The sequence below is a fragment of the Erythrolamprus reginae genome, chromosome 1 (genome assembly GCF_031021105.1).
Source record: "Erythrolamprus reginae isolate rEryReg1 chromosome 1, rEryReg1.hap1, whole genome shotgun sequence".
In the NCBI taxonomy this organism is placed as follows: Eukaryota; Metazoa; Chordata; class Lepidosauria; order Squamata; family Dipsadidae; genus Erythrolamprus; species Erythrolamprus reginae.
In genome coordinates this window covers 301,877,984-302,022,162 of record NC_091950.1, presented here as the reverse complement: position 1 = coordinate 302,022,162, position 144,179 = coordinate 301,877,984, and positions in this window count along the sequence as shown.

The window sequence follows — 144,179 nt, the reverse complement described above, 5'->3', positions numbered from 1 at the left end:
TGACTCAGCCTTCCATCCTTCCAAGGTCAGTAAAATGAGGACCCAGATTGTTGGGGGCAATATGCTTACTCTCTGTAAACCACTTAGAGAGGTCTGTACAGCACTGTGAAGCGGTATATAAATCTAAATGCTATTGCTATTGTTAAAAGGGCACTTGTCGCATAGGTCCAAAGGGACCAGGCTTCAATTATATGATCTTGATTGCTGTCTTGATTTTTTTTAGAGGGGGAGGAGGACACTCCCTCCTTGTAGACCCTGCTTAGGGCAGCACCATTCCTGGCTTTGTTACCAAGAGAGAATTGTGTTTGACAGCTCAGTAGGATGACTAGTTTTTTTTGTCATCTCAAGCCTGCAGGAAAGCATTTGACTGTGACTGCGACAAGCAGCCATTAGACTGTATGGAAACAAAATGAGTGAAGTTATATTAAAGAAGTAGACATATAGAGAAAAACACATTGATTAAAATAAATAAGAGAAATTGAGTAGGAGCAGAAAGGTGTAAATACTTTTTAAACCATATGATTTCCTAAAGACTGCTTAAATAATTAAGAAACAATAATACATAATTAAATATTAATTCACACATCATAATTAGATTTTTGGGAAATCAGTTTCATTCATTAACACATTTATTATCTCATTATGCTTCTCCATGAATTAGAAATTAGTTTTTGCTCTTTTTTTTATCAAAGATCTGATCATGTTAAAAATTAAAAAAAAAAGTGTTATAAAGTGGGATAAGGAGGTTTCCCTATCTGAAGAAGACTTAGAAATATATTCTTCAGTGGGGTTCCATTAAAAAAAAATATTTTAACTTATTGCCATTCTGATTGCACATTTCCAGTTTGGTTGATCATAGAGATGATCTCTTAGCTATGCCACTAAATCTCTTACTAGCCTGATTGTAGCCCTTCTAATTACTGATTTGGCTCTGACAGATTTCTGCATCCAATTGAGCAGGAGAAGAATATATGATTGGAATTACATAGGATCACAAATCTCCATCATGTTGAGAATTCTGGCAAGATTCAACAGATGACTTTACATGGGTTGCTGTTGTCACTGTATTGCATTTTGCTGTGACCATTGAATGTGAAAACTGTCTCTATTAGTACAGGCAGCTCTGCTCAGAAAATGATTGGTTCAAAGCCTTCCCTTCAATTTCTAAGGTAGGAAGTAGTCTCCAGTTTCTCAGGACTGATGTCCAACAGCCTGGAATCAGACTGACTTTTGATAGATTTGGGAAAATGAATTCAGAAACAATCTCTGTGTTTTCATATGGGTTTACAATTCTGTTGCCCAGTTTGTTAACTTGGTTTTTCAAATCAGCATTCAAACCAGAGATGGGTTCCTCCACACTGGTTCTATAGAACCAGTAGTAAACCACTGGTGACATCACAGAGTTGGTCAGCGTGCTGGTCCATGGACACTGCCATCTTTTTTAAAATATTTTTTTGGGGAAAATATTTGCTGGTGTTTGCTTCTGCACATGCACGTAGAATTTTAAGCACTGCGCATGCACAGCCATTTTGCTTTCAGCTTTTTTTTTTGCTTTTTGCTCACTATTCAGTATTATATATGCACTCGCATGCTGCACAATGCACACACAGCCACACGATGTGGGAGGAAGCAAACCAGTGGTGAGGTAAGTTAGAAACACCCCACCCCTGATTCAAACAGTTTGGACTGTTGGATTCAAACAGGACTGACACATAATACAAAATGTGCTTTTGCCTTTCTAATAAATATCATGATCTACATCTAACAGACAGTAATTTAATGGCTTTCCATTAAGATGTAGAAAATGAAGCCAAGAAGATTGTGGTAAGAGACAATAAGCTCTGTCTTAAATAACAAATAAAATTGGATACAATCTGCATGTCTCCACAGAAGTAAATCTTACAAGTGTATATATAGTACTTTGGAATACAGCCTAAAGTACATTATTTTAAGTCATCTGGGTAATCCAGTAAGCTTTGAGGCCACCACAAAGCATTTTAAATATAGCTATTACCATATCTGGGCTGCAAGAGAAAATGCCTTGCCAACTAGCGACCATCCAGATTTTTGTAGACCAAATGAGTTCACCTTAATTTTAAAGTAGTTGAATAGTCATGTTTTAAACATGAACCCAGAATTTCCAATAATGGCACAAGTGAGGCATAACATGAGCTGCAACAATATTCTTATTAGGAGTTTAAGTATAAATAAGAGAATTAGGTAGGACTTAAAAAATCTTGAATTGTCTCCATGAATGCCAGAGTTATTTCTCATGTTGATAAAGGGTACAGCAGTGGCTGGGGTTATTCTGGTTTTGTTTTTACTTCAGTTTATGGAACCATTATATATGTCATAAAAGTATGGTGAATAGGGGTAAAAGCAGCAATATAAGTATTAATAACAATAGGGAATATTAGTGTTAGTTGAAGAATGAAACTAAAACAATTGCTATAACTGTTAGAATCCAAGGGGGGTGGGGAGCAATGAAAAAGAACCCATAAATTTTATGAAATGTTGAAAAATAGTAAGGTTGTAGGATGGGAGAAGTATTAAAATATTGACATGATTTTCTTATGGGGTGATTTACAACTGTTTTAATATGTGTGCATGTAGACTACATTGTTTTCCCAAAAATTGGAAGACGACTGTAAATTCAAAAGTAGTAAGAGTCAGACCACGCTTTAAGCAATGTTACTCATAGATATCTGGGTATATGTAATGATTGCGATGTAAGTATGGCCAATTGTAGCCAAAGGAGAAATATATAAGGGAAGACATCAAGACAATTACAGCGAATTAAAAATATATTAATTAATGCAGATATATATTTCTTGGGAGAGATCCCCCTCAGTCAGCTGTGGTAAGCAGGAATAGTGGCAGGGAAGGTGCACCAGAATAACAGAGTTGAAAGGGGCATTGAAGGTCTTCTAGTTCAACCCCCTGCTCAAGCAGGAAACCTTATACCATTCCAGAGAAATAGTTATCTGATCTGTTTTTAAAAACTCCCAGTAATGAAGCACACCCAAAGTATTTCAGCATCCAGAAAAGGTGGATTTTTTTATGTTTAATGTTGGATGTTTGCATCATTTTTCTCTCTTTTATGTACACATTTTTTTTCCTTTTGTTGTTATTGGGTGTATTTTTTGTCTGTTTTATGTTTTATACCTATTGATAAAACATAATAAACATATGCACATGGAAAGAAATTTCTTTTTATTTGGTTAGCTCTCTTGTTTCTATATATTGCTTCTCAGGTGCTTTGGAAAATGGCTTGACTCCTTGTTTGTGACATCCACTGAGATACTGGAACACTGATATCATATCTCCCCTAGTCCTTCTTTTTATTAAACTACATATGCCCAGTTCCTGCAACCATTCTTCATATGTTTTATCCTCCAGGCCCTTAATCATCTTTGTTGTGCTTCTCTGCACTATTTCTAGAGTCTCAACATCTTTTTTATATCATGGCAACCCAAACTGGATGCAATATTTCAAGGCAAATATTGCACCCACCATGGCACAACATTCATAAAGAGGTTATTTTTGGGGTGCTAGTTGGGCTGTCCCTGCCCACTAGAGTTGTTTAGTTCAAGGGTCTCCTGAACTAAGAGGTCTGTCTGGAAGTTGAAGTTGGTTGAAGACCCTTGGTTTAGTTTAAGCATTGTCAGCAAGGGTTACATATTAGTGAGGATTAGCTACACTGTTGAGCTGGTAGATGATCCCTAAAATAAAGCCAGAACAACACAGTTGAAAACCAAATAGGAAAAGTTAGCCCATCTAAGCATTTCAATCCAGCAACAGCAGCCTTTTATAGGAGTGGTAATTGTCAACCTTGCAACTTGAAGACGTGCAGACTTAATTAGTGGTTTCCTACTTCTAGGACACTTTTGAATTTGTAAATTAACTTATCAGCTGTGTATTTCCCAGTGGTTTCTCATCTGAGTACTAACCAGAATTAACTCTGATTAGCTTCCAAGCTTAGAGAAGATTGTGCCACCACCTACTGAGCTAGGGACAAAATTGGGATAAAATAGCAACAATAAGAAAATAAGGTTTATGCAGATTACTTTTTCTTTCTTTCTTTTTCTATCAAAGGGCCTTAAGGAGTGAGGATAGAATCTTAATAGCAGAGCCATTATCTTCCCAAAGCTGCAAAAAAGTTTCCCCATGGAATGATTATTATTTATAGGAAGCCTATTTTGTTCTCATACATATATTCTCAGAGCTAGGATCCTTTATGACGATCATATATTTTCATTTGTGGCCCAAAGATACTGTAGGAAGGTAACTTCAACTTTGTGAAAATATTTTTTATTAAGCCATAAAACTACTAAGATGTTATACTACAAAAATGCTCATTCTATCATAATATTACTTACAGGCAGAGCTAAGCTTGCATTTTTTTAAATATTTCAATATGAAGAAAAATTTAAAAAACAAACACTGAATTGCATTATATTGTGCATAGACAAAGTCACTATTTCCAATTCTTAAACATATAGACAAACCTTTCAATATGAAATAATACTGATTGGTATTTCCATGACACCAATAGAAAGTTTGCTCATAATTCTTTGGTGTGGGAACTAGTAAGATTCATCTACTGCAGGGTGTCAAATTCACAGCCCATGTGATGCTTAATTCCAGACCATGGGGTCAGCCTGGAAATATAAAAGAACCAGCGTGCAGTGTCTCTGACAGTTAAAATGGGTTGCATGTAGCCACCTGAGCTTCATTTGCACCCTCCATGGCCTCCTGCAGCACTCTATTGGCCAAAAACAGGTTCCGCCAGGGCCTTGGGAAGCCTCCAAATGCCTCATTTTTGGCTGGCAGAGTGCAACTGGAGGACAGGAGGTTTTGGCCAGCATAATGCTGCATGAGGGCAAAAATGAGATGCAGGAGGCTGCACACAAACCCCTTACACCCCATTTTGGCTGGCAGGGTACTGCAGGATTCTTCATTTCCATGTCCCTCCTTGCCGCCTTGTGGAGTATAAAATGCTGATCCAACCCTTGAACAAATCCAGTTTGACATCCCTGATCTACTGTGTCCAATGCCAAAGATAACTAAGATTGTCAAGTAATTAATAAATGGGTTATGGAGTGAAACATAATTCCAATACAGTGGAACCCCGACATAAGAGCTGCTCTACTTAAGAGCAACTCGAGATAAGAGCTGGGAGGGGAGAGATATTTTTGTTCTACTTACAAGCCCAAATTCGAGATACAAGCGCCAAGGATCTGTCTCCTGAAGCCAAACGCTAACTTCCGCGTTCGGCTTCAGGAGACAGCTGCGAAGCGGCGCGCATGTTTTAAAAGGTTGCAGCCGGCCTGGGGGGCTCGGGGGGGTGCTTGCAGCTTTCTTTCTTGCTCTTTTTCTTTCTCTCTTTTACCTTCCCTTCCTCTATTTCTTCTTTTCTTTCTCCTTCCCACCTTCTTCCCTCCCTCCCTCCCTTCACTCATTCCTCTCTTACTCTCCCCTTTCATAAGTTTCCTTGCTTCCTTCCTCTGTTCCTGTCCCTTCCCCCTTTCTTTCTTTCTTTCTTTCTTTCTTTCTTTCTTTCTTTCTTTCTTGCTCTTTTTCTTTCTCTCTTTTACCTTCCCTTCCTCTATTTCTTCTTTTCTTTCTCCTTCCCACCATCTTCCCTCCCTCCCTCCCTTCACTCATTCCTCTCTTACTCTCCCCTTTCATAAGTTTCCTTGCTTCCTTCCTCTGTTCCTGTCCCTTCCCTCTTTCCTTCCTTCCTTCCCACCCTCCGTCCATTCATTCACCCATTCCTCTCTTGATCGCTTAAAGCCGGTCCCTGGTGCAAAAAGAGTTGGGGACCTCTGTCCTACAGGATTGGGTGGCAGAGAAGTTGAACATATGTAAATTTAAAAGTTTAAGAAAGTTTACAAGTTAAGTGAAAGAAACTTCATTATTCATTTATATGTACATGTACATTTCTTCATTAAAAACATGTCTTTCTGCATAATTTAGACTAACTTTGTGAGTTTTTTGAGGGCTGGAACCAATTAAAATTATTTACATTAATTCCTATGGGGAAAAGTCGTTCGAGATAAGAGCTGCTCGACTTAAGAGCCCAGGTCCGGAACGAATTAAACTCGTATCTCGAGGTACCACTCTACATCTTTAATTAGCCATTTTAAAAAGCTAATTAAATCAGCATACAAATTTGTAGCGAGAAAAAAAAATTATTTGGGGTAAAAACGTGCAGTGCTAGTTGTCATAAATAAAGACAATTATCCACAACGAAATTTATCACTAAGACCTATTACTAACCATTTTCTTCACAAGTAACAATTTTTGGAGGGAGGGGGAATTGGGGAAAGTCAAAATCTTTGCGAATTATTTTTGTATGGAGATGCAATCTTCTCTACCTTTTTTTATTATTATTATTAGAGTTGAAAGGGACTTTGCAGGACATCTAGTCCAACTCCCTGCTCAAGCAGGAGACCCTACACCACCCCAGTCAGATGGCAGTCCAAACTTTTTTTGAATATGTTTAGTGTTGAGGCATTCACGACCTCCAATAGCAAATCGTTCTACCGGTTGATCACTCACACCATCGGAAAGTTCTTTCTTATTTCCAGGTTGAATCTCTCCTTGGTCAGCTTCCATTCGTTGCTTCTGGTCTGGCCCTATGGTGCCCTGGAAAACAGTGTGACCCCCCTCCTATATGTGACAACCCCTCAAATATCTGTATACTGCTACCATGTCCCCTCTGGCCCTTCCGAAGATAAAACTATAAACGTCTATGTTGGTAGATGGTAAAGCAAGCCAGCTTGGTAGCTTTGGGTCTGTTGTTCTTGTTTTTCTGAGTACTTTTTTTTTCTTTTTTGGGGGGAAGACCTACAGGACAAGATAAGTGAAAGATGCACCAAGAAAAAAGCACCAAGCATTTTGAAGGCTCCCCAGCACTTTTTACTTGTAATCTCACTTAAGCTTAGTCATGTGAAATAGATAGGGTCTAATCAAAGACATTTTCAGAAACAATAATGGAGTTCCAGATTCACAGGAACTATGTTTGAACTGAAAGTTAAACAGGCGGCTTTGGACACTTTTCCATAACCTCTATATTCCTCTCAGGACCTCATTTAGAAATATTGTACAGATTCCCATTGTATTAACCATACTTTTCTATCTGTATTCACTTCTGGTTATAAAGCTGTTTCTCTTTCTTACTTCCTGTTAAGGGAATTCAAACAGCACTTGAATTTTAATATACAGCAGGAAGAGCAATGTTTCCAGCTTCTATAGCAAAACAAGGGAGCTACATAGAGGAGATCTAAAATTAAAATTATTTTCTGTGCCTTTGATATTGCACGAGTAACCTGCAGCCACTACACTCCCTCAACTATTTTCAGGATGACATAGGGAAATACTTCTATTCTGATACGACTTCCTCAGCCGAAATACACAACTTCCTTGCTGCCAGGGAGGGACAATGTTTGATTCACGTTTGTGAAAACATAGCAAAGATATCAAAGTAGACCTTTAAAAGGGAACCAAAAGAGCAAGCCTCTGCAGAATTCCTAATGGATAGATCTTTACGGTCGGAACTCCCCAAGCATTCATCCTAATATGTTTAATTCCTCAGAACAGTAAAGGATTTAGTTTGGAGCATCCCCCACCCCACATTGAAATATTAAGAGGGTGAATTGCAAAACCATGTCCCCACTTTGAGTTATTAAATCTATTGACCTTAGGCACCTCTGCTGGGGAATGTGCATCTGCAGAATTGTGTGTGTGTCTGTGTGTCTGTGTTTTGTCTAGAAGAAAAGAGATATTATATATGCCACGGCATGTCCTGAGTGTTTCTCTGGAGCCAATTTGTGGTATTTGCAGACCTCCCTGACATTATCAAATGGATTGGCATTTCAAATATTTGCGGTGCTCAGCGGACACTAATTCAGGGAAGGTGAACCCTGAGCTCCTCCTGTTGTGGCACAGCAAGTGGTGTGTGTCTTTTTAATCACCACAGCTGAAATAAGATCAAAAGGCAATGTGTTGCTAGCTCCCTAAAGTTGCTGTCACAGCACAGAGAGAGGGAACGGGAGGGAGCAGCAGAGGAGGCCAGTGTTACAGCCAGGAAAACACTTTACCCCTTTGTCCCTGTAACCACAATCCTGACACGTGTCAGTTATATAATGGATATTTTTTTGGGGGGGGGGGCAGAGAAAATTAAAAAGTGTCTTTCCCAATCATAGGTGTATGTTATACTGTTGTAAGGAATATCCTTCTGTGTTCAATTCCAAGTGAGGAAAAAGACGCTGGATTCAGACCCATCCTAGAATATAGCTCATCTGTTTGGAACCCATACCGCACTTCTGACATTAATACCCTCGAAAATGTCCAGAAATACTTCACCAGAAGAGCTCTTCACTCCTCTACCCATAACAGAACACCCTACGAAACTAGACTTACAATCCTGGATCTAGAAAGCTTAGAACTAAGACGCCTCAAACATGATCTAAGTATTGCCCACAAGATCATATGCTGCAACGTCCTGCCTATCAAAGACTACTTCAGCTTCAACCACAACAACACAAGAGCCCACAACAGATACAAGCTTCATATTAACCGCTCCAAACTTGACTATAAAATATACTTTAGTAATCAAGTTGTCGAAGCATGGAATTCACTACCTGACTCTGTAGTATCATCCCCTAACCCCCAACACTTTACCCTTTATCCACGGTTGACCTCAACAAGTTCCTAAGAGGTCAATAAGGGGCATACATAAGTGCACCAGAATGCCTACCGTCCCCTGTCCTATTGTCTCTCCTATATCTCACATATCTTCTCTTCTATCCCTATATCTTTTTCTGCTATTCTCTTATAGTTATATTTTACTCCTTTATTTTCTCCTCTATTCCCCCTTTAAGACATTCTACCTGATTATATCCTCTATAACCCTCATTGTGTACTATTGTGTATTGGACAAAACAAACAAACAAACAAATAAATAAAAATTTGCTTGGAAAGAAGATTTAATGGAGGACAGGAGCAGATGGCATGAGCTCCTGAACAGGGAAGGTGGATCACATGCTTCCAGATGTTGGGTGAAGAGAAAAGGGAGGAAAAGAGGCTAAGTCCCTTGGTTTTATAACTTCTATTGGGCCCACTTCTTAGTTTCCTGCTCCTGTGTATGTAATGCACTCCAATTGGTGGTCAGACACCCCCCTGCAGGGCTGGGGTCTTAGATAGTATTTTAGGCTGTCTCCCAATTGTGTTTGAGTGCTGTTAATTTTCCAGGTGCAATGTGGTAGAGGGCTAATCCTATTATGTCCTAAAGGTGAAGGTCTCAAGGTCTGTTTCCTGCCTAAAAGCATGTTTCTCCATTTTTCTAGGAATAATCTATAAAATATTCTTCCTTTTAAAGTATTTCCTAAAATATTTTATTTTTCTAGGAGAGAGGTGGGTGCTACCTTCCTACAATACAGTACATAGTTGTTCAACTGCTTTCCTATTCCAATCCATAAATCAACTAAATTCCTATGAAATGTAACCAGCACATGTCATGCAGCAATAATATTAATGGATTGCAGATGACCTGAATTAAAGCACAGGAAATGTGTTCTTTTTATCAAATCATTTTTGACTAGTTAGGAGTGTGTCAAAGGAGTTGAAATATTATTTATTTTATTATTATTTCTTATTTGGATTTGTATGCCGCCCCTCTCCGAAAACTGAAAATCTTGCTGGATGAACTATGAAACCCAGCCTTAGTCTTAACACAGGGCTGCTGTTTGGACTATTTGAATCATTCCTAGCATGATTTGAATCTGGGTTTGAATTATACTAGGTTTGAATTAACAGTTCAGCACAAGTGGGGAGCATCAAAATGGAAACATACATTTGGTCTTTCATTCAAAGCCGAACAGAACATTGGCTAACTCAATTTGATAAAATATTAACAGGCAAAATCAGTCTAATTTAATCCTTGGAGTATAATTACTGATTCTACGCCTAACGTTGCATACTCTGCCAATCCTGTTTACGATGTGCATGCTTCATTTGTTACAATCTCATTAAATAGACTACGTGAAAGCAGCTACCTACCAATGAGATATCCTGAACTAATGTCACACTAAACTTAAGTTCTCAGTGGTACAGTGATCATGAGATCTTTTGTTCTTTCCTTCTATAGCATGAATAAAAAGTAAAGGTAAAGGGTTCCCCTCGTACACATGTGCTACTCGTTCCCAACTCTAGGAGGCGGTGCTTATCTCCATTTCAAAACTGAAGAGCCAGCACTGTCCAATGACATCTCTGTGGTCATGTGGCAAGCATCACTAAACACTGAAAGTGCTGTTATCTTCCCACCAAACATGGTTCCTATTTTTCTACTTGCATTTTTACATCCTTTCGAACTGTTATGTTGGCAGAAGCTGGGACAAGTAACAACAACTTACCTGTTACATGGCACAAAGGCTTCAAACCAGAGGTGGGATGCTGCCCGGAATGCAGTGGAGTAGCAAAAATTGAGCTCCAACCCAGAGCACCCAATTTGCACTGAAAGATGTTGAAAGGAAATGCAGGGCGTTCTGCATAAGCCACACCCACAGTGTGGTATTAAAAATTTTGGTAGCCGTTCACTGCTTCAGACCACTGAACTGCCAACCTTTATGATTGACAAACTCAGTGTCTTAGCCACTGAGTCACCACGTCACATAAGATTGGGACTATTGTAAAAATATTACTGGTTCAGATACTAGAAGAATATAATACCAACTGTGCTGTATTAGGCCAAGGTACATCTTTGCTCAGAAGTTTGGTTTGCACACAGCCATCCAGATGCCCAGAGGGGAAATTCTTGGAAGCAGAATATGTAGAAATATCCATCTCCCACCAGTTTCCAGAGATCGGTACTTGGAGATTGGTACTTCCTTCACATATTTATTCAATTTAAAAACATCCAAGTTAGTATTTGGAGTCTTCGGAGAGGGGCTGCATACAAATCTAAATAAATAAATAAATAAATAAATAAATAAATAAATAAATAAATAAATAAATAAATAAATAAATAAATAAATAAATAAATAAATAAATAAATAAATAAATAAATAAATAAATAAATAAATAAATAAATGAATGAATGAATGAATGAATGAATGAATGAATGAATGAATGAATGAATAAATAAATAAATAAATAAATAAATAAATAAATAAACAAACAAACAAACAAACAAACAAACAAACAAACAAACAAACAAACAAATTCATTACCATAACTTATGATAATCAATTATAAAGCACAATTGTTATATGAAGAAATTTTGTTTTGTCTGGTTTAAATGTCCTTCCAACCAACTTCAGTGGATGACCCCTAACAATCCTAGAGAGAGGGAGGAGAGGGAGGGAGGGGAGAGAGAGAGAGAAAGAGAAAGAGAGAGAGAGAACTGTGTCAGAGATACAGAAGTCTCATTCTCATATTCAATTTACTTTCGCAGATCAATTACACTCTGGGAATTCCTCTGTGGCTTAAGCTATTTTATGAGGGCTGCCAATGCATACATGCTAGATCTCTTTTGGGTCAAATCATCATTGAAGTGTCCGGAGACAGGCTCTTAAAAGGGGAAGTGACAATCAGCGGAACACGTCTGCCCTACCTAGGGAGAAACCGCTTCTTTTATACATTTGCGGCTCCCGCCAAAAGAGAGCAGCCCGCACCTGAGCCAATCAGGCGCGACTTCCTGTTTCCCGCTCAGACAGCGTTTCACAAGGAACAAACTATTTACAAGGATACAACACCCCTCCCTCCTTAGTCAGAATACATCACTCAAGAAAGCCACGTGACGAAGTCCTCCAATCTGCTCGGTCTTCGCAGGGCTCGCTCCGACCTGCGCAGTTCATTTGAGTCCTCGCTTCCAACGGTGGAGGTCGGTTCGCCTGTACTTCCCCAGTGCGGCTGGGGCCTAGTTTGGGCTCCGGCCCGCTGAGTCAATTGGGCAGGCACAAAACCGACCTCTGAGGATGAAGATGGCTCGGCGTCACTGGAGGACCCTTCCTGACTGGATAAGTCCATTTGAATGTCCATTAATGCGGGTTGCGCGTCACAGTCTATTAGAGTGGGAGAGTCTGTTTTAGCGGTTTGTTCAGGGGAGGTTTCAATGCGCTTTCGTACATGGTCAATGTGCCGCTTCCACATTCGACCATCATCCAATTTTACAATGTATGTTTTAGGAGCAGTTTGTTGTACAATTATTCCCTTCATCCAATTCAAACCCCCATCAAAATTCTTTGCAAAAACACTTTGACCCAAATACAATTGTCTTTCAGGGTTCACATACATAGGATTATGAGTACAAAACCTTGGGTGTAACCTATCCAGTGGGGATCTAAGTTTCCTCCCCATTAGTATTTCAGCAGGGCTTATGTGTGTGTGGGAATTTGGTGTAATATGTTGTGTTAACAAGAATTGGTCCAGATGCTGTTGTACATCTCCAGGGCCTGACCTGCGTAATGCCTCTTTTGCCACCCGAACGTATCGTTCTGCCAAACCATTAGCCCAGGGCGAGTAAGGCGAGATGAGAGCATGTCTGACCCCCAAGTTATCTAAAAATAATTCAAATTGCCTGGCTGTCAATTGGGGTCCATTGTCTGACACTAAGATGTCAGGACAGCCATGGGTGGCAAACAAATGGCGCAGAACCTTAATTGTGGCACTCGTGGTTATATTATTCATTGCAATGATTTCCACCCACTTGGAAAATGCATCTACCACTATTAAGAAATATTGTGACCCCACTGGCCCTGCAAAATCAATATGGACCCTAGACCAAGGCCCTGCAGGTTGTTCCCACTTTGCTGGAGTTGTTTTGGGGGGGTTAGGCCGAGACTCTTGGCATGGATCACACTTGGCTACCCACTTTTCAATATCAGTATCCAGACCTGGCCACCATAAGTGCCCCCTAGCTAGGCCCTTCATCCTGACAATACCAGGATGGCCCACATGTAACATTGTGAGTACTTTGGTCTTTAGACTCCCCGGAATGATTACCCGATCACCCCACAACAGGCAACCTTTAACATATGACAATTCCAATCTTTTGGTTTTAAAATCACTTACATCAGATTCTACGGAGCCATTCTGCCACCCCTTAAGTACACAGTTTACCACCTTTTTCAAAATTGGATCTTGCTGCGTGTGTGCAGCCACCTCCCTCGCTGTTGTTAGTGGGTTATCTTCGAGCTCTATCATTAAAACATCAGCAGATGGGGCAGGGTCCTTTACTAACTCTGCCATTGGGCACCTACTGAGACCATCTGCATGGTTGATGGTTTTACCCCCTTTGTGAATGAGCTCGTACTGGTATCCTGAGAGGAACAAGGCCCACCTGATTAATCTTGGAGACATAAATGGGGGAGTTGGATTGTTGGGGGCTAAAAGGCCTAGTAAAGGCTTGTGGTCGGTAATCAATTCAAAACTCTTGCCAAAAAGATAATTATGAAACTTCTTCACCCCGGCCACTAATGCTAGAGCCTCCTTATCTAGTTGGCTGTAATTTCTCTCCATATTGGTCATTGTTCTTGAAAAGAAAGCAATTGGGGCCTCTGTATTATTTGGCAACACATGTGCCAAGACCCCTCCCACGCCATATGGGGACGCATCGCACGTAAGCCTGACGGGTAGTAAAGTGCTATACTGGACTACTACACTTGCGGAAGTTAACAACTGCTTTATTTGTAAGAAGGCTTCGTGCTCAGTTCTCCCCCATGTCCAAAGGGTTCCTTTCTGAAGTAGCCGGTGTAGAGGCTCTGCTGCTGTTGCCTTCTGTTTTAAAAAGACAGAGTAAAAGTTTAGAAGGCCTAAGAATGCCTGCAATTCTGTTCTATTCTGTGGCTCTGGGGCTTCCCTGATGGCTTTTAATTTTTCAGTAGTGGGGTGTATGCCTTCCCCATCGATTCTATATCCTAAGAATTCTACACTGTTGGTTCCCCACACACATTTGTCAGGTTTGATTCTTAACCCTTTATCTTGTAGTCTATGTAATACTTCTCTTATTCTTCTGTTGAGTTGAGATTGGTTTTCTCCTGAAATTAAAATGTCATCAAAATAGGGAATGGTCCCTTTAATTCCTGACAACAAACGTTCCATTATGCTTTGAAAAATCCCGGGAGCTATGCTTACTCCAAATTGTAATCTGGTACATTTAAATGCACCCCTGTGGGTGACAATTGTCTGTGCGAGTGCTGTTGGTTCATCGACAGGGAGCTGCTGGTAAGCTTGGGCTAAATCGATTTTTGCGAACACTTTCCCTTCCCCCAGGGAGTGAAGGAGCTGTTGTACCACTGGAATGGGGTAAGGGTGATGTTGGAGGGCTTTGTTGAGCGTAGACTTATAGTCAGCGCAAACCCTCAAAGAGCCATCCGGTTTAAGAGGCATAACTATGGGTGTTTCCCATGGCCCCTGCTCTACAGGAACTAAAATGCCCTGGCTTATGAGCTTATCTAGCTGTAGGTCAAGCTTGGGAAGGAGCGGGAGGGGTACCCTGCGAGGTTTGAGCCGGACAGGAGGGACCTTGGGGTCAATAGAAAAGGAGATAGGGGGCCCTTTATACGATCCCAAGGTGGGGCTAAACACTTCTGGGAATTCCTGTAAGAAGTTAGGCATGCTATCAGAGTTAACAGTACAGATACCAGAAATTTCAATTCCCAATGTTTCCATCCAAGCCAAACCCAGGAGAGAGTGTCTAGCCCCTGTAACAACAATCATAGGAAGGGTACATTTAACAGTCTTAAACATAATAGGTACATTCACTTGGCCTAGAACAGGTATTATTCCCCCTTGAAAATCTCTAATTACCAATGAGGTTTGTAAAAGGTCAGACTTTGAGAGGCTAGGCATGTACATTATAAGATTTTCCCACGGCATAATGGTGTATTTAGACCCCGTATCAAGTTCCATAGAGCATGGCTTGTTGTTTAGAAGCAGTGAAATTACAATCTTGCCCCCATTTTTTGTTGCCGTGCTATTCACGGAAAATTGATTGTTACCTCTTGAGTAGTCGCGGTTAGCGGTTGAGTAGTTCTTGCGGCCGGAAAACCGGGGAAACCGGTTTTCGCGCGGTTGAGGTGTTTGATTCTGGAAGCGAGGAGGACGAGGAGTGGAGAAAGATTCCTCAGGCAAAGGTGCTCTGCAGGCTTCGGCGATATGGCCGCGTCGGTTGCAGCGGCGGCAAATGGCGTCTCGGAAGGGGCAGTGTTGGCGCGGATGGTTTCCTTGGCAGCCGGCGCAGGGGGCGATGGGGCGAGGGTATCTCGGTTGTCTCGGTTGGTCCTGTTGCAGCAGGAAACAGCTGTCCTCGTTGAGGGCTGGTGGGCTGAGGTCATCTGAGGCCTCAGCGCAGGAAAACGTGGAGTCGATCTTGGCGATGACTTCTCGCTTGTCGTGCTCCTTCAGCTCTTTGGCAGCAGCGTCGGCGACCTCTGCGGTTTGTGCCAGCTTGATTACTGCTTGGAGAGATGGCTCGTCTTCGGTGAGGAGTTTGTTCCGGACCATGGCATTTCTCATGCCGAAAATTAAGGCATCAGTGAGGCGAGCTTCCGGGCTATCAAACTTGCATTTTGAAAGCACCGTTCGAAGACGCGTAGCGAACTGATTAATGGATTCGGATTTGAGCTGGGCCATTCTTGACGGCTAGTTTCGTAGGCTTGAAATGGCTCGCGAGCTTGGTTTGCAGGACGTCCCAAGCGACGGATTTGGCTGGGAGCGGATCGGTGAGAGTCTGGGCGAGATCGAATATCTCTTGGCCGCAGTAGTTCAGGAAGATTGCCCGCTTTCGTTCGGCGTCGGCGTCCCTTATTCCCGCGGCTTCGAGGAAGATCTCGAACTTGGCTATGTAGGCATCCCAGGAGGATTTCTCCGGATCGAAGAACTCAGGAGCCCGGCCGATTTGAAGGTTGTTCATTTTGCACGCGTGGTTCTTCCGTCCGTCGTCGCCAGTGAAGTGTCCGGAGACAGGCTAAGTAAAGACGGTTCCTTTATTCAGCTCTTAAAAGGGGAAGTGACAATCAGCGGAACACGTCTGCCCTACCTGGGGAGAAACCGCTTCTTTTATACATTTGCGGCTCCCGCCAAAAGAGAGCAGCCCGCGCCTGAGCCAATCAGGCACGACTTCCTGTTTCCCGCTCAGACAGCGTTTCACAAGGAACAAACTATTTACAAGGATACAACAATCATAGAGTCATTGAAGGAATGTACAGGAAATGCAGACAAGCTCTTCCTTTATAAAACTCTATGCTCTGGCAAGTAGAAGATGATTTTTCACTTTCCTTCTTTGTTTACAGGCCACACAAATTCTTGTATGAGATATTTCAGTTTACTGTTCATTTTATTGTGGTACAATAGCCCAATTCATTGATATCCATGTAGACCTTGGCATGTTGAGTGCCTCCTGGGCACACATTAGATACTTCTGCACAGTAGTGAAATCCAATTTTTTTTTACAGCCTGTTCCATGAGTGTGGCTTGGTGTGCATGGTGTGACTTGGTGGCCGTGGCAGGGGAAGGATACTGTGAAATCTCCTTTCCTACCCACTCTGGGACCAGTCAGTGGTGGTATTTGCTGGTTCTGCGAACTACTCAAAATTTCTGTTACTGGTTCTCCATTAGATTTCACCCCTCCCTCTGCAGTTAAGGAGGATTCTGATCAATAATTTAGTAAATCAAATTTAAGTCTTTTGTTTAAGTCTTTGGATGAATTTTCAACATATATGTTAAATATTCTATAATCTTACCCTCTATCTAAATAATCCTGGAAGAAAGGCAAAGGAAAGAGACTTGGGGTTCAGACTTAGTCAGCTCCCACAGTGCAAATAAAGGATTCTAGAATCACAGAGCTACAGAGAAACCTGTCATGTCAGGAAAGGTGATTAAATAAGTCTCCTTTAAAAATCTGCAGTTGATAGAAGCACCTTGATTTCAAACTATTTGCTAAGGGGACCTCACATTTTAAATAATCAACAACACCCTGCTATTTTTTATATTACAAAATTAAAAACAAAAATCCACTTTTGCAGGCAAACTAAAAGTGTCAATTTAAGAGAGAAGTGGCATCTGAAATATTCTGAAATGTTCTGAGAACAAAGCATGGTTTGCATTCTTATTTTTCAAAAGACAGGTACTGATTATAATGCATGCAGCAAGTAAGAGACACACTCATCAGAAAGCACTTAGCCTTAATCCATCCCTTGTCTCTTTGCTTGTTTGTTTGCTTTTGATAGCAAAGGGGGCACATAAAGAAGAAAAAACAATTAAGGAGTCAATAATTGTCATATTCCAATACTATATTTCACCTTTCCCATATGCTACTCTTCATCCCCAAAACTTGTGGCAGCATTAACAAAGTTAGAAACATAGAAACATAGAAGACTGATGGCAGAAAAAGACCTCATGGTCACCGTTCCCGGTAAGCTGCGCACGTGAGCGCGCGCGCGTGCACTCTAAAATACCCCCGCGCGCACCCTTTTCCTCGGTCGCGCACTTCCCATCTCCCTGCCTGCGCGCCCGCCGGCTGCCCCCCGCCCACTCTTCCGCCCGCCCGCTTCGCCTCTCTTTCTCCTCTGCTGCAAGAGAGGCGAAGCGGGCGTTCTCCGGAGGCTGGCGGGTGCGCACGCCGGCTGCCGCCCACCCACCCGCTCGCGTGCACACACGCTCTGCTGCAAGAGAGGTGGGGCAGATGTTCTCCGGAGGCTGGCAGGCACGCGGGCTGGCGCGCGCTCTCCCCATCTCCCTGCCTGCGCGCCCGCCCGGAACATTAAAAGTAAGAGCGAAGGGTTTTCTTATTTTGAATGTTGGCAGGGACATGGGGAGAGCACGTGCGGGCCCGCTCGCCCGACATTGTAAATCACTTTCGCCAGCCTCTGGAGAACGAGAGTGAGAGCGTCAGAGCAAGATAGAGAGAAAGTGAGAAAGAGAGTGAGAGAGAAAGGGGGAGGAGAGAGAGATAGCAAGAGAGAGAAGAGAAAGAAGAGAAAGAAAGCAAGAGAGATAGAAAGAAAGAGTGAGTGAGAAAGAAAGAAAGAAAGAAAGCAATAGAGAGAGAGAAAACAAAAGGCAACACGCAAGTCTCGGATTCCAAGGGAAGAGGGTGAGGCGATCGGCCGAGAGGCGCCTTAGTTAGGCTCGCTCGGTCGTGGGGGGGGGGTTGTGTGTGTGTGGATTACTGAACCCGAAAGGGACCGTCAGATGGCTGGACTAGACAGGATGCCATGGCGCGCCCTCCTCCCCCCCAGCCTCTTCCTTGGCGTAGAAGCGAGCGAAATGCTCCTTTTAAAGAAAGTGGAAGAAAGTAGAAAGAGGGAGAGAAGATACATAGAGGGAGGGAAAGAAGAGGAAGAGAGGAGGAGGAAGAAAGCAGGAAGGGGGGGAGAACGATAGAGGCGGGGAGTGCAAAAGGCAGCCTGAAGACATGGAATGGAAAAGGGGTGCCAGTTTACGATTGATTGATTGAAAATTTTTGGTTTTGAAGATAGTGTTTATAGATGCAGGAAGGACGGTTGGAAGGCAAGAAAGGAAAAACGCTATTTTTTTTGCTTCAGTTCCCATTCAACAGTTCCCATTCACACACACACACACACACACACACACACACACACACACACAATTTTGACCATCCCCAAGTCAGCCTGCAATGAAATCCCGCGTTAGCCCTCCCTACGTTTCAAGGAAACCTTGGCGGGGCAGTTTCTCCTGCCATCTTTGCCCGTTTTCGGCAGCGCCCTGGACTCGTTCGCCCATCGTGTTTAAACTTGTTTGGGAAAGTTGCATCGCCGTCTTTGTTGCATCCTTGTCTTTTCTCTTCTCTTCTCCTCCCCCCACAGCTGCCCAATTACCTTTATAAACTTTCTCTGTTCCCTTAAATTGGAAAGGGGTGTATGTGAGAGAAAGAGGGAGAGAGAGAAAGAGAGAGAGAGCAAGAGGGGGAGAAAGAAAGAGACAGAAATGACTCTTGATTTAAAGCATGTGGTAAAAAGCACCCAAATAATAACAGAGAAAAAAAAACCCAGCTGTGTATGTGTGTGTGTGTGTGTGAACTCTTGAACCATTTCCAATAGCTCACCTGTTATTGGAAATGGTTCAAGAGTTCACACACACACACACACACACACACACACACACACACACACAAGGGGGGAGGAGACAGGGATGGAAAAAGAGGAGAAGATAGTAATAAAATAGATTTTGGTTTTGTTTTATTATTAATTTCTTTTAATAAAAAAAGTAATTTTTTTCTTATTTATTTATTTATTTATTTATTTAGTTAGTTAGTTAGTTAGTTAGTTAGTTAGTTAGTTAGTTAGTTAGTTATTCTTCTATGCCGCCCAGTCCCAAAGGAACTGTCGCTCAGACACTATACTTTTCCGCCCACACCGGGAAAAAATTAGAGGGAACATTGCTCATGGTCCATCTAGTCTGCCCTTATACTATTTCCTGTATTTTATCTTACAATGTATATATGTTTATCCCAGGCATGTTTAAATTCAGTTACTGTGGATTTACCAACCACGTCTGCTGGAAGTTTGTTCCAAGAATCTACTACTCTTTCAGTGAAATAATATTTTCTCACGTTGCTTTTGATCTTTCCTCCAACTAACTTCAGATTGTGTCCCCTTGCTCTTGTGTTCACTTTCCTATTAAAAACACTTCCCTCCTGAAACTTATTTAACCCTTTAACATATTTAAATGTTTCGATCATGTCCCCCCTTTTCCTTCTGTCCTCCAGACTATACAGATTGAGTTCATTAAGTTTTTCCTGATATGTTTTATGCTTAAGACCTTCCACCATTCTTATAGCCCATCTTTGGACCCATTCAATTATGTAAATATTTTTTTTTAGGTGAGGTCTCCAGAACTGAACACAGTATTCCAAATGTGATCTCACCAGCGCTCTATATAAGGGGATCACAATTGTTTCTTTAAATGCCTGGGGTGGGATGGAGATGTCTATGTTGCTTTCTTACAAATGGCTAATCTTCCAGGATCTGCCCAAAAGTATGTTTTTTTCCTGCAACCTACCAACACATAAAATAGCAGAGAGGCTTACATAAGAAATTGCTGTTGGCAATATCCTCCGCCATGTGTGTTTGTATCGAAAATGGAGAACAAGCAAGCAGAAAAGCATCAGACTTGTGAGCAGGGAGCATGACTGGATGAATAGTCTGGCATCATAGAGGAGGCTATCAGCATGGAAACAGCCCTGCTTCTTGTGTGCCAGAGGGTTCCTTTGTGAAAACTAGAGGCAATAAAAGATATGTTGTAAGGCAAGCCAAACAAGAGGCACAGATATCTGAAACAAAAGGTGCACTAGGACTTCTGTGGCATTCAGCAGATTCACTCCACTGGTAAGAAATTAAAAATGTTGCTAAGAGAATGTGTTATAGCATCCATTCTGCACTGTGAAGATCTGAGGCTTAAGAAGGAATTTAATTTTTGTAGCTTGTAAAGATACAAGTAACAACATTTTTTAATTGACTTGATTAACCTCAAAAACCTAGGAAGCATAAACTGAATATGACAACTAATTTGAAAACTGAATGTAGAAAGATACTTTTGTCACAATCCAGGAGAGATGTTGTCATAACGACATGTTCAAAAGCATTGAATTACAAGTATTATATTTGTTAATTTGGAATAAACCTCAATGAAAATATAATGTGTGAATTGTTTTTAAGAAATGACGAAGAGGGAAAAAATAATTGTTTTTACCTGCATCAATTATGAAATATTTGAGCATGACCCTGATTATTTTCAAATACAGATATAGAATGCTGCACCTTTGTGACCCCAAAATATGCATGGTAGCTCATTGTATTTTCTTTCAATTCTTTCTGAAGGTTAGTTCCCTTTTAGACTCACTAGCTTTAGCTGTTCTTTTACATCTGATGTTCATACCAATAACAAGCTGCAAAAAAGAAATCCTTCAGTTTTTATTCATTTTGAAATAGGATAAGTTTGATTTTAAATATGTCAAAGTCAATATGTATTCAACAAGTTGCAAAAGGCCTTTTCTCTTGGGCAACTTTATGCTTAGTATGCTGGTATCTGGAATAGATATGGGTACAAATACAGGTATATATAAAAATACAAAGATATACTCTAGATACAGCCACAAGTCACCTATAAAGATCAGGCTCATGTAGACAATGATATTCCATGTGAGACTTTATGGGAGTGAAAGTTGGATTTGCAGAAGCAGGATAGGAAAAGATTTGATAGTTCTGAACATTAGTGTTGAAGAAGACTTCTGCAATGTTGTGGAAAGCCAAGGGAAGGGGCGGGGGAAAGGACCATTGAACAAATCAACTCAGAGTTGTCCCTCAAGGCACTAATACTACTTGGAAATATTTTTTGAAGATATAGCTCTGCAGAGAAGTTTCTAATGCTGGTGAAGGTGAAGATAAAATTAAAAAGAGGGGGATCGGTAGTATGGCGAATGGACTTGGTCACATTGGTGATGAATGGAAGACTTGAAAGACCAGGCTAGGGGAAGATTATCATTGAGAAAACCATTCTGTTAAGTCACTCAGAGTTCACAAGTTGATGGCACATAATAGCAATAAAAATAGCATTTAGACTTATGTAACACTTTATAGAACTTTACAGACCTCTCTAAGCAGTTTACAGAGCAACATATTGCCTCCCAACAATCTGGGTCTTCATTTTACCGACCTTGGAAGGCTGGAAGGCTGAGTCAACCTTGAGCCAGTGAGAATCAAATTGCTAGCAGTTGGCAGAATTAGCCAGCAATATTACATTCTATTGTGCCACCATGGTTCTCTAGTAATAATCAATCATTAATTAAATAAATAAATAAATAAATAAATAAATAAATAAATAAATAAATAAATAAATAAATAAATAAATAAATAAATAATGAATGAATGAATGAATGAATGAATGAATGAATGAATGAATGAATGAATAATCAGAGCACTGCACACCAAGACAACTAGACACAAGAACAGTTTCCCCCCGAACGCTATAACTCTGTTAAACAAATTCCCTCAACACTGTCAAACTATTTAGTAAGTCTGCACTACTATTACTACTAGTGTTTTCTCATCATTCCTGTCACCCATTTCTTCCCACTTATGACTGTATGACTGTAACTTGTTGCTTGTATGCTTAAGATTTCTATTAATATTGATTGTGTCCTGATGGCTTATTGTTCCCTACAACAATTATTAAGTTTATATTTATGTTTATTAGATTTATATGCCGCCCCTCTCCGTGGACTCGGGGCGGCTCACAATACAATAAAAACAGTTTATAACAAATCTAATAATTTACAATTTAAGATATTTTAAAAAACCCATTATTAAGCAGACATACATACAAGCATACCATACATAAATTGTATAGGCCCAGGGGAGATATTTCAGTTCCCCCATGCCTGACGACAAAGGTGGGTTTTAAGGAGTTTACGAAAGGCAAGGAGGGTAGGGGCAGTTCTAATCTCTGGGGGGAGCTGGTTCCAGAGAGTCGGGGCCGCCACAGAGAAGGCTCTTCCCCTGGGGCCCGCCAACCGACATTGTTTAGTTGACAGGACCCGGAGAAGGCCCACTCTGTGGGACCTAATCGGTCGCTGGGATTCGTGTGGCAGGAGGCGGTCTCAGAGATATTCTGGTCCAATGCCATGAAGGGCTTTAAAGGTCATAACCAACACTTTGAATTGTGACCGGAAATTGTTGTATCTCATGATTGTTGACACTGTAGACTGAGAGCATATGCACCAAAGACAAATTCCTTGTATGTCCAATCACACTTGGGCAATAAAGAATTCCATTCTATTCTGTTCTGTTCTGTACTGTTCTGTTCTGTTCCGCTCCATTCCATTCTAAATCACAGTCACAAATACATAATATGATCAGATATGATAGTGATAGGAATAGAGATGGTAAGTTGTTATAATATTGTACATTACACTATTAGCTTGGCTCTATTAGTTTCAGACACAACACATGACTTGTATTTCTCACCACCCAGTCACTTCGGTTTTTCCCCTTGCACCCTATCTGAGGCTAAGTATATATAAGAACCTAAGAAACTGCCTTATCCTGAGTCAGTGTAGCTCTGCAAAGAGCTAAATGTAGCCAACCCAAACTGGAAATGGCTCTTCAGGCTGGGAATTTTTCCAGCCTATCTAGTAAGGCTGGGAATGGAACTGGGTGCCTGCTGAGCTCTCCTGCATAGATACATATTTTAGATGTGTAAGCAACAGTGACAGGGAGGGAAAAGTCAGGCCTTCCCATCTGCTGCAATCCTCACACAAATTAAAGCACTTCCTCCCTGTTACACACAAGCTGCTAATGCAACCTGAAAAGCAGTCTTCATGGATTCTCATACTACGTTTGGAATAGTTACGTTACATTTTAAAACGATGTGGTTTAGAAAGGTCTACTTTGAGAGGGGGAGAGAGAAGGGAAGAGTGTGGAAGATTACATATATTTTTATGCCCTAGAAAGATACAATTCAAATGCATTTCACTTTCCTATTTCAGGCTGCAAATACACTTTATGTCATGGAATGAATTGCCACTGACCTATTTTTACCCTTTCTTAAATGTGCAAGCAAGAGCTCGCTGTATAGCTTGAGCAAGCATTGTTACGTTCAGCTTGGTGGCTCTCAGCCATCTGACTATGCTGTCTGTGTCTTAATAATGAGCACTGAGGTCATACGCAGAGGATAGATTAACTCTGGGAGAAAGTGACAGAAAGAGGAAAGTGATATAGTGAGGTCTGTGCTAGAACGCTAGAGGCAGAGCAGGCTGCCTTTTAGCACCACCACTCAGCTGTCATGATGATGAGCGTGATAGAAACAGATAGATGAAGTCAAGGTAGTGTTGGTGAGCTTAAAACGCCTCTGGCAGACCAGCCAAACCACCCACACTTTTTCCCCCTTGAATTGTATATTACAGTATATTCCTTATTGTGCCCTCTGTCGTAAAAGGGAAAATATATCTTCGCTAGACATGGGTAACATTTCACCTTACGTCTGTCCTGAGTTTGGATAACTCAGGGGGCAAGTCAGGGTTGAAATAAAATGTTCTACTCCCGTTTGTTTATTAGAGCATTTATATCCTGTCTTTTCACCAATTGATGGCACCCAAGGTGAATAAACCCACAACCAAAGTAATTAATTAAGGACAATTAAACAGTGGAACACCTTGTCTTCAGACGTTGTGGGTGCTTCATCACTGGAGGTTTTAAAGAAGACATTGAAGACAAAGAAGACATACAAAAAGGACATTGAAACTCTAGAGAAAGTACAGAAAAGAGCAAGCAGAATGATAAAGGGACTGGAAACCCAAGACATACGAAGAGAGGTTGCTGGAACTGGGCATAGATAGTCTAGCAAAAAGGAGGGCCAGAGGGGACATGATAGCAGTACAATATATAAATATTTGATGGGTGGCCACAGAGAGGAGGGGGGTCACACTATTTTCCAGGGCCCTAGAGGGCCAGACCAGGAGCAACACATGGAAACTGACCAAGAAGAGATTCAACCTGGAAATAAGGAGGAACTTTCTGACGGTGAGAGCAATCTACCAGTGGAACAGCCTGCAAGCAGAAGTTGTGAACGCCCCATCACTTGACACATTTAAAAGGAAATTGGACTGCCATCCGGCTGGGGTGGTGTAGGTTTTCCTGCTTCAGCAGTGGGTTGGACTTGATGACCTGCAAGGTCTTTTTCAACTCAAATAAACAAACAAACAAACAAACAAACAAACAAATAATTAAATAAGTGAATAAATAAGTGAATGAATGAATAAGTAAATAAATAAATAAATGAATGAATGAACGAATGAATGAATAAATAAATGAATAAATAAATAAATAAATGAATAAATGAATGAATGAATAAATGAATGAATGAATGAATGAATAAATAAATAAATAAATAAATAAATAAATAAAAGAGAGAGAGAGGGAGAGAAAGAGAGACTGGACAGTCACTTGTCTGGAATAGTATAGGGCAGTGATGACTAATCTTTTTGCCATTGTGTGCTCCCGCACCCACAATGCAATATGTGTACGACTCTCCCGCGCCCATCCCCGACCTCCCACACATGTGCCATTCCCCTCTCATCCATTTTTGGCTTCCAGTTTGGGCCGGGAAGGCCTCCTGCAACAACCTGGAAGCCAAAATTGGGTGTGGGCAGGGGTGCTGTGCAAGGCTCCAAAATGCAATGTGAGTGTCCCCATGCATATGCCCTGCCTCCTTGCACATGCTGACACATGTCCTTCATATGCGCCCAGCCCCCACGTATGCACAGCAGAAACCTGAAGACCAACTGGTTGGCGGGAGGCATGTGTGCATGTGTGGTGGAGCTGGGCTGGGGTGATGGCTGGTTTTGTGTGCCACCTGTACCATGCATGCCATAGGTTCAGCATCATGGGTATAGGGTCTCCTCCTGCTTGAGCAGGGGGTTAGACTAGAAGGCCTTCAAGATCCCTTCCAGATCTATTTTGATTGATTGATTGATACATTCACAGTCCTCTCACCAAATGCACAAAGCTAGAGCCACCCCAAGTGTTCGGAGAGGGGTGGCATACAAATCTAATAATAAAAAAAATTAAAATTAAAATTAAAATTAAAATTAAAATTAAAATTAAAATTAAAATTAAAATTAAAATTAAAATTAAAATTAAAATTAAAATTAAAATTAAAATTAAAATTAAAATTAAAATTAAAATTAAAATTAAAATTAAAATTAAAATTAAAATTAAAATTAAAATTAAAATTAAAATTAAAATTAAAATTAAAATTAAAATTAAAATTAAAATTAAAATTAAAATTAAAATTAAAATTAAAATTAAAATTAAAATTAAAATTAAAATTAAAATTAAAATTAAAATTAAAATTAACAAAGCAGCTCTGCTCATTACTATCTAATTTGAGGTGGCATCTTGACTCAGAAAGTTGAGTTGTTTTGCCTTGAAGATTTCTGAGTGAAAGGATCAAAGCAGGCAAACTCAATTGAGTGCTGCTTCTTTCCAGTGCAGAGAAGAGGCAGTCCATGTGCAGAAGAGCATTCTTAGCATCTGGACTAAAGTGAGGCAGGTGCAGTGAGTAGTAGATCCTTGGAACAAACTTCCAGCAGTGGAAGTTGGTAAATCCAACTGTGGTTGGTAAATCCACAGTAACCGAATTTAAACATGCCTGGGATAAACATATATCCATTGTAAGATAAAATACAGGAAATAGTAAAAGGGCAGACTAGATGGACCATGGGGTCTTTTTCTGCCGTCAGTCTTCTATGTTTCTATGTTTCTATGTTCAATTAGAAGGAAGAAGGGGTATGCTTTGATTCAGTACATTACTTCAAAGAGATGGAAGCCCAATAATGATTGAATCAAGTGATCTTTTACACTAATTAAAACACTATAAAGGAATGCAAACCACTAATGCATCACCCACTTCATCACTCAGTGCAGGGATAATTTATGACTACCAACATATATTTATAATGTATGTATAAGAATGGTATAAGTAGTACGTATATAAAAGCTCAACTCTGCATTTTATTCTGAACAGGAGCGATTGGGAGTTTTCCACTTGGCTTTAAATATTCATTAGAATTTGTGCGCAGAGTCTGCTTGGTCTGTATATGTCATCTCTATCTCAGAATATTCTTTTAAAAATTATATTCAAATCTACAGAGAGAGATCAAGAATGGGACCATTCATTCACAAGCCCTTGTCATGCAAGAAGGTTAAAGACTGCGCCTTGCCAAAAAAAGAAAAAATTAAACCCTTTGCTCCCACCAGATTTTGCAGGGATGCAAATGTGGCAAAAAAAATAAAAATAGATCAGGGTCTGAGTTAGCACTCATTCATTCTTTGTCCAGAGATTAAACCTGTTGCACTGCATACAGAATTCAAACTAAGGTTTGCCCGAAGTATCCATACTGTGTCCATATTCAAAGTGATGAAAGCTAAGTTGAACTCCACTGTGTTGGCAGGACTAGCACTGCATTTAAATCTCAGCACAGAAATCAGAAAGTTAAGTTAGAATTATACCAAAGTTAGATGCCCTGGCTTGCCATCTTCAAGAAGGTGAGAGATGAAAAAGTGAACAAAAGCTCAAAACAAAAAAAGAACCTTTTTTTTAAAAAAAGAAAAGAAAAACCACTGTGATAAGCGTTAGAGATAAAACTCATTGGGAAACTATTCATAGTGAAGTTAAAGACTCCATCATGCCACTCAACCTCCCACTTCCTACATTTTCTGTTTGTAACTCGAGCAAGATGCAATGGAAATGCCATTAACCCGGCCAAATTTTTCAAAGGTAGCACTTTGAAGCTGCCTGATTTATTTAGCCAATTCACAGCAGCTTCCTGCTTTGGTTCATGGAATCTGCTTCAATTGGATGATTTGACTGAAGCTTAATCAAAGCAAAGCACCCTTTGGAGTCCCAAGGATCAGATTTTTGCTGGCCTGCACAATCTAACTCATAAATGCCCAACTGAGATCAAAACTGTGACTGCTTAAGCTGATTCTGTATGCCTCTGATAACATTCACCTGTACATGTTTACCCTTTGACGCTTGCAACATCACACTGGATTTTCCTATCACTCCACAAGCAGCAAACTTGTAGAGTGAACAGGTTTAATCTTCATAGTGAAAGAGATTTGAACATATATTCTTTGCATTTTAAGGCATTTACTTGCAAGCAACTAATGTGTATTCTACTCACTTTCACCACATTTAAAGGATGAGGATTACGTCTGTTGAGAGATTAATATGCTGTTGTGTTGCTTTATTTTGCAAAATGGCATAAATAGCATAAAAGGGAGACAAAGGGAGGAGGTGATTCTGTACTTATGGCTGCACAGCTAGTACTGGAAAAAACCCAAACAAAAAATTTAAAAAATAAGGTAGAAATAAAAAGTAATAGGATAGGTTTCCTCCCACAAAGTCCACATATTTGTTTCTTTCAGCTGAGTAGGTTATTAATTTTACATCCTTCCTTTAAAAATCTTGCTTCCAAAGAACAGCATGTAGTGTCTCCTCTCCTTTTATGTTCACAGCAATCCAATGAAGAATTTGGGTTTACCTATGTTGGATCTGAAAAATATACATCTTCTATTTAGCCCAGTATCCTGCTTCCCAAATGAACTGTCTTTGTACCACCTCAGACAGTATTTCTCCTTTGAGCCAGTTTACATATTCCATCACAAATTATGAGGCAATAGATCAGTGAGGCATATACGGAATTCTAAATGTTGTTTATGGGGAAAAAAGATATGAGGGTGTATCAAGATTTCAGATAAATCAGCTGTTTTGGCTGTTGTTTTTCCTCTCTAGTTAACCCCATATTAACTCAATATTATCATTTTTAAATTTCCTGCACTATTTTTAATTTCATTTCTTCAATGTAGATGTATTTTTTATGTCTGTCAACCTCCCAGAGTTACCTTATGGTAAGACGGGTGGCCAATACATTTTAAAATAAATAAATATTTTTTTCCTTTCATTTCATTGTTTCATATTTGACCTTTAAGTAGAATACCAAATGCTGCTGAATCTTACTTTCCCCACAACAGGAGACCTGCGAGATGGGTTGGGTTCAGGTAGAGCGACTGCCCCAGGTTACCTGTTATCCTCCAGGACTCAAGAAGTACTAGAACTGAAAATCTCTGACTTTCTAGTCCAATATTTTCCCACTACGTAACTCAAGGTCCTCACGTAGCTCTTTTTGATGCTTATTCTATAGAAAAATGAGCAATGTCACTGAGGTCAAAGTAAGAGAATTAAACAACAGGAGCCATAAACAGGTTGATGATACTTCAGCCTCTCAGGCATTTATAGTCCGAGGCACACTGTAAAAAATTCAATTTCCATGGCTACATCATGGAAATTCTTTCCTTTGTACATCCTGCTAAAGGTAGATGGCTTAATTGGGAGGGGGCTCCTAAGATCGGGTTCTTGGGACTTCCTTGTATTGGTGGAAAAAGATTTGAAGGCTGAGAACAGGACAAGGCAGGGCACACACCACTACTCAACTCATACACACATGCTGCTTTCTCATGCAGAGAAAACATCACATTAGCCATAGACCATGTTAAAGTTAACAATAAATTATGTATGGATGCCAGAGGTTTAATGACAGATTTTTCCCCTCTCATAAGAATGTTAAAGATACCAAGAGCAAGAGGAAAGAAAGATAAAACAGGAAAAGTGAGAGGTATTTTGTGTATGGGGCGAGGGAATGGATTTGAGGCAAGCAACAATTCTAAATAATTTATGAAAAGACAGAAAAAATAATGATAGTGAAGTCAGTCTATTCCCCCCCCCCCCCAATCTTTGCTCCTGAATTTCCTTTATATTTTTAAAATGGTTGCCATCTAACAGGCCAACAAAAAGAAAGACTGGATATTAACTAGGAAACATATGGAATTTTTGCTGTTCGTTGCATTAGTTTTTCTAATCTGAAAATCCTGAAAGACTATTAGATTAAAACACACTTCTTCAGGAAGAAAATCAGAATGAAGCCCGAGAAGCAGCTAAGTAAGTGGCACACATAGCATTGTTTCATTTCCCTGAGGGTCTTTCTTTCTGCTATATATTTTAAGCATATTTCCTGCCCTTTTTACATCATACAATTTCAGAAGATGCAAAATTGCTTTTTTCTTAGTAATCTTCTTCTTTATTACGTGATTTTAAACAGAAATAAAGAAAAGAAAAAGAGGGGGGGGAAGAAAAACACATGGGGAAAAGTTAATCTCTTGTCTATATTAGACTTTTCAAGAATCATGTCCCCATTATTTTTTTTCTTTTTGTTTTTTTCAAGATCACTTAAGACAGGAGTGAAGAATAATACATTATGAAATAAGAGGTAAAACTGGGTCCAGGCAAGGATTTTGAGAACTATGTGCCAATAATGGGTTAAGTACATTCTAAAGTAACCTAGGCTATTTCCTTGCGGGTGTGCAATTGCAGGTGTGCAATCCAAGTGTGGTTAAGATGCTAGACTTGTTGACTGGAAGGTTGTCAGTTCAAGACCTAAGGGATGCATTGATGGAGTGAGTTCCTGTTATTTGTCCCAGCTTCTGCCAGCCTGGAAATTTTATAGCATGTAATGTAAGTGCAAATAGATAAATAGGTACTAGTTTGGTGGAAAAGTGTGCCTTCAGTGGATAGTCATGCTGGCCACCTGACCATGGAGAATCTTTGGACAATTCTGACTCTTTAGCTATGAATAAAAGTTGAGCACTGCCCCCCCAAGAGTCAGACATGACTGGCAGGGAAAACCTTTATCTGTAATCCAAGTGTATTCTGAGAAGCCACAGACATATTTTTCATTCCTATGCACATTGGGCATGCTATCTATCTACCAGTACATACAAAACAATTAAACTTAGAAACATCCAACATTATTTCAAAAGGAGTTCTTTCTGAATCAGCAAAGAATGATTCCAATGAATAAAACATTTTACAACTGTTAATTAATCTTATTGGAATCTCCTTAATTGGCTATTTTCAGTCAATTAGCTATTCTATTCTATTCTATTCCATTCCATTCCGCCTCGAGTCTACGGAGAGGGGCGGCATACAAATCTAATAAATTATTATTATTATTATTATTATTATTATTATTATTATTATTATTATTATTATTATTAATCACAGTCACAAATACATAATATGATTAATTAATTTTGTTTGTATGTATTAACAAATAATACTTTTAGTAACATTTTTAGTATTTAGTAATCAGTAATATTTTTACTGATAATGAAAAGAAAGGGAGAGTACTATAGATCTATATATATAACACATTTTTACTGCATTGAAAATGAAGGGAGACAAGTATAGATCTATTCAACATGAAAACACACACACACACACACACACACAATTATATTCATATATTTCTATCTCTACCTTTCTGACAGTTAGGTTGTATTGCATTAGAGGAAGGCTCCCCAGACCACATCCACCATAACAGAACAGCACTTCTATGAAGTGAATCGGATTGAAAGACAATGATTGTTCCAAAGTCAACTAGCAAGCAACATAATGTTTATTGAGTTTTCCAGGACCATGTCTATTGTGTTTAACTGCTATTGCAATTTTAAAGTGCAGAATGCCTTAGCTGACATGACTAATGACTATGTGTGAAGTGGGATTATGAAGTTGCAGTTTCAAAATATCTGGGAGATGGCACGTTGGTGATGGCTGATGCAGAAGAGCCATTATGGACCTCTAATTGAGTAAATATCTGAAAAGAATTAAAATATTCCCCTTTAAATAAGTTCTTAATTAAGAATATGTATACCATGTCTAAGCTAAGTAACAGGAGGCATGTAAAGTCATATTTGGGCAATTATAATGTTTGGATTCTTCTATCCATCTTCAGAAGAAAGATGCAAAAAGAACAATTTACAGATGAAATAAGTAGAAAATTAAAGTCATTAGCAAGATTAATTTTTTAAAATGATGTAGTCCCAGGTTTAGTCCTCAATATGCCTTCCAATTCTCCCAATTGTCAGATCTTTATACTGGATACCCAATTCTACAGAAAAATTAACCAGTGGGACAGCTTGCCTCCAGAAGGGATGGAAGGAGTGAGTGAGTGAGTGGAGGAAGGGAGGGAGGGAGCGATACCACTGCATTGAAGGAAATGGGAAAGTGAGAACCATGTGCTGCCAAAGAAAGAAAAGAAGGAAACTAGTAGCTGGCTTTTGTAAGTTCCACCTCTTTTCCTTTTGGGTGTAAATGTAGTAGACTGACCATGGCCTCCCACCTTGCTCTGAACAGATGCAGTCCCACCATCCCACATCTTCCCAAAATGGAGCACTAATATCTCTCAAACCAGAGAAAACCAGGATCTGAGCTTTCCTAGATAAAAATGTAACTGGACGAAGTTTGCCATAACCACCAACATTTTCAGAATGGGCATTTTCCTCTTTCTCTCTTGTGCTTTCAGTTTCATTTCACTAGAAAAATCTATCCACCTAGAGACACTGTTCCCTGTAATTTTTTTGGGGGGGAGGGGGGCGGAAAAGTATAGTGTCTGAGCGGGACTGGGCGGCACAGAAATATTAAATAAATAAATAAATAAATAAATAAATGAATGAATGAATGAATGAATGAATGAACGAACAAACAAACAAACAAACAAACAAATAAATAAAAAACCCACCCTGTTTTGCCTCAGAGAATTTCAAAATAAAATACTGTACTTTGTGTCTATAACAGTGAGCTCATAATAGGGCAACTCTATCAATATCAAAATGCCACTTAAATAGTTGAGCTAGTTTCAAACTAGATTTTGATTTTCTTTCTCTCTTCCTTACTCCCATTCTTTTTCTTTCCCTTTTCCTTCCTCTCTTTTTTCTATCTGTTTCTCTCTCTTCCTCTCTTCCTCTCTTCCTCTCTTCCTCCTTCCCTCTCACTCTTTCCCTCTCGGCTTCTGGGCAGGTTTGAAAAACTCTGAGTTGATGATGATTTTTAAGTGAGCGATTGCTCACTGCTCAGCTTAGAGGGAACTATGCCTAGAGAGCCATTTAAAATATTTTTCCTCATTTCCTGCAGACCAGTTCCGATTATATATATATATATATATATATCCCTCCCATCCATCCCTTGCTGGTGTCAAACCTCTGCCATGCAGCATGCAGTGTTTATTGTGGAGGTAAATGAAGCATGCAGAGCAGCATCTGAAAACAATTAAGACTAATTGAAATGAGCCATGGCCTCTAGTACTCCCATTAAGAGTTGAGGGATTTTTTTTATTCTTTATTTTTTGCTTTCTATAAGCACCCTTGGCTGATATTAAAGAGAGTGAACTTTCTCTCTGTGGATGAGCTTGCCCCTTTACCTGAGCAGATTCATCACCGCAACTGCCCTCCTGGTGGCCTTTTTTTCTATAAAGAGGACAGGAAAAGAGTCAGTTGGAAAAAAAAGCCATCAGGGTGGCACAATGGCAGGAGAAGGCGAGCGGGGGGGGGGGGGGGGCTGGGAAGGAACTGTGCCCACAAAAGTGGGGAGAGTAAGAAACATCTCCCTCCCTTGCAGCCACAGCGCCGCAGCTGCTTTATGAATTAATAAAGAGACATCAGCATGATTATGCACACAAGGTCCTTTCATTCATAATTCATAGGGCCATCCATCAGGCAGCTGCATGTTCAACGCAAGAAATCAAGGTTAAGCCTACTTTGCTGTGCTCTTTGAATCACAACTGAAAAGTGAGGCACTGGAGCGGTGGAAAAAGGAGGCCAAATGTTGACGGAGAAAAGAAAATGGGGGGAATAAATCTGGTGATCCAATGGAAAGGGATCCAATGGGGTGTTAGGACCATCTGATTGATTTTTGTACATTTTAAACTGGAGAGGAAAGGCAAATCAATGCAGCTTATTGTTGCTCTTCCACAATAACTTGTAGTTCTCTTGTATCAGGAATTTTTCAGAAACTTCTATTAGATCATGGAATACAGAAGGGTATTTTTTCCCTTTCCATCTCAAGAACAGAAGAAGTGTGATGAGAGATATGTGTTTCTGCTGACCACTGTAAATAATAGCTGGTGAGGAATAATTATTATTTTTTAGCTTGTGACATAAGGAAAACTTAATCTAGTCCCTGGACAAAGATTGGGCCAAAAATTTTGCCTCCAAGATTGAGTTTTCTCACATAATATAGTGATTTGTTTTCTGAAATGGTCCATGATGTGACAGATGTCATCCAGGCGATTTAGCAGAGGTCCAAGTTCAGTTTGTAGTAGATCTTCTTACATTTGGTAGGGCTCAGATGTCCAATGTCAATGGTAGCTCTCTGGAACAGCAGCGTTTGCTTATTATAATCCCTCTTGCCTGCAGGAATGGTACTGTGCCATCACAAAACGAGAGTCTCTTAGCTGCAGCTCGGTGTATATTATTTATTTTGACAGGATGCTTCTTTTCTTCTAACCGTCAGATTGACCCTGGCAGCAGTGAATCAGACAGCAATTGTAGGATCTGTTTTGCTGCATAAGCTTTATAATGTTCCGTTGATTTCAAGGGGATAGGATAATGAAGATTTTTCTCCTAAGGATTAAAATGCACAAACTTTAGATATTATTTTTTAAATATCCTGCAGCATCTTAGAGTGACAGGTTTACACATCTGAAGTTTGTATGGATATTTTCTGGCACTCAATGGGATTTTCTCCCATTTCTTAAACAGATAGTCCATTCTGAAGAATTAGCTAAGCTAAACTAACTTCTTTCTTATGTGCTTGTGTTTCTCTGTGAGGCTGAGCACCTACCAAACACTTCAACTTGAAGACGATGAGGATGATGATTCTCTAGAAATAGGTTTTAGGGTGAACAAATACTATGGTTTAATCTTTAACCAACAAACAATTCACAAAAGGTTTCTGCCCCAGAAACCCTGTGCCGTCATCTCCTATGTGGTGAGAAGCATGTTAAGCTCAGCTAGTATCCTGAAAGTTCCCTATTTCCCAACTAAAAGTAGAGGCATTTGCAGGAGGAGTTTAAAAAGAAAAAACAAGATGGCAGCAGCAATCATACAATTGAAGCCACATTCCTTTTTATGTGGGCTGAGATGCCATCTGGATTTGAATGGCCTGTGATAACATGCCATCAGTGATTAATTACATGCATATGTATCATTTAACTCAACTCAAGCTTGACTCAGCCTTCCATCCTTCCGAGATGGGTAAAATGAGAACCCAGATTGTTGGGCGCAATATGCTGACTCTGTAAACTGCTTAGAGAGAGCTGTAAAGCATTGTGAAGCGGTACCGGTATATAAGTACTATTGCTATTGCTATTAACATTTTCACATTGAATGTTGAATCTGTCCATATGTTTTGCGATGAAGGACTTGCCTTCTTGTTAGTTAGTGTTCATGGATGTGTTCTTTTACTCTTCTACTTAGAGAAGTGTGTACCCACAGTACACAATGTTTTTTTTTTAAATCTTAAGTCTAGAATGTGATATAAATTTCAGTCCTTTTAAATCACGTACATTCCCATTCATCCATTTGTATATTGTAACCAATATTGAGATCATTTTTATTATATATTCTTTCATTTTTTCTTCTGTCTCATATTTCAACAAAATGTATATATTTGGCCAATATCTTGTTGATTATATGTCCATAATTCTGTTTTAAACCCAATCTTCCATTGTTCAAAATTTTTCATAAACATTAAGTTTTGTTATTATTTGTATATAAGAAAGTCAATAACAAATATATATTTCTGCTCTTGATTGTGTTCTGAAGATCCTTTGATAAAATTTTATTATCTCCCAACTTAGTTATTTTTCATATTATTACTCATATATAAAATGCTTGTTGTGCTGAACCAACACAAAGTAGTTTGGGAAACAATCTAGATTTACACATATTCCTTATTTTAAAAATGACCCACTTGAATGGTGGTTTTAAAAATCTATTTTAACCTGAGCTTTGTCATACCATAACTATCCATGTCACCCAAATCTCAAATCATTTTCTTCTAATCCCAATAGCCTTTTATTTCTCAGTGGTTTCATCCAAATTAAACACCAGGCAGTAAAGTATAATTTCAGATCTGGTAAACCTAATCCTCGTCTTTCCCCTGCATTTTATAATAGCTTATATTTAACTTGGATTTTTTTCCCCTCATTGCCATACAAATGTAGATATAGCCTTCTACCATTGTTTAAGTAACAAATCAGTTATCAAAGCAGGAATTGTCAGAAACAAAAAAAATATTTTTTTCATATTTTATTAAAGATTAATACCTTATTAAAGGTAAAGTACAAATTTAAACAAAAAGTTAAAAATGAGGAAGAGAAATGTGAAGAGATAAAAATGAGAAAAATGTAGAGCCTTTTGACTTTTTTATTTGTGCATATATATACACATTCGTCTTAAATACAGAAATTCTCCCCATCAATGACAATTGTGCTTCATCTCATCTAACATATATTTTTTTAACTTCATTGTAACTTCATTGCATGTGTTAATGTGGTTGGTTCAAAATAACATACAATTCATATTTGTCACATTAATACCCAAATATTTTACTTTTTTCAATCTTAAAACCCATTTTATTCAGTGATTCTGTTTGATCTTGTATCTTCACATTTTTTGGTCAACATATTTGTATTGTTGGTTATTCTTTAACTTTACCAATGTACCAAATCCTCTCAATAATTTAATTCCCGTTAAAAGGTCTTCTAAGACCAACCCTGAATCATCCACAAAAGGACAGTTGGCAACCTTGCCTCATTCTTGTTTGTATATCACATGGTTTGGTTAAATCTCTATTAATGATTGCTTGTGAAGTATAAATTAGTCTGACCCATTTTAGCTGGCAGAGAGTTGCAGGACGCCATTGCAGGTAAAAAGGACCCTGTTGTCACTGGCAGAGTACTTGGGCCAGCACAGGTGCCCCAACATAGAAACATAGAAACATAGAAGTCTGACGGCAGAAAAAGACCCCATGGTCCATCTAGTCTGCCCTTATACTATTTTCTGTATTTTATCTTAGGATGGATATATGTTTATCCCAGGCATGTTTAAATTTAGTTACTGTGGATTTATCTACCACGTCTGCTGGAAGTTTGTTCCAAGGATCTACTACTCTTTCAGTAAAATAATATTTTCTCATGTTGCTTTTGATCTTTCCCCCAACTAACCTCAGATTGTGTCCCCTTGTTCTTGTGTTCACTTTCCTATTAAAAACACTTCCCTCCTGGACCTTATTTAACCCTTTAATATATTTAAATGTTTTGATCATGTCCCCCCTTTTCCTTCTGTCCTCCAGACTATACAGATTGAGTTCATTAAGTCTTTCCTGATACGTTTTATACTTAAGACCTTCCACCATTCTTGTAGCCCGTCTTTGGACCCGTTCAATTTTGTCAATATCTTTTTGTAGGTGAGGTCTCCAGAACTGAACACAGTATTCCAAATGTGGTCTCACCAGCATTCTATATAGCGGGATCATAATCTCCCTCTTCCTGCTTGTTATACCTCTAGCTATGCAGCCAAGCATCCTACTTGCTTTCCCTACTGCCTGACTGCACTCTTCACCCATTTTGAGACTGTCAGAAATCACTACGCCTAAATCCTTTTCTTTTGAAGTATTTGCTAACACAGAACTGCCAATACAATAGTCAGATTGAGGATTCCTTTTCCCCAACATCATAAGTGATGTTGAGCACTTGGACCACCACAGATGCCCCAATACAGTCACGCCCATCCTGGCCATACCCATCATGGCACTCTGAGGTCAAACACAACCTTGAAGCAGTCCTCAATGAAATCTAGTTTCACATCTCTGCTCTAACTATTTCAGTTTGTCTAAAATTGTTTTTAACTCTTTTTTCACCCTTATGAATAAATTCTTGCAAAACTCTTTATAGTCTTTCAATTAAAATCATTGCAAACAATGTATAATCATTATTCAGTAATAATACAAGTGTGTGGTTTCTTCCTAAAGTCAAATCTTGTCCCTTTTTAGGTATTAATGTTTTATTATCCTCTTTCCAAGTCTCTTGGCATTTTTCTTCCTGGTAAGATAGAGTTCATCATGCTTTATAAAGGTTGTAAAAGTTCATTCTAAAATACTTGTAATGTAGTCTTAATAAGCTTTCTGATTTTTAAATAGCTTCTATTTATGAAAATTATCTTATTGTTATATTCATAATTTCTCTTTGTTCGTTTGTAATTCTCAATAGATTTTGTTTTCTGAGATATTCATCTATTATCTTCAAGGGAGCATCGTGTCCTCTATACAAATTAGAATAATATTGACAAAATGCTTTTGTATAGACACATTGCCCATTAATACACAATTTCCCTCTTGTAATTTCAATATCATTTTCTTTTCTCTTTCTCTCCATAATTTATAAGGCAACCATTTCTCTGGTTTATCAGTTTCCTCCCATTTGGAGGGCTTTAGTTGCCATCAGCATTCTTGTTATTCCCTGCAGTGGAGAAATCACTGAATGAGTGCTATTATTTATGTAGCGAGCTGGTTGTTCAAATCAGGGTACTGTACAATAAAGAGTTAGCATAAAACATTAAAAGTGGAAATACAGTAATTTAAACTAAAAGTTAGGTTAGCTAACATAGTTTAATATACTAGTAGACTTAGCTTAGGGGGGGGGTTAAGAGTTTTTGCTCTAAGTGTAATCTTTACTAACATTGATATTACCTAGTTAGGGTGATAAAACATTTGCAAGAAAACAATCAAGCTGGTTAGTTGGTGGGGTAACACCTTGAGTAATTGATGTAATTGATATATGGTGTATGGTGTATGATGTATATATGTTTATATATGTTGTGGTTAGCTCTGGCCCAGCTCCTGCCCAAAGGAATGTGGAGGTGGATGTGGGGGAAACATCCACATGCTGCAGGCCTGTTTTGCTCCCGATGGAATCTGCCGACGAAGCCTCCTCTGACCAAGGAAGCATGAGTGACAGGGAAGAGGGGAGTTTGGCAGACAGCCCAGGAGGAGATCAGTCATCTGTATCATCCCTGGATTCTGAACAAGAATTAATGACACATCCACACATGCGTAGAGTGATGCATAGGAGACAACAACCGAAGGATTATTACAAGAGAAAATGAGGCCATTTCATTGTTCATTGTTCATTCATTGTTTAATCAAGATCGTGGTTTTTGTGCTGTTCAAGATTGTGTGTGGACTCTCTGGATTTTAGAATTGGACTCAATTTCCTAGTTATTGGGTGAGCAATTGGATTGCATTTCACCTGTCCCTTGTGTGTACCTTTGACATTTAAAAAGGGAGCTGTTTCTGTTTTTCTGTTTATAAAGACTTTTGGGTTTTCCTTTTATCGTGTGGTGTGTGTCTTCCTGGACTAATTACCCTGTAATTACGGGCGGTTGAAACACGCCGGCAGAACAATATATACTTCAATTACATCAATGACCCCAGGTGTTACCCCACTGATTCACCAGGAAGTTTCAACACAGCTTGCAACTGCTGAGCCAGCACTCCACACCCACCCACCAGTATTTATAGAGGGAAGGCAGCTCAGGTATCATTGTGTTCACTCTGGAACAAGGACAAAAGCACCAGCATGAAGATGACCTTGTCGAAACGTTGCCAGAAATCTCTGAAACTTACATGGGAAGAAACCCAAATATGCCAAGACCTTCATATATATATATATAATCGCCCTGGGTTGGACCTAGAGGCAAAAAGGAACTGTGACAATCCTGAAATATACCAAGGTGATCTGACAGAAAAAAAAACTGGTACAAAGCTGAAGGGATCAGATCCTGTGCCTAGAGGAAATGGAGCACCTCCCTTATGATACCAGGTTACAACGCCTTGGTCTCTTCAGCCTTGAAAGATGGCGTATAAGGGGTGACTTGATCAAAGTGTATAAAATCATGCAAGGGATAGAAAAGGTGAATAGAGAAAAAATATTTTCTCTATCACGCAATACTAGGACAAGGGGGCACTCCCTAAAGCTCATAGGTAAGAAAGCGAGGACAAATCAAGGGAAATATTTCTTCACCCAGAGGGTCGTTGGTTTATGGAATTCACTTCCAGAAGAGGTCGTGACAGCTGTCAGCCTTGATAGCTTCAAGGCAGGATTAGACAGATTCATGGATGCCAAGCATATGGTTATTGAAACGTATGTCCAAGTGCTGCCTCTATGTTGGTTGAGGCAGGCAGGATTCCCTTGAGTACCACTTGTTGGGGGTCAAGGGAAAGGGAGGGTCTTGCCTTCTCTTTCTGCTCAAGATCCCCATGAACAATTGGGGGGCCACTGTGTGATACAGAATGCTAGACTTGATGGGCTTTGGCCTGATTCAGCATGGCTCTTCTTATTAATTAATTTAATTAATTAAATTCGCAGATGACACCAAGCTAGTGGGAGTGGCCAACACCCCAGAGGATAGGCACAGGATACAGAAAGATCTAGACAGACTTGTACAGTGTGCCGAAACGAACAAAATGAAGTTCAATGTAGAGAAAAGTAAAATCCTGCACCTAGGCAAAAAAAACACACCCAAAACATGCATACAAACTGAGCAACACCACACTCACCATAAGTGACTGTGAAAGGGATCTTGGAGTCTTGGTGGATAACCAGCTAAACATGGGCCAGCAATGTGCAGTAGCGGCTAAAAAAGCCAACACAATCCTAAGCTGCATGAACAGGGGGATACACTCCAAGACCAGAGAGGTAATAATACCACTCTATAAGGCCCTGGTCAGAACGCACCTGGAGTATTGCATCCAGTTCTGGTCACCACACTGCAAAAGAGATATAGAGACTCTGGAAAGGGTGAAGAAAAGAGCAACTAAAATGATAAGGGGACTAGAGACCAGGCCATACGAGGAAAAGTTGATGGAACTGGGCATGAATAGTCTAGTAAAAAGAAGGTCTAGGGGGGACATGATAGCTGTATACAGGTACTTAAAGGGATGCCACAGAGGGGAGGGGGTCACACTATTTTCCAGGGCACCAGAGGGCTGGACGAGGAACAACGATTGGAAGCTGACCAAGGAGAGATTCAACCTGGAGATAAGGAAGAACTTCCTGACGATAAGAGTGATCAACCAGTGGAACGGCCTGCCAGCGGAGGTTGTCAACTCCCCAACTTTGGACATTTTCAAGAGGAAATTGGACTGCCATTTTGCTGGGGTGCTGTAGGGTTTCCTGCGTAAGCGGGTGGTTGGATTTGATGACCTGTAAGGTCCCTTTCAACACTAATAATAATAATAATAATAATAATAATAATAATAATAATAATGATGATGATGATGATGATGATGTTTCTTATGTTTTCTGCCTTACAAGGCAGAAGCTACAGGATCAAATCCCAGTAAGGGTATGGCTAGCTGATGAGGCCAGATATATATAAAATTAGAGACTATCCATATCATTCAGAGACCAACACTCTGACAATTAAAATAGTAAAAACAATGTTAAGATCATATTTTAAGGCAATTAAATTCATATGTGGTGGCTCAGTGGCTAAGACGCTGAGCTTGTCAGTTAGAAAGATTGGCAGTTCAGCGGTTTGAATCCCTAGCACTGCATAACGGAGTGAGCTCCCATTACTTGTCCCAGCTTCTGCCAACCTAGCAGTTCGAAAGCATGTAAAAATGCAAGTAGAAAAATAGGGACCACCTTGGTGGGAAGGTAACAGTATTTCATGAGCCTTCATGAAAAGGAATCCTCAATCTGAGTATTGCATTGGCAGTTCTTTGTTAGCAAAAACTTCAGAAGAGAAGGATTTAGGGGTAGTGATTTCTGACAGTCTCAAAATGGGTCAACAATGTGGTCAGGCAGTAGGGAAAGCAAGTAGAATGCTTGGCTGCATAGCTAGAGCTATAACAAGCAGGAAGATGGAGATTGTGATCCTGCTGTATAGAGCGCTGGTGAGACCACATTTGGAATACTGTGTTCAGTTCTGGAGACCTCACCTACAAAAAGATATTGATCTCTTGGGCTTTGAAACAGAGATGAGTACTGCCCCCTAGAGACAGGAATGATTTGCAAATATATGTGAGAGGAACCTTTACCTTTACTTTTAAGACAATTAAATCAGGACTAGAATAATTAATATAAAGGCAGAAGAGAGGTAGGGTTTTCAAGACACCAGTGAACCCTGGGGTTTCTTGCTCTTCTGCGTGCCCCAAGAAAGTCAGGTCTTCAAACTGAAAAAAATGAACATTTTACTAAACACAACATTTATTTTTTTATCTTTCCAAACTGAATTCATATTTTCTCATGCATAAAAAGGGAAGTAACTAATATAATTTATGTTTTAATTAACCCCCCTACTTCCAAACAAAGAACTATTTTTAAATATTGTTTGGTACAGTATATACGCATTCATCCCAAGGAGAATTTATTACTTGTTATCAAGTAAACATACACTCCCAAAAGTAATTTATTTTCACTAATAATAATGGCACTAAATTACAGAAAAATCTGGAAAATGTAGAAATGGAAGGAATCCCACTTAGTTCTTTTGTATTAGAATCTCTTGGGCAGCTGCAGAAGAGTTGAGTTCCTAAAATATAATTTTGAAGTTAACGGGGAATAAATCCCCTTTAATTCTATTGCATTATTATGCATTATACCAAGAAAACTAAGGCCACATGCAACAGGTATTCTGGGGAACACATTTTTTTAAAAGTCAGAAAAAATCTTAACAGTAAGCTGCCCCGAGTCTGTGGAGAGGGGCGGCATACAAATCTAATAAATAAATTATAGTGGAATATGCTTCCACAATCTGTCTGCCTGCCTGCCTGCCTGCCTGCATCATATCTAACTTTGCTGCAAATTTATGTTAAAGAACTTAAATGAGAAACTCACTTATTCATAGTAGCTTATATTATTATGGCCAGGCCATCAAAAAATCAAAATGCTTTATCTATTAAAGCTGGTTTAAAAACCATGATATAACAAGTTTGATTTTTGCTGCTCCAATTCAAAACTCAGTTCAAATTCTGCTAATATTGCAATCGTGTTTGTGCTATAATTTATCCCTTAGGCACTTGAAAAAAGTTGAATTTCAGGGAGCCCCACTGTTAATCAGGAGAGGAGGGGAGGAAAAAAGGAGAAAGAGGGAGGGGACCATATGGTTTTAACACTCTGGCAATTTTTTTTCTATTTACTGCAAAGCAGTGTAAATCACACCACCCTTAGATATTCATAATTTAAATATAGTATTGTTCCCCCATTCTGCTATATCACATTTATGCGCCTCTTTAAAAGCGTCTGTATCCCAGCCAAAATAAAATCCAGTAAATGTTATTTTCTTATGCTTTGTATTATTGATTCTAATGCTTCCAGACTGCGCCCATTGTCATCTGCTCACCAGCCAATTGGCACCTTGCTGCTCTTTTACTAGGCTATAAAAAGCGCAAAGTAACTTTCTGACCAGCCCCATGCTGTGGTGGCCCAGGGCCCATTTCAGTTATGTCACTCTCCCCTTTGACTCCATTAATCTTGCTTATATACAAACAAACAGCTGGGGTTTCCGTGTGGCCATTTAAGTAGCTTGCTGCTCACTGTGCTAAAACCTAGTTCAGATTCATGGGGGAACTGAAACATCTTCCCCTGGGCATGTTTAATTTATATATGGTATGCTTGTGTGTATGTCTGTTAGTATATGGGATCTTTTTTAAATCTTTAATATTTTAAATTGTCAGATTATTTATGATTTGTTTCCACGTGTTGTGAGCCGCCCCGAGTCTTCGGAGAGGGGCGGCATACAAATCTAAGTAATAAATAAAATAAATAATAAATAAATTGTTGCAGGACTTTCCTTTATGTTATCAAGTAGATGTACATATATCATTATATCTTTGGTTGTGATAAAAATATCCATTACCGAAGTGCCAATTAATAACACTAGGATAAGATAGGATAGGACAGGACAGGACAGGATAGGACAGGACAGGACAGGACAGAATAGAATAATAGAATTTTTATTGGCTAAGTGTGATTAGACACACAAGGAATTTGTCTTGGTGCATGTGCTCTCAGTGTACATAAAAGAAAAGATAAGTTCATCAAGAATCATAAGGTACAACACTTAATGATAGTCCAGGTACAAATAAACAATCAAATCATATTAGGAACCAGTCAATATAAATTGTAAGGATACCAGTCATACAGTCATTAGTGGAAGGAGATGGATGATTAGAATAATAATAAGATTAATAGTAGAGCAGACTTTATAAATAGTTTGACAGAGCTGAGGAAATTATTTATTTAGCAGAGTGATGGTGTTCGGGGAAAATACCAATAAGCATACATACAGTAGAAATCAAAGTTTAACAAGAACCACAATTATTTTTAAAGCCAACAGAGGGCTTTGAGCCAGATTTGGTGCTGTGTTCAATGTGCATTTTCTTTTTAAAGCCGAAATCCTGCCTTTAATGCCTGGCTCTTGCTAACTTTCTAATGTAATGACATTTTGCTTTTTCTAGAATGTATCCCTGCATCTCTGACTGCTGAAACACCACTTGTAAAAATGAGAAATGCAAAAGGAGATGTTATCAGGATAGAATACATTAAATGTTGCAGGCCAAGTCTGCAGAATGTATTTTAATGCCAAATTATCAGACTGTGTGATCATCGTTGCGGAATTAGTTGAGTCAGAACTGACTCAAAAAATATTATCTGAGGGATTTTGTCATACAAACATCTTCTCCAGTTTGCTTGGAGGTTCGAAGGTTAACTTTCATAAATACTGTAGAAAGTGGCTAGAGGTTTGTCCCTCATGGAATATACAACTACTTATGACCAATCCAAAACTGATTATTTTTCTGCTTTTATTCTGAAACAGGTTATATTTCTCTCCTCCTTGTTGCTTTTCTTCTGTAAAAGTAAGTGATCCCAAAGGGTCACATTCAAGCTTTGGGGTATAACTTTCATTGATCTTAGTTACGCCATTTGAGGAGAGGAACTCTGGCATAATAACTGTTCTTCACAACTGAAAAAGGCCCTAATTTTATATAGAAAAAGAGATCTGTGTGGCTTCTTAAAACCACGGTGCAAAAATTATGGAGTGGTTACACTGGAAAAATGCATCCGCAAATGTTTCCACAGTTTTGATCAGAGATGGTTATTCGAAATCCATGTTCCCCTTCCCTTTGGAAGCGGCTGTCTGTATCAAGGGTCTCTCTTTATGAGTGCTGCTCAGCTATTAGCAGAGGCATTAGAGTGAATATGAATTCCACCAGTCCTGTGAGAGTTTTGCACTTGCCCGATCTTACTGTACTTTGTTTAACTGCAACAGTTAGAAGCCAAATGAGTTGGCTGTCCCCTTGAGATGTCATGCAAAACAATCTCGCTTCCTTCTTATAATGTACAGTGATACCTCATCTTATGAACTTCATTGGTTCTGGGACAAGGTTTGTAAGGTGAAAAGTTTGTAAGACAAAACAATATTTCCCATAGGAATCAATGGAAAAACGATTAATGCGTGCAAGCCCAAAACTCACCCCTTTTGCCAGCTGAAGCACCCATTTTTCCACTGCTGGGATTCCCCTGAGGCTCCCCTCCATGGGAAACCCCACCTCTGGACTTCCGTGTTTTTGTGATGCTGCAGGGGAATCCCAGCAGTGCAAAAACAGGCGCTTCACTGGCAACAGAAATCTGAAGGCGGGACATCCCAGTGGCGGTGGCTTGCGTTTGAAAGGTGAAAATAGTTTGGAAGGAGAGGCAAAAAAATCTTAAACCCCGAGTTTGTATCTCGAAAAGTTTGTATGACGAGGGGTTTGTAAGACGAGGTATCACTGTACACTCGTGGATTCAGCCAACCTATTAAGGAAACCAATATCTCCAGCCAGCCAGCTTGCTTCTTGAACAAGAGGTGTTCCTCTCTAACTTCTAAGGGCAACAATGGCGCAGTGGTTAAGAGTGCAGTACTGCAGGCTACTTCTGCTGATCACCAGTTGCCAGCAATTTGGCAGATCAAATCTAATCAGACTCAAGATTGACTCTGCCTTCCATCCTGCAGTACTACTTCTGCTGACTGCTGACTAGTTCACCAGTTCAAATTTCACTAGGCTCAAGGTTGACTCAGCCTTCCATCTTTCTGAGTGGAATAAAATGGGGAGCCAGATGGTTGAGGGCAATAGACTGATTCTGTAAACCACTTAGAGAGGGCTGTAAAGCACTGTGACAGGGTATATAAGTCTAAGTGCTATTGCTATTGTTATTGCTAATTTCCCAGCCCAATGAGGCTTTGTTAAACTCTGCTGCAGAGGTCTTTGAAGTCCCATCCATTGTCATGTTGCCTCATCTCCTCCAGAATCTTTACAAATGGTTCTTTCCCTCCTCACTTCAGCAGATCAAAGAGAGAGAGGTGGGGAGAGAGAGGAAGAGGGAGGGAGGAAAAGCGAGTGCAAAAGTAAAAAGGAATTTGTTTTTGAATTGGTAGGAGCCCCTTGCTGAGAAGCCAGCAAGAACAAGTTATTGCTTTCGACAGGGAGAGGAAGTCAGAAGAGCATGTTGTAATATCTATGGCCTGAAAAGCAGCACAGAACCAATTCTCCCGATTTAAATGACCTTACATGGTTCAGTAACAAACTGCTGCAGGAATCACTGACATGCATGATCATTCTGTGACTTTTAACCTCCAAGGTAATAGAGATTAAGCACCACTTGGATGAAGACAACGCAGTCTAGTTATAGTGTTGCCACTTTAATAACTACACTATATTATATTGTGAGGGATGATGGGGCTTACAGTTCAGTGATACGCTAAGAGACCAGCTGTTGTATAGAGCTGAGCCTATAAGAACAATAATCTACTAACACTCCTTATGTTTTATTCACCCCTCCCCACAGATTCACTTTGCATACCTCAGGGATATTAAATAGAATTACAACTCTACAGTTTTACCTTGGAAGTGATGGTGCTCAGCATAATGTAGTCATTAGTGTGTAGTCAGTTCTCACTGAAGTGGCATATGAGGCAGAAGCTGAAGGTGAGGGTCACAATTGTGATCTATCTGACCATCCCAGTACTGTCCTGCATATCTGGTTAGAAATTATGGTTTCAGGATTCAATTCTATTTCTATATTTACATGGAAGGAAGCTCTATTTCAATTAAGTCTTCAAGTCTTCAGAGAGGGGCGGCATACAAATCTAATTAATAATAATAATAATAATAATAATAATAATAATAATAATAATAATAAGCTAGAGAAATTAGTGAAATACAAAGATTTAAAAATCGAGCTGCAACAACTCTGGCATAAGCCAGTGAAAGTGGTCCCAGTGGTACTTGGCATGCTGGGCACAGTGCCAAAGGATCTCAGCGGACATATGAAAACCATTGGAATTGACAAAATCTCCATCTGTCAATTGCAAAAGGCCGCTTTACTGGGATCAGCAAACATAATTCGCCGCTACATCACGCAGTGCTAGGTGCTTGGGAAGCGCCCGACTGGTGATGAAATACGAAATCCAGCATAGTGATCTCGTTTGCTGTGTTGTATTGACATAATAATAATAATAATAATAATAATTATTATTATTATTATTATTATTATTGTTGTTGTTGTTGTTGTTGTTATTATTATGAACTTTTTTGTTGTTGTTGTTATTATTTGTTGTTGTTGTTGTTATTATTATGAACTTTTTTTCTGAATAGACTTGCACAGGACTGTGCAACCTCCATTTGAATTGTGTCCTGTCATTAAAACAATAATTTGAGAACTTTTTTCCATTCCATGCTTTTTTATTCATTCATTTGTGGTTGCATGCATTTTCTTTTGACTTTTCCTATGAATATTAAATATTTTAATCTCTCTCTCTCTCTGTGTGTGTGTGTGTGTGTGTGTGTGTGTGTCAGAGACAGAGAGACAGAGAGAGAGCATGCACATAAGTTTTTTCTAATCCTTCCTATCACCCATTTCCTCCCACTTATGACTGTATGACTGTAACCCATTGCTTGTATCCTTAAGATTTTTTATTAATATTGATTGTTTCCTCATTGCTTATTTGACCTTTATGACAATCATTAAGTGTTGTAGCTCATGATTCTTGACAAATGTATCTTTTCTTTTATGTACACTGAGAGCATATGCACCAAGATGAATTCCTTGTGTATCAAATCACAATAAATAATTCTATTCTATTCTATTCTACATGTCTATTCTATTCTTATTTCAGATGGTGATAGAGTCAATCTGGAAATACCCTTTATCTTATCTGATACATGAACCATCTTGCTTCTTTTAAAAGGTACGTAAAAAGCAGTGTGTCTTGCTACATATTTCATATATAATTCATACTCACTTGGTTTTATTTAATGGTCAGTTAAATATAATTTCCCCCCTACTTTACTTGCTTAAGCACCAAGTCATCAGGCGACACAACAGAATCAATTTTAAAAACTTATTCCCAATCATTCTAACTCACTGTTGTTTTCTTTAGATTTTTTTTATTATTGTTACATATGGAACCTTGAATGTTCTGTGGAGTCTTGGAGAGCTAGGTAACTTGTAAAAGTGCCAACTAATTAAAAAAATTATCAGTTTATTATATCTACAGTTAATGACAGGAAGTGTTTTTCATATTATCTAAACTTAACAGATGCCCATTTTAATAGAATGAAATCAGATAACTCCATATTTCTCTCTCTCTCTTTCTCTCTCTCTCCCTCCCTCTTTCTTTCTCTCTCTTCCTTCCTTCCTTCCTTCCTTCCTTCCTTCCTCTCTTTTCTCTCTTTTCTCTCTTTTCTCTCTTTTCTCTCTCTCTCTTTCTCTCTTTTTCTTCCTTCCTTTCACTTTCTTTCTCTCTCCTTCCCACCCACACTCTCTCTTGCAAGGGGAAAAACAGCCTGTTTTTTTGCATTCCTTTGTAGGCCGATGAAAATTTGTAACACAGAAGAATCGATAATTCAACTTCATAGAAATAATCTGGCAATGTTTCTATTTGCTTAAGAGCCTTGATGGTGCAGTGGTTAGAATGCAGTGCTCCAAGATGCTACTGCTGATCACCAGCTGCCATCAGCTTGGCAGATGAAATCTCACCAGACTCAAGGTTGATTCAGCCTTCCATCCTTCTGAAGTGGCTAAAAGGAGGACCCAGATTATTGGGGGCAATATATACTGACTCTATAAACCACTTATCGAGGGCTGTAAAGCATTGTGAAGCCATATGTAAGTCTAACTGCTATTGCTATTGCTACTGAATGAAACATGCATTAAAAAATAAAGGGAAGAGAAGGGAAGCTTTGCAGTATGATAGGCAAGGAGTGAGAAAGATAAGGGCAGATGCTTCATCCAGTCTGGACAGAAACCAAAGAAGTGTCCACTGGGAGATCTAAGGATTGAATGGAGTGATGATCTTTTAGGATTAAGAGTAGTACATTTATTTATTTGCTTTATAACTCACTTTTCTTCTAGCTGGCATTCATGGCACTCTGTCCACTTATTTTCCTCCCCTCTTTTATGACCTAAACAATTCTAGGAGGTATATTGAGCTGAGATAAATGGATTAAGTCACAGGAGCCTTGTGAGTTTGACATCTTGAAATTTCATCTCCCCAGGACTTAGTCTTTTTCAAGCCAGTCATAGCTTAAGAAGACTTTGGTGGGCCCTCCTTGGAGCAAAGCTCTTTTAAGGAACACATCGATCAGAATCAAATGGAAAAGATGGATTGCATGGAAAGTTGTTAATTTTTCTAAGGCTTAGTTGTGCCACTTCCCATATTTCGTTATTTACAGTTCAGGGAAGTTACAGTAAATCATCTCTTATGCCACTGCTGAATTAATACACCACATCCACCCTGGATTTGGCAGAATATTATATCAACATGAAATATACTTACCTTTTTGCTGAGCCATCTCCCTCCTTTTTTGTGTCGGTTCCAAACCACCATTAATGATGCTTGGTTCAATGCATGATAAGGGAAGGCAGTTGGTCTAGTCATCTTTCGCATATTGCCAGTGAGTGGGAGAAATATCAGCCAGTCATGAAATAGATGGATGTGACTGCAAGATGGAGTTGTTGGTCCCATCAGTCCACTGATTCAACTTGAATCAATGGACTGATGGGCCACAGAGCACTGTTCCCTGTAAGCTGTGCATGTGCGCGCATGCACACCCCAAAATACCCCGCACACGCCCTTTTCCATGGGCGCACGCTCTCCATCCCCCTGCCAGCCCACGGGGGGCGGGGGGAGGTGCAGCAGTAGGAGGAAAGGGAGCCGCGGCCGCCCCTGCCTCCCCACGGTGCCTCCGGCCAAACGCGCACCTGGCTTCTCAGCCCTGCCCCCCGCCTGCCCGATCCACCCTCTCTCCTCCTTCTCCACCTCCTGCCTTGGGGTGCGACTTCTCTCACGGCGGTGGCAGCTGCGAGATGAAAGTGCTGCCAGCCAGGGGGCTGTGAGAGAGGGCTTTCTCTGTGGGCTTCGGGAATGCCCGCCCTGCCCCTCTCGCAGCCCCTTCGCTGGGAACGCTTTCATCCCAGACTTCCAGCAAGGGGGCTGCAGTAGAGGCAGGGCAGGTGTTCCCGAAGCACTCGGAGAAAGCGCTCTCGCAGCCCCCTCGCTGTCGGTGCCTCCGTTCTGGAGCTCCGCCTCACAGCTGATCACCCTGCCGCCGGATACTGTCCAATGCCACTGCTAAGAGAGAGAGAGAAAGGGGGGAGAGAGAGATAGCAAGAGAGAGAAGAGAAAGAAAGCAATAGAGAGAGAGAAAGAAAACAAGAGAGAAAGAAAGAGAGATGAAAGGGGGGAGAGAGAGCTAGTAAGAGAGAGAAGAGAAAAAAAGAAAGAGAAAGAAAGAGTGAGAGAGAAAGAAAGCAATAGAGAGAGAGAGAAAGAGAGAGAGAGAGAGAAAGAGGGGGAGAGAGAAAGAGAGAGAAATGACTCTTGATTTAAAGCATATGGTAAAAAGCACCCAAATAATAACAGAGGAAAAAAAACCCAGCCGTTTGTGTGTGTGTGTGTGTGTGTGTGTGTGTGTGTGTGAACTCTTGAACCATTTCCAATAGCTCATCTCTAATTGGAAATGGTTCAAGAGTTCACACATATACGCACACACACACACGGGGGGGGGGAGGAGACAGGGATGTAAAAAGAGAAGATAATAATAGTAATAGATTTTGGTTTTGTTTTATTATTAATTTCTTTTAATAAAAAAAGAAGGGAATTTTTTTCTTATTTATTTATTTATTTATTTTTCTATGCCGCCCAGTCCCAAAGGGAGTGTCGCTCAGACACTATACTTTTCTGCCCACACCGAAAAAAAATTAGAGGGAACATTGCCACAGAGTCAAGCATCAGGCATGGCAGGGAACCTTCAAAGTTTTATTGCTGTAGGGTATATTAATAGAATCTTGAAAGTCTATCCAGGCCTCTTTGTGCCCACCTTATGCCAAACAGAACCAAGATGGGGTAATTTTTAGCTTTTTTCATATACTTTCCTTGGGATTGTATAATCTTTCTGCAAATCCTTCCTTTACAGCTTGTTCATTACTTCTCTATCACCAAGGTCAACTCTACATTCCTTTGCACGCTAGCTTTACTCATTTCCAGTTGATCAGCCTATTATTATTGCCCAGTTCTCATATAATCAATGAGCTGATTGCTTGCCTATTGCTGTGGAAAATATAAAAAGGTAGCAATGCATTATGTCATAGTGGGCATATCTGTGCTTGCTCCACAGAATCCTTTGCACCCAGCCACAGCGAATTCTGATTTCCATTTGACCCAAAATGAAACAGAGAACAACTAACCCTCCTTCTTCCCCGGGACCAACTATGAGTTCATTTCAAACTCATGATGCACAAAATTCACTGTTCCACCTTGTTGATCTGAAGTCAAATCTGGCCAAAGGAAATTAATGTGATTTAGTGTTGCTGTAGGTAATCTCAAACAGCAGAGTAGCATTTTGCATTACCTCTTGCTTGCCATTTCCCACCCACCCACCTTTTACCCTTTCAGCATAAAAAGAGAGGTGGCAGAGCAAAATATTGAAAGAAAGAAAGAAAGAAAGAAAGAAAAGAAAGGAGGGAGGGAGGAGAGAGAGGGGGAGAGAAACATAGAAACATAGAAGACTGACAGCAGAAAAAGACCTCATGGTCCATCTAGTCTGCCCTTATACTATTTCCTGTGTTTTATCTTAGGATGGATATATGTTTATCCCAGGCATGTTTAAATTCAGTTACTGTGGATTTACCAACCACGTCTGCTGGAAGTTTGTTCCAAGGATCTACTACTCTTTCAGTGAAATAATATTTCCTCACGTTGCTTTTGATCTTTCCCCCAACTAACTTCAGATTGTGTCCCCTTGTTCTTGTGTTCACTATCCTATTAAAAACACTTCCCTCCTGAACCTTATTTAACCCTTTGACATATTTAAATGTTTCCATCATGTCCCCCCCTTTTCCTTCTGTTCTCCAGACTATACAGATTGAGTTCATTAAGTCTTTCCTTATACGTTTTATACTTAAGACCTTCCACCCTTCTTGTAGCCCGTCTTTGGACCAGTTCAATTTTGTCAATATCTTTTTGTAGGTGATGTCTCCAGAACAGTATTCCAAATGTGGTCTCACCAGCGCTCTGTATAAGGGGATCACAATCTCCCTCTTCCTGCTTGTTATACCTCTAGCCATGCAGCCAAGCATCCTACTTGCTTTTCCTACTGCCCGACCACACTGCTCACCCATTTTGAGACTGTCAGAAATCACTACCCCTAAATCCTTCTCTTCTGAAGTTTTTGCTAACACAGAAAAAAGAGAAAAAAGAAAAGAAATTGTTATGATCTGAAATGGTCTATTCCCTTCTCACTCATATATTGAAATTTCAACCCACCTTACTCTGGAAGAAAAATGAGAGTATGTAGGAAATAATGTATTGGCCAGTCAGCAAAGACACCCTTCACTATTGTGCCTGTTCATTTCCCAGGTTAACACTGAGTATTTTTTTGACCCATAAATCTGGGCTTTGAACAGGGGGATTGGGGAGAACAATGGAAATGCAAAACAGCTCTCCTGCGCAGATGAAGTACAACTCTGTGTGCTTCTTTATCAGGTGATCCTCAGGGTGGTGCTTAAGCTGTCAAGATGCTAGGTCAGGGAAGGTAATGAAGTGAGAAACAAAGAGATAATTTCTTCATGGTAAACAAAAAAAAATTGGACAGCATTATTTCTCTGGCAAAAAAAAAGGGCACACACAACTTCACTGAGAGGCAATGATGAAAGAAATAAATCAGCTGGGTAAAGCGAGACTAGAAAAGATGATCCCATAAGATAATAGATTCTTCCTGATTGCGGCCCAGAGAAATACTAAAGTCATGACTCAGAGAGGAAATAAAACTACTTTTTGCTTGCCTAAGTGAGAGGAGGAAACTCACTCCGTTTATCATCAGGCCTGGAAATACTCGAATATTTGCTGACAACTGAAAAGGAGGCTTGCCAGCTGCAGATGCAGATTCCACTTGTATCTTGGCTGCACATGAGTGATTTGCTAATTTGCCTTTTTCGTTTTGCCCATGTGGATAGATATTACAGCATTAATGTACAGTGCAAGCTCTAGTTATTTCAATAACATCCAGCCCCTCTAATGCCTATATTGATAGAATTTTTACTAACGTTCAGTCAAGATAATTCAGAAGAAATACAATATCTATACAATGAGAAGCAATAAAAGGAGCCATAAAGATGCAAACCCTACAAACCTTTGCTTCTTTCTTCTAAATTCTATTGAACATTTTAAAGATCAGCAATTAGAGGCAATTTGTCTTGAAGTCACATCCTGGGAAAAAAAAAGCATTTGGTACAGATCTGCAACTTCTCTCTCTGGATTTATTTATTTTATTTTATTAATTGGACTTTTATGCCACCCCTCTCCGAAGACTTGGGGCAGTTTACAACATATAATAAAACAATAGGAAACATCTTGAGCCAATTAATTAATTTAAATTAAAAACAACCCCAAACCATAAAAACTGTCATTTCATTCAATCAACTTTCTCTCAACACATTCATTGGCCAGGGGACAAGGCTCTAATGGCCCCAAACCTGCCGGCATAAATGAGTCTTAAGAATCTTATGGAAGGCAAGGAGGGTGGGGCAGTGCAAATTTCCAGGGGGAGCTGATTCCAGAAGGCCGGGGCCCCCCACAGAAAAAGCTCTTCCCCTAGGGCTCAACAAATGATATTGTCTAGTTGACGGGACCTAGAGAAGGCCGACGCTGTGGGACCTGACCGGTTGCTTGGATTTATGTGGCAGCATGCAGTCCCACAGGTATTCTGGCCCAATGCCATGTAGGGCTTTGTAGGTCATAACCAACATCTTGAATTGAGTCCAGAAAACAATTGACAGCCATCGCGGAGTGTTAGAAAGATATGTACATGTCTGGGCAAGCCCATGATGACTCGCACAACTGCATTCTGCACAATTTGTAGTTTCTGAATGCTCTGCAAAGGTAGCCCCATATCGAGAACTTTGCAGTAGTCAAACCTCAAGGTGATAAGGGCATGAGTGACCGTGAGTAGAGACACAACTGATGCACCAGGCAAACCTGGGGAAACGTCCCCCTCATCACAGCCGAAAGATGATGTTCTAAAGTCAGCTGTGGGTTGAGGAGCATGGCCAATTTGTGGACACTCTCTGAGTGGGTCAGAAGTCCCCCCCCCCAGGGTGATGGATGGACAGATGGAAGTGTCCTTGGGAGGCAGAACCCACAGCCATTCCATCTTGTTGGGTTTTAGTTTGAGCCTTTTAGCACCCATTCAGACCCTAACAGCCTCCAGACACTGCTTCACTAATTGGACACAGATTTAGTACATTTTGTTAAAACATCAGAACTTGGTTCACCTAATATGGTGGATAAAAGTCAAAGTATTAGAATATGTTTTATTAAATATGATAAAATAGTTGTTTATCTCAAAATCTCTTCCAAAGATTGGCTAGTCCATCAGTCCATCATCCTTAGTCATACCCTTGCTGGAGACCATAATCTTTCCCACTGAACAGTCAATTCTGATACATTTTGGCTCATAAACTCAGTTGAAGCCAGTTTTGCTACAGGCACATTCAAGTTATTTTATGCAAGCTAGGATGTCCAATCTGGAGATTACCTTGCTTACCCATAGATTATTTCTGAATGCCATCAAACTAAAGCACTGTACCTTCAATACCGTGAAACGCAATCAGTAATAAAGAGGAGATGAGTCCTTGATTGGAATAAAATGCAATCTTAATAAAATGCAATCATCACAAAGGATATGGATCTTTCCATGGCATAAAAAATCAGAATAGTTAAAGCAATTAACTTGTCATAATATGCAGCTACGAATGGTACAGATTAAGATAGAGAAATAAATTAGATACCTTGTTTAATGATGATCATGAAGAATATCATAGACTGCAAGAAGAACCACTCAACTCATTCTGGATGAAACATAAGCTGAGTATTCCTGTCAGATCATGATCAGGAAGGATCAACTCACATTCTGTGAGTATATGATATAAGCAGATGACAGACTAGAAGAAAAATTAATGTTCAAGGTTGATGAAATATATGAGATGGACAGAGAGAATCTAGCAAAGAATTCAATCTCCTTAAATTGCATCATCTTAAATTCTCACCAGGACCAAATCAAGGAGGACAAGGAATCAGGAAAAAATAATTATTTAATATATATATTAAAATCTTTTTCTCATGCATTGTTGTACTGACAGACTAAAGGGATATTTCACTCAGATTAGGATCTGTTTCTTTAATTGGGGGATATAGCTGGAGATTGCACTTTGGGTAATGTAGTCCATGACATGTGACCTCATCTGTGTGTTCTTATTGGCCATCAAGTTTTACCTAGGCTGCTGGGATAATTCTTCCATGCTCTCTCTAACAGCTATGCAACAGTGCAGATAGGAATAATGAATCACTTTTCACCTACGTGTAAGGGGACACATTGTGGACATAAGATCTGAGGAATTTCATCTCTTAGTAATCCTATGATATGGAGATACTGGACAATAAATGTAATCTGTATGATTTACCCAGGGGTGGGCTACTGCCCAGATGGGGGAGAATGCGGTGGGGTAGCGGAAATGGAGCTCCACTCCAAAGTACCCAATTTGCACTGAAAGATGTTGAAAAAAACTGCAGGATATCCTGCATAAGCCACGCCCACAGTGTGGTAGTAAACATTTTGGTAACCCTTCATTGGATTTACCCATTTGTGTGGAGTTTTATTTGACTGACAAAAGCATTAAGCTTGGACCAGAACAATTGTTTTACTTATTTATTTTGTTATGTTACTATTTACAATGTAGGCTTTCCACAGATGATACATTCAATAAATACTTTATAGTTCAGCTTTTGGGAGAAATTCTTCTATGTGCCAATCTGAAAAGGTTATGAACCTGGAGAACTTTAGATCGTTCCCAATGATGCCAGTGCCATATTTGTACATCATCTGTATTATGACGTTTCCCCTAAAGTCAAAGAGTTAAATGTTAATAAGATTTATTTGCTCTACACTTTCCTGAATTTCTCTGAGCTTTTGATACCAAGTGTGCGCCATTGTTTTAGCCTGTTTAAAGGGTTACTAATGTATGTGAAGGAAGTACTCTTGAAAGGTAATACATCACAGTAAAATAGATTGAGGTATACTGCACTCCCCAAGGAATGCCAAGCTGATCCTACATTTCACTGAGAACAGTAGAATCTGTATTTAACAGTAAAGAATGAATGAATGCCTTATTTTATCAAATAAAAGAGCTGGGGAAAGTTGAGGTTGTTTACAAGACATTAATGTTTCTCTAACAACCCAAAGTGGTATGTGAATGCTTTATAGAAATAAAGTGATGACAGCACACCACTCTCAACACACAGGCCAGTATTTATATCTTTTTCCTCTGTTTGGATTGTAAACATTTTTCACAAGTCATAAAATGATTTCTGGAATAAAGAAGAGCATCTATTGCATTCAATTTTGGTTCATGTCCAAATGGTTAAGCAAAGCCAGACCTAACTAATTCTTAGACGAGAGAATCTAAGAAATCTTACAAGAAATGGGAAGGGGGGAAAATATTTGGAAGAAATAAATGGCAATACATAATGTTGCCAAACCTGTCTGTGGTTTAACTATGGTTGAAAAGAAGAAAGTGTAGACAATGAATGTGGCAATAGCAGGGACAGTAAAATGGAAGACAAAGAATTGGAGAAGATAACTAAGTATTGTTGTGGTTAGCTCTGGCCCAGCTCCTGCCCCAAGGACTGTGGATGTGGGGGAGACATCCACATGCTGCAGGCCTGTTTTGCCCCTGGTGGAATCTGATGATGAAGGCTCCTCTGACCAAGAAGACATGAGTGACAGGGAGGAGGAGAGTGAGGCAGACAGCTCAGAAGGAGATCAATTATCTAGCTCCTCCTTGGATTCAGAACAAGAGTTAATGATACAGCCACGCATGCGGAGAGCAATGCATAGGCAACAACAACTGAGAGATTAGTATCAAAGAAAATTATTATTATTATTATTATTATTATTATTATTATTATTATTATTATTATTAATTTTTTATTGGATTTATATGCCGCCCCTCTCCGTAGAGGGGTGGCATACAAATGAGGCCACCTGTGGTTGGGTGGGGCTGTGGTAATTAGTGAGGCTGCTATAAATAGCAGCCTGTGGGTTTGGCCATTGTGGAGGATTATCTGATCGTTGTGTTTCGTGACTGCTTTACTGACTTTGACCTTTTGTGTGCTGATTTTTCCCCGCTTTGAAACTAAACCAGAGCAAAGTGTGTTTCACTTTGTGAAAGAAGAAGGACTGTGAATTACGTCACAGCTGCAAGCTAAGTATCACAGTACTGATAAGGGACTTGTACAAATTACCAGTTTGTTTGGAGACGAGTGTTCTTTGTTATACCAAAAGAGGGCTTGGTTTAGGTGAATTTTCATTATAAAGAACATTGTTTTGAATTTTCAAACGTGTGTGTGTCTGAAATTTGTACTTGTGAATTTTTGGGAGGAGTCTACCAGAGAGCCCGACAGAGCAAGTATCAAGATCTGAAAATCAAATTAGAACAATTGGCATAACCCACACATTGTGGTACCAGTTGTTATTGGCACATGGGTGCCACATCAAAAATATTGGGCTGCATTTAGAAAATCTACACATCGATAAAATCACCATTTGCCCATTTGAAAAGTATACATTGGTTGGATCCGCTCTATAACTTCTTAGATTCTTGGGAAGAGCGTATGAAGGCCAAGACCAGCTAAAGAGTTGGCAACTGTGATTTGACATTATTGTGTATATAATATTAAACCAGTAAATAAGTAAATAAGTTAAGTCACACTTAAGCTTGACTCAAAGAGATCTCTGCTCCAGATATAAAAGTCTGACATAACCTAGCCACCCAAATTCATCTAGAGTCAGCACATAATTTTTCAATCATTATTTAGGATCCTAAATATTCTAGTAAGCTCCAGTGAAGCGCCCAGCAGTAGAGTGTGTTGATTATCCATCTGTTTCTTCCTGTGATCCCAGACTCATTTGGAAGCAGCTAATAAGCTTGGGAAATCGTCTCTTTTTTACAATTTTACATAGAATGGCAGAATAATGCTATATTGGAGGTTATCCTACATTGATTGATTTAATATGATACCATAATCTACATGGTGGTCTGATAGGGTACAACAATAAAATCAGCATTAAAAAAAAAATCAATGTCATTACACAAACCACAGGTGGTGTCCATTCACCCTTCCCCAAGGTCCTCTACAAAGATCTGCTTTTGCTCACTTTTGAAAGGTGTCTTAAGAATAGAGGCTCTTCCAAAGCATGAAGCTAACAAGAGTTCTTGGCTTGTGTACCTCTCAGTAAATGGGGAAGTATTACTATGTTTCCCCAAAATACAACCTAACCCATAAATAAGCCCTAGTCTGATTTTTCAGGTACTTAATATAAGCCCTATCCCCCAAATAAGCCCTAGTTGAGCCCTGCCCACTGTGTGGTTGTACAAGGGGTGAGATACAGGCATAAAAATCAAGCTACGGTAGGAGTGGGTGGGTGGAGCTGCCCCACATTCCCCATACCTGTTTACCTTAGAATCACTTCAGCCAGGCCTCCAATGCTCCAACATCTGTCGTGCCACTGCCTGACTTCTGTAGCCACTTGCGGCCCCTTGCAGACAGATGCTAGATAGTGTAGGACACTGTATGGCTCATTCTGTTGGTGACACCGCTCACACGTGCAATGGCACAATGCACTATGCAGCCTCCTGCCACAAGTGGCAGCACAGCACAGTGAGCTATGTGACATCCTGCCATGAATAGTGGCACAACAAACCACAGAGCAACTGGCTGCAATAGGCTGCAAGCAGCTTCAGAAGAAGTTGGACAGTGACACAACAGGTGTCAGGACGTGGGAGGTATGGCTACGGTAGTTGTAAGGTAAGCAGGTAAGACATCCCTCGAAAATAAGACCATGCAGCTGAAAAGAAAATAAGACTAGATCTTATTTTCAGGAAAACATGGTAATAGAGTGCAACCAGATGGTTTGATGATATGGCAAAAGTATCTGAAAATAATTATAAGCTAAGGTTGGTAGATTAAGACCAGCACTTTGAATTGCATCTAGAAATCCATTGGTAACCAGTGAACGGCCCATAGCCCATATTACATGGTTATGGAGACTCTCATTCTCCAATAAGCAGGCTACGACATTCTGAACATGTGCTACTTTTGAGTATTTTTGAGGGGAACTCCATGCAGTCCATAATGTAATAGTACAATAGTTGGATAGTGATTATGACAGGTATCTCTTTTGTCAGAACTCTTGCTCAAGATATGATGACAAAAGTGCATTAGCTACTGAGACTTTCATAGAGGGCAAAGTTCAGACATGTAGCCAACCATGTTATTATGCCATTTTGCCTCAAAAGTTTCAGGTATGAAATGAGGATAATAGAATTCATAGCATAGTTTTAGAAGTTTATGTTAATCATACAGCAATTTTCCAGAATGGAAAGCATAGAAAAATGATATTCACTAATCATTAGGAAGCTTTTCCATTAAATAACTCAGATGGAGTTATGGAAAATGGTGGGTTAAGGTGGTCATAGGTTGATTATTAGACATCTGCCAAACCTCATATCCCACAAGGGAGACTTACAAGTAATTTTTCACTGATGCAGATACTTTCACATTTCATGAAATAAAAGAGAAGAAGTTGAAATGCACATTATACTGAAATGTAAAGACATACTATGAAAACTATGACCTACTATGAAGCCTAGAAACAAGTGCACAAAATATATATATTCGAAAGGAAATACTCATTAAAATATAGCAATAGTCATACACAAAATGTTGCACTTTGTAAAACCAAAATTAGAAAGCAAAAGAGAGAAAAGTGCCCACAAAGAGATACAAAGTTTTTTTCTCTATCAATATGCACCTATACAGGTAGTCCTTGACTTACAACGGTTATTTAGTAGACCATTCAATGTTACAACGGCATTGAAAAAAGTAACTTATGACCATTTTTCACATTGAACAACCATGTTACTTAACTTAATGAGCCATGGTGGCACACTGGTTAGAGTGCAGTATTGCAGGGTACTTCTGCTGACTGCTGGCTGCCTGTAATTTGGCAGTTTGAATCTCATCATGCTCAAGATTGACTCAGCACTCCATCTTTCCGAGGTGGGTAAAATGAGGAGCCAGATTGCTGGGGGCAATATGATGACTCTGTAAACTGCTTAGAGTGGGCTGTAAAAGCACTATGCAGTGGTATACAAGTCTAAGTGCTATTATTACTGTTTTTAACAAAAATGCAATGATTCGCTTAACAATGATGTCTAGAGAAGCGTTGGAGGAAAAGTAAAGTAACACATAGTAGCATAACTGGGGATTTTAGATTGTTTGTTTAGTTTTTAATCTATTGGATTTAATAATATTAATATTAATATTAATATTAATATTAATATTAATATTAATATTAATATTAATATTAATATTAATATTAATATTAATATTAATATTAATATTAATAATAATATTAATATTAATATTAATATTAATATTAATATTAATATTAATATTAATATTAATATTATTATTAATAATAATAATAATAATAATAATAATAATAATAATAATAATTATTATTATTATTATTATTATTATTATTATTATTATTATTATTATTATTATTATTATTATTATTATTATTATTATTATTATTATTATTATTATTATTATTATTATTTATTTATTTATTTGGCAGTGCCAAAGGATCTCAGCGGACATTTGAAAACCATTGGAATTGACAAAATCTCCATCTGTCAATTGCAAAAGGCCACTTTACTGGGATCGGCAAACATAATTCGCCGCTACATCACGCAGTCCTAGGTGCTTGGGAAGCGCCCGACTGGTGATGAAATACGAAATCCAGCATAGTGATCTCGTTTGCTGTGTTGTATTGACATAACAACGACAACGACAATGACAACAACAACAACAACAACAACAACAACAACAACAATAACAATAACAATAACAATAACAATAGCAATAATTTAGATATGTATTAGAATACTAATTTAATTAGATTTTTTATTAGAACACTATTATATTCTGTTGTTTTTAGGCCTCGGAGAGGGGCGGCATATAAACCCAAATAAATAAATAAATAAATAGGTAAGTAAATAAACAAAGAAACAAATGAACAAAAAATAAATGCAAGGAAAGTCGTAAAATGGGATAAACTCACTTATTATTATTATTATTTTATTATTATTTATTCGATTTGTATGCCGCCCCTCTCCGAAGACTTAACAAATGTTTTACTTAGCAACATAAATTTTGGGCTCAGTTATGGTCATAACTTGAAGACTACCTGTATTTTGTTGCAGAATTTGTACATTGCATACATCATGTACATTTTCTGCTAACCTGAAATAGAAAGTCAGTGAAAATGAAGAGGCAAGAGACACATATATTTGATCTCTAAAGCCTTTTGCTATTTTGCCACACTGTTGATGCATGTTCATATTGACTTCTTGAAGTAAAGGTCCAAACATACATGACCTTTAATGCATGGCATGCTACCACTGTCTCAGAGGCTTAATTAACATACAGGCAGACTATGGTTGCAATCTGCACTGAGAAATTGAAGTACAGGTTGAGAAATTTTAACCTTTTTCTCACAGGCATTTCATTTGGTAATGCTATCCCCCTGCTGGGACAAAAATGTACTTGATGTTTATTAAATTATCTACTAGTTGAACATCAAAGAACTGAAAGTACCAATGGCTGGATTTTCTGTATTGGTTGGGAGCAGTTGGTTCCTGGAAGTTTAATGCAATAGGATTCATATGTAATAAATGCTGGCATTAAATTGAATTTCAGCAATCTCTCTCTCCCTCTTTCCCTCCCTCTCTTTCTTTTTTCTCTCTTCTTGCTTCTATCAATGATCATTTAATTCTACCTGTACACTTGCCCTTCTTCCTTTTAAGTTCTGTCCAAAATGTTTATACAGATTTGGTGGCCTATAAGCATATTATAGTAGAAGCAGTTTATTATATTTGAGAAATGCATCAGAAATGATGTATGGTATATTAACAGAGAAGAATAGTTATAATGCATCTGCATTACTGCACTTGCCTTATTTTAAGTGTACATGTAGTGGTGAGATCTTATTCTAAGAACATAATTAAGTAAGTATAGAATCCTGAAATCTGTCTGGTCACTAGAAATAGTTTACCGAAGAATTATAACTAGAGTGGAACCATTGCAAATGTGTTTCCTGTCGTTCAAGCAGCAACACATTTGATTATAAAATGCTTACGAATCATAAACATGCCATTTCAAATGAAATGTGTGTCCTGATTGTAATAGTAAATACATTTTGTGCTGAATTCTGCCTTGCATTGCCAGCAGAGTATGGAAGAAGCTGATGACCTCATCATTTTTATAATTTCACATTGTTGACAGCCATCTGTTTCCAGAATCCTTGTGAGCAAAGGCTTTATTTCTCTGATCCTTCTTCCTTCACAATTGGCTTCCAGTCACTGATTATGGACATTTCAGCCCATGTTAGCTTTCGTGGTTAGTAGATCTGGACCCATGAATCCCTTAATACCGGTAGTTTAGTTTGGTTTTGTTTGGTTTGGAGTGCCAAATTTCTGTTGCTAAGGGAGATGTTTGTTAAGTGAGTTTTGCCCTACTTTTATGACCATTTTTGCCACAGGTGTTAAATAAATCACTGTAGTTATTAAGTTAATAACATGATTGTTAAGTGAATCCACTTTCCCCATTGACTTGTTCATCAGAAAGTGATCACAGGAGCCTGGGACACTGTTACCATCATAAATATGAGTCAGTAATAAGGGTGAAAAATGGTCAAAGTCACTTTTTTCAGTGCCGCAGTAACGTTGAATGGACACTAAATGAACGTTTGTAAGTCAAGGACTACCCTTGGTAGAAAGATTGGTGTAGGCTTTTATGGCTGAATAGACATCATTGGTTCATTAGAAAGCTGACTTAATCCATTGCCTACATTGTCTCTTCAATTCTTCGAGCTATTCTCCAACACTGCCTGTAAATGACTTGAATTAAGAACCATCTACTGTATATGAAAAGTTGGTGAGGTTTAGTCCTTTAAACTATGCCCACTCTTCATCAAGGTAACATAAGTCACCTTCCATTAAATGTACAAATAGCACTCATTTAGCAACTACATTGGATAGCAATTATTCACAAATACAAGAGTAATAACCTTTAGTAAAAATAATAATTTTCCAACCACAGTATTCGCTCAATGCCCAAACTTGTGCATCAGACAACAATGTAGAGAGAATGATTCCTGAGACAAGTTTATTTGAGTGAGACAATAGCAACCAGTATCTTTACATTCTCCCCTCCCTCCCTCTCTCTCTCTCCCCCTCTCCCTCTCTCTCTTCCAGCCCCCATCTCTCAGTCTCTCTATTACATAGCTTGCTTAGTGACTGTGTTGCTTAGCGGCTACAGTACTTTGCCAGAAACTGTGGTTCCTAAACAAGGCCTACCTGTTTTTACATATGCTATTTGTTGAATTGTAAATCTTCATACAAACTATCAAAAATGTATAACTCCAGCAGTCCCTTTCATACTTTTTTGCAGAAAATGTGGATATTCAGTTGATCTTTTCTTTCCCTTCCACCCATATAACATTTTCTAGCCTACTGGCAACAGCACAACCTCAAAGCCTACCCAAGCTACTCCATTGCTTAACAGCCGGCAAAGCATTTTCTTCAAATATTTTTTTCTTTTTTCTCTGTAGCTACAGGGACATTTTGGAAACTGCTATTTCTGCTAAAAGAGTACTGGCTGGGAGCATGTCCATGCTTCTGTCTTTATAACTTTGAATCTGTTAACCACTGCATATAATAAAAGGTGTTTGTTCAGATGTTTAGAAAGACATCATGCTTAACTTTATACCATATAGAGGTTAGGCTTCCTTAGGGATGCACTGAAAGATACAGTTTGGGCAGAGATGCCTACGCTTTCGAATCAAGCTGTAATGAGAAGTGACTAATGTAGTTTTGTAGAGCAAACTGTGTGCACACTAGAGGGCCTGCTTGTTGCACATAGGCACATAGGCACAGAATTTGTATGTAGGCACCTGCATGGTTTTCACAAGCTCTCTAGAAATGTTTACTGTTAGGATGCAACAATATTTACATTGTATGAATGTGCTAACGAAGATCTATAACTATAGAACAGATTATTGGGATTTCGGACCAAGTGGTTGGAATTCCAGTTTCTGGGTTTTTTTTTTACAAATCTACTGAATGACCCCATAAAGGCAATTAATATAGAAATAACTAGTAGGATTATTTTCTCCTTTCCTTGTCTAAAATATGTTCCTTCCATGCTTCTATGTGATGTCTCCTATGCATATGCCACTTCCTCCTCCCTCTCCTCCTCTTATTTATTTATTTATTCATTTATTCATTCATTCATTCATTCATTCATTCATTCATTCATTCATTCAATTTTTATGCCGCCCTTCTCCTTAGACTCAGGGCGGCTTACAACATGTTAGCAATAGCACTTTTTAACAGAGCCGGCATATTGCCCCCACAATCCGGGTCCTCATTTTACCCACCTCGGAAGGATGGAAGGCTCAGTCAACCTTGAGCCGGTGATGAGATTTGAACCGCTGACCTTCAGATCTACAGTCAGCTTCAGTGGCCTGCAGTACAGCACTCTACCTGCTGCGCCACCCTGGCTCTTCCTCCCTCCTCTTCCTCCTCCTTCCTGGGATTTGTATAGTTTGTATAGTTCAGGTTTTTATCCACCCACCCTACTGATTCCCATTCCCCTAATGGAATACAGTGTTCCCTTGATTTTCACGGGTTTGAACTTCGCGAAAAGTCTATACCACGGTTTTTCAAAAATATTAATTAAAAAATACTTTGCGGTTTTTCCCCTATAGCACAGTTTTTCCCGCCCGATGATGTCATATGTCATTGCCAAACTTTTGTCCACCTTTAATAAATATATATTTTTAATAAACTTTAATAAATAAACCTGGTGAGTAGTAAGTTAAATGATTGCTAAAGGAATGGGAAATTGTAATTTAGGGGTTTAAAGTGTTAAGGGAAGGCTTGTGATACTGTTCATAGCCAAAAATAATCTCTACTTCACAGAAATTCGACTTTCGCGGGCGGTCTCGGAACGCATCGACCGCAAAAATTAAGGGAACACTGTACTATAAGCTTTAGAGGTATGTAGACTTAAAGAATTCTGGATTTGCTGTCACATGACCTCTTTCCAGTGGTGGGTTCCTACTGGTACGTCTCAGAGCCCTGTTCTGGTAGTGCCCCGTGGATTGCACAATTTATGCATGATGGCTCCAGTGTTGCCATCACTGGTACATCACACAGCACCATCTCTTTTTGAGGAGAATTTTTGGCTTTATTTTTCTTCCTGCGCATGTGCGGAAGCAAAATCTCACACGCACGCAATTTTAGCAATTTTTTGCTTCTGTGCATGCATGGAAGTAAAAATAAAATTGCCAAAATTGTGCACGCGCAAGAGTCCCTTTGCAAGATTTCAGCAATTTTTTGCTTCCTCTGCATGCGCAGAAGTAAAATTGTGCAGGGGGTGCGCACGCATGCCCAAATCATTAGGATTCATGTGTAGTGCACTGGTAATCAGATAAGAGGAACCTGCCCCTGCCTCTTTCTAACTAATACCTACTTGTATTTATTTCCCTTCATACAACAACCAGTTTTGAGAATACTTTCTTATAAAAATTTATATTCCCAACATGGTTTTCTCCATACATACCAGTACATTCTTTCTGCTGTATAAAGCTATCTGTTGTGGGATGGACACTTCTTTTAAACCTGCTATTCTCAATGGTTGTTTCCAGACTTTAGCACCCCATGTCAAGAAAAGGGCTTCTTGCCCTCTTTTTCCTCCTGAGCTGTAAAAAAGATAGGTGCTTGACTCAAACTAATGAGATGGTGGTGTTTGTGTTCTTTTAAGATGATGGCATTTCTATTGCTTTTATGACGGGGTTTGGCATATTCTTACTTATATTTTTACCATCTTGTTATAGTTATTTTGCAGCATGGGCTATCAACTCAAGATCTATTTTGGGTTGGATTTCTGACCAAGGCAATCTTGAAACAAAGTCTTGGATATCAGTGTCCACAATGATCTAAAGTCTCTCACAGGTGGAGTCTCTCACATATTTATGATGGTAACAGATGCAGCACCTCCCTTATGAAACCAGGTTGCAATGCCTTGGTGTCTTTAGCCTTGAAAGATGGTGTTTAAGGGGTGACTTGATAGAAGTGTATAAAATCGTGCATGGGATAGAAAAGGTGGATAGAGAAAATTTCTCTTCTCTATCACACAATACTAGGATGAGGGGGCCCTCCCTAAAGTTCATAGGTAAGAAAGCGAAGACAAATAAAGGGAAATATTTCTTCACCCATTGGTTTATGGAATTCACTTCCAGAAGAGATCATGACAGCTGTCAAACTTGATAGCTTCAAGGCAGGATTAGATAGATTCATGGATACCAAGTGTATCGGTGGTTATTGAAATGGATGTCCATGTGCCGCCTCTATGTTGGTTGAGGCAGGCAGGATTCCCTTGAGTACCATTTGTTGGGGGTCAAGGGAAAGGGAGGATTTTGCCTTTTCTTTCTACTCAAGATCCCCATTGGTGGGCCACTGTGTGACACAGAATGCTGGACTCGATGGACTTTGGCCTGATTCAGCATGGCTCTTCTTATGTTCTTACAGGTTTGATATGTTTTAAATGGTTGGCCAAATAAGAACAAAATTTCTAATTAAAAAAATACCTCACAATTGGGTTGATACAATATTAAAGGACAGCCTTTTACCAGAGCAAAAAATTTAGTTGTTTGGTTTCATGGTAAAATATGGTTGAATTTTACCAGGTGCTATAGCAGAACAGGAAGTACATACTTGTAGGAGATATCATACATGCCTTATTTAATTATAAATTATATACTCCAATACAGCCTGGTATTTAAAACCATTATCTGATTGAATAGCCTATCAGTTCAATAACAGATTGTCTTACTTTCTTCAGAATGCTCATAAAGATGTAGCCAACAGAACTGCCAAGTTTATAGTCAAATCTGTTCAACTGAAAATTTATTTTGCAGAACAGATTGGGGCAACATGTAAAGATGCAACATTATCTGAATATATCTAGTATATTTGTCTAGCTATTTTATCTTTTGTCAGTTGGCACCATGTTTTGTCTTGATATGGTCAATCAGGTATCAATAAAGTAATAATACATGTTTTGCTTGCAATTTAAATGTGTTTTGGTTGTATTATTGTTTGGTATTATTGTTACTCTTGATTGAGATCAGTTGGAAAAGACTTGTCATAGATGGACAAACACACAGATGGATTGGGAAAGAACCTGCAGCAGAAAAAATTCACAAGAAGGTAAAAACCAAAATAGGATCCGTAAACATAATTTAAAATCTTTCTTATTTGGGCTAAGAATTTTATTCTGGATATGTGGCTACAATGTGCACACAAACACACATTTAATCTTTTTTCTGAGTTTTTAAAAACTCTTCCCTTCCAATAGAATATCTTTGCATTTAAACTAAACTAGAGAAATAGAAAAGCACATATAAATAACTTGAAGAGGGAGAAAACACTTCCTTACTGAATTGACAGAAAATGGTGTTAGCAATGACAGATTAGTCTGAAAGAAGAGTGTGTGATTCACTCTAGACATAACTGTATTTGTTTCAATCAGAAGTGACTAAAATTGACTTGGGCAACTTTGTAGCATCCCAAACAATTTATCTCTACATAAAGACTTCCAGCATTCTGGATCTATGCTTAAATGTGTTTTCTAAGATCTTCCTAATTAATCAGCTTTGCATGTAATTATCATATAGACATTTGTTGGAGAATGGTTTTCATTTTTAGCAACTCATTATTTCTTATTCTTGCTTCTATGGGGATTTTTTAGTTTTAAGGTTTGCCAAGATTTTTTTCCCCATATAACTGCCAAGTAATGAATCACTTATCATACAAATATTTTTTCTAAAAAAAATCCTACTTTTCACTTTATAAACAGAACTTAAGTATAGGAAAAATACAGCTACTAGATTCTGCTGTGAATGTCAACTGTTTCACTAGAATTGGGTTCTATAAAATCATGATATTGTGAAAAATTAAGGGCAAAAATAAACTTTACAACAGACCACCTGAACAGAGTTAATATTTTATTGCTAGAATTTTGTCTCTTGGTTGAAGTTCTGTAAAAAAAAGTTTCTACCAATGGGTTTTGTAAAAGTTTGAAAATCCCCAGTCTAGAACTATGATTTTAAGATGTGTGGACTTCAACTCCCACACAGTTGAAGCCCAACTGAGAAATACTGATGTAGGATGCCCAAAGTACTGTGAGAGCTATGGCATCTCTCAAATGTTAAATTAGAAACATGAATTAGGGGCAGGGAAATTTAAAAAATCAGATTATTGTTTACTAACAGAATTGGATTCTTAAAAAGCAGCACTAACATACATTGTGTGTGTTTAATCAATCAATTTATTTTCTGTCTCTGCTGAGGCAACTCTAGGTAGTGTATGCAGTAATAAATCATTAAAAGAAGAAAGATATCTACAACAACAATAAAAAAATTATAACAGCCTTCACCGCAGAATAAACATAATGCAGAAGACTAACCAAGCGGGATTCCATATCTCTGTTTTTAGGCCTGCTGGAAGCATTCCTATTTACCCAGTGCTAGTTAAATTGTGTGGCTTTCTGATTTGCTAGAGGGTGATTGAGATTAAAATTAAGATAAAAAATAATTTGTTGAGAATGAGAAGCCTGGAACACAGACTCTATTCTTCTTTCAGCTTTTCCGATTCATTAAAAATGTGTTTATATGTGCAGAAATAGTATGTAACTCTGCACAAAGATATAGCTCATAAAGTGCTACATAGCATGTGCTTAATTATTCAAAATGCACCATGTGTTTTGAGATAGAAACATTAATTATTTCCCTTATGGATAAAAACTGGGAAAGTCATATCAATAAACATTAAAAATTAAAATTTAAAAATTAGGTTAATCGTTGACAAGATTAATTTTTATATTAAATTTATACCTTGAACTTTGCAGCCCAATTTCAGAAGCAAATTGCATTAGTGAATTACAATAGAAAATCAGCATGGGGAGGGATGTCTTATGACCCAAAGACTGTGGAGTAATTTCTACCTTCCATTGAGGAATTAAAGTTTCTTGGTTAATCTGATTGGCTGGTAGAGCTAGTTTTAAACAGAGAAATGCCTGACCGGCGGCTTAAACCACCGGCCGAAATTGCCCCCAGAGCAGGGGGACGCTGCTGGCGGCTCCATGAAGCCCTGAACTTCTGGTTTCCAGGGAAACCAGAAGTTCGGCTTCTGGCAGCGTGCCAGGAAGGCGCACTGCCTTATGGGGGCAAGGGGAGGTCCTTGATCGCTCTATTTAAGGGCGATCCAGACAGGACCTCCTCCTTGCTTTTTACTGCCCTGAAGCGAACACCCGCCCACCCTCCGCTATTAACAGTGTGTCCTTAGGAGGTCGCTTCGGGGCCGAATAGGAATTTTTTGCGGCCTCCCCTTTAAAGGCGGCCGTTTTTTCGCCTATTCCACACTGACAGTACGGATGGATTGGTTAGGGGGTGAGGCGCACATAGATGTCAGAATAGGCCTCCCTTTGGTCACTGGGGTTTGGCAGGTTAGGGGCGGAAATGGGCAATTAGAAGCGACTGCACATGCTCCTTTGGGCATCCTTTTAAAGGGTGATGGACCGCCTCTCTCCAGGAACTAGAGGTTGGAACAACGTCGGGGATTGGAGAGAGGATGTCCATGGGAATCACCGGATCTAATTTCCCATGGGGATTGGAGGGTGAGCTCCTCCCACATGACTAAGGGGTGTGGCTTGGATCCAGGTGAAGGTGGCTACCTTCACCTGGTTCAGCAAGGAGTTTTTGCCCAATGTTGCCAAGGAAGTTTCTGGTAGGAATTTCCGCCCCGTTAGTTTTGGCCTCTGCAGGTCCTTAGTTATGTTGAATTTAAATATTTAAATTTACATATTTAAAGTTACGTTATTTAAATTTATGTTAATTTAATAAAATGACCCTTATTTAATCCACAATATGTCTCAGCGTCTTTAAAATGGGGCAAATCCCATTTTATTAGAAAACTAAGTTTATCTATTGTTCTTACCTGTTTCCCATTTTGGGGGCTTGCTCTCTGCTTTGTACCTTTCAAATTTTCTTTACTAGAAAGTGGTGATAAAATGTTTAAAGCAGAATTCCCATTCTCTGGCTAGCTAGTGAGCATTTTAATCACGAGCCTTTGATTGTTAAGCTAGGATCTGATTTGCATTTCCAACCCCAGACAAAAGGTGTACATTAATCAAAAGATTTGGGGCCTCATTTTCATCACTTCAAAAACATTTCTATTTTTAACTTGCATTGCTTCCCTTTGGTGCTCATCCCAAGGTAGGTTGCACACTTCCCCTCAATCAGCATATGATCCAGAACCACGAGAATCATGAAATTAAAAATATATAAAAATAAGTATATAATAATAAATCATTCATTCATTAAATCAGTCATCACATTTCTACATTACCCATTTAATCTGAATAGAAGTTTGGAAACTAGGCTTCTTTAAATTTGGATAATATGAATATAACTTAGGCTCATGTAATTTCAGGCAGCATTAGAGAGATGGGCTTTTAGATGTGCTCAGTTTTAGAATCCAAAGTAAAGAATCAGTCTTGGTGGCCTGATTCTGCTTGGACATTTTCAGTGAATGGGATTCCACTACATCACTGGGTAATTGATTCCACTACAAAATTGCTATTAATGTTGGGAAGATATTTTTTTCTTTTTAACCTTCAATATGAATTTGCCTTCCTATAACTTAAGTATCTTATTACATGTTCTTATTAAGTACCTTAAGTACCTCATTACATGTGACAGCTTTTCACATATTTGAGGAACGTTATCATATTCCCCCTCATTCATCTTTTCTCAAGGTGAAACACCTTAATTCCTTTAATATTTCTTCATATTGATCTTTCTTTTACCTTTGATCTTTTTTCATCCCTGTTTCATTCTTCTCTGCTGTGATGTGATTGAAGCCCCATTCTTTTGGGGCAAATTTGCAATGCTTGTAAAAGCGTCACTGCTTGTAAAAAAAAAGGGTGGAACTTCAATTGCAACAATGTGCTCATCGTATTGCAGATTTTGACACACATACATACCACGAACACCACTGCTAACAAGCATAACATGGTTATTTTTGCAAAAGTGTAATTGTAATCAAAATATACCATGTCAGCAGCTTTCCCACAAACTCTTAAGTACCATATTTTTTTGAACTATAAGATGCCCTCCCTTCTCAAAAGTGGATGAAAATGTCTGTGTGTCTTATAGAGCAAATATTGCGGTTCGAGGGGACGGAGATTAGTGTGACACCGATCAGCTGTTCTAGATGGTGGGAACCACCGCCTATCGCTGTCTATCACTGCCGCTGCCCATTCATGGTGATCAGCAGCAAATGGACAGTGGCAAAGGGGTGGCGGTGAACAGGCGGGGCAAATGGACGGCAGTGAACAGGCCATGGTGGCAGTAAATGGACAATGGCAGCGACAAACAGGTGATGATGAACAGGCAGTGGCAAATAGGCCATGGCAAATGGGCCATGATGAATGGGCAGCAAATGGGCAGAGGCAGAGGCAGATTGTGTTTCTTGTTTTCATTCTCTATAGCTAATATGCCTCTTATAGTCCAGAACATCTTATAGTCCAAAAAATACATCCAAGATATTGCATCCAAGATATTCAGTTACAACTGCAACCATGCTATACATGGTTTTATTTAACTTACTGTATTTTTTGGACATAGAAACTTCTATGTTTCTATGTCCAAAAAATACAGTAAGTTAAATAAAACCATGTACAGTGATCCCCCGAGTTTCACGATCCCGATCATTGCGAATCGCTATATCGCGATTTTTCCACCCGATGACGTCACTCCCTTCCTTTCTCATCTTTCTTTCTCTCTCTCTTTCTCTATCTTGCTTCTTCCTCTCTCACACTCTCTTCCTCCCTCTTTCATCTCTTTCTTTCCTTCTCTCTCTTTCTCTATCTCTCCCCCTCTTGCTCTCAAGCGGCAAGCGAGCAGCCGGGCGGGCGAACGGGCAAGTGGCAAGCGAGCAGCCGGGCGGGCGGGCAAACGGGCAAGCGGCAAGCGGCAAGCGATCTTGGGGTTTCCCCTTTGCCTGGGCGGCGGGAAGACCCAGGGAAGGTTCCTTCGGCCGCCCAACAGCTGATCTGCTCCGCAGCGCGGCAGCAGCGAGGAGCCGAAGATGGGGTTTCCCCGTTGCCTGGGCAACGGGGAAACCCCATCTTCGGCTCCTCGCTGCTGCCGCGCTGCGGAGCAGATCAGCTGTTGGGCGGCCAAAGGGTCTTCCCCACCGCCCACACGCAAACTCCACCATCTGCGCATGTGCGGCCATGGAAAAAGGGGCGCGCATGCGCAGATGGTGTTTTTACTTCCGTGCCGCTACATCGCGAGTTATAGATTATCGCGAGGGGTCTTGGAACGGAACCCTCACGATAATCGGGGGATCACTGTATAGCATGGTTGCAGTTGTAACTGAATATCTTGGATGCAAAAATCAACAAATAAAATAAAAACAGTGTGGCATCAAAATGGAAGATCAGGTTGGAAAATAAGATCAATGTGTTCAGAACAGATACAAGAAATACCATCTGGAAACAAGGAAGTACCCGAAATAATAAAACAGCAAATAAATCACAGCCATCACCAAGAAGATCAGGATACCTGAAGCTTGAATTACACACACTACAGGCAAAATTGCCACTTTCAGTCAAATCAGAAACATTTCTACCAATCCATCAATGAAGTTAACAAGAAGAAACAATGCAGTTCTGGGCACAGCTACAGGACAACCTGTAAAAATACAAGCAGAATACAGCTTGGATAAAGGAGGTGGATAATAATAAAAAAAGAAGCTAAAATGAAAAAGAACTTACAATAACAGCAAAAACTGAGGAGAAAAGGGGAGAAAAACATCAGGAATTGGTCAGCACTGGGTGAAGATTATCTGCATGGTTTTTGGATGAAACATTTTCTGGATCTACACCCACTTTTTCCCACTGCCAGGAGGTGAAATTAAAGATCATTTAACATGGAACAAAAGCTGCCTGATAATGAAAAGTCTAGCAAAAGAGGCAGCACCAAGCAACTATTGGCTAATTATTCACTTGCCAAAATTTTTCAAATTGCTAATTAGTACGGTAGTCAACTACATCTAGATGAAAACAAGCTCTTTCTCTTGCCTAAACAACAGACTAACAAAAGATAATTCCTAATTGACAAGATAATTTGAGGAAACTCCAAACGAAGGAAGACCTACTTGAACTTGATACAAGAATGCATTTGACTCTCTGCTAGATAACTGCCTATATATAACAGGAGACATTAGAAACATCAGAAGATTTATATGGAGTTCAGTTCAATAGCACAATGGAAAATACTGTTGCTGGTCAACAGGAATAGGCCGGGAAAAATTAACATTAAAAGAGAATTCTATCAAGGAGATTCACTATCACCACTGATGTTTGTCATTGCACTAATTCTTCTATCAACAAAACTGAGCAAAATAGGCCATGACATCAAAAACATCTGCTAGGCTATCCTATCTCTTTTACATGGACAACCTGAAGCTGTATGGGAAAAAACACACCATCTCAAATAGAATCACTGCTGAACATTTGTTCATATATACAACCAGGAAATTGCAGTGGAGATTGGTCTGGACAGATGTGCCATTCTCACCTTCAAAAAAAGAGCAAAAGTATGAGAACTAAAGGCATTCATAATTACCTATGGAAATAATATCAGGAGTCTGGATGAACACAACATATACCTGGGCATCCTTCAATTTCCACAAATTCCATCTTCTTCACAATCCACTCCTCCACTGTGGCTACTTTGGTATTTTTCTATCTTTCTGCATATCTTTCTGTTGTGAGCTGCCCCGAGTCTACAGAGAGGGGCGGCATCTAATAAATAAATTAAATAAATAAATAAATAAATAATAGTCTGTGGTTCAACTTTCTCATCGCGCTGTAAAATAAGAAAGTTTTGATCCTACTCAAAGACATTTTCAGGCTTGCTTTCCACCACGCCCTCCTTTGAGGCTGCATTAATAAAGAAAATAACACTGCTTTTGAACCTTCCCCATTCCTGTTTTTCATTAATGCAGTTAACTTTTGTAGCACTGCAGTTGGATAACAAAAGTCCCTCGGAGCTGGTTTAAGTGGGTTCATACAAGAAAACTCCACCAATTGAACAAGGACATTTTTATGTGCAGTGTGAGTGTTTCTGTAAAAGCGCACATTTATTGGGGACTCTAGAGGAAACCAGACATATCATGGAAATCCCTTACTAAAACAGTTGCAAAAGTAGAACACAATAAATTATTCATAGCTAACAGCAGTCCCCAGAGCGCTGGCAATTGCATCACATACGCCTGATTTGAAAGGATATTTTCTTTTGACTAGAATGGAAGTGAAGAGGGGAGCAAGGGGCGGTGGGAGGGGGGGAGAGAGATCATTCTTAACTCCTTATTCTTTTTCTCATTTTGGAGACTAAGTTGACATTCTAGTAAATATTATCCCAGATGTTTCAGAAGTTAAATTGGCTTGTTGCTGTTTTAGCTGAATCCATTGTGTCCAGAAAATTATCTTATTACTTCTATTTCTTTTCTATTAAAATAAAGATGATAGGTTCTTCTTAGGTGGAAGTCTGACAGTCATAAGATATTTTGTAGCTTGATCAAAAGGAGAAAAGTACAATATAACTTTTGGGGATTTTTTGGTCATTCCCACCTCTAAAAAATGAATGGTTTGATTGTTTCTCTGAATATTACTTCAGTTTTCTCTAGTGTTATAAAAACAAATTGTGCATAATTAGAGATATTCAGGTGAATGATTGATTGATTGATTGATTGAATGAATGAATGAATGAATGAATGAATGAATGAATGAATGAATATAGGATAAAGGGGTATTATTTGTTACCAAGTATGAGTGGGAGCAAACCAGCACCAAAGTTAGCAATATTTGCCCAAAAGTAATAGGCAAGCAAATACTCTGACTTGTGGGATTTTCTTAGAAGTTCCTAGAATATTAAATTTTCCTACTTGTTTCCACACAAATCTCTATTAATTTTCATTATTTCTAGCTTCCAGGTTTGAAATTGTTTGCATACACAAGCTGAGTAGAAGGGCAATAAAATATATAATATAGGTTAAGAAAAGAAAAGGAAGAAGCAGGAGAAGCTCTGTTCTCATTATATGAAATGACCGTTTAATCAATATTTAAAGAGTCTTTCTAAGGGGAACAACTTATCCAAGGAAATGCACATTAGTTTAATGGTGGAAAGTACTTTCATAAGAGCTCTTCTAGCTTATTTTCAAGTCTAACTCCAGCAAAGAGAAGTATTCACCTGCCCTACTTTCTATTGATCTCTTTGACTGCTCTGCTCGGAAATGAACTCTGAGGTGGAATGCTGAGAAGCTTAGCAGGGCTCCAAGTTGGAACTCCAAAGTTTAAAAAAGCCAAACATTTTTGTCAAATCAAGTGACACCTCAGGGACCCTTATCCAAATGGGCCCAGAGCTCTGGATTTGACTGGCGTCACAGAGACAGAATGGAGCCAAGGGTCTCGTTCACTTCTATTCCCCAGCATGCTCTGTTCTATTCTTCAACTTATTTGCAGTCCCCAGACAGTCAAGAGACATGCACTTCTAAAATGTCCACTTCTTTTTCTTTCATCATTGTTTCATGATTAGAAAGTACAGGAATACTTACAGGGTATTATAAAATAGCTTAGTAAAAGGCACTGGATATTTGGAAAATGATTAATCCCTTTGAATAACATGCCTGCAGGTGAGAGAGGGGGAGACAAAGAGCTGGCAGAATTTGGAGAAACACAGAATAAGATGCATATTGGAAAAGGGAAGATTATGAACAGCTCAGTGAGTAACAACCTACAAATAATTTGATAGGATGTATGTTACTTTAACAGGTTCTTCTTCTGTTATATTATCAGCATTACAGAATGTCAATGTGAGAATCATCAGATTTCTGCAAGAGATGTGTATTTGCTCTTATTCCATGCATTCTCTTCATTTGTAGTGCTAATCTGAGGGATCACTTTACTTCATATTCAACAAATGTAAATTAATATATATATCAGTACAGTGGTACCTCTACTTACAAACTTAATTAATTCCGTGTCCAGGTTCTTAAGAAGAAAAATTTGTAAGAAGGAGCAATTTTTCCCATAGGAATCAATGTAAAAGCAAATAATGCCTGTGATTGGGGAAACCACAGGGAGGGTAGAGGCTCTGTTTCCTCCTAGGAGTTTCCTAGAGAGGCCCCATGGAGGCTTCTCCCCACCTTTTTTGGCCCTGTTTCCTCCCAGGAGATTCCTAGAGAGGCCCCACAGGGGCTTCTCCCTGCCTTTTCTGGTTACAGTTTCAGAGGCTCGGGTTTATAAGTGGAAAATGGTTCTTGACAAGAGACAAAAAAAATCTTGAACACCCGGTTCTTATCTAGAAAAGTTTGTAAATAGAGGTGTTCATAGGTAGAGGTACCACTGTAGTGTCAAACTTGCATCATCACAGCAACATCACATAACATATCACAACTTTTTCCCCTTCACTAAACTGGGCATGGGCGTGACCTGTACGTAATGTATTTCCATCCCACAGGCCATTAATTTGACACCCCTAACATATAGACCTTAAGTGTTTGAATGCAAATCCTTAACAGTGGGACATTGATGGCTAAGTGAAGCACTGGCACAGGAGATCTTGGTTTCACAACTGCTCTCTTGTCCATTGGATCTTAGACCACTCGTTTTCTTCCAAAGGAATTGACTTCATGGTACTGTGATGAGAATCAAGTGAAAACCATTTGCACATACTCTGCTAGGAGCTGCCAAAGAAAGGGAAAATCTATCTTTAAAAAGCAAATAAATAACCAGATGCATGCAAAATCAGTTGCTGTACTAGATGGAAGAGGGGAGGGAGAGAGAGAAAGAGGGAGGGAAGGATAAATAAGGGAATAAGTGGGGGGGAATATAAGTTGTATATGAAGTGCTGAGTTCACACGGGGAATATAAGTGACCTGTATAGATAGGAAGACCTCAAAAGATTAAAAGTTTGTAGGTTGTAAAGAAGAATGGCAAGTCAAAGCAATCCTACCCTCAGAGGGGCACTGCTATGCACAGACGTTATTTTAATATGATGTATGGAAACAAGGTTGGTGCCCAATCAATAAAAATGAAACAGTAAATGTGATCAATAATCAAGTGCAAATGCAGGCTGCATAAAGAAACACAATGTATTTCAAGCTGCAGTCAGCTCTTCTTCAGGAGATATTAAAATTCAAAAAGAGTACCACTTACATTTCATTCATGCTATGTGAAGAGACTATCAACTATGTGTAACTGAAACTGCTTCGGATTTATTCTGAAATTGGAAAGATCTGAATTTTTTACACAATTACTAACCTTAACTTTTGTTCTGGTTTTAAGATTTGATTTTGTTTAGTGGAAAGAGTTTTTCATTTATCTGCTGAAAAGTTTGAGAGCTTTTAAAAAAAAATATGAAAAGGAGATTGGATGAAATTGGAAGTTTGCGTGCATGATTAAAGTCCAGGCCATGTTATGTTAATAAAGGATGATATGGAAATTTTGTCAATTTCATACAGCAAAAGCGTGGCAAATTAACTACAGCTTTCTAGGTAATAGTACCCTTTAAGATGACTGCCAGTATACACCCCAAGTTATGCTAGATGAAACCAAAGATTTGTGTAGACCAGCATTTATTTCTAAGTAATAAACACTGGTTATGGGGAAACTATATGGAAGACAAGAAAACCATAGTACTTCTCCCATCCATGTGCCTCTGCAACTGAGCAACATGTATTTATTTGTTGTTTGTTTATTCAATTTCTACAGTCACCCAACTCTGTGTGTGTGTGTGTGAGAGAGAGAGAGAGTCTGTCTGTCTGTCTCTATCTATTAATCTACACACACTCTATATGTGTATTCAATACAGTGTTCCCTCAATTTTTGCATAGGATGCGTTCCGAGACCACCCGCAAAAGTCGAATTTCCGCAAAGTAGAGATGCGGAAGTAAATACACCATTTTTAGCTATGAACAGTATCACAAGCCTTCCCTTAAATCTTTAAACCCCTAAATTACCCTTTCCCATTCCCTTAATAACCATTTACTCACCATTATTACTGGTACTCACCTTTGAGTAAGACACTTAGTGATTCTGATATTTATAAACATAATTATTTATTAACAATAATTATTTTTTTTGTTATTTATTTGCAAAAATTATTAGTTTGGCAATGACGTATGATGTCATTGGGCAGGAAAAAACGTGGTATAGAAAAAAACCCGCAAAGTATTTTTTAATTAATTTTTTTTAAAAAAACCGTGGTATAGGCTATTCGCGAAGTTCGAACCCGCGAAAATCAAGGGAATACTGTAGTAGGACACAGTGGGGAAGGAAAAGGGAAGAGAGAAGAGAGGGTAGAAAGAAAAAAAGGCATTGACTACTGACTCCTCTTATTGTGATAGAATAAAGCCTTAACATTTAACCTCAACTTCTTACTTTTCCATAATAGTATAAACTAGCCATTTTTAATAACAAATCAATATAATAAGTAAAACCTCAAATCAAAGTTTCATTTTTTCCACCTCAAGCACAAAGTCCAGAAGTGGTTTCCAAGTACAAACAAAAGCACTTATATTCTTTTCCTTGATCAATATAGTCAATTTAGCCATCTCTGTTAACTCCAGAGATAAGCTGTTCCTGCGGCTCAGACTGATTCAGGTGAACAGGTGCTTTTGACCAGTGGCTAGGCCCATCCACCCATCCTGGCATTATCCCTTCCTATATAGCATACTTTTCAGAGTATAAGATACACCTTTTCCCTAAGATGACTATACATCCCACTTTTTACCTATTTATCCCGCATTCTATGGCATTTTTAAAAAGTCCCAATTTTTTGGATTGACGTTGATCAACCCTTAGCGCATGCCCAAAAGTGCGAGCACACAAGAGAGAGAGAGAGAGCAATGGTTCATCCCTCCCTCGCTTTGCATCAGTACAAATGGCACAAAACTTTTTCAGAACTCCGGTGGGCTGAAACTGTATCAGTGTTACCATTGCCGATCGCATGCGTTGAAGCTGAATATCTGGTAGGCAAATTATTATTTTTTCTATTTTCTTCCCCAAAAACTAAAGAGCCTCATATACTCCGGTGTATCTCATACTCTGAAAAATACAGTAATTGTCGTGTGTTTGAATCTGCACATTTTTGGTTCTGGGTGAACTGGTTGTTACATTATGTGACGCCCACCCCTGGCTAACTCTATCAACTTTTCTAGCCATTCATCCATGGTAACTATTTCTGATTATAGCCCCAAAAGCGGAAAACAGAGACATAGGTAACATCATATTTTGTCTGATCCAGTGATGTCAAAACTTTTGAGCTTGGCATGTCAAAAATTTGGAAAGTGCCTAACTGCTGTATTTTATATTCACACATACTGTTTGTGTGTGTGTGTGTGTGTGTGTGTGTGTGTTGTGGCTGGAGTCTGCAATTCATATTATATACAGCCAAAGAATAAAATATTTTATTATGAATAGAATTTCCCTAGATGATTAATTGTACTGTTTGGACTCAGCAAGCCCAGGATAAGCTCTCATTTTATCCATTCAAAACTCCCCATGGTTCATAAGCTTTGCTTTCATTGGCTCTTTGTGGGCCAGAACTAATCCCTGAAGTGACTGTTACTGGGTCTTTGAATACAGAGAATCCATGTAGATCTGTTAAAGAGTGGCTTTACAGTCTCGAGTGTATGACTCAGCCTTCCATCCTTCCGAGATCCGTAAAAAAAACCGAGGACACAGATTGTTGGGGGCAATATGCTGAGATTGTAAATCTACTCACAGTAGAGTGGTATGTAAACCTAAGTGCTATTGCTATTGCAATTGCTAATCAGAATCCGCAGACACCCTTCCCGTCCCCCAATAATTATTGTTGAACGCCTTGTTGACATCATGCTGGAATGCTTTTAAGTACAAATATACATAGTTTCACGCTGACCATTTATATAGTTACATAGTCACAATCCTCTTGGGCTGACATGTATCTGAAGGAGGTGCTGTTCATTTTAATGAGATACTTTATGCTATGGAAGCAAGGCGCTTTCTTTCTGTAAATATGTATACGCACAAAGACCTATCATCTAGACACACATTATTAGGTGTGACTGCAACATTTCCAGGTTGATTTTCCCCCTTTTTTCTTACTGACTAAGGTAGAAGAGAAATGTGTTGCTGAGAAAAAGCATTAGTGTACATAATGGTTTCTCTAAATATTGAGCAAACAGTCAACACAGTCTGAACACAAATAATTCAGCAACTGGCAATGTTTATATATACTACATAAAAGAGATGTTAAGAATAGAAAGAATGAAGGAACACCAAGTGGGTAAAATAAAATACTATTCATCTTTTATCAAATAGTAATATTCCTCCATATAGAAAAGAAATAAATACTCTTCATTCTTATTCTTCTTTATAATTCTGTTCAAGTTTTCCTTTACATTTTTCTTCCAACCACTTTTTAGCTGAATAAATAAAGTTGGGGGGGGGGGAGTTTGTTAGTTTTACTAGCTGCTGGCCCAGAAATTCTGAAAAAGAAGTCTTGTTTATTTGAAAACCATCAGAAAAATCAGGAATACAGTGTTCCCTCGACTTTCACGGGGGATGTGTTCCGAGACCGCCCGCGAAAGTCAAATTTCCGCGAAGTAGAGATGCGGAAGTAAATACACTATTTTTGGCTATGAACAGTGTCACAAGCCCTCCCTTAACACTTTAAACCCCTAAATTGCAATTTCCCATTCCCTTAGCAACCATTTAGATTATTACTCACCGTGTTTATGTATTAAAGTTTATTTAAAAAATATTTATTAAAGGCAGACAAAAGTTTGGTGATGACATATGACGTCATTGGGTGGGAAAAACCGTGGTATAAGGAAAAAAAACCCGCAAAGTATTTTTTAATTAATATTTTTGAAAAACCATGGTATAGACATTTCGCGAAGTTTGAACCCGCGAAAATTGAGGGAACACTGTACTTCTTGAATATATCATAGTTGGCCTGACAGCTAACTGTAGTACACAACACAATTGTGTCATTTCAGAATATCTGGAGGCCACATTCTTTTAATTATGAACATTTTAACTAGGGCTGTGTCCCAAGTTGAATGAATGCCATATTCAAATAAATACTGGATCCCAAAGCAGTTCTAGAGTGTAGAAGAGATATTATTTTTTTTTGGGTGGTGGAGTTGATGAGGCCAAAGTTCATTCTGATTTTTGTGAAATGTTTATATGAAGATTTGGGAACCTCGTGTCTTTAGTTGGCAATGCACTATTGCTCTACTTGGATGTGCTTGCCAGCAAACCCCTTACACATGCACAGACATACACACACACTCACACTCACACCATTTGCAAAGCAGTTCAAGAATGAGAGAGAGAGAGAGATTTAAAACACATTTATGTTTTAACTTGTTCAATTTATTTTTTAACTTGTGCTATTTTGAAATCAGATTGTAAGCATCACAGATTTTTGAGAGATGGCAGAATGGTTAGAATATGCACTAACTCTGCTCACTGCTAGGAGTTCAATCTTGACCTGCTTAAAGTTGACTCAGCTTTCTATACTTTCAAGATTGGTAAAATGAATATTACTTGTTTATTGGGGGCAATATGCTGACTCTGTAAACCACTTAGAGAGGGCTGTGAAGTGCTATATAAGTCTAAGTGCTATTTCTATTAGAGAAAAGAGTGTTTCTTTCCTTGGTCCTAGGGACAGGGAACTTTTGGAAATAATGTCGCAACATCTTTCAATTAAACTATAACTGGGGTCCCTGAGGAAAAAGATTTTGGGAATGCTATTGTGGTTTTAGAAGGCAAAGCACTGGTATAAAAGGAATGTTGTGCCCATTGGCCCCATTATGGTTGCCTTGCGGAGTCACAGACCTTTAGCTCTGAAGTTCCTTAAAATCTCCTCATTCATTCATTCATTCATTCATTCATTCATTTATTTATTTATTTATTTATTTATTTATTTATTTATTGGATTTGTATGCCGCCCCCTCTCCGCAGACTCGGGGTGGCTAACAACAGCAATAAAACAGTATATAACAAAATCCAATACTAAAAACAGTTAAAAACCCATTATATAAAAACCAATCATACATACAGACATACCATGCATAAAATTGTAAAGGCCTAGGGGGAAGTGTATTTCAGTTCCCCCATGCCTGGCGGCAGAGGTGGGTTTTAAGCAGCTTTCGAAAGGCAAGGAGGGTGGGGGCAATTCTAATCTTTGGGGGGAGTTGGTTCCAGAGGGCCGGGGCTGCCACAGAGAAGGCTCTTCCTCTGGGTCCCACCAAGCAACATTGTTTGGTTGACGGGACCCGGAGAAGACCCACTCTGTGGGACCTAACTGGTTGCTGGGATTCGTGCTTAGATATCCTTTGTTGATACCAAACTTTCAATAAAGAAATCATCCTTTCAAATTATCAACCCATGTGACTCATGCCCTCCAAAATTGTTTATGCTTATGCATGGAAACTATATTCCAAAAGAGCAATATGAAATACTCTGAAATGGTTTTGTCTTCTAAGTTAAATCTGTTTAACATAGCATGATTCAGAGTCTCTTTAAGATTTTTTTTGTAATTGGATTGTAAATTCAAAGATATTTATGCTAGCACCAAACACTCTCTAAAACCGATTTTAAAAAATAAAATAATAATGACATGTATGAGCATATTTATTTCCCTACAGGGGATGTTTGGCCAACAAGCTCTTAGAAATAATGGAAATGGTTGTCATGAATCTTGGACCTGCAATAATGTCTCCTTCTAAGAAAACATGCTTCAGATTGCAATGCCCTTGAGTTTTGCTTAAACTTCTCTCCGAAGCAAGAATGCATTGACTGGGAGTTTTAAATTTTTAATTTTAAGAAATTATAATGGTTTAAGTCAACATCAATAGGCAGATCTATGTGAGCTGAGCAAGGCCTCTTATAAATAATGGAGACAATCAATAAATGATTAATGCAATTATAAATAATGAGTGAAACATATGCAAAATTAATCCATGTCTGTGGAGATTCAAGTGATGTACCCCTTCAAAGAGCCTCTACTAAGTGCCATAGTACCCCCACTACTAATCTCTCTGCCTTACCCCAATTCCTAGTAGGGTGAAATGTCCTCTTGGTGTAAGTATCTTCAAAGGACAGTAATATCACTTCATCAGGTTAAATTCTCACAGATGGAGAATGAAATCTACAAAGTAGATACAGTAATGCCTGCATTTAAACATTCTATGACTACTTTTCCTCAAAACATACATATTGAACCAGTTTTCAGTGACTAAATCACAACGTAAATCTTTAACCCAAAGGTGCTTCTTCAAGAGGCAACTGGACTCTCTGATTTTTCTTTTCAAGACATTTCACTTCTTGTCCAAAAAGCTTCTTCAGCTCTGGATGGATGGTGGGGAATGGAACGATTTATATCCTTGCAGACAGCTGGTCATTTGCATTCTTTTAGAGAGTCATTGAGGCCAACTGGAGATTTATCTGTTGCACCTGAGTGGTGCAAATGGGCGTGGAGCCTTTTTGAACTGTTGAAAGGACTGTGTTGTAGACTGGAGATAGATGATGTTGTATCCCTCCCCCTCTGATGAGACAGGAATGTTCAATTTTGACAGAGATGTCCTCTTTTGACCCTTTTTTAAACCAGAGGTTGTCTCTGTCCAAAAAAAACCAACTCTCTAAAATAATTAGTGACCAACTTTCTGCAAAAAGTATAAATCTTTCCATTCCTCACCCTCCAGTCAGAGCTGAATAAGCTTCTTGGATAAGAAGTAAAACATCTTCAAGAGAAAAATCAGTAAGTTCAGTTGTCTCTTGAAAAAACACCTTTGGGACAACCATGACCTGGATGACTGAGAATCGCCATAGACATAAATCTTTAACCAACTTTCAAAAGTTATGGCTTTATAGTTAGCCATTTAAGAAGCATTATTTTTTGCTGAATTTTATTAGAACCTCTCAGATAAATTATCTTTGTCAAAATCCAACTTTCATAAATTTTACAAACTCCCTATCACTAATATTCCAGTGAACCAAATAAATAGGCTAAATAAATATGCTATATCCACAAGGTAAAATGGATTCCATTATTTTGCTATTTAACACCAGGACAGAGGAATTAGCCCTTGTGATTTGGAGAATGATGTTGGGAAAATACCTACCGTGTTTGGAAGCTTCTTTTAACTAAGTTACAAAGTAAACTTAGGAACTATTATTAAAAGTTTTAAAAAGGAATTGGGGGAATTAGAACAAAATCAGCTGACTGAGGAATTCTGGGAGTTGAAGTACACATCTTAAGGTTATTAACTTTAAAAAGTACTGGTACAGGGGAACTCTGACATTAGATTACAGACCTAATATACTAGCTTTAATGATAAGGTAGAGATAAATAGTATGCTCTGGAAGAGGGAGTTACATTCAGTCTTCAAAACTTTGCAGATGGTACAAATTTGGGGAGTCAGGATAGAGAAATTGATTATTCCAAATGGCACAGATCCAGGCTTAGAACAATAATGCTTCTATATACTGTACTACTAAACTCTTATTGTCATGACATTTACCTGGGTGAAATGCTGCATGATAGAGCTACAATTTTTGAACCAAGATACTTCAATGGACTAACTTACAGAATGTGTCCAATATCTGGGACCCATGACTCTCAAAGGAATGAAATTTGGAGACATTGTCTCTGATTCAGTGCTACTTGTTGCATCTGTCACATGATCGTCATTTTCAAAGTTTCATGGCATTTCCCAGCCAGTCTTACAACCCCTCCCTCTTCACCTAGCACCAAGGAATTGACTCATCTTAAAGAAGGAACAACTTTAAAGTGCATGAAAAAAGGCCTGGACATTTTATTGCTTTGTGTTCTCCTTCTCTGGCACACAAATAAACACATGTACCTATATCCCATATATGTTCAGGGACTTAAGACAGAAACATAAAGTTCCGTCCTCTATATTTCTTCACAACCATGGTTGGAAAGTTACCATGGAGCCCTGCATTAGACATTTAATGCTAGACCACAACCAGAAAGCCAATTTTATTCAAATCCCGTTCATGGATCATCAACACAGTGTAGAACTATGAATAGATACTGTTCTGCCGGGCTCTCTGTTAGGAGCCTCCCGAAAATTCAAGGGTACAAATTTCAGACACACACATGTTTGAAAATTCAAAACAATGTTCTTTATCCCAAAAGTCAAAATAAACTAAGCACTCTTTTTGTATTGCAAAGAGCACTTGTCCCAAAACAACCGGGTAGTCTGTACAATTAACCTTAAGCAGTCATTAAGTACTTAGCTAGCAGCTGTGAAGAAACTTCACACCCCTTCTTCTTCCAACGAAGTGAGACACACACACACACACACACACACACACACACACACACACACACGTTGCTCTGCTTTGTTTTCAAAGGTGTGAAAAATCAACAAGCAAAGTCCAGAAACCAGCAACCCAGGATTCCTGATGAACTGCGATCAGATACTCATTCACAACAGCCAAACCCACACGCTGCTATTTATAGCAGCAGCCCTAATTACTGGAGCCCCACCCAACCACAGGTGGCCTCATTTTTTCTTGTAATAATCCTTTAGTTGTTGTCTCCTATGCATCACTCTACGCATGCGTGGATGTGTCATTAATTCTTGTTCAGAATCCAAAGATGATACAGATGATTGATCTCCTCCTGGGCTGTCTGCCAAACTCCCCTCTTCCCTGTCACTCATGCTGCCTTGGTCAGACGAGGCTTCATCGGCAGATTCCATCGGGAGCAAAACAGGCCTGTGGCATGTGGATGTCTCCCCCACATCCACTTGCACATTCCTTGGGGCAGGAGCTGGGCCAGAGCTAACCACAACAGATACACTCAATAAGAAAGATGGCGTCCAATTTTTGAATTATAAGTAAAACTATTATAGCAATTTGAAATCCACACACTGCATTGCTACAGAACAAATTTGAGACATGCCCGAAGCTTCCATTGTTACTGATTCTGGAGAACAGTATTTCATTAATGTCCAAATAGCCAAAAGTCCTGGTTTTCAATATTCATTCAGAAAACATTGAAACTGAATCAACATCATGGGACATTGTGATCAAAACCATCTTTTGTTAAATAAAGAGCACCTGTGTAATTGTCTTGCTACAGATCTTTCTTCTTTAATAAAATGATGTCTTTTTCTTTGATATTTAAAACCAAAACAATAGCCCTTCATCTGTTTCTGTTTTTCTGTTTAGGTAAAGAAACATCTATGAAAGGATGACCCAACAGGTTATGGGTTGTCTAGTAACCAGTACTCTCTCTAATCAACATAATTACAACATTGCTTTAAAAAATGATTATCCTCTTATTTTGGATAATTTCATTCCCTTCCTCACAAGTACCTTTATCGTTATTATTAGGACTATCCAAAACTTCATTGTCAACATGCACTTCAAAATAACTTTCATTGCATATCTGTAATGCTAGTATAGCTCTTTGTAATTCTAGCTCTGTGTGATTTAATGAAAGAAAGGGGGAAACAGAAATTATGCGTAAATGAGTTAATTGCTCTTCTCTAGTATAATTTTTAATTTTGAGGTCTTAATTGCCTGGGGCAATTTAGGATTATCAGAGCCCGGCTGCAAAAATCCTGACAATGGCTAGAGGGCAAGAAATAATGTTCTATAAGTCTTTGAGTTTTGCATACTTCTTTGCTGCCATCCCGTGGTTGTCCAGATGTTTGCAACCCAGCTCTGATACCCTTAAATTGCCTCCAAAAAATTAAGCTTGTGAAAGCTTCATTTAAACATTTAATGTCTGCCATAAGCCATTGTTTGTTTGCAGACAATACAGATGGAATGACTGTTTTAAAAGGCATCTCTAGCTTAATTATTTATGTTTGCTTCTCTGAAAAAGAAATCATTTATGGTTTCAGCAGAGCCAGAAGTCTCAAAAAACAAAAACAAAAAAAAACCCCTCTGCAACCCAACTCAACCTTTGTGTTATATGAAATAAAATTCTATTGCACTGATCTTCTTTAGGACATTTCTCTCCCAAAATTCTATCTCAAGTACCTTGTACACTCCAACTCTGGACTGCATATCTTGTAATGCCTCACAATCAGCAGCACCACTGTTTATATATTCTTTAGCTTTCACACAATTGAGAGGCTGGGCAATTTTCGGTGGGCTGACATTTGCAGTGGCAGGGAGGGGCGAGAACACCGCCTCCCAGCTGGGCATGCCTGCGCAGAGCTCGAGTACACCCAAATGCTGCTAAGGCAGCAATTGAGGTGTTTCATTGGGCTGGGTGAAAATGCCGCTGGCCCAACATTCCAGACAGCTGGGAGGGGCGAGAACACCGCCTCCCAGCTGATCAATGATTCGCCCAGCTCGGGAGCTCCTTCGAGCCATAATCGGCTCACAAGGGCTGCCGGGAGTGAGAGGAGGGGTTTACAGGCCTATTTTAGGGCCTGCACTTCTCGCCCTCTCCCCTTCGCTCCCAGCACACCTCCCGATCAGTCACCCACCAACCCTCTGCTCTATCCAGGGTGCCTTTCAGAGGTTGCCCGTTGGGGGCTGAGAAGGAATTTTTGCAATCTGGTAATCTTATTGCAGATTGTTTTTTGCCTTCTCCATCCTGGTCAGGTGTGAGATTTTAAAGGGTTAGGGGGGGTGTCAGTTTGTAAATAGGTTGATTTGGAATTTACTTTATTATTGGTCACTATTGGCAGAAATGGGGCGGAAAGGGTGTCAGTAGCAACTGTGTGTTCTCCCTTGGGCATCTTTTAAAAGGTGATGGGCTCCTTCGTCACACAACTCATGCTTCTTCCTCCCCAGATGGAGAGGTGGGAAGGAGGAGCGCTTGGGGCTCATCTATGTCACTTCCGGTTCCGGGTCATGGACATGAGCCCTCCCACATGCTGGGTGTGGCTGTCATGTTTGGGTGAAGGCATAGCACGCTTCACCCTTACCAAGCAAGGAGTTCACCCATTAGTTGCCCAGATATGTTGTGTTCAGGTATTCTGCCCCATTTAGCTTTGTTTCCATTGCTGGCCATTGTTTCTACTGCAAAGATGCTGTAATATTCTTCTTTCCAGATGTACAAAAATATGATTGCAATGAAAAGAGACCCTCCTCTGGGAATCATGCCAAAACATTGTTGCAACCATAACTTATAAATTAGTTTTTCCTGGTATTAAGTGATTAAAGGCAAGACTGAAGCTTAGATTGTAAAGTAGCCACCAAAGGAGGTCCTTTCTGTTGTTACCACCATCAAGATTTCAGATGCTGATGGGACAGAATATGTAACCAAGGGAGACTTATACAGACTTTGGACTAATATGATTCATAGCTATGTAATATCCAGCACAAAACCATACCGGACCTTTCCCAAAATTGATTGGAAGCCAGTAAAGCTAGACTTGGCCCTAATCAATAATTTCCTTGCAGTGGTCCTTAAGTGCTAAATATTTCCAGGCACCATTCAAGACAGCATCATGCAGATTGTTATTACAACATATCCCCAGCACTATATTGGATACTATCCAAGCACTGTCTGGAATTTATGCATATGGCTGATACTTCATGACTAACATTTCACCAATGATATCAGAAAGTTCAGAAAGCCACATGTACAGTAATTTTTTATTCATTATGTGCTATTGAGTTGTTTTTTATTCCTAGCAACAACATATTTACAGATCGTCATGGATCTGGTTGTTCACAATAGTGCACCCATAACACTGAAACAGTTACTGAACCCATTCACTTTAATTCTGATTGTCCACTTCTCTTTTTTTTACATCTTTCCCAATGTTGCATGTTTCCCAATGTGTTCTCTTAAGAAATTGATTATTGTGTAATGTCTCCAAAGTAGGATAATCAGAGCCTATCATTTGAGCCCTGAGGACAATTCTGGATTGATTGGTTTATTTTCTTGGCTGTCCATGGTATGCTCAGTGGTCTTCTGCATATTAAAAATTATTTAATCACATAGAGAAATCTATTCTGCTTTATTCTTTTATGATATACTCTTACAGTCTATAATTAAAACCATATTTCTAACCAATTAATGCCACCACAATCATGTTTCTTAAGGATGATATAACCAATCCCTCTCTAGTGCGAAATTTATATTTTACTGATAAAGAAATAAAGGGAGACGATGGTAGTATCACAGTAGGATTCAGCCGGTTCTCACTGGTTCGCCCGAACCATTAGTTAATTGCTTATGCAGTTTGGAGAACAGGTTAAAAACAAAGTTCGAGAGAGGTGTTTTTTTCTCTCTCTCCCTTCAGTTAATAGCTCCACTTAAGTTGCAATTGGAATGCAATCAATCAAGTCAGTAAACAATAGAAACTAACAGGATTAGAGAAAGGAAACCGACCAATCATCAATCTAGGGATGGGTTTCACTTCTTCCCTTCAAGAAGCAGGATAAGATTACAAGCTTTTTTATTATAAAGAATAATATGTAACAGTTCTATGATCAGATGATACTTCCTGGAGCTTCCCAAGGCCTTTTATAGTTGCTGCAGTGTTGGCTACTTCTTGTTTTTTGGTGGGTGGATAGAGGGGACAATGATGCAGCTTGATCATAAGGGCTGTGAAGTTAATGCATATGAGGTCCAGCCAGCTGTATCGCTTCTGCTGTGAAGCACCCAATTTAGAACACAGAGAACATAGAATAATAGAGTTGGAAGGGTTAATGGCTTTTGGCAGCACTCCCAGGTTTTCAATTAACCTGATCAGCTGCTCTTATTTTCCCTCTCAGCTGCTGTGTTTGCTTTGGGATTGACTTTTTTAAAAAAAGACGGGAATGGCTGTTTTAAGTTTTCTGCATTGTTTTACTGGTTCCTGGCACTATTCTTTTGGGGTGTATTTCCCTCGCTCTTTTTGAAAGCCTCTAGTGATGGAGCACCCACAACTTCTGAAGGCCAGCTATTTCATTGATTGATTGGTCTCACTCTTAGGAAATTTCTCCTTAGTCCTAGGTTGCATATCTCTTTGGTTAATTTCCATCCATTGTTGCTTGTTGTGCTTTTTGGTGCTTTGGAAAATAGATTGACTCCCTCATTTTTATAAGAGCCCATCAAATTTTCTGATAGAACAACTTGCCCCCAGATGTAAATGCTCCAACATTGGACACTTTAAAGAAGAGATTGGATAATCATTTGTCTGAAATGGTGTAGGATTTCCTGCCTAAGCAAGGGGTTGATCTAGAAGATCTCCAAGATCATTCTGTTCTGTTCTATTCTGTATTCTATTCTGCTATTTCATTGTTCTATTTTATTGTGAGTTGGACTAAGAGGAAATTTCCTAAGGGTGAGACCAATCAAGCTGACCACACCCACAAATCACATGATCACCAAGCCACACACATCCCAGAACCAGTAGAAATTAATCCCACCACTGTATCTATTTCAAGCTATTTAGCTCTCGTCAGCTAGTCATACCCTTTCTGGGATTCAAACCTGGACTACTTCCATATTAGGCAGATGTATTAACCTCTAAGCAATACCAGAGAGAGATTAAGTATTTTCCCAGTGTGATCAGTCTATCAGGGCAACTTGGTCTACACAAATATGGGATGGAGATATTGCTTCTGTGAAAGCAGAAGCAATATATTCCGTCCCGTAACATCTACCTAATGTGTAAGTAGCCCATATTTGAATCTCAGATATGGCTAGCTGACAAGAACGGAATAGCTTGAAATAGATCTATACTAGTCTCCCTTTATGTTTTTGTTGGTACAATACAAATTCAACACAAAAATAGTTTGTCACGAAAGTGATTACCAACAAAGGCTCCTGGATTGGGGATGAAAGGCAAAAGTGGAAGGAGTATCCTCCATCCCATGTTTGAGTAAACCATATTGCCCTACTAGACTGGTCTCACCAGAAAAACACTTAATCCCTCACTACACTCCAAATTCTGTTGAAAACATCACCAATTCAATTGTTAAAAAACAGGAAAGTGACACATTAGAATCAGTGGGATTTAAGAACTTAATTACCTGCCAAGATCCCATTGATTAAAATGGTATTTAGAGGTCTGATTTACTTAGATTGCACCTAATATACATTTTGAATCCTATTAGCATACTCAATGAGCAAAGTCTTGTTTCTATGAAAATGTTGCATAGATATTTTCCCTTAATGCTATGTATTATTATTTTTTTAAGAAAATGAAGCACTGTCAGCACAAATTTCTATGGAGTCAGTGTAAACTGATTATAATTCAATTAATAAACCTTGGAACAACACATCTTATCAGCAATAATTGGCTATAACAAATGTTCCAAGAAGGCACCATTCAGTAAATATCTAGTAATTACTGAGCTGGGACTTATCATTAATGTATTCCCTTTCAAAAACTTATTTTTTAAAAAAATGACAAGGAAAGAGTTTCAGGTGAACAGTAAACAGATGCTGTTTTTCCTGTGTGTATAGATGACTAAGTAACACAGCACATTTTTTTAGTATGCCAAAGGGGTTGGCTCTGTCTTCATTCATTTTTCCATCTCCAAAGAACTGAACAAAATGGGATTAAGTTTGAGGGAGGAGGAAAGGATTCAGCAAAAGAAAGTTTGAACTTGAAAATGGGTCAGAACAGCTGAGGGCTGGGGGGGGGGGTTAAATCCACCATGCAAACATGGGAGAAGTAGGTGGCAAACAACTTGCAATGTTGACAACAGTTCCATTCTAAACACCCTCACTTTATCTCTGCTGGTCATGTGATCCAAAGCACAACATATATATGTTTCCCTACACCACTCCCTATGCTCACCTATACCTATGGATTGGACAGGATGGAGAAGGATAAACTCTAACATAGCACAATATTTGACTTCAAGGAAGGGAGGGAAGAAAGGTGGGAAGGAGGGAGGGAGGAAGATTAAAGGCATGAGTTAAAATTGATATGCATTATCAGGGGCTATGTGAACAGATATAAAGAAGTAACCCATTGGAAATCTATCTCTATCTGAAATTTTTCAGTGAAGGAAACATTCCACTCATTTCATTAATTCATCACATTTAATAATAAGACAATTCTTATTAATGTCCACTGGTTCTGGTTCTGCTCTCCAGTGACCTGCCCCATCTATGGCAAAACTTTCTTTTGCAGGCTAAAACTCACTATTTTAAACAACTCCTCATACTTTCCAATTCCCTTAGAAACATGGCAATCCATCTCTGAACCAGGTCTCAAGGAGTCGGCCCCAATATTTAAGCTTTCTTTCAATTAACAAATGTACAATAGATTTCTCACATTCATACATTGGCCAGTAAACCACTGAAGAACAGATTCTGACCAGTACATTTCTGATCTGACATAAATCTCATGTTGCTCTTTCGATTAACTCTGATAAACACCTTTCTGTGTTAATCCCACTGTACTTTTTGATTTTTGTTCCTCTTTCCTAAGGAAGCAATAACAGCATCAAAAGAAGAAAAACAAAACAATCATAAAAAGCAAGTCAATGTAGAAAAAACAATATAACAAAAGTAGTACCAATAATAAAACCGGCAAGTTAAATCAAGTTAGACATACTGCTCACAGGTATGTTAGTCATCTCTGTCCATCGTGATTTTTAGTCAACCAAATTTTTCTTACTATTCTCTTTATAAGAAAGAAAATAAGTAAACTAGATTACTAGACTTATTACCAGCAGTGAAATCTACTTGCCCTCCCTACTGGTTCAGAAGCACACGCTTTGCACATGCATACTTTTTCACCCTCTGCGCATGCACAGAAGGCTTTGTGCATGTTCAGAGGGTTAAAAAAAAGAAAATGGTGATATCTAGGTGGGTATGCAGAGCCTCACACTGCCACTGCTATCGATTCTCCAAACCATTGGCAGCCGCTGCTACCGGTACGCCCGAATCAGGTCGAACTGGTAGCATTTCACCCCTGAATTTATCCCATTTGGTACTGAATGTTCCTTGCCAGCAGTAAGAATAAAACTGGTCAGTTCTGGCATATTTTGGCCAGAATATTACAAGCACAACCAGAACTCAGTTTTTACTTCAAGGATATAGGAGTTCAAGATATTCAGTTCAAGTTAGGATTTGTAATCTGGAGATTACATAATGTTATCCCCCAATTAAGAGATTTTTCTCTGTGTGTTTCTTTAAGTCAATGTTGACTTCTGAATGCTGCCTGGACTGGTCCCTGCAGTTTTCAGAAGTATTTTGCCCTTGTCTCCTTCCTAGGGCTGAGGCACAATGATTAACCTAAAGTCATCCATCTGGGTTTGTGCCTAAGGCAGGACTAGAACTTACATCTCCCAGTCTTGGCCTGATACCCTTAACTGCTGTCCCAATCTGGCTCTTAGGAAGTACATATAATGTACTGAAACTCAAAATTCACTTTTCTTTTCTAGCATGTGCACAGTAGGACTATTTCTGTAAAGTGATGCAACCTTTGGTTTTGACCAGTCATTTGATCATAACAGTTATAATCCTTCCTCCAGCTAGATCTCAAATGAATGGAATCTACAAATTCTACATCTCCAAGCTTCCTATTAACTTGCATTACACAGATATACCAAACATGAAATTTCCCACTAATTAAGATATACTAACTTTCCTTCCATAATTTAAAAAAAAACCCAGTGTTTTATTTAATATTTCTTGCCGCTTTCTTTCCATGTAATTGTTTGGGATAAAGGCAAAAAATAAAATAAAAGTAGGAGCAAAAGAGACCAGGAAGGAGAAATGTTCACAGTAAAATCAGGGAAATTGCACTTAGCAATAAGAAGTATATACCACTAAATAGACAGGAAGATATTTTTATAGAGTACAGAAAAATCATTAAAAAGGAAGTTAGAGCTGGACAGAACTATTTTGATCAAAAGCAACGAACTATTAATGTTCTGATGTGCCCAAACTAGGTAATGCATCACTTCCTGCTCTTCTGTGTAACAGTTATAGCTAATATCTGCTTCTCAAAAAATTCTAGAGAACTAAATCAAAATACATGTAAAGCTAATTGTTATAATTGTTCCCACATAAATGTTATGTAATGTGGGAAAAAGATGAGAAGTAACCATCTACTAGACAAAGGAGCTCAGCTGTAATATACAATCCAACCCAATTGGAGAAAGTGAGAAGAAGTTGGGTATGGAAATAATACCTGCATGTGTAAAGCTTTGAAACACTGCTTCATTCTGAAGATGCTTTAAGGAAAACATTCCTTTAAAGAAGCAGGCACCTTCTTCTAAAGAGCAAAGCAGTATTCCCATGTTGCTTCACTTTGCCCTGACTTCTTCCTCCAATATGTCTACTAGCCAGAAGACGAGTGGAAACATTAGAAGATTTATTTGTGGTTGCATAGCACATACACATAAGTCTCTTCTGGCTCCTGGATCTGCCACTAGTGGCAGTCAGAGCAATGCAGAGAACCTCAATAAAGCAAATAGAATCACCTCCACATCTCAATAAGGTGAAAAGCATTAATTTTGTGCTGCACACCACTTAATCAAGACAAATTGTTTGCTACTTTGCACAGGTCTAATGGATGTTAAACATAAACTTTGTTCCTGTACCGGTAATGTTTGCAATAGGACACAGCATCCTTGAAAGTCATTTGCCTTAGGAATACCAACTTTAAAAAGTCAGAGGGTAGACCTTTCTCATGGAAACGTCTTCTTAGAAATAAATAGTGAAAACTAGAATTTCTGTTTAGGATAATTTTAACATATAACAAACAATTAAGATGCAGACTCCAAATAAGTCTGAAGTTCAATTTGTTCAACTCAGCCTTTATGTTTATTTTATGTTCTGTCAGGCTCTCTGGTAGAATCCTCCCAAAAATTCACAGGTACAAATTTCAGACACACGCACGTTTGAAAATTCAAAACAATGTTCTTTATAATGAAAATTCACTTAAACTAAGCCCTCTTTTGGTATAGCAAAGAGCACTCGTCTCCAAACAAACTGGTAATTTGTACAAGTCCCTTATCAGTTCTGTGATACTTAGCTTGCAGCTGTGAGGCAATTCACAGTCCTTCATCTTTCACAAAGTGAAACACACTTTGCCCTGGTTTAGTTTCAAAGCGGGGAAAAATCAGCACACAAAAGGTCAAAGTCAGTAAAGCAGTCACGAAACACAACGATCAGATAATCCTCCACAATGGCCAAACCCACAGGCTGCTATTTATAGCAGCCTCACTAATTACCACAGCCCCACCCAACCACAGGTGGCCTCATTTTCTTTGACAATAATCTCTCAGTTGTTGTTGCCTATGAATGGCTCTCCGCATGCGTGGCTGTATCATTAACTCTTGTTCTGAATCCAAGGAGGAGCTAGATAATGGATCTCCTTCTGAGCTGTCTGCCCCACTCTCCTCCTCCCTGTCACTCATGTCTTCTTGGTCAGAGGAGCCTTCATCATCAGATTACACCGGGGGGGGGGGCAAAACAGGCCTGCAGCATGTGGATGTCTCCCCCACATCCACAGTCCTTGGGGCAGGAGCTGGGCCACAACATTTTAAACACTGGAATGCTATTTAAGGCAAATTTAAGTATCAAAGTAAATTTAAGGTGTACATGTCTAAGACGTATAGGCAATTGTACCACACCGCACAATTGGACACCTTTTTTTAGAAGCCATCCCCCCCCCACTTCTCTATCTAGGTGCAGAAGATGATGCGAAAATTAATTTTAGGTATAAAGATGTTTAAACTATTGAACATATCCCATCCTCACAGGAGATAGGACTTAATGAGTTAAGGTTCCTGTTAAATATGCATTGAAGCAATGTAAATAAGTTGAATGTGGATTGAGCATTCTGATTGGTTGAAACAATGACAGTTGAGTTTAGGCGGGAAAGTAAAAGTATATAAGGAGCGCTCTGACACTGTTTCAGTCAGTCGTGTTCTGAGCTGAAGTCACTTTCCAAAAAGAGCTTTATCCTGCTGAGCCAAATAAAGAATTTAAAAGAACCGACTGCCTCAGTCTTCTTCAGTTCCAGTGAGTTTAATAGTATGAAGAAAAAGCCTGAATTTATGACTTATCTTTTACTTGACACATTACATGTAGTCCTCAACTCATGGCCTATTATTTAATGACTGTTCAGAATGATGAAAAGGTATTTTATGGCCTGTAGATCATTTCTGGCTCTTGTAAATTGTTGTACTGGTTCCTTGCAATCAGATAATGCAATCAGATAATTTTGGGAGCTTAGCAATTCACTCACATTTATGACTGGTTGTGGTCTCCCATGGTCACATGACTACATTTTGCCAGATTTGGGTGGTTTTTTGCCTCTTTCTGGTTGTTGGGGTTTTTTTGGGAAGACATTTCACTTCTCATCCAAGAAGCTTCTTACACTCTAACTGGATGGTGGGGAATGGAAGGATGTATACTCCTTGTAGACAGCTAGTCATTTGCATTATTTCAGTAGTCCTTAAGGTCACCTAGAGCAGTGTTTCTCAACCTTGGCAACTTGAAGACATTTGGACTTCAACTCCCAGAATTCCCCAGCCAGCAAATGCTGGCTGTGGAATTCTGGGAGTTGAAGTCCAGATATCTTTAAGTTGCCAAGGTTGGGAAACACTGACCTAGAGGTTTATCTGTGTCATTGGGTTCACCTGAATGGTGCAAATTGGTGTGGAACTTTATTGAAACTGTTGAAAGGACTGTGTTTTGGATTGCAGAGGCCATAACCTGGATGATTGAGAATCTCCACAGACATACTCATACAAAGAGCTCCAATAATTCAAATAAAATTTATTTTTTGTTAAGCTGTTAAAGAGAAAGCTATCATCATTGCCCTGTAGACTGCATATATTCAGATGAGATTTGGTTCAGCTGATTTCTGGTTGGAAAGCAGCAGCACTGAGACTGGCAAGCTCCCATTTGGTTATCTATATCTTCTTGCTTATGAAAAACACAGCAGACTTTGAGAAACACTTGGAGAAAAGGGAATTGTTCTTAATAATCAAATTTTGTTTTGTTTTGTTTCATTTTTGTTGTATGGGTTACACCAATCACATCAATGATAATACTGTTTTAACAACATGTTGACCATCTATGAATACCAATCTCAAATATCTCTAGCCATACATAAACGTTATGTAGTATGCATGCAACTGTCTTTCTATAGTTTTCCAAAATATTATATGTCACCTTAGTGATGAATGAAGACAGATGATGGAACATTATACATTATAAATCTAAAGGTCCTTTTTAAAACAATACTAATCAGGATATTTTCCAACAGTATTAATAATATGTCTTGAAAGGTTATAAACAACGCCAAACAATATTAATAACAGACTTTGAAAAGGTTATAGGCAACAAAAAATCAATCTTACAAGCAAACTAAACTTTACATACATTTTGGTTTCATATCACATATGGAAGTCTAACCTTTTTCTGGAAAAATCAATAATTATCCTCCATGACATGTGAATATCCATTAATATTTCTTCATATAAATATGTGTGTGTATAGACTATACTGTTTATATTATTATTATTATTATTATTATTATTATTATTATTATTATTATTATTATTATTATTATTATTATTATTATTAATATTATTAATATTATTCATATTATTCATATTATTAATATTATTAATATTATTTTGTTTATTCATTAAACTTGTTTCATCCATACTTGCGTAGTTTTGATGACCAGGTGATGATGGTGATGATGGTGATGATGGTGATGATGATGATGATTATTATTATTATTATTATTATTATTATTATTATGACATAATAATTCCTAAAAGAGTTAAAGTAAATCTGTGTTCCATTCCTTACAATGCCATCTGAGTTATTTTAAGAATAGATTTAGAAAATCTTGTTACCCATTAGATTATCTTTGTGTAGTATCCCATATGTTGCACACCTTTGAAATCAATTATTTTTGACCTGACAGTAGCCAGAAGCTGTATGGCTAATTAACAAGTTGAACCTGAAGATCCCTCTGCTGCTGCTCATTAAAGAGTTCAGAAGAATTGTTGAACAATTTAGGATAAGCCAACAGAACTGTGTTTTATTTTGTAACAAAAAAGGCAGTTGTCCATATGGTCATGATTATTCAAAGTTTATTTCTATTACAGATAAGAAATGAGGATTTGAGTAATTGCTTGGAACAATTTGTCCATCTAAAGTCTGCACTTTGCTGATTATAACATGGGGGAAAAAATCAAACCACACTCCAAGTTGGGGGGGGGCGTTGTTTGTTTGTTTTGGGGGGGGGTTGGGGAGGTTGGTTGACTCTAAGATTCTGTTCAACTCCAGAGGCCACTGTAATTTCTAGTTTGATTCTAAATATACAACCATTATTAAAGTTTCTGCTTTTTGCTTGTTCCCTTGTTTTGAGCAGTAAAAATGTGGGTCTCTTCAGATGTTTTTGAGTGTTCACAACTATATTGGAAAATGGCAATAGATCATGATAAGTCGGGATATACAGAAAGTATAAGATTTCTTATTCAATACATGATATTAGAAATCAGTTCATATTGCATAGACAACAGTTGAGTAAGCAGACACATTAAATTTAACAAGGGCCAACCTATTAGAACTGTATGCTAAGAAATCAACATTTTCCACGAAATTTCCAATTTTGAAGGGGGAAGCTCATACTATAAATAGGAGTTAGCTATTTGGTTTTGGTGGGGGCACTATAGTTTCCAGCTACCATGGGTACATCTTAGGAAAACCTAAAGATCTAAAATCAGACTTTCTACTAAATCTGCACTTCTATTCTACTAGTTTTTCTCATCATTCCTATCACCCATTTCCTCCCATGTTGACTATATCTTTTTTTTAAAATATATTTTTTATTGATTTTTAACAATTTAACATCACACAACATAAAACAGTGCATAGTGAATTGTGCCCACCACCCCGACATACACACATTCCCCACCACCAAATTAGGGGTATTTCTTGTATAGTCCACTTAACCCAAGAGCAATATATCTGTTTACATGTTATAGAGTGATTCCAATTTATTTCTTGTAGCTTGGTCTCGGATTCTGCTCGTCATATAACGTCTTACCTTGTCCCACCGTCCCATCAGCTGTCCCAACTCAGTTTCATTATCCAAATTTATCCTTTTTTCCATAATTTCAAATTGAATATGGTCCACCATGTACCTATACCAATTTTGCATTGTCCATTTTGTCGCATCCTTCCAACCCAGAACTATTACTGCCTAAGCGCTTTCTATTGCTGCTTTTTTTATTTCTCTAAATTCTCCCATCGCATTGCTTTTTACTAGTACTGCCATTTCCTTAGTGATTGTCCATTGTATATTTAACATTCTATTGATATCCTCTTTCACTTTTTGCCAAAATTCCTGCACTATCGGGCATTCCCAAAACATATGCATAAACACTCCTTTGTCTTGACAACCATGTTGACTATATGACTGTAACTTGTTGCTTATATCCTAAGATTTTTATTTTGTTTATTTATTTATTTTATTTATTGGATTTGTATGCCGCCCCTCTCCGGAGACTCGGGACGGCTAACAGCAATAATAAGACAGCATACAATAATAATCCAATAATAAAAATGATTAAAAACCCATTAATATAAAAACCAAACATACATACAGACATACCATGCATAAAATTGTAAAGGCCTAGGGGGAAAGAGTATCTCAATTCCCCCATGCCTGGTGGCAGAGGTGGGTTTTAAGTAGCTTACGAAAGGCAAGGAGGGTGGGGGCAATTCTAATCTCTTGGGGGAGTTGGTTCCAGAGGGCCTGGAGCCACCACAGAGAAGGCTCTTCCCCTGGGTCCCGCCAAGTGGCATTGTTTAGTTGACAATGGGACCCGGAGAAGACCCACTCTGTGGGACCTAACTGGTCGCTGGGATTCGTGCAGCAGAAGGCGGTCCCTGAGATAATCTGGTCCGGTGCCATGAAGGGCTTTATAGGTCATAACCAACACTTTGAATTGTGACCGGAAACTGATCGGCAACCAATGCAGACTGCGGAGTGTTGGTGTAGCATGGGCATATTTGGGAAAGCCCATGATTGCTCTCACAGCTGCATTCTGCACGATCTGAAGTTTCTGAACACTTTTCAAAGGTAGCCCCATGTAGAGAGCGTTACAGCAGTCGAGCCTCAAGGTGATGAGGGCATGAGTGACTGTGAGCAGTGACTCCCGGTCCAAATAGGGTCGCAACTGGTGCACCAGGCGAACCTGGGCGAAGGCCCCCCTCGCCACAGCTGAAAGATGTTTCTCTAATGTGAGCTGTGGATCGAGGAGGGACGCCCAAGTTGCAAACCCTCTCTGAGGGGGTCAATGATTCTCCCCCCAGGGTAATGGACGGACAGATGGGATTGTCCTTGGGAGGCAGGACCCACAGCCACTCCGTCTTGTCTGGGTTGAGTTTGCTTCTTCATTGCTTATTTGACCCCTTAAGTGTCGTACCACATGATTCTTGACAAATGTATATTTTGTTTTATGTACGCTGAAAGCATATGCACCAAGACAAATTCCTTATGTGTCCAATCACATTGGCCAATAAAATTATATTCTAGTCTATAAATCAGATTGTGCTTGAAGAAAGAAAATGCCACTCTGAAACATGGTATAACATTTCAGGTGGAGAGCAGTTGAGAAAAGTGTGGTAAGAAAAGAAAACAAGCAGGGAGAAGCCATAAACTTTTCTTAAACCAAGCTATATTCCCTGTTCTTTGTAAACAAAAGTAACACAGAAGAAAATACCAAGATAATAAAAGTATATTAGATATTAGTTGAACTTCAGCATAATCCAGGATCTTCACACAACTATTCAAGTATATTATCATATCATTCAGAACATAAAAGAGGAGCATTTAAGATCATTTGTAGTAGTACATACACTACTCCTTCAGAAAAATAAACAAACAAAAGGTCTCCATCTTATGAATTCTCTCCCTCCCTCCTCCCCATCTCTTTTTCTGGTGGTTTCTTCCTTTTCTTCCTTCCCTTCTCCTCCCTTCCCTTTTTTATTTTTCTTTCCTTTCTTTTTTTTATTTTCCTTTCCTTTCTAGGCTACATGTGTCAAAGTGATTTGCCATTGTCTTCATACTAAAGTTGAGAAAGAGGGACTGGCCCAAGGTCAGTCACTCCTAACTCCTCTCTTATTTCTTGATCACATTTCCCATATTCATGTCTAGTTATCCTCCTTATCTGGGATTTGGAAGTCAGAAAAACTTTCAATGCCAGAATGTGACAAAGAGATCTCTGTACTTCCTAAAATACAATAATGCACAGAGTAAGAGATTTCTTGTGGTTTAACCTTAAAAGAGAGCTGCATAATATAAAAATTGAATGGAATGGAAGGGAAGAGAAGAATAAGATATGATAGCATAGGCTAGCATAGGCTAGCATAGACTAGCATAGGCTAGCATAGGCTAGCATAGACTAGCATAGGCTAGCATAGGCTAGCATAGGCTAGCATAGGCTAGCATAGCATAGCATAGCATAGCATAGCATAGAATAGAATAGAATAGAATAGAATAGAATAGAATTCTTTATTGGCCATGTGTGATTGGACACACAAGGATTTTGTCTTTGGTGCATATGCTCTCAGTGTACATAAATGAAAAGATACATTTGTCAAGAATCATGAGGTACAACACTTAATAATTGTCATACGGTACAAATAGCCAATCAGGAAACAAACAATATTAATATAAATCATAAGGATGCAAGCAACAAGTTACAAGAGGGGTGATAGGAGTGATGAAAACACTGTCAGGAGAATGGTGGCATAGAAATCAAATAAATAAGTAAATAAATAGATAGGTAGATAGATAGATAGATAGATAGATAGATAGATAGATGATAGATAGATAGATAGATAGATAGATAGATAGATAGATAGATAGATAGATAGATAGATGTAATAATAATGCAGCCTTAGTGAACAGTTTGACAGTGGTGAGGGAATTATTTGTTTAGCAGAGTGATGGCATTCGAGGGGGAAATTCTTGTGTCTAGTTGTCTTGGTGTGCAGTGCTCTATAGTGACATTTTGAGAGTAGGAGTTGAAACAGTTTATGTCCAGGATGCGAGGGGTCAGTAAATATTTTCACAGCACTCTTTTTGACTCGTGCAGTATATAGTCCTAATGGAAGGCAGGTTGGCAGCAATTGTTTTTTCTGCAGTTCTGATTATCCTCTGAAGTCTGTATCTGTCTTGTTGGGTTTCTCACATATCAACTACATTGGAAATCTTTTTCAAATGCCAGTGTAGGTAACAATATCATATTTGATCTCAAAAACTAGATACCTAAAATAAGCTATCCATATCAACTTAAAAAAAAAAACACCTCAAACTGTTATATTCCAAACTTAATTAATTCTATTTTATATTTTATTCTATTTTATAGACATGTCTATGTTTGAGCAAAAAAAATGTGAGTGAGGCTTACTGAAATACATAATAATAATAATAATAATAATAATAATAATAATAATAATAATAAATAAAATAATAATAGGCAGCAGAGGATTTTTGCAAGTGAAGCAGATAGTGGAAGAAGAGAAGCATGCATTAGCTGACTATGTGAAGGAGAGCAAAGAGTCAGCGTTGATGGAGGTCAACAATAGGAAGCTTCTCAAGGTGAAGCAAACTAAGGACCAGTACAGAAAAAATGTTACTCAATGTCGTGTGGACAGTTGGCAGAACAAAGCATTGCATGTCCAGTTCTTGGAGAAGACTGAAGGCAAAGTGGATAAAGAAAAGACCTGGTCATGGCTTACAAGTGGAACACTCAAAAAGGAGACAGAAGGACTAATACTGGCGGCACAGGAACAGGCCATTAGAACAAATGCTGTCAAAGCCAGAATTGAAAAATCAACAGATGATCCAAAGTGCAGACTCTGTAAAGAAACAGATGAAACAATCGATCACATACTCAGCTGCTGCAAAAAGATCGCACAGACTGACTACAAGCATAGACATGATGCTGTGGCACAGATGATCCACTGGAACTTGTGCCAGAACTACCATTTACCAGTGGCACAGAATTGGTGGGATCATAAGCCCAAAAAAGTGGTCGAAAATGAGCGAGCAAAACTGCGGTAGGACTTCCGACTGACCGAATTCTGAAGCATAACACACCAGACATCCTGATTGTGTAGAAAAAGAAAGTATGGATCATCAATATCGCAAACCCAGGAGACAGCAGAATTGAGGAGAAGCAGCTAGAGAAATTAGTGAAATACGAACATCTAAAAACTGAGCTGCAACAACTCTGGCACAAGCCAGTGAAAGTGGTCCCAGTGGTACTTGGCACGCTAGGGGCAATGCCAAAGGATCTCAGCGGACATTTGAAAACCATCGGAATTGACAAAATCTCCATCTGTCAATTGCAAAAGGCAATTGCAAAAGGCAATTTACTGGGATCGGCAAACATAATTCGTCGCTACATCACGCAGTCTTAGGTGCTTGGGAAGCGCCCGACTGGTGATGAAATACGAAATCCAGCATAGTGATCTCGTTTGCTGAGTTGTATTAATAATAATAATAATAATAATAATAATAATAATAATAATAATAATAATAATTTATTAGATTTGTATGCCACCCCTCTCCAAGAACTCCTTTTCTACAACTAATCCCTTTATTCTGCCAAAATCCAAAAGACTACCCATGGCATTGTTTTTCATAAAAAAGATAAATACCTGTTAAACTGTTCCAGTTCCACATAACACAATCATGTTCATGCAAGGACCTACAGCAGATGGCAGCACTTAGCCAACCCAATTGTTGTTAACAAGCTAGAAACCTAGTAAATGCAATAGTGGGAGATTACCTGGAAATCCATAAAGATGCAAACCAAATTTGAAAGTTGAAATGATGTCCCACAATTAAGCAATGGCAAGCTATTTGTGAACTGTAGCCCAGAAAATTATATAGGGTGTCCGTGAAGTTCCTAACAGTTCATCTGAATTCAGTAAAGATTTTAGATAGAGTAGAGTAGAATAGAATAGAATAGAATAGAATAAAATAGAAGAATAGAATGCTCTAAAAGTAACCTTGGAGGTCTTCTAGTTCAGCCCCCTGCTGAAGCAGGAGAACCTATACTATTTCTCATAAGTGACTGTCTAGCCTCTTCTTAAAAACATCCAGTGATGGAGTGCCCACAATTTCTTCAGCCAAGCTGTTCCACTGGTTAATTGTCTTCATTATTAGGAAGTTTCTCCTTAAATCCAGGTTGCTTCTCTCTGATTAGTTTCCAACCATTCTTTCTTGTCTACCCCTCTGGTGCTTTGGAAAATAATTTGATCCCTTCTTCTTTGTGGCAGCCCCTCAAATACTGGAATAGAGTGCTATCATGTCACTCCAAATTATTATTTTTTCTTTAGACTAGCCAAACCAAGATGCAGCAGCCATTCTTCATATGTCTTAGTCTCCAGGGTCTTTGATCATCTTAGTTGCTCTTCTGTGAACTTTTTCCACAGTCTAAACACCTGTGGTTTTTTTGTAGTATGGAGACCAAAATTGGTTGCACGTGTGGTCTTACTCGGGTTATATAAAGCAATGCTAATACTTCATGTGATCATCATGCTATGCTTCTGTTTATGCAACCATTATCTGAATTATCTGAATGTTAGCCTAGGTACATGTCATTCAGGATGCATCATTTTGAGAAGCACCAACCCTCTGACTGGCACCCATCATTCCCATTTTTTTTTAAAAGAAAAACATTTCAAAAATCTGTTTAGAAATATCTTTTGGGTGTTCTCTTCTACCAACAATAGGTTTTTCTTTCCATCTCCTCTCTAATTAATTCCTGGTCCTTGGCAGGAACACCTGTTATTTCTCAGTGCAGCTCATACAAACAAAAAAACATGAGCATGTTCAAGGACTACATGAAAAGTATTGTTATCTTGCAAAGGAAGCATGTTGATTAAACTATCTACTATCTCCTGTCCTTTCAATCTTAATCTTAATCTGGTTTTATGCAACTGGTCTATAAACAGAGAGGCACAATTCATCTAAAAAAAAGCCATAGAAGTTGCCACCATAAATGATTCACAACCCAAAACATTGTGCAAAGTGACCATTCTGTGCTTGATCTAATCTCAAGACATTGTCTTCCTATAGAGGGGCTGGATTTGGCATGAAAGCAATAAAACACATCCCTAATGCAATATTAACTGGATCACTTTAAACTGGATAACTAAGCAGCAAAGACAGGTACCTCTTCCACGGAAACGAGAGTGGGGGGGAAAAGACAAAGAATGATTTGGCTGCAGCACTGTGTGAAAATAACTGCCAACAGCTTTCCAATTTTCTAGAATAAGTGTAATGAGTGTTGCCTGAGCCCTACTAATAATTCAGCTTTACAACCTGTTCCAGAAACAGATGCCATGATCTTTTCTTTCTCTTTATACAATATGCGGCTTGCCAGACATCTCAGAAAAGGTCCTATCTGCCAAGAAATGTTGGGATGTTGTGTCTGTCATTTTCTCTTCTGATCAAGCCAGAATCCTGTGCCAGATAAGTAAACCAATAAAAGCAGCCACCAACCACAGATGTTGTTTGAGATGAGACGGATATTTACAAATATGTTTCTGTTGAACTGACTACTTAAACTGCCAGGTCAGTAATCTCCCATGAAAGCCTGATCTTTCTTCTGAAGCTAAGCAATAAGTGTTAGGTTGAAAACAACTTTGGGGGAAGGGGGCAGATGGTAGCAATAAATTGTAATATAAGTGATTTAAGTAGAGGGGAAGTAAGAAAGGATTGGTGCAGTTATCAGAGCTCTGAAGACACTGATTCATGTTCAACATATTTCTACTGACTAAAGCAGAAGAAATTAAAACATACCAATGGCTGATTGTACTAAAATATTGCTCTATCTACCCTAGAATTTATCTATCATCTATTTATCTAGATGATATATCTAGATAAATAAAGAGCCTGGGTGGTGCAGTGGTTAGAGTGCAGCATCGCAGGCTACTTCAGCTAACTTCTAGCTGTAGTTCAGCAGTTCAATTCTCACCATCGGCTCAAGGTTGACTCAGCCTTCCATCCTTCAAAGGTGGGTAAAATGAGGAGCCAGATTGTTTGGGGAAATATGCTGACTCGGTAAACTGCTTAGAGAGGGCTGTAAAAGCACTATGAAGCGGTATATAAGTCTAAATGCTATTGCTATTGCCATCTATTCATTCAACTGATATAGCTGCCCATCTCAGCTAGGCATGACTCTGGGCGGCTTATAATTAAAGTACTAGTAGTAAAATATTTTAAAATGAAGCAGCCACACAAACACTACAAACATTTTTTTTAAAAAACCAATTAAAAGGCATAGAATACACTCGCCAGGAGAGCACTGCCATTGCAGACATTTTAAGGGTTCCATATCACTCTCTGATGCTCAGGCCAAAGGGCAAAGGCCTTTCAAGAAGACCATCAAGGTCAGGGTCTGAGAATGGTGTCCCATGAGATAGGTACAACGGAAAAGGCTATCATCTTTGTTCCAACCAGATTAAATTTTCTAGTGGATGGAACTTGCAACAAATTCCTTCTAATAGACTTTATGGGGTGCATAAATGTCACTGGGCAGAAGTCCCTTAATTAACTCAGCCCTGTAGCTCAGCAGCATAAGCCTCCTAGTTCAGAAAGGCTAAGATTTTACAGTGTGGGGAAAAAATGAAATGACAAAAGGAACTGGAACAAAATAGCTTTGCAAGGAGTATGAAAATTTTAAAAATAGATGCCCAAAATAAAACTACAACAGCAACAATCCAATTCTAGTGTGGCTTGTGAAAATATGACTGATATTGGCAGTGGTTTTCCCAGGATGGAGTGTTACATTCAGAATTATCCTAAAACCTTAGTTGCACAATTTGTGGTCCAGATGTAGTAAATGTCTATCGAGTTCCAAGAAGGCTCCACACCCATTTGCACCACTCTGACAACACCAATAAATGTCTCTCTAAAAAGAATGCAAATGACCAGCTGTATGCAAGGATATAAATCCTTTCATTCCCCACCATCCAGTCAGAGCTGAGGAAGCTTCTTAGATGAGAAGCAAAACATCTTCAAAGAAAAACAAGAAAGTCCAGTTGCCTGTTGAAAAAGCACCTTTGATCCCTGTGTAACAAGAAACCCACAAAAGCATTGTTTATAGCTGTGTTCAACTGCTAATGATTTGGAAAGAAATAATTTAAAATTGCATAAATACTTTTAAGATGTGATAATATGGGAGAGTATGCATAAATAGGGATGAGGTTGAGGTTAATGAAAAGTGTAACTCTTACCTAACTTTGCTTGATAATACTCATTTCTCTCAATGCCCCACCTACAGGTAACCTTAAGCATCTGGTGTGCCACTGGGCCCACAGTCTTGGATCAACTAATATAAGATATCTAAGTTGCAACATATAAACTGCCAGAATCTTCAGCCATAGACATTCCATGAATTCTGGAAGGGATGCTTCCTCTGAAGTCCCAGACTGAAAATACTCTCTTGTTATTCAGACTCTCCTTGTGGTAAAATAAACCCACCCAAATTTAGCTGGTGTTATCCTGGCTTTCCTCTCAGTGAATTATTTTACTACCACACTGTGGGTGTGGCTTATTTTGTGGGTGTGGCTTTCCAGCCATGTGACCAGGTGGGAGTGGCTTGATGATCATGTGACTGGGGGTGGCTTAAAGGTCATGTGACTGGCTTAAAGGTAGCCAACTTGACGTCATTCACGTCAAGGGTTTGGGTTAGGGTGCCTGGCCTATCTTCAACTCAAAGAGATACAATTTCCTTATCTATTTACTATTACTGAACATCCAAAATATACCGTTTAATTCTATGTATATATGCCATATGTGCACATACATATTACACACAGGCACACACTAATATACATTATCTACTATATAAACTGTATGTGTATGTACACACAGAGACACACGCACAGCTCTTCTAAAATTATACACATTCAACCTCATTTACTGTGATAGGACAGACATAGCCAGAGCCCAGAAGGGAAAAAAAGAAAAAAAAAATCAAAATTTTGCTACTGGTACTCTGTACCTGACCAAAATTTTGTTACCGATACTGCGTACCTGACCGTACCTGTAGGAGCCCATCACTGCCTACACTCAGGGGTGAGCTACTGCCCGAATGGGGGGAAATGTAAAAATGGAGCTCCACCCCAGAGCACCCAATCTACACTGAAAGATGTTGAAACAAAATGCAGGGAATTCTGCATAAGCCATACCCACAATGTGGTAGTAAATATTTTGGTAGCACTTCACTGCCTACACCTCTCACAAGCCGGCACTGAAAGACGATGTTAGTTTGATAATTTTTTTGCAATCATTTCATTATGTAAGTAGCACTGGTAATGTTAACTAATTTGCTGATGAAATCATCTGCAAGAAAATAACCAAGTTCAGAGAGCACCAAGGATCCCACAGTTTAACTCTAAGCTACAAATATTCTTTTCTAAAAGGTAATATTTGGACATTGTTTTTCTACATTCCAAACTGAAGATTATTTTTTTGATTTATCCCCAGAGCAATGACACCCAAACAAAAATTAGTTTCCTGACTTCATAGGGAAAACTGGTTTCAATATGTGAGTTAAAATGCATACACCATGCATCACCATGCATCAGAGGCTATAGTACAACAGTCGGGGTGGGCTACTGCCCGGATTGGGGGGAACGCAGTTGGGTAGCGAAAATGGCGCTCCATCCCAGAGCACCCAATTTGCACTGAAAGATGTTAAAATAAAAGGCAGGGCATCCTGCATAAGCCACGACCACAGTGTGGTAGTGAAAATTTTGGTAGCACTTCACTGACAATAGTCAAAACTGCACGGTAAGAGAGCATTAAAAATATAACTGATTATAGTGCACTGCATGAAATGGAGGTTGTATCAATTGGAAAACACACAGGGAGAAGCTCATGACTTATTCGTTAATTGCATAAAGAAATAAGTTGCTTGCTTTGAATACAAGCCACTGGAAGCACTGATCCTACTGTTTTTTTTCTAGTCATTATATAAACAACATGTTCATCACTCAGCAAATCAATAAACTGTCCCTAAAAAGATGCATATTGGCAATTGGGAAAAGGCATTTCTATTTAATGTCAAAATGATCTATTCTATACTGTTTATGCTTATTGAAATGTATATAAAAAAAGAAAAGTTAACAATCTCAACATCCCGACTTGATGAGGCACCTTCAAGTATAAGTATCCAAATTAAATATCGGTTCTCTGTTCCATTAGATGATGTATCTGCTGTTCCCAATGCTGACTGGCAGCATTCCACTGGTTATTACAATCATGTTAATTGATTTTCTTGCACAACAGTAGCACATCATTTGCAATGCCATTGGTCATATGAAAGACAAAATGATTTGGCATTGTGGTGTCCCTGCAAACCAGAGGCACCAAATTCAAACTCACAGTTGCAGCCTAGCATTTTATGAATGACTGAATCACACCAGCTCCACTAATTCATTATTCCTGACAAGAATACGAGAGTAGATCAGTGGAGTATAAATTGATTTAATTGGATTTCTGCTATTTTACCTTTCTGGGATTGTAAAGACCATGCAAAATTGGAATGCATATCAAGGTAAAGCCATAAGCATTTGAGACAAACGTTGGACTAACTTGGTGCTGAAGATCCTATGAATCTCAGCTTTCTTGTAGTATCAACCACTGCTCTTGAAAATAACAAACTGGATATAAAAAGTGAATTCATACAAAAGGGAACAAAACTGGTTCTATGCAAGACAAGGATCAAGGACTGTATAAGGCATCTGGATCTGTGTTTCTAACTGCAGCTATAGACAACAGAATTAGGTTGCCTCTTTACCCGAATCTCTCTTCTCACTGCAGTATAGGCAGTTTCACAATTAATTGTTTCTGTGTTAGCAAAAACTTCAGAAGAGAAAGATTAGGGATAGTGATTTCCAACAGTCTCAAAATGGGTGAACAGTGCGGTCAAGTGGTAGGGAAAGCGAGTAGGATGCTTGGCTGCATATCTAGAGGTACAACAATCAGGAAGAGGGAGATTGTAATCCCCTTATATAGAGCGCTGGTGAGACCACATTTGGAATACTATGTTCAGTTCTGGAGGCCTCACCTACAAAAGGATATTGATAAAATTAAATAGGTCCAAAGACGGGCTACAAAAATGGTGGAAGGTCTTAAGCATAAAACCTATGAGGAAAGACTTAATGAACTCAACCTGTATAATCTGGAGGACAGAAGGGAAAGGGGGAAATGATAGAAACATTTAAATATGTTAAAGGGTTAAATAAGGTTCAGGAGGAAAGTGTTTTTAATAGGAAAGTGGACACAAGAACAAGGGGGCACAATCTGAGGTTAGTTGGGGGAAAGATCAAAAGCAACGTGAGAAAATATTATTTTACTGAATGAGTAGTAGATGCTTGGAAAAAACTTCCAGCAGACATGGCTGGTAAATCCACAGTAACTGAATTTAAACATGCCTGGGATAAACATATATCCATCCTAAGATAAAATACAAGAAATAGTATAAGGGCAGTCTAGATGGACCATGAGGTCTTTTTCTGCCACCAATCTTCTATGTTTCTATGTTTCTATGTTTCTCCCTCCCCGCCTCCCCCAATTCCTTCTCCTCCCCAGGAAGAACAGTGCATATAATGAATATGGTTGGTGTACATGGCAAAAAAAATAATTGAATGGGGTTATTCTTTTACAAACCCTAGCAAAATATTTTCATAAAGCAAATGTTCACTTCTAAACTTATCATACATTGAGCTACACATTTAACCAATAAGATTTGACTGTGTCCCTTAAGGGGTCGAATTCTGGATGCTTTAGTTGGGCCCTGGTAAGTTAGCCATAATGTTAGAGCATACTGTAGAATACTGACACTGTCAGCTAGTTGCTTTATCCTCAGTAGCACAGATACAATTGAACTTGTGACTTCAGCTCTTGCAATGACTGACTGAAACAGTGTCAGCTTGCTTCTTTTATACTCTCACTTTCCTGCTTAAACGCAACTGTCACTTTCTTAAAATTCCCGGTCAAATTCTTAAACAATCATAATCAACAATTCAAATTCCAACTATTTACATTAACTTAATACATATTCAACACATACCATAAGCAGTGTTGCTTTAATTCTATCAGGCTCTTCTAGCAACCCCACCCCTTTTCATTCTCTTCTACTCTGAAGAGAAGCAAGGGCTGTGAATGTAAGTTTTTGGTTGGTTGGTTTTTTGCTTTTCTTGTTTTTTTGTAGTTCAGATGGCAAATGGAGATCAATTTTGCAAATGTGCTTAACTCAATGCCTTTTCCAAATGCAAGCCCAAGAGATCTTGCCGTTGTGTCACTGGCCGCAGACTGGCTGTTGCAGTTCTTTGCTTGACAGCTGAGATTCCTGCTATAAGCAGCACCTAATCAAATAAAGCAAAATATCTTATGCTGGGAAACATCTGATGTAATTTCCTAAAACTGAATTCAATATTTGTAATATATTAGCAGCCACAAAGTGAGGGGAGAAAATGAGGTGTTGAAATTCCACTTAGCTACAGAATAGATTGAGCGACAAGTTCAAAGCTCCATGCTGCTCCTTTTATGCTGAGCACACAGGAGTTCACCAGAACATGTCAAACATCAGCAAACATTTAATAAGCTCCCAAGCTAGAACGTATCTGGCTCGCTGGGGGTAAAATAAACAGAAGTACAGAAAATGCAATTGCTGGAGGAAATGAGAATGGGAAGTTAAAACCCAGTTTTGCAAACCTGCGTGGCAAGAAACAGTTGTTCTATTTCTCTGAAAATTGGTTGGAAATGACAAAATCTTCCATAGAGAAGAATTGAATGTGGAATAGCTATGCACAATAAAAAGAATCTAGACCTGAAATTATTTCTTTACAGCTACAAGACCCAGCTACAGCAATAAATCCACACAGACAAAGGGTATTTTGCTATGTAGTGTGTGATTTCTTGCTTGCTTGTTTTTTTTTGAATAGGGAGCAATACCAATTTTGAAAACCTAAATTTTATGTGAGTTTTATACTTCTGTGGGATGAACAAATTTGATAATAATTCAAGCACCGTAGTCTCATTTTACAACCATAACTAAGTCTATAATTTTGTTCACAAGTTGTAGAGCAGGTCCAGGGATGACTGATAAGACTTAGCAGCAAATATTCTTGCCTCGTTTTCATTTTCATTCCATCTCAATATGCTTTAAATAGCATCCAGAAATACAATTGTTGTAAAATATGAAAACTTATACTTAAAGCTGCAGTGGCTGCCAGTTGCTTATAAGCACACTGTAAGTCAGCGTTTCTCAAATAGTGGGGTAGGGTGCCCTGGGGGGGCACATGACCCCAGAGAATGTGCTTTTTCCCCCCGCAAGGAGTAGGGGGGTTGCACCGAACAATAGCACACAGCACAGAGCAGGAGATATGAAGTGCAGATAACAAACCCTTAAGAGACTCCATGGAAAATTGTTTAATGGGGATGAAAAGAAAGGAGGAGAGAGATGGAGATAATGAGACAAACGTAAGTCTCCTGAAAGCTAAGATGAGGAAATATGATGAAACGTATGTAGCGCTTGGCTTCACTGCGACTACGGTGGGAGACGAGGAAACACCGGTATGTTTACTATGTCTAAAAATATTGGCAGTGGACCGCATGAAGCCAAATACATTAAGGCGTCACTTAAACACATCACACCCCAATTACGCTGATAAACCGCTTGAGTTTTTTCAGCAAAAACATGCTGAATATTGCACACAATTGTCCCAGTAGAGAGGGGGGGGGATATTTACTTCTTCCTAGGGAGGGCCTAACAGAAAATAATTGAGAAACACTGCTGTAAGCTTCCAACATTTAAAACCATACTAGTGTAGGACAGGACCTTATTTCCAGAGGACAGAACCTTTTTCATATACATAGCCTACAGAATTTTTTCTGCTTTTTCCCCTCCCCAAAAGCCATGAAATTTTGATAACTATCTGGCAGATGTTATTTCAAATATCCTGCAAATGTAGGGCATGCTTGCATTCAATCTTACATGTCTTTTTCCAAAGCCTCAAAATACCTGCAATATTTTTAACAAGTGAAATTATTAGAATGTCACATCTGTAATGCAACTCTTAAAGTAGCAACCTCTTTTGGGACATCCACAGAAAGCTGGGGGAAGGGGAGAAGACATGCACGCTTTTATGGGGAGCAGAGGAAAACTGTATTCGCACAACATTTAAAGTGCTTCAGCTCCATCATTTTCAAAGCATACCAGACCAAAAGTTTTAGAGCAGAGTTCCGCTTTATTGTTCGAAGTTTGGATCATATTACATTTCTTGGCTTCTTTTTCAACACATTCCTTTATTGAACGCTATCTCCTCTTGATCCTCGTATAAAGCCTGGTTATCATCCTGCCTCTCTTCTTCCTTTGCTATCTAAAGTTCTTGAGTGGATTGTTCTCTTGTAGGTCGGTAGTTCTTTACAACAGCTTTTACTCATCCATTTCAATCAGGGTTGCAGACAAGGTTTTCAACCAAGAGAGCAATACTTCAAGGTCTGAATGATGTTCAATCTATCAGAGATTGACAAAAGATCCAGCTGCACCAATTTCTCTCCCCTTATCCCCGGACAAAGAGCAGGAGTTTGTGTGCGTGTAATTTTGTTATTTCGTTTGTACTATCTGGTAACTTCCCCCCCTGTAACTCTCTCTCTAATTTTATAATTTTATATTGTATTTGTTTTTGTTTTCACTTTAAATTTATTAACGTTATTATAGTCCTGAGTTATATCTTTAAATACAGAGATCTAAGAGAACTGGAATAGCACTTGGGTTCAATTCCTAAAGCAAAGGCTTCTTATCTTTCTGCTAGAGCAGGAACCGTTATATTAGATCCTGTTTAGCACTGACCAGGAGACAGTGATTTATAGCCCACTAATCTGTTTTTAATAATGACAATGGCCCAGCATTTTCAGCTCAAAAAAGCCAACCCGTTATTTTGAAGATAAATTGGACAATGTCAGCATCTAGTTTACACCAAAGAATCCAGAGAAAATATTATACACTCTGGATCATGTGTTTATTTCTTTGTTTGGTTTTTCTACCAGCCGAAAACCCTGGTGTCATTATATTGTAAGGATAGAAACACATGTCTTTTTTCTCCAGGAAAAGAGAGTTTCAATATAAAACAAGATAAGATCACAAGCTTCATTGATATCCTAATATTATCCCTAATTGGATAACACAGAATCTTTAGCAAGACCTATTCACAGTATTTGATTAGTGGAAAGACCACAAGAAAGCTTGACTAATGACTCAGTCACAAATCTTCTTTTCAACATTGAAACAAGGAGAAATATACCTATTGGTATCTACGAGGTAATGCACCACATTTTTTTCTTCAACAATTATTTATTGAACACAATGAAACTTACACACAAGAAAGAATGATGTTTCTTCTACACTCTCTATTTTTTCACATAATCTCCATCCCGTTCTATGGCCTTCCTCCAGCAAGACACAAGGGCCTGTATGCCCTGTTAGTACCACTGCTTGTTCTGGTTACAAAGCCATTTCTGCACTGTGCACATCACTTCTTCGTCATCCTCAAAATGTCTCCTGCACTAACCGTTGACTACAGATTCTCTATAAATTGTACACAAACATTTGTGAATGTTCCTGAAATGAAGCAGACCACACAGGAATTCTCAAAGACGGTTCCGTTTATTCAGCTCTCTTGCAAGTGACTTCAGCAAGGAACGCGTCTGGATGTCAGTGTCAAAAACAGCCCTATTTATACTTTAAAGGCTCGCGCCTAAAAGAAACGGCCGCGCGTCTTAACCAATCAGACGCGACCTTGATTTATTCACATTTTAAATTGACAGAGACAGTATTTTTACAGAATTTCTTTTTACAGACTTAACACCCCTCCCTCATTGGTTGAGAACAACTGTCAATCAGTGAGCCATGTGATGTAATCCTCCAGTCTGCTTGGCCTGCGTGAAGTCCGATCAGACCTGCGCAGATCATTCGCGTCCGGGATTTCCACAGAGGAGGATGGCTCGTTGTGTTCTCTTGCTTGCGGCTGGGCCCGAGTTGGGGCTCCGGCCTGCGATCGCGGATATGTTGGCGTTGCACCGATTTCAGATGAGGAGGTTGGCTCGGAGTCGTTTGAGGATACTTCTGGCCGTGGTGAGTCCATTTGATAATCAAAAAGTTCAGGCTGTGTGTGAGAGTCTGCTTGGGGGGAAGAATTGTTGTTAGCAGCCTGTTCGTTGTTAGGAGTTAAACGCCCCCGCAAGTGATCAATGTGCCGCTTCCATGTGCGGCCATCCTCTAGTAGAATGATATATGTTTTAGGAGCTGTTTGCTGGATTATTTTCCCTTTGAGCCAATTTAAACCCCCATCAAAATTTTTTGCAAATACATTTTGCCCTAGGAACAAACTTCTTTCAGGATTTACACAGATTATATCATGATAATTATTTGTACAATAACGGGGGTGCAACCTGTCCAGAGGGGACCTTATTTTTCGACCCAATAAGATTTCTGCAGGACTTTTGTTCGTGATGGAATTTGGGGTTATGTGCTGCATTAATAAGAATTTATCTAAATTGTGTTGTATTTCTCCTGGGCCTGCCCTGCGCAATGCTTCCTTGGCTACCCGAACATAACGTTCTGCCAGACCATTAACCCATGGGGAATAAGGAGATGTGAGGGCATGTCTGACCCCCAAATTACTTAAAAAGCATTCAAATTGTCTGGCAGTCAATTGTGGCCCGTTATCAGAAACCAGGATGTCTGGACACCCATGGGTGGCAAACAAATGGTACAGAGCCTTTATAGTGGCGCAAGTAGTGATGTTTTGCATGGCTATTATTTCTACCCATCTAGAGAAAGCATCCACTACAATCAAAAAATTCTGAGATCCAATAGGGCCCGCAAAATCGATGTGTATGCGTGACCATGGCCCAGTGGGTTTCTCCCATTCAACCGGTGTTGTCTTAGGGGGATTTGGACGTGACTCCTGGCATGGGTCACAGTTTGCTACCCACTGCTCGATGTCAGTGTCTAGGCCTGGCCACCACAAGTGTCCCCTGGCCAAACCCTTCATTCTGACAATGCCTGGGTGGCCCTCATGCAGCATACATAACACTTTCTGTTTTAGACTGTTGGGAATGACCACCCTGTCACCCCATAACACACAACCCTTCATGTAGGACAATTCCAACCTTTTTGATTTAAAATCTGTTAGTCCTGCTTCCTCAGGGCCTCCCAACCAACCCCTTTGAATACAATTGATTACTTGTAGTAATGTTGGGTCCTTCCTGGTGTATTCAGCTACCTCTTTGGCTGTGGTCAAAGGGGTTTCCTCGAAGTCTAGAAGTAATATGTCCTCTGACGGGGTTGGGTCTTTAACTAAGTCTGCCATGGGGCATCTGCTTAAACCATCTGCATGGTTTATTGCTTTTCCACCTTTGTGGGTTAATTCGTATTGATAACCTGATAAAAATAGTGCCCACCTAATTAATCTGGGGGACATGAAAGGAGGAGTTGGCTTGTTAGAAGCTAGAAGACCTAAAAGGGGTTTGTGATCTGTGACTAGTTCAAATTTCCTCCCACACAGGTAGTTGTGAAATTTCTTCACGCTAGATACTAGGGCCAATGCCTCTTTGTCCAGTTGGCTATAATTTCTTTCGGCCATGGACAATGTCCTGGAAAAAAAAGCGATTGGGGCCTCTGTTTTGTTAGGCATTATATGGGCCAATACTCCGCCTACCCCATAAGCCGAAGCGTCACATGTAAGCTTTATGGGCAATATTGAGCTGTATTGAACCACTACGCTTTTAGATGTTAACAATTGTTTTATTTTGCGAAAAGCTTCGCGCTCAGGTGTGCCCCAGGTCCAGGGAATTCCCTTCTGCAGCAGTCGGTGTAGAGGTTCTGCTGCCGTTGCCTTCTGTTTTAGAAAAACAGAATAAAAATTAAGAAGGCCCAGAAATGCTTGGAGTTCTGTCTTATTATTTGGCTCGGGTGCTTCTGTTATGGCTTTTAATTTTTCTGTTGTGGGGTGGATTCCCTCACCGTCTATTCTGTAACCCAGGAATTCGATGCTGTTGGCTCCCCATACACATTTGTCTGCTTTTACTCTTAAACCCCTAGATTGTAGCCTGGACAATACTTCCCTAATTCTTTCATTTAATTGTGATTGGTTTTCCCCTGAGATAAGGATATCATCAAAATATGGGGTGGTTCCTTTGATGCCTGCTAGTAAGCGCTCCATGAGGCTTTGGAAAATGCCTGGGGCTATGCTAACCCCAAATTGTAAGCGGGTGCATCTGAAAGCACCCCTGTGAGTTACTATGGTCTGTGCCAGAGATGTGGCCTCATCGACCGGAAGCTGTTGGTATGCTTGCGCAAGGTCGATTTTAGAGAAGACCCTTCCTTCCCCTAATGAATGCAGGAGCTGTTGGACTACTGGAATTGGATAAGGGTGGTGTTGGAGGGCTTTGTTAATGGTTGCTTTGTAGTCTGCACAGACCCTTAACGAACCATCAGGTTTAAGCGGTGTTACTATAGGGGTTTCCCATGGCCCTTGCTCCACCAGGACTAAGATGCCCTGAGCTATTAGTTTATCCAGTTGGATGTCCAATTTAGGGAGGAGCGGTAAAGGAACCCTGCGAGGCTTGAGTCTGACAGGGGGAACCTTGGGGTCTAGAGAAAAAGAAATAGGGGCCCCATTATACGTGCCCAATGTAGGGCTGAAAACCTCAGGGAACTCATGCACAAAATCAGGAATATCATTATCAGCATTAATTTTACAAATTCCCAATATTTCAATGCCCAGAGGAGACATCCACGTTAACCCAAGGAGGGAGTGTTTAGCTCCCTCAACCACAACCAATGGAAGAGAACATTTACATTGCTTAAATTGGACAGGCACATCCACTTTCCCTAATACAGGTATAACATTTCCCTGAAAATCCCTTATGACCAGAGTTGTCTGCAGAAAATCAGTTTTCAGAAAATTAGGCATATACATTTTAAATTTGTCCCAAGGCATAATAGAATACTTTGACCCTGTGTCCAATTCGAAATTACAAGGTTTGCCATTTAAAAGTAACGAAATGTCAATTTTGCTCCCTTTTTTTGTATTTGCGCAATTTACGTAAGTTTGTGCGTTACCTCGTGAGTAGTCACGGTTAGCGGTGGAGTAGTTTCTTCGGTTGAAGCCTCTGGAAAATTTGTTGTCTCGCGGTTGTTGTGCCTGGTTGTTAAATCTTTGTTGGCAGGGTGCAGAGAAGGACTCCTCGGGAAGGGGCGCTCTGCATGCCTCGGCGATGTGCCCGCGCCGGTTGCAACGGCGGCAAATGGCGTCTCGGAACGGGCAGCGTTGTCGTGAGTGGTTCCCTCAGCATCCGGGGCAAGGGTTGGATGGTCGTTGGTATCTGGGCTGTCTGGGTTGGTCAGATGGCAGCAGGAGACAGGTGTCGTCGTCCGGAGCAGCTGGGCTGAGGTCATCTGGTGCCTCGGCGTGGGAGACAGCAACGGAGATTTTAGAAACGGTTTCTTTTTTCTCGTGTTCTTTGAGTTCTTTTGCGGCCGCGTCAGCTACTTCGGCAGTTTGAGCCAGCTTAATAACAGATTGAAGCGTTGGCTCGTCTTCGGTTAGGATTTTATTGCGGACTGCGGCGTTTTTCATTCCAAAAATAAGAGCGTCGGTGAGGCGAGCTTCCGGGCTGTCAAATTTGCACTTTGACAGCACCGTACGAAGTCGCGTGGCGAATTGGTTTATGGATTCCGACTCACGTTGTGTCATTCTTGAAAATTGGTGTCTGTAGACCACGGCAGGTTTTGTTGGCTTAAAGTGATTGGCGAGTCTTTCTTGAAGGTCGTCCCACGGAACAGCTTTAGCCGGGAGTGGGTCGGTCAGCGTTTGGACGAGGTCGAAGATTTCTGTACCGCAATAATTGAGAAAAATCGCCCGCTTCCTGTCGGCTTCGGCTTCTCCCATTCCTGCAGCTTCGAGGAAAATCTCGAATTTTGCCATGTAGGCGTCCCATGATGACTTTTCGGGGTCGAAGTAGTCGGGAGCCCGGCCGATCTGGAGGTTATTCATGCTTGACACGTGGATTCGTCGTTCTCTCTTCGCCAGTGAAATGAAGCAGACCACACAGGAATTCTCAAAGACGGTTCCGTTTATTCAGCTCTCTTGCAAGTGACTTCAGCAAGGAACGCGTCTGGCTGTCAGTGTCAAAAACAGCCCTATTTATACTTTAAAGGCTCGCGCCTAAAAGAAACGGCCGCGCGTCTTAACCAATCAGACGCGACCTTGATTTATTCACATTTTAAATTGACAGAGACAGTATTTTTACAGAATTTCTTTTTACAGACTTAACAGTTCCCAACAGTTTATCTTTCTGCAGTGAGAAATTCAATGACAACACGCTGCTTGTAGTGTATATCACTTATAGACGCCATTTCAAAACACTGCTGCAGCTACGCTATCTGTCTGAAGAAATACAAAATTTACACACACACTCCTGACAATACAAATAATGTATATCTAAAGTTCTGCATTCGTACCATTACTGTAGGCTGGAAAAAATTTGTGGTGCATTGCTTTCTGGCATATTAACCTCAGTTTTTCCGTCTGTGAACTTTGTTTTATCTTGAAAATGTTTTAGAACTGCCACCTCAGCTAAGGTTTCAGGCCACACATGTCACACAATTGATAAGATCATCCTGGAAAATGACAACAATGGCCATATGCCATCTGCTCTGCTGAATCACTACAGCACCACCCAGAAGGATGCTGCAAGCAGCTGTGATTCTTCTCCTATCTCCTACCATCCAGCCAACTTTGCCTGCAGTTGGCTAATTCAAATAAGTTAGATAGTTGGAAAGAAATAAGGATTTATAGCCCAGAAATTGTTTAGCAATGTTATTTCATCTTAGTTGTTATTATTTCCACCTCTAATACAAAATAACACCAATATCTTGGAAACCATAAGAAATTATTGCAGTATCTCATCACTTTTTCAAGTAGGGTCACATTCCTTCCTCCATCTTCAAACGTTAAAAAGAGAAAGAGAAACCCCTAGATATTTTGCAGCTTCCTAAAGCATTTTAATGAAGTTGTGATTTCTATCCTTGTATGAAAGTTTTAGCATTGTTGGCTCTTTCATTTTGGGCAAAGAAAATCACCTGAAGGGAGAAAAGATCAAGGTATCTAAAGAAATAGGCCACGCAGGGCTTGGAGGAAGTGAGCAAGGAAAGTCTGATCTCCTCTAAAGATATTAGGACAAGGGTCTCCTGCCCAGTGAAGCTGATCAGAAAAAGATATAAAACAGACAAAAGGCAGTACTTTTATCTGTGCACATAATTCAGCTGAGAAATTCATTATCCTGAGAAATAGTGGGTAATTATCAGCTGAATTTTAGGCAAGAAAAGGAAGTACTTTATTTTTTTCTTGCTTGTAAGCACACCAGAGTGTTTAGTTAACCACTGTGTGAAATAAAATACTGAAATAAGATGGATCATGGTTTCACCCGGTAGCATTATTCCTATGCTGTTTTGATTTGCAGTGGATGGAACAGGGATGGGTTCTGGTTTATCTCACTGCCGGTTTCCTCCTTGATCTGCAGCATGGACATGGGCAAATCCAGCTTCTGTACATGCGCAGAAGCAAAAAAAAAAAAAAAGATGGCAGCGTCTTTAACACTACTGAGAAATGCCCTGCCGACGGCTTAAACCGCCAGCCGAAATTACCTCCGAGGCTGGGGAGACGCTGCCAGCAGCTCTTTCGAGCTCCGGACTTCCGGGTTCCTCTGGAACCAGGAAGTTTGGCTTTTGGCAGTGCGCCAAGGTAGCGCGCTGCCTGCTGGTCGGGAGAGGTCCTGAGCCGCCCTATTTAAGGGCGATTCAGGCAGGACCTCCCCCTTGCCCTCAGCTTTCCTGAAGCGAACACCCGCCCATCCTCTGCTATCAACAGTGTGTCCTAAGGAGGTCGCCTCGGGGCCGAATAGGAATTTTTTGCGGCCTCCCCTTTAGAGGCGGCTGTTTTTTCACCTATTCCACACTGACGGCATGGACTGGATTGGTTAGGGGGTGCGGCGCACTTAGATATCAGTATAGGCCTCCCTCTGGTCATTGGGGTTTGGCAGGTTAGGGGCAGAAATGGGCATTTAGAAGCGACTGCGCATGCTCCTTTGGGCATCCTTCAAAGGGTGATGGACCGCTTCTCTCCAGGAACTACAGGTTGGAGCAACGTCAGGGATTGGAGAGAGGATGTCCATGGGAATCACCGGATCCAATTTCCCACGGGGATTGGAGGGTGAACTCCTCCCACACGACAAAGAGGCATGGCTTGGATCCAGGTGAAGGTGGCTACCGTCACCTGGTTCAGCAAGGAGTTTTTGCCCAATGTTGACAAGGAATTTTCTGGTAGGAATTTCCGCCCCATTAATTTTGGCCTCTTCAGGTCCTTAGTTCGTTCTGAATTTAAATATTTAAATTGACATATTCAAATTTATTTAAATTTATGTTAATTCAATAAATGACCCGTATTTAATCCACAACATGTCTCAGCGTCGTTACTCCGCTTCCGGGGGTAAAGCCAGTTTGGGGGACGTGGCAGTCCTGGGTTGCTGCTGGTTCCAGTGACCCAGGCTGCCATGTTACTACCAGTTTCAAAGCACTATTCCGAATCAGGATGAACCTACCTCTGGGCTGGAAGTAGCTTTCTCATGGGAGAAGGTTCAAAGTCACTTCAACAGTCAAATCCCGAAGGTGCTTTTTGAGGAGGCAACTGGACTTTCTCGTGGGTTTTTCTGAAGATGTTTTGCTTCTCATCCAAGAAGCTTCTTGAACTCTGACCGGATAGTGGGAATCAGAGCTTAAGAAGCTTCCTGGATGAGAAGTAAAATGCCTTCAAGAGTAAGAAAGTCCAGTGGCCTTCTGAAAAAGCACCGTTGGGGCAACCATGACCTGGATGACTTAGAATCTCTACAGACAGCGGCCATATCTATTTTTCCTTTGACAGAGAAAAATTAGAGAGAGACAGAGGGCATGTTCTTAAGACCTTGCTCTCTATGGATTGATCCTGCAGGCCAAATTAAACCTGTGGACAAACAGTCTCCATTTCCTGTTACAAAACTAAAGTGACCAGATGTCCCGCTTTTAGTGGGACAGTCCTGCTTTTTAGGAATTTTTCCCGCATCCCGCGTTGTTTTTAAAAGGTCCTGCTTTTTTCGGGTGGCCAGTTTGCAGAAGTGCGCTTGCTCGCTCTGGCTCCGCAGTGCCCCACCACCGCCACTATGATGCCCCTCGCCTGCCCAGCCCTTCTGCTGCTGGGCTTGCTGCAAGCCGGCAACCCGACCCAAGCCGCCTCTGCACCCTAAACTGATGGGCCATACCTGTCCTGAAGCTGCGGGACCCACAATTCCCACTGCAGTCTCCCTCCAAGCTCTCCAGCGATGCCTACATGAGAGGGTCCCTGTGGATGCCATTGAAGCTGCAACCCTCTGCCAGCTATGTCTTCATGGGGAAGAACAGGCAAGCTTTTTTGAGCGTTTTGAGTTTTGTCAGTCGTCTGTCTCCCCCACCACCACTACCTGCCGCCGCCACTGATGGCGTCCCGCCTTACCTAACTCATGATCTGGTCACTTTATAAAACCCTTCATTTAAAATGCTTACAATTTATCATGCAGACATGTTTTCCAGGCATTGCTGTTTTATCTGTCTGCCCTAGTCCTACTCATTAGCCACTTAAAAATCTAGGTCCAGGAAACAGTATGTAAAATATAGTCAAAAGCACTTAAGTGTCCTTTGATGATACATCCCCTTGCTGTTATATATGAAATCAAAAATGCTAGTCTTGTTTAATGAAATATTTGCTTCAAGACCTGAAACCACTGCTTAAGGTAAAGGCTCTCGCAGGAATGATTAAATGGCACTTGCAGCGCAGTACTTAATTCTCATTAGTTTATTACTTCACTGTAACTTTATTAGTGGATAAAAAGCCATAGTAGATAGCCATTAATCAATATATAGAATCTTAAATACAGTTGTAACCAGAGCATCAAGCTCTGAAAATTCTCCCCCTTGTAGAAATCCCTGACCTTAATTTCAGTAAAGGATTCTTCAAAGTGTGCTGTCAGGACAATTGAATTTATCTTAACCAAAAGAAAGGATAGGTATAGTCAGAAATGTGTTTTTTTTAAGTCCATACAACTTTTAAAATATAGTTGAAAGAAGGAACACAATCAGATGCACAGGTTGACATAAACCTTCTTTTTAGGTGGGTGGAGAAATTAAGTTAATTTATTGAGATTTTGTGCCTTGGATCTAAGTCCAACTAATTTGATGCAATACTATTTAGATGACATTAATTTGGGGTGTTTTTATTACAGTAAATTAGACCAAAGTTATATTGGTTATACCCACCCAGTATAAAATTCATGTTATCTCATCTTTCCACCTTATTTCAAGCAACATTTAGCCTTTTACGTTCCTGAGCCAGAATTATTCTAGCTTGCATTCCTTTTGAAATAGATTTTGTTTGGGGAACATCTAGTCAAGAAGTCTTCTCTACTGTAAAACCTTATGGTCAATTAAAAAAAATAGGTAAAACATAAAAGGTTAGGATGTGGGTGGGTGGGTGGGTGGGTGGGTGGGTGGGTGGGTGGGTGGGTGGAGGGAGGGAGGGAGGGAGAGAGAGAGAGAGAGAGAGAGAGAGAGAGAGAGAGAGAGAGAGAGAGATATAGATACAGAAAGAGCCGGGGTGGTGCAGCAGGTGGAGTGCTGTACTGCAGGCCACTGAAGCTGACTGTAGATCTGAAGGTCAGTGGTTCAAATCTCATCACCAGCTCAAGGTTGACTCAGCCTTCCATCCTTCCGAGGTGGGTAAAATGAGGACCCAGATTGTGCGGGCAATATGCTGGCTCTGTTAAAAGGAGCTATTGCTAACATGTTGTAAGCCGCCCTGAGTCTAAGGAGAAGGGCGGCATAAAAATTGAATAAATAAAAATTGAATAAATAAAAATTGAATAAATAAAAATTGAATAAATAAAAATTGAATAAATAAAAATTGAATAAATAAAAATCGAATAAATAAAAATCGAATAAATAAAAATCGAATAAATAAAAATTGAATAAATAAAAAACGAATAAATAAATAAATAAATGCATACATACATAAAAATAGTTACTGTTTCTTTACAACATCTGGTATTAATGGGTTGAGCTTAGTATTCATAATAAACCGAAAAAGGGGATCACCAAATCATCTTTCAGGTCTCCTGTAGATACAGATGGAAGCATCGAAATAAATGAGGGTGGGGAGATATTAATAATAATAAGGGTGGGGAGATATGGTGGGAGACAGAGGGAAGGCTGCTCTCAAGGAATGTGAAGACTGAATTCTAATCCTATCCTAGATCCAAAGCCAACTGGGTGTCCTTAGGCCAGTCACTTTCTCCGAGTCCTAAGCAGGAGGCAAGGACAAACCATTTCTAAAATCTTGCCAAGAAAACCTGCAGGGATTTGACCAAACAGTTGCCAGGAATCAATACTGAGTTGAAGGAACACAAAAAAAACCCCCAAAACAAAGCAAAATGAAACAAAAAACCCTCTATGTTACACTCCAGCCTCCTGTGAGACTTTGTTTTTGATTCATGTATTCACATGAACGGAACTAATTTGCATTTTACAAACTGGCCTACAGCTGTTTTTTTGAGGGTCGTGTTTTGCATTTTTCTGAATTTTGTGGTGCAACATTCTCCCCCCCCCCCACTCCCACCAAGCATATTTGCATCAGCATTGTTAATTTACACCAAAAGAATATAGATGAAAAGAAAGGGTGGGAGATGATAACAAATGATATATATATCATGATTTTTTTGTGCGTGTGCAGAATTAAATTGATACATACATGAGATGAAAATAAATTGTTTTATGAAATATAAACATTACAAAAAGAAAATCCCATATACCTTCTCCATCCCTGATAGCAGGTCCCTGTTTTCCTGGTCAGCTAAATATATTTATACTGATAAATATAGTTTAGAGGAAACTACAGTTTCCTATAAGGATTACTTTATAGGAAAGTATCGACCTAGTCTGAAACACTGAGACAGCTGTTTATCGGCAAGCCTTCAGTTACTTGTAGAAGGTGCTTTGTTGTAGTAAACCCTCCTGAGCCAATTAAAGCTTGACATTTTGTACCCTCAGTAATTAAAATGCAAATGAATGGGTGGGTTTTGTTTTTAAAAAACCCGATTATGTGAGTTAATTAAGAAGAAAATATACTACGTAGACCTGAATTTACCATCAGTGGAATTATTTTTAACCTTCACCTGCTGCCATGTTTGAAAACAGGGAAATACTGAAACCTTTAATCTTCCATTTGCTATATTTAAAAAAAAAACAGATCAGGGAAAAGATGTCTGTTTCAACTTGCATTTACAAATTAAAAATCATTTCCGACTGTGTTCTACAGAAATCTAGGATTTGAGAAGAACTCAGTGGAGTTCCATGAGAAACTAAGGACTAAATGAAAATGTTAATTTCAGAAGCACCGTCTACAAATTTTTGTAAGATGCAATGGAAAGGCCAATTGTAATAACCATGAACTTTATCTAGGAAAATATTTTGGCCATGCAGCCTTCTTCTACACAAAATGCCATGGCTGTGATTTAGCACACATGCCTGCTATAATCATCCTACTCCAGCTCTGGTTCACTCAGATTTCTATTAACCATGTTGTTCTTCATATGAATACTCTATGAATTCTCCTTCCTTTTCCTTAACAAAAGCCCTTATGACCATGAGACCTTAAGCTCTGTAAAAGTGTCTAATTTAAAAGGAGGGGGTGGCATTTGTCATTGTGGAATAATATGAAACTACAGTAACAAGTTTTTTCCTCTAAGCAGAGAGACTGCAGTACTCAGTTCCCTGTGGATTCAACAATGTGTACTAAATTAGGATTGCTGCTGCTCTTTTTATCTTTAACAAGGGAGTCAGGAACAACATTGTTGTCTCTGGGAATATGTGCACATATTGCATTTGTCTGGAGCAGATCAGTGAAAACCAAAAAATTTTCAGACTGTTGTCAATAGAAGTCTTGGTACTATTTTATTAGATAAAGTAGCTGAACTGGGCAAGCGTGTATTTATTTGGAAGAATAAATAAATGGATTGTGGAAGAGCAGCTGTATGATAAAGATTTTGCATATTACTGTAGTTCTATGAATAGATAATAGAGCCATATGAGTTATAAATTGTTATGAATCACATCCTAGGACTCATTGCCATTGCTTACCTCATCACAAAGTACTCTATGATTGGATGCCAATCACTGTCATGGTATAAAATATATTTTTTTCCAAGAGCTCAGTCTTACCTCCCAAACAATTTTCAGATAAAGTACCTTTTTGAACACTAACCCATGTTGCTGCTAATGAAAAGATTACATACAGTCCAGAGTTTTATGAGGAAACTCTCAGATCTAGAACAATTCCAATTTTGGAGAAAAAGTTTTACACCAACCCTCCCCTCTCAGTATCCTACTATAGCTCTGGATCCAGATTTAATTCTCATCTGAGGCATATTAACCTTGTTATAGTACTTATGTGTCCTCATGTTCGTATCATTTCTTAGTGAGCACATAGTTTTTCCCCCCAGAATGACTTGGCCCCTGTTCTTCAAATCTTCTGACATTGCCCTCATTGCTGTTTTAACTGAACCCATTAACCTCTTTTCTTTTCTCCTTTCCATTTTTCACAGCATGCAGTGATGAGCTCCTGTGGGTATGGTCAGGTACACAGAAGCAATAGAAAAATTTTGGTTAGGTAGGCAGAACCATTAGAAAAATTTTGATTCCCCCCCCCCCTTCTGGACTCTGGATATGTTTTTCCTATCACAGTAAATGAGGTTGAATGCGTATAATTTTAGAAGAACCGTGCATGCGTGGGTGGGTGTACATACACATACAGTTTATATAGTAGATAATGTATATTTTTGTGTGCCTGTGTGTAATATGTATGTACAGGTATGACATATATACATAGAATTAAATAGTATATTTTGGATGTTTAGTAATAGTAAATAGATAGGGAAATTGTATCTCTTTGGGGCAAGGAGAGGGCAGGCACCCTAACCCAAATCCTTGACGTGAGTGACATCAAGTTGGCCACCTTTAAGCCACCAATCCCCGGTCACATGATTGTGAAGCCTGGTCACATGGCCAGCAAGCCACACCCACAAAATAAGCCACACCCACAGTTTAGTAAAATAAAAAGTTTTGCAGCCCTTCACTGACAGCATGGCAGGCTTCTCAAGAGATTAACAAGGCAGAATTACAAGCTTTTCTTGGCCTTCTCAATTTTTATTCCATTTTTTTTTTGCCACACAAAGTTTTAGTTGCTGAGCTGCTTCACTGCCTGCTTGATGCCAACACTTTGTGGGTATGGGGCAAGAGGAAGTCCACCTTATTTGATGCTGTGAAACAAATCTTTACATCCAATGCCGTTCTAACTCAGCATGCCAGGACTTTCCTCTGGTCCTGGCATGCAATGCTTCCCCTCATGGGATGGGTGCCATTTTGAGTCATAGTTTTCCAAATGGCTCTGAGTCCCCCATTGCTTTTTTTCTAGGACTTTTGCAGCTACATAATACCTACATAATCCCATAGGAATCTGACAACAGCCAATAGATGTTCTTGCATAGGAACAGGAAGCTGAAATATAAAGCCCAATGAAGGTATAAAACCCACCTACTCTCAGCTCTATTTGGTCACATGTGGTTGGTGATTTTGCTTCATCAATAAAGGGAACCATTCTTTGCAATCAGCCTCCAGCCTCCATTTTATCTCCTGTGCCATTCTCCTGGCTTGGAACTGGAACTGGATATTTCTTCTAACACTGGATTAGGTCCAACTCCTATGGACTCTGAGGATTCCAAGCCCATAACAGAATCTAAAACCTTGCAAATGTCTAAAAACAAAAGGAACTCAAAATCATAAAACATCAACCAAATCAGAGAAAATAAGTCATTTCTCTGCCCCACCCAAATCAGAAAATAATTCTAAAGGAAAGTGCTTCAACAGATTGTTTCTGTAGACATTCTTCAAGGCAAACAACATGCTAAGTGGAGACTTCATTTAACAGGAGTACAACAGGCCCTTTTCTTTAGGCTTGTTAAGTAAATAAAGAACTACCAATGTCTTTTTCTGGCACAAGCCAAGGGACTTTCTCATGCATAAGCGACATCTTCTCCTGCAGCACTGTTTGCAGATTTATAGGTGCTGGGGGGTCGTTCAATTAATCTTTGCCATTCAATTCCTTGACTGGTAGAATCTCTAGCAAGTATCTTCTTTAAGTCAGTCACTGTACAGGGAGCCTTGGTTAATAGCAGGTCTTAATCAGAGGATAGGCAGGGGCCGCATTTTAAACAAGCCTTGCCTTTTGGTGGCTGGCACTTGCATCAGAAGACACCCAGCAGTCTAGCTGTTACCATCTCGCCTACTGAACCTCTCATTAAGTGCTAGGTGCAAAGAAAGCCAAAGCCAAAAAGGAATGCTCAATAAGTTATGAAGCACGGAAAAGAGATCAGGGGTACCCATTAGAAAAAAATGTGCAGATTGATGACCAAAATAAAAGGCATATGGATAAAATATCACCATTCCCATCTGGTTTGGGTAATTGCATTGTTTTATTGCTGGGAAAAGAGATGTGTCATTCTATATGTCAGGGTTCTTCTCCTGCTCCTATCTCTTGACAGGGAAAGCATCTTGTGGTTTCATGCAACTTTCTCAGTGTATTGAATTGCTCAAATAAAATATCTATGACAGAATGCACATGAATAGGACAGGGGTGTTTGTGTATCTTGCATCTAACAACACATAAGAGCTGGTGTGGTACAGTGGTTAGAGTGCAGTACTGCAGGCTACTTCAGCTAACTGCTAGCTGTAGTTCAGCAATTCAAATCTCACCACCGGCTCAAGATTGACTCATCCTTCCGAGGTGCATAAAATGAGGGCCCAGATTGTTGGGAGAAATATGCTGATTCTATAAACTGCTTACATAGAGCTGTAAAAGCACTATGAAGTGGTATATAAGTCTAAATACTATTGCTATTGCTATAAAGAAAAAAATATTCATTCAGGTCAGGCTATTGTGTGTTGACTAGGATAGGACTAAAATCCCAGTAAATGTGCCTCACAATTGCAATTTATATGAAGATCACAACTCAGAATTTATTTATTAGATTTGTATTTATTTATTAGATTTGTATGCCGTCCCTCTCCGTAGACTCGGGGCGGCTCACAACAATAAAAATAACAATGTAAGAACAAATCTAATAATTTAAAAAACACTAAAAAAAAACCATTATTAAAAGCAAACAAACACACAAACATTCCATGTATAAACTGTATAGGCCCGGGGGAGATGTGTCAGTTCCCCCATGCCTGACGGCAGAGATGGTCTTAAGAACTTTACGAAAGGCAAGGAGGGTGGGGGCAGTTCTAATCTCCGGGGGAAGCTGGTTCCAGAGGGTCGGGGCCGCAGAGAAGGCTCTTCTCCTGGGTCCCGCCAAATGACATTGTTTAGTTGACGGGACCCGGAGAAGGCCAACTCTGTGTGACCTAACCGGTCGCTGGGATTCATGCGGCAGAAGGCGGTCCCGGAGGTATTCTGCTCCGATGCCATGAAGGGCTTTATAGGTCATAAGAATGAATGGACATAATTTAATACAGGAAGTTGGACAGGTTCAATCTCTGTCAAACTTATTTTATGTAATTTATGAATTTAAAACATTTATATAGCTGCTCATCTGCCAACCCATGGGTGCCAAACTTGATTGTATCACTGGACATCATGTGACTATCACAATGGGGTTTTTTGCCTTTGTGAAGCTGGATGTGGCCTGTGGTGTGATGCATCCAGCCTGTGGGCCATCATTTTCACACCTCTATAGTTGTAACCAATTTTTGGTAGAACCAATGCTCAGATAAAGTTGGGAAAAGTATTTTTGAAATCTTGCAGAATTTCCACCAATATTATACCTGGAGCTGTGGCTCAGAGTATCCTGATCAGCTAATCTATTTTGGAGGTGACAATGCTTCAAGATTAGATGATTGATTTTTTTTTTCCACAAGTATTTTGAGTCGGCTACTGTACAAATATCTTCTAGGATTACCTAGCTCACTTTTGTCATTTTACATAGAATGTGATTCTCAGAGACTAACACCTTTAAACTAATCCATGTGGCGAAAAATTCAGTTAGTTCTGATCCCTTCATTTTTCTCAGGGCATTATTTTTGGTTTCTCAAATCTATGGCTTAGCTGCACATTTTAGAACAAAAATGGATTTTGAGTGGAGTTGTAACATAAGACGGATATTAAAATGCAAGACTTGATAACTCATCAACTTTGAGCTGGCGTGTCTGAGCTTTTCTGTTAGTGCTTAGTAAATACAGATACATAGATCATAATTGCAACCACAAGGAAAAAAAATACTGTTTGGAAGAGGCGGAACAAAGGTAAGTTCCTGCAGTTTACTTCTTTTTACTTTATGTACTGCACATCCTTAGCTGAATCCCTACTGACCATTAAAATAAAGCCATATAAATGACTCAAAGGAGGAGGATGCGCTGCTTGACGCACCACATCACAACAGTTGCCTGAGGGAAGACAATCGGAGCATCTCCCCCCCTTTTAATAGTTGTTGTTCAGTCACTTCCATCATTTCCCGAGCCAGTGGACATTGTTTCACCAGGACTGTGTGTTAGTAATCACCTCTTGGAATCCTTGTAAGGTCGTGCTTGTGTTATCAATGATAGCAATTAACTGATTTGTCTTTTGTCAGCCTTTAGTTTGTCTAAGCATTGGGGTCTTCTTTAGCAATTCTTGCCTTTTCCTTATGTCTCCAAACTATTTCAGTTCTAAATTCATTGTTAATGCTGCCACTGACACCCTAGTATTAACTGACTTGTTCTTCTTGTGATCCTAAATACAGTGGTACTTCTACCTACAAACGCCTCTGCTTACGAACTTTTCTAGATAAGAACCAGATGTTCAAGATTTTTTTGCCTCTTCTCAAGAACAGTTTTCTACTTACAAACCCGAGCCTCTGAAACTGTAACCGGGAAAGGCAGGGAGAAGTCTCCACAGGGCCTCTCTAGGAATCTCCTGGGAGGAAACAGGGCCTCCACCCTCCCTGTGGTTTCCCCAATCGCATACATTATTTGCTTTTACATTGATTCCTATGGGAAAAATTGCTTCTTCTTACAAATTTTTCTACTTAAAAACATGGTCACGGAACAAATTAAGTTCATAAGTAGAGGTACCACTGTATTCTTAATTATATTGCAGCTCGGCAGTTCAATCCTCCCGAGGTCAAGGTTGTGTCAGCCTTCCATCCTTCCATGGTCAGTAAAATGAGGACCCAAATTGAGGAATGGAACAAATTGCCACAGACAACTCACTGAAGGGCAATTCTCCATATGGCTATTTAACAAACCAATTTAATTATTCCAAATAAATTAAAATAATTTTTTGGTCATTCACATTCCATTGTGTCTAGTAGTGGGTTCTAAAACCTGTTGCTACTGGTTTGTATGCATGCTCAGGCGCAACATTTCTGTGCATGCAGAGAAGTGTCCCACCACCTGACACCGCTGCTACCAGGCTGAACTGGGAGCAAGCCACCATTGATTGTGTCCATCATTTTGCATCCTTTCTTTAATTATTCTATTCCACCATTTCTTTGATATTATTGTAACTCTTATCCCTCAATCAATTGTCCTATGGAGAGTTGGCCATGGTGAGTTGGCTGTGGCAAGTCAGCCAAAGTGAATTGTCATAGACACCCCCACACACACACCGATTGTTGGGGATAATATGCTGACTCTGTAAACCACTTAGAGAGGGCTGTAAAGAACTGTGAAGTGTTATATAACTCTAAGTGCTATTGCTATTATTGCTGTCTCCAGCATCATAATTCCAAGACACCATAGTTTCTTATTTTATTTTTTCTGGCAGGAAGCTTTTATGTCCCTATATTACTGCTGGGAAAATCATGGCTTTGGTGATATTATCAATGTAATGCCTTTTCATTTGAATATTTTGCTAACATTTTTACAGTCTTTCTCCCAAGTAGCAAATATCTCTTTACTTCATGACTACAGTCATTATCCTTAGGCTTTCTTCTGGCTAGATAACTTTTGTACATCTCTACTTCTTTTCTGCACTAGGTTGACATTGCTTTTTTACTTAAACTTAAGGGTTTTCTCCCCAACATATTTTTTTCTCTTTTCTTTTACTCTTAGTAAAAGATTGCAATAAATGTTCCTTGTTTCCAGCCATCAAAATGAGGTTGATGAAGTTCCTCCTTGAAACTTTTATTCCATTTTATATTTATTTATTTTATTTATTTATTTATTGGATTTATATGCTGGCCATCATGGCCATAACCCACGACAATCGTAAAGCAGGTCATCCATATGACTGACCCAATTTTATAACTTTTTTGCTACAATTAAATAAACAACTTTTTCATAAAGCATCCACCGTTATTAAGTGAGCAGTACAGTTATTAAGCAACGCAATGGCTCGCTAGGGGCTGGTTTTGCCCAAACTCAGAAGTAAATGCTGTTTTTTTTTAAAAAAAAATTTGTTTTGGCAAAACCATTGTAAAACATGTGAGTGTGGAACACTGCAAACAACCACAAATGCAGCCTGGTTGTTAAGCAGCCAGAGAACAGTTAAGTGACCACAGGATGCAACCATTGGAACTTTGAATCCAGATCATAAGTACCTCCAGGGAGGTCTGTCACAACACTGAACAGTAGCTAAGCATCCAGTTGTAAGCCAAGGACTATCTGTAACATAAAATACTCATATTATATAAGTAGTATATGACCAAGGCTTATGATAATAATGCACATTTATCGCTATTATATCACAAATAGACAAATGTATTATTTTTGTCCAATAGATGGGAGAGTAAATTCCTTGCAATGACTCAGGGAAGCAGGTACAAAAGACTCATCCACTTAGATTATCATGTCCCATACATTCCCTGAAGTAAAAGCTAGTTGTGATTCTCAGCTCTGAAAAGTTCCCTAGCTATACCTTTAATTCTATTCTGAATTTTACTTTTTCAGAAATGGGGTGCTACTTGAATTTGTGTTTTACTATATACTGTTTTTATGGTGCTTTTATTATTATAAACATTAAAATACAAGCAGACATGAAATAGTTCAAATCACTAACACACAACCAAGAAGCAGTCTCTATATATACCTTTCAAGACCTCACATAAAGTCTGTGCATAACTCACTCCTGCAAGTATGTTGGCTGAAAATGTTTAGGATTTGTTGCTTTTAGTTTTCCTTTTGATCAATTGCTTATAGAATGTAAAATACTCTTGTCCTAAGTTTGCAACATGATTTCTATTTAATTTCTGTTAAATTTGTGTGGAAATTGAGACGTAGGACAGTTCAGCATCTTTTATTTACTCAGCTCAAACTGAAAAAAGACTGCCAGCAAGCTGCAGGGAAGTCACTTTTAAAGGCTTCCCTGAAATCAGCCAGCCAGTGATAGCAGTTTATTTCTGCCGCCGCTACATTGGTCAATCAACAGCGGATATGCAAATTTACTTTGTACATCAGTATATAATACCCTCCCTTCTTAGTCTCTAGAGCATCTAATCCTGGATTAATATACACCATGTAGTCACATAAATTCACAGGGCACCTAACAGTCCTACTGGGCCTGTGCAATTCAGTCTATAGGGAGTCTTCAACTGGTGTAGACATGCCTCTTGCTGCTCCTCATCCTCTTCATGGAAAAATCTGGAACTGGTCTCCAGGCATATCAGTTGAATTCTAGACGTCTTTGTACCCCAATCCTGGCTGACTCCATGATGTTCCAGCTATAGTAGGTGTTCTGTCTGGGTGCCCCCAGACTTCAACACCAACTGAAAAAAGCAGCCAGACACGCTGGTAAAAGCAAAGGCACTTTATAGTTTGAAAAACAAACACAGAGAAAAACCTGTTCTTCCCAACAGGCAGGCTATGAGGCTTCACAGCAGAGTCATGACGGCCAGACAATACAGCAGACTTCTTGCTGGCACACACACCACTGTAGAGAATAAGACCCACGCCTTTCCCCCCAAGGTTTCAGCCTTCAGAGATGCCAAAGATCACACCCAAACCCAGCTGTTGCCTATTTAGGGCTGGAAATACCTGGCTAATTGTCCCCTTCGTTGTGCTGCTCTTCTCTGCCCGAGATCGATGATGGCTTGTGCATTTTCATCTAAGGACTCCAGGCTGCTTGCTGGGGAGAGCTCCATCCCGGGGGACTCAGGCTGTTCTCCCTCTCCCTCGACCTGATATTCCTCCTCCCCGTCTGCCTGGGCCTCCTTCTCCTCCTGTTCCTCATCCTCCCCCTCTGAGCATGGAGCTGGCAGAGGTTCAGCCGTTCCCTGAGGAGCCTCAGACGGAATCACAACAAGCAGGTAGGGGTTCATTCTCCCTCTCCAGGCTTGAGTTTATGGGTTCTTTCTGTCTCATAGTTAGAGCCTGGTCCTCACCATGGTCATCTGGTTAACTGGTATTGGAATGTCTTTGGGGCAGAGACCAGTGAACTTCCCGGTTTTCTGCTGTAGTTTCCCTTGTTGCTTCTGGTTGGCACAGCCATGCCTCTCCTACTCAACTCTGTTGTTGGTCAATATCCCTTTGCCACTCCCAACCATTATCCATTATCCCCAAGTCAGTGGAGAGGGGTGGCATACAAATATAATAAATAAAATAAATAAAATAAATAAAATAAATAAAATAAATAAAATAAATAAAATAAATAAAATAAATAAAATAAATAAAATAAATAAAATAAATAAAATAAATAAAATAAATAAAATAAATAAAATAAATAAAATAAATAAAATAAATAAAATAAATAAAATAAATAAAATAAATAAAATAAATAAAATAAATAAAATAAATAAAATAAATAAAATAAATAAAATAAATAAAATAAATAAAATAAATAAAATAAATAAAATAAATAATAAAATAAATCCAGCTTAACCTTATAGGATTTGGGACTGGTGATTCCCATTACTGTCCCCAACAGCTAGTATCTGGGTCAGTTTGTGAACTTTGGAGGTGTCTCTGGTGGTCTGTCTAATTTGGACCTCAGTTTCCATGAACATAACAATTTCAATATCTGACTTGCCCAATCATGCTGTACCGTTCCAGAAAATCTGCAGCTGAACAGAGCAAAATTAAAGCATTTCTTAATATAGCAGCAAACATAATTAACTTTGAATTATGTGAATTAATAGTGCCTGACAAACAATCATTTAGCTCTAAAATTAAATTCTTTCATACCATTAGATTTGTTTGTTAAGCACAAATAGGCAAAAGTAGTATTTAATAAAGTAATAACGATCCTTCTAAGAGAGTGCCTTGGAGAAATTTCTGGTTTTATCTAACATAAATCATTGTTATGCCATTATTAGCTAATTTACAAATAACGTATGCCATTGGCTTTGCATAGGTTATTTTCAAAAACCTTTAGCACAGTCTGATAGTCTCTGTAAAAACTAAATTTCTCAATTTGAATAATTTAAATCAGCTTTACCCAAATATGTTGAACTTCATTGATAATGTTTGATAGTTTTGCTAAAATCCCCTTAGCTTAACTTAGCTGTTGTCCATAAGAGTGCGATTTCTTCAGATAAAAGTCCAAAGAGATTGAATATTTCTACCCTTAAAGTTTCCACCTCTATTAAATATCATTATATTAGCCTGATGCCTTCACAAGGGAAAGACCAAAGAGCATATCTTAAGCCAGGGGTATCAAACTTGCATTATCACGGCAGCGTCACGTGATGTATTAAAACTTTTCCCCCCTTCACTTGGGCATGGCCAACATGTGATACATCTGCAGGTTCAACAGCCCTGTCTTAAACTATATTTCTTTCATTTCTTTTGTTGTGGTTAGCTCTGGCCCAGCTCCTGCCCCAAGAACTGTGGATGTGGGGGAGACATCCACATGCTGCAGGCCTGTTTTGCCCCCGGTGGAATCTGATGATGAAGGCTCCTCTGACCAAGAAGACATGAGTGACAGGGAGGAGGAGAGTGTGGCAGACAGCTCAGAAGGAGATCAATTATCTAGCTCCTCCTTGGATTCAGAACAAGAGTTAATGATACAGCCACGCATGCGGAGAGCGATGCATAGGCAACAACAACTGAGAGATTATTATCAAAGAAAATGAGGCCACTGTGGTTGGGTGGGGCTGTGGTAATTAGTGAGGCTGCTATAAATAGCAGCCTGTGGGTTTGGCCATTGTGGAGGATTATCTGATCATTGTATTTCGTGACTGCTTTACTGACTTTGACTTTTTGTGTGCTGATTTTTCCCCGCTTTGAAACTAAACCAGAGCAAAGTGTGTTTCACTTTGTGAAAGAAGGACTGTGAATTGCCTCACAGCTGCAAGCTAAGTATCTCAGAACTGATAAGGGACTTGTACAAATTACCAGTTTGTTTGGAGACCAGTGCTCTTTGCTATACCAAAAGAGGGCTTGGTTTAAGTGAATTTTCATTATAAAGAACATTGTTTTGAATTTTCAAATGTGTGTGTGTCTGAAATTTGTACCTGTGCATTTTTGAAATGTACTGCAGGGATGTCAAACTCACAGCACACAGGCTGGATGCATCATATGCTAGCCACACCCACCCTCATTTAGTGAAGGAGGAGAAGTCATAATACATCATGACACCACGAATTTCACATCTCTGATGTAGTGGAATGAAATCAAGGATAATATTATTCATAGCTGGAAAGCTTCACTGCATCCCCATCTCTGCTTTTTATAAAATCTCAGCAGTCACTTACCTACAAACTTTTTCTTTCTTTCTTTTTATTCAGCAAGGCATGTATGGGAGAGGTAGCTTAAACTTTTCTTGCTCTCTGGAAATAATCACCCAGAAGCTGACCCCCAAATTGTTGCCTTCACAAGAAATCCAGGACTGTGTCTGGCAAGGATTTTGAAATAATCTTTTGAAAGAAAGATAGTAGATAGAAAAAAGGCAAGCACATACTGTATTTCTTGCCAATGCTTCACCATCCCCGATTAATCTTGTTCAAAGATATTTCCTAGAACAAGTATGGAGAATTATGAGTGAGTGAATGAGTGAGTAAATGGCTGAGTGAGCGAATGAGTGGGTGGATGGATGGATGGATGGACGAACTAACGAACGAGTGTGGCTCTGATCCCCAGATTGCTTATCTGGACTTCAAAAAGCAGCCATCTTAGATTTTGAGGGTTTTCTTATAAAATCATATGACTTATTATTTATACCATTGATAAATAATAAGTCACTTAAATAGCATACAGCATTAAACCGTAGAGTTGGAAAATGTCACATAGACTTTGCAATTTAATGTCTAATCAATGCAGAAACTCAGATTAAAACATTACAAAGCAATGGTCGTCTAGCTTCTGCTACATCCAATGGCCTCTCTGGATAATTTGTTCTCCTGCTCTTAGTGCTAGGTAGGTTTTCTTTTCTTTTCTTTTCCCCCTGCTAACATTTAATCAGGACCTGTCTCTATGCAACTTAAATCCATTATACGCTTGACTTCTGATTAATGACTCTTTTATCTCATTACCAAAGGAGATTTAGATTCAAAACTTTTGTCCTTTGTTCTTACAGGAAATTATATATATTGCAAGATGGATTTAATCTCTGTACAGGAGACTTAAAACAGGGGTCACAATAGAATATAAATCTTCCCTATTGAAAAGCAGGCATTAGAGAGCACACTGAAGAATGAATGTAAAACTTAAATAATGGACAGGGAGACAATACATGAAGAAAAAGAAAGAAGGATGTTTTAGATACCAGTATTCAACCTGGCAAATCCCATCTTGTCAAGATAAACATTACCCCTTGACTTCAGGCTCCTGAAGTCTTATATACACCAAGACAGGGAAGACAAATTAATACTTCTTTTGCTTATTTATGTTTTTTACATATTGGTGAATAGGTTCCTGCCCTCCTATCAGCTGGTGTAGGTCACAGAAACAGTCTGGACCATAAAACAGACTGGAGCAGTCAATTTGTAGATAGAGAATTAATAACAACCAGGAGTTGATTGGCTGGTTTGCGAAGCAGAATGGAATGAGTCTAAAGCAGTGTTTTCCAAGGGTTTTTTTTCCATCACACAAACTGCTTATCAAAAAATCCTTATTTTAATATGTCTGTGATAGTGCAATGGTTTGTGTCTTGTTTTTCTAAAGAAAATCCACTTTTATCCAAAGTTAGGTAATTTATCCAGGTCTGAGAAGCACTTGTCTGCATGTTTTGAAGTCAGAAATATCTTTTTTTCTCCTGTCCCTGAGAGTTCTGCTTTTCAGTCCCACCAGAATATGGAAACATGAAAGAGATGAAAGAACACCCTATTCTTTATTGAGAAACAGGATGCCTACCTTAGTAGCATTAAATTATAACTGAGTTCTGACTGGTCAAAATTAGTAAATGTTGAACACACCTTTGACAACAGTAATTGACAATACTTTTGCATGTATGAATCAATGGTAAGCGTACATTTCATTAAAAAATATTAAATTTTAACAGCAAAACATGTTTCATAAATCATACAACTCTAAAGAAACAGAATAACTTGGTTGTAAACAGATGCTAAGAATGCTTAATTTCTTGTGGGGTGGGGGTGGGTGAGTAAAAAAGTGGAAAGATGGGTTAACTCAGAAATTAAAATTTTACAATATTTAGTCTCATCTGACCCCCATAGATACATTCTGTATACAACAAATATGGGTTGAGATGCCACATACTGAAACAGTTTTGGTATCCCTGGAAAACTGAAAAAATAAAATTGAAAATAAGCATCCAGTGGGATTAGTTGTTTATTTATTTTATTTATTACTTAGATTTGTATGCCGCCCCTCTCCGAAGACTCGGGGCGGCTCACAACACGTGGAAACAAATCATAAATAATCTAACAAATTTAAAATTAAAAGATTTAAAAGACCCCATATACTAACAGACATACACACAAGCATACCATATATAAATTAAACATGCCCAGGGGAAGATGTTTCAGTTCCCCCATGCCTGACGGCAAAGGTGGGTTTTAAGGAGTTTACGGAAGGCAGGAAGAGTAGGGGCAGTTCTAATCTCCGGGGGAGTTGGTTCCAGAGGGCCGGTGCCGCCACAGAGAAGGCTCTTCCCCTGGGGCCCGCCAACCGACATTGTTTAGTTGACGGGACCCGGAGAAGGCCCACTCTGTGGGACCTGATCGGTCGCTGGGATTCATGCGGCAGGAGGCGGTCTCGGAGATATTCTGGTCCAATGCCATGAAGGGCAGACTGCGGAGTGATGGTGAAACATGGGCATACCTAGGTAAGCCCATGACTGCTCTCGCAGCTGCATTCTGCATGATCTGAAGTTTCCGAACACTTTTCAAAGGTAGCCCCATGTAGAGAGCATTACAGTAGTCGAACCTCGAGGTGATGAGGGCATGAGTGACTGTGAGTAATGAGTCCCGGTCCAGATAGGGCCGCAACTGGTGCACCAGGCGAACCTGGGCAAACGCCCCCCTCGCCACAGCTGAGAGAAGTTTTTCTAATGTGAGCTGTGGATCGAGGAGGATTCCCAAGTTGCGGACCGTCTCTGAGGGGGTCAATAATTACCCCCCCCCCAGGGTAATGGTCGGACAGATGGGATTGTCCTTGGGAGGCAAAACCCACAGCTACTCCGTCTTATCTGGGTTGAGCTTGAGTCTGTTGACACCCATCCAGGCCCCAACAGCCTCCAGGCACCGGCACATCACTTACACTGTTCCATTAGATTAGCAACATTGGGTTGAGGCATCTACTTTATCCTTCAGATTTTTATCTCTGCTACAAAATCTAAATAGACAAGTAAGATTTTCTTTAGGAGTGTTGTTTGCATTAGCTAAAATCACATAGAATCTTGAAAAGAAAATATAAGTAGAAATTATCACCTTTCTGCCATGATTTACACTAAAGAAGGCCTATAATCTTTCATGAGGTCCTGTGAGTACATAGCATTTTTAAGAAGCAAAAAGACTGACTATCTTAAAAGGCTAATAAATAAGGTTTGATACTGATTCCTTGAGAACAGAGAGAGAGCAATCAAAAGAATAAAGCATACATTTATAGAAGCAGCCTGTAAAATACTTATGTTTTCCACTTCTCTACACAAACAGGAAATTTTGAGAGGCCATCAATCCACATTTGCTCTCTTCTAAACAGAAGCAGACTAATACAATATGGGAGTTCATAATTAAATTCAAATTTACTCCACAGGTGTGACAAACAAAGAATTGCCATTGAAAATAAGATTCTGCTCCCTTGCTTCTCTTGGATAGAAGCAAGGGAGCAGAATCTTATTTTGAAATGGTAATTCATTGGATAGAAGCCTAAAGGCAATAATGGGCTGCTGTCACCACCAGGGGTGGGGAGACAAAATGGGGGTAGTAAGTTTATGCACTATTCATTGAATATTTAATAGTTTTTTTATTGTCCTTCCTTCCCTAGTACCTTAGTATGATCCTTAATTATTTTTAAAATAGGAAATAATCAAATAGTATGTTTTTCCCATAAATGCTTTAATCATTTTAATCATTATGTAGAATTGATCTTTTATAGCAATTAAAGAAAATTGAGCTACTTGCATAATCTGTTATCATACTGAACCTTGTGGGTTCAGTACAAAACCTTCAAATGTTGCTGTGCTCAACAAATAATGCTGTCTATCATTTCCCCTTTTTGTGGTTATTCAAATAATGTGACTTAATCAACTGAAAAGAGTCCAAGAACCTATTTGAAAACTTATCTTGATTGGTAAGCCACTCCCACCCAGTCACATGACATTTAAGGCACCCCCAGTCACATGATTGTTAAGCTACTCCCCCTTGGTCACATGGCCGACAAGCCACTCCTACCCAGTCACATGACCACCAAGCCACACCCACACAATAAGCCACACCCACTGTGTGGTAGTAAAAAAATTTGCAGCCTTTCACTGCCTAAAGATGTAAACACATTTCAGTGGAATGTGGGTGGGTGATATAAGTGTGATAACAAATTTTGTTGGTTTGGCATAGGTTGTTAACAATATCTTAAATACAAATTCAAATACCGATGAAGCCAGACATTATATTTGATACACATTGAATGTATGGTTTTCGTAGGCAGCCTCCAGACATTATGTATTGGGTACACATTCTTTCTATGTATACCCAAAGAGACAAATGGAAGGCTTTTTTTTCCTCTCACACACTTTTTCTCCCTCAAAGAATTTCCAGAAATCTTATCTAATTAAACCCGGTGAGAGGCAACCTACCTATCATACCTCCAAAGCTAGCAAAAATAATGATCTGAGTTGGGAATCTGTGGGGGAAACAAACTGTGTTTTGGTATCAATGGACCAAGAAGCTCTATTTGAGACTGTAACTATGAATGACCTCTACAGCTGCGGAGTCTTCCTTGGGAGCCTTACTCATCTGTCTTTTTTTTTTTTAATGGAGAAAGGTGGGTCTACCTCTTCCTCTAAATCTTCCAAGCATTTTAAAGATTGCTCTGCATACCCAAGCTGTCTTAAAAAGCATTTTGAGCTTTTGCCTGGTGGGCTATGCTTAGGACAAAAATATGTCTGTTTCTTTTCTTCTTCCTAGTGATCTTTTTAATGTTATAGGTATGGGTAGCTTTTGTATTAACTGTGCTTCTAATGTTATTATGAGTCAATAATTCCACCTTAGAAATAAAAACAGAAAAGTTACTTAACAATAACACCAACAAGAAAAAAAGTGTGTGAAATTTATTCTGAAAAGAAACTGATCACCAGGTCAGAACTTAATCTTCAACATAAAAAAAATCCATTTCTAAAAGTGCCAACAATGGTCTCCTTTTAGAAAAATGTACAGAACAGGTTGTTCTACTGGTGTGATAATTCAATAACCAGAAAATTAAACTACCTTCTCAGGGCTTCTAGGCAACCTCTTGATTCTGAGAATGCAATTGTAAAACTATACTAACGTATTTGTTTTCTTCAAGGTTATGTACCATCATTTTTTATAAATATTTTTATAAATATCTATTTTTTTAAAAAAAATTGTAAATATAAATGTAGAGTGGCCATTCTTCTCCTTTACAAGATTATCATAAGCTGTGATACTTTTTTTTACAGTGCTGTATAGCTGGAGAAAATGAAATATTAGAAACAGCCTCTTATTTCCTCTTCTCCCCCACACTTGGTCCATCCTGACACCCAAAAGCAGGATCTTTACAGAAACAAAGAAGGACAGCATTTTTGTTCCCATCAGTCAGCCCACTTCTAAAGCTGCAAAAGTATAAATACCACACTGCACAATTTCAATAAAAGTGCCAACAAACAAAACATAGAAGCAACAAATGAACCATATTTCTCCCCATACAATATAATGATTATGGCTGCTGGAATTTTTGTTCAAAGCTTCAACTCAATCAACTCTTTGAATCAAATCAACAAATCAGATTTGGTGACTTTAATTCAATAGGTGTCAGCCCCACTATATAGCAGACCAGGAAAATAATTCCAAAGGAAGATTATAACTATTATGTTGGCTATACTAGCAGAATCTTATAAGTATGGTTGTGCATCACTCTCTTTCAGCCCTGTGAATGTATTGAAGTATCCATTTGAACTGTTTCTCCACCCCTTGAATTTCTTTTGTGCTTGAGGGATGCTTCTCAATTCCTCACACTGGGACTGGATTTGGTTTATTGCTGTCAAATGTAGCTCCTTAATCTCCATGTGCACCATAGAAAACAAATTCCTTGTGTGTCCAATCACACTTGGCAAATAAAATTCTATTCTATTCTATTCTACATAATTGATCAATCTGGTCAAAGTTTGTGCATATACTGGCTACAATTGAATCCTCAAGTGAAATGTTTTAGTTGAATAGTAATTCAAATATCTCTATTAATTGATTATGTACAATTGAGTTGTTTTTGGCTCTAGCAATTATATACATTTTTCCCATGACACATAGAAACATAGAAGATTGATGGCAGAAAAAGACCTCATGGTCCATCTAGTCTACCCTTATACTATTTCCTGTATTTTATCTTAAGATGGATATACTGTATGTTTATATCTATTCTTTAACTGTTCTCCTAGTAGTGCATTTATTTTATTTTATTTTAAATAATCTTTATTAAATATATACATAAAAAAGACAAACAAACAAATAGTCAGACATGCAAACACAAAAAGTACAAATATAGTTTTATATATACACACACACACATATATACACATATATACATAAATATTTATATAGAAGACATTCAACATTAATGTCAGCCATCCTGTTGACCCTCATCCTCTACAGCCAGTTGATAGTATATAATTATCTTATAATTTGTATGGTACAGTATTTTTGTTTAGATTAATACAATTCACATTTTATTTAATTCTATTAAAACATTACTTGTGCACATTTCAGATAGCTTTTACTTTCATTCTATCCTTTACATCAATTCAACATCAAATAAATTACTTAAATTATGTACTTATTAGTTGATTTGTAAAATTGCATATTTTTATTTACATTGATCTAATTCAAGTCTTGTTTAATTCTATTGAAACATTATTTGTGTACATTTCAGACAACTTTTTCTTTCATTCTTTTCTTTATTGCTGATAGATTGTTGAAATCCATTAACTTATTGGTTAATTTCTAAAATTACATATTTCCTCTCAGTTCCTTCCGGTCCACGTGAGGCAATGATGGCCTATCAAAATTTTTACTACTACACTGTGGGTGTGGCTTATGCATTTTGTTTCAACATCTTACGTGGAAATGGTGGTAGACTTTA